Here is a 144179-nt window from a genome sequence, read left to right as displayed (position 1 = left end):
GGGTAGACAGAGCCAGAGTGTCTTGAGTTAATGACATGAGGAGGAATGAGGTTTCCTCCTCTAACGACTAGCCATGCCATTTTTGGGTTCAATCAAAATCAGCATTGCTGCTGCTGCTACAAATATTTAACTCAGAATTATGTCCCAGATTGCCGGCAGCACTGCCCCTGTCCTGCCATTTGCTGAAGGCTCTGCACAGCAGCGCTTGGTCTCACTTAGGGGGCATAGCGCTCACCCCATGTGCTGCAAAAGTCACTGCTGAGGCCTTGAAGGCACCGCAAGTGCTGAAGATGATCGGCGCTGGTGAGTCATGGCGGGAGGAATATTTTCACTCAAACAAATGTTAATGAAAATCAGGAGGAAAAGATGAGCATTATCTGTCTTTGAACAGTTTTATCAGAGGCAATAGCTGCTTTGAATTTTTGTCCAGCTGTGTTACCACTTTATCAGAAATAAAGATCTGAGTATTCAGAAACTGGAAAAATTAACAGAGCTCCCAGAAACAATGCTGCGATACAGTCTACTCCATTATTATTGAGCTTTGAAAGGTAACTAAGTGGCAGCCTGATCCTGTGGGGATTTTCTCAAGAATTAATCTTTGTTATAAAGAAATTAGTTAAATTTGACTTGACGTTGCCGTTGTGAAGTTAAGGAAAGTCCTGGTGACAAAGTGCCATTGCTCTGCATGAGTGCCACGAGGAATGCATCTCTCATTTGTCAGCCTGTCTCCCCAGTTGCCTGGGGCCTCAATCATTGCAAGAAAATTACCTTTGAAAAACAAATCCCTAATCGCAGGGCCGCTAAAGCAAGTTACTCCTTTGGCCTGAGAAATGGTGTTTTGATGTCTGCTTGTAGGAAGGAGACACAGCCACCAGGAGCAGGGCAGTTGGCAGCGGGCCTGTGCTCCGGGACTCCCACGTTTGGCTGTGCCGGCCGCACGCATTTTTCGGTTATCAGGAAGAAATTCAGTTCATGTTATTTCAGCCGAAAACAGGAGCCACAGAAGAAGCTTCACAAGGACTCTCCAGAAGCTGGAGGCGAGCGGAGAGCAGCCAGGTGTTTCAGTATCACCAAGGACTTGAAGGGCAGTATCTGATCAGCAGCTTTCCTTGCCCGCCGAGATGACTCACATGAATTATCTGTGTATATTGTCTAGAGCTTACTCATTACAGTTCTGCATTGCTTTGCATTTCTTGCAAGAAAATGAAAAACATTGTTACCGCTTTTCCCTTCAGTTTAGGATTTTTAACTTTTCCTTGGTGCAGGGTTGCATGGACAGAAAAGCCTGAATTTGTTTGGGCTCTTTGCCACTCAGATGGCATTTCTGGAGGGTCCTCAACTTTTTCATTGTGCATTGTTTCTAAATCTGCCCTGCCCAGTTATTATCCTATTAGTGTTAGCTGTGTAAAAAGCCATTCAAATGAGTTTTATTTGTCTCTGAATTGTTTATGTGCACTTAAGCTACAGAAACTTAATGGGAACATCTGTTAACGGCGTAAGTGGTATGTGTGATTGATTCATCATCAGAGATGCTCTAATGAAGTAACTCCTTACATTTTCTTCACCAGGAAGAAAATGCCAGTAAGGTCCTCTGTCAGCCCACATTCTTGCTCTCCCCACTGCTTTGTCTGAGCTACGTGAGCAGCAGTGGTAGGTAACTCCTTAATACTTGCCAGACATAGCAAGGGGATCAGACATCTGTCCCTGAAGGACAACTTCAAATTAAAATGTATTGCTTAACTCATGATCAGTGCTGAGAGCTGTTGAAATAATTTCTCTAAAAAAAATACAGCATTACAGTCAGCACCCTTCTCTTCTACTTCATGTTATGGATATGCAGCCAACCAAAGGTTACCTCCAGGAAGTTTAAAACCTTTTATTTTTTACTTATAAGAAAGCTACAGATTACGAACACAAACTTTGCAGAGACCTTAAAAAAAAAAAAAAAAAAAAAAAAAAAAAAAAAAAAGATATTTTATATTTATTTTTGAGAAAAGTGTTTTGTTTTGTTTTTATAAACAGCATTATATATATATATATATATATATATAAATTGGGAACATGACAAGAACTGCATCTCATTGAGACTTATATCACATTAAAGACAACCTTCCAGTGCCTTTTAGGGCTTTCTGGAGATGGCTCTGTTCCCCTGCACGCCCTTTATTTGCCTCGGTAGTCACAGGAAGCCTCAGATTTAGCTCAACTCTCCGATCTTTATGAAGCATTTTGACTGTGCAAGATAAACCCTCATGAGTCACCGTAATCATCTACTTCTGCAGCCTGCTCCCACCGCTTCAGTGTTAGCTGCCCTCCGGAGATATCCTAGAGCAATAACGAGTTCAGCTTCACCAGATGCATGCTCCAGTGCAGAAGCTAGCTCCCCTCTAGCCACATGTGTGTCATATCGATGGCCCAAACACCTGGATGGGATTTTTACAGTAGCATGAAGTCACGGTCAAAGCGTTGTGTTTGTGAACAAGTCTGATAAGAGATCAGAGATGAGATCAAAAGCTTAATGGCTAATCAGCTTGCCTTATTAACAATGCAAATAAAATGAAAGTGGAAAGATCAATCTTATCCCTTAACTCTCTATTTTTATTCCCTTACTTTTCTGGGCTAGGGTCATGGGAACATATCCTGCTGCAGCCCGACCTGCCACCTACCATTGGTTTTGTTTAATAATTAAATTGCAGGTGCTGTGGACTCAGCACACGTTGCTTTGGAGATGCCTTTGGTTCTTACTTGCTTAAAAGCCTCTCACCACACACTCTTTCGAAGGTTTCTGGTTTTGTGCACGTTAATTTGATCTTTCAGCAAGGGACAATTTAAACTACTGCTACCTAATTTGTACAACAGGCAACCCTTTCTCCACCCTGCCCTCTTCTCCTTCTACATGGACTGTGGTGGGAATTTCTAACTGGTATTTCATTAATATCAATATTAGTATCAATATTAGTATTGATAATCAAATTAAAATGAAATAAACTGCTGTAGAGTTAGAGGATTACAAAATGGAAAAGCAGAACTTATATGATGATCCCAATACAGAAACAAACAAAAAAAAATCACATAAGTAACATTTTACAAAGTTAAGAAAAGTGACAAAGGAAGATTGGAGACAACTGACACAAAGAAGTGCCATCAAGAGTCTCTGATGGAGATGGCACAAGACACAAGGACAAGTATTTCTTAGCATAATACCTGCAGGGAAGAGAATTGATAGTTTAACCTCTCCCTAAGTGCATCACAGTTTGGATCCCAGCACCACTCTGCCAAGGAAGCACTGGGCTAACTCCTGAGGGAAACTTTCACTCCTGCTCCAAAACCCAGCTGGTAGCTGTTGCAGAAGAGCCACCATCACCTCCTCCACTGCCTGCCCCCTGCAGCCCCTCGCAGCAACCAAGCCCCTTCCCACACTCGACAAAGCATTTCTCTGACACGTGCTGGCTATCCAGCTTTGAATAGCAGCACGTCCAGTCATGTTTTTGGCAAGGAGTCATCCCCTCCTTCCAAGTTGTTTACTGTCAGGCAATCCAAAAGTTGTTTACCAGGTTAAATCTACAGAGAACTGAAGTTTCATTCACATCTACAGTGAAGGTAGCTCCTGGCCTGCAGCACGTGTGGCCTTTAGTTTTCGTAATTAACCACAAAAGGTGGTTAAAAATTCAAGCATATGTGTCCCAACTCGGAAGCCTGGCCAGCACCACAAAGGAGCTGTTAGGATTGGCATCACAGGGGTGTCTGAAGGCTGGGGGGCTCTCCTCTGCTTGTGCTCTTTGGGTTGGCTGTTGTGTTTTGTTTTGATTTAATTGTTTTAATTGTCTGGAAGCCAAGCATCCCATGTATGTTCTCCTGCAAGCTGTGACAGTGAACTTGCCTGTTACAGGCACATGGTCAAATGGTGGATACACAGGCTGAACTTCTAGCCAGGAACTATAAAGCAGAGAGACCAATTTTGCTGTACAGTCCAGATGCTCCAGGATGCTTCTGATGCTCTTTTGAAACTCTTGTTTCTAAAGAGCCCTTAAGGTTGAACTGAAAATGTGGTCAGTGTGTAAATTGTTTACCCTTCCTTGAATTTTTTTTCCCTGTGGACAGTTTGAAGAAGGCATCTATGTGCATTTAATTTGACTAGATTGGGGGGCTTTATATAGCTGCAGAGCTTGAATAATATGTGATCTCCTCAGTAAGGTCCAACATGATTATGCAAACATCATGGCGGGGCTGTCAAAAGCCCTTCAAAACACGCAGCATTGCTGGAGCCACTAGGTTTGCTGCTGTCTTTGCACAGATTGTGAAGTTTGCAGGTGGAAAGAGTAATCCTGAAGGTGTTTTCTGTGCTGGCATCAAGCCGATCCCACAGATAGTGCCAGAGACCCCGTGCAGCCATGCAGCAGGCTCAGCAGCTGCCCTGCAGCAGCTGAGGACCTGGCTGAACATGGTTGCCAGAGGCCCACCTCTCAAGCCTGCCCAGGTCCCTCTGGGTGGCATCCCTGCCCTCCAGCATGTCCACGACACCACACAGCTTGGTGTCATCAGCAAACTTGCTGAGGGTACACTTGGCTGTATCTCCACACCACAGCTGTCAATGTCTTGTGTATGGATGTGGATGCATCCTGACCCCAGAAGAGAGGACCCAGAGACCCCCAACATGCCAAAAGGTCTTTCTCTGTCTGCTTCCCCAAATCCATTTGGATTGGTGTTGTACCTGCAAACACCATGTGAAATGCAGACACAGATAAATAACAAGACAACACTTAAACTTCAGACCAAATTCAGCATGCAGAAGTTTGTCATGGCACACTGAAGTGCTCAAGACAAATTCAATTTAACAAGCAAATCACCATTTTCTAGACTAGTTTCAGTCTCCAAGTTGATGCAAACACAAGTTGCATTTAGAATATAATGCAGTCGCTAAAATTAATCAAAAAAAAAAAAAAAAAAAAAGGCTTGATCATATAAATCTGTCCATTCTGATGAGAAATTAATATAATTGTATGTACAAAAATGAGGAAGGTCATCTGCATGGTCATTTATAAAGAGTGACACCAAATATTAAAATATTGCACAGACTTAGGATTGTCTCTGTTAGGCACTGGTTAAGAAATGTCAAAGCATTGACTGAGACACAAAACAAGGTATAAAGCTGGCTGTGATGAGCATACTGAAAATCTTTTCTCTCATTTATCCCTTCTACAGCCTCATCTACACAATGAACAAGGGAAGTGAAAGGTTGCAGGAGCTCCACAGGGATGCACTGAGGCAGATGAGTAAATACTCGTAAAGATTTATCTTGTGGGATCTCCCTGAGAGAGAGAAATGGAGCCACGGAAGCCAGTCATACAAACTGCTGTAGGTTTTCCAACTGCACCAACTGCGAAGCTGAAAATAGCCACTGGGTCTAACTGTGTTAGCCGAAGTACCTTCTTCTATTCTCATTACCAGATCATCTGCTTCAAGAACCAGCATCGTGCACGCATACACTCAGGTATAAACACAAATTGACAAGAATCAGGAAGACCTGAAATATCTAGATAAAGGAAGCCTTTTACGGAGATACAGTGGAAGAATTAGCTGGGTTGTCTTTTGTCCACTCTTGGCTTTCTGAGAGGATCTGGGAAGGCAGCCTTGTTAGTCTTGTTAATATTGCTAACTATAAGGACTGTGCAACACATTCCAAATTCTTTTCTTTCAACAACCTGCTAGTGTTAGAAAGAAATAAAATAAAATAATTAATTTAGGAACAAAAGTCAGTAAGATTTCATTATTGATTGGGAATTCAATCGAATAACAACAACAAAAAATGTGTATGCTTAAACATGAAAGGTCCAAAGACGTTATTGTTTTGTCAAAACAAATTGTTGAAGATATCTCTGTTCTGCATGAAAATAGATTTATTGAAAATCTTAAGTGGCATAGTTCCCCCATTTATCAAATGATGTTCTGTGGGGTTTTGTTTTGAGTACCGAGCAGTTGCATCACAAACTTTTTAATTTGGGGAACTGTGACAGTTCTTTTTTAACTTCTGTTTACCAGTTCTTAAAAAATCAAGAAAAAATATATACTACATAATTCTATCTTGGCATGCTACTGTGTGACCATCATGATGGCAAATGTTTGTAATAAAATCAGTTAATAAGCAAGCCGCTATTTTAGCCACACTAACTTCAATCCCAGAGCTAGTTTAAGAAGTATCTTCATGTAGAACATTTGTTTTTCTATTTTTTGCATGTCTGTTAAGGCTGGTATAATCAAGACGTTAATTAGAATCTTAAATGCATAGTTCACATGTTGAGAGATTTGTCTCACTCTATGAAAAAAGCTTTATGACATCGGAGAGTGTTTTTTTTTTTTATTATAATTGCCCATTTTGAAGAAAATGTCTTGTGTATTGGCAGCATGAGAGCCCAAATGAGAGACTATAAACATTTTAAAATAGTAAATTCCCAATTTTCTTTTATTATTTATAATACTTGAACTTTCTTGCTTTCTTGATATTCACATTGCCACAAAGTTCCTGAAGCTATACTTATTGTGCCATCTACTATGTTGTGAGTATAAAGACTGTACAGAACTGCACACAATAAAAAAATAATGAAGGCAGTAAAATAAAATTCTGTGGCTTTTCGCTCACCAAAGCAACACCAACAGCACCCAACTTTGCGATGAAGGAGGGAGTAAACTGAGGTCAAGTGATTCTGAATTTCACTTCTGGTAAATGTTTCTTGGCTCACATTTACTTTAATTTTTAAGGGGGTTGCGTTTTGTTTTCTTTTCTGGTTATTAATTTTTACGGGATGCCTAATACCTACGACAATACAATGAGAATTTTTGAAGTGTGAGTTGTGTACAGAAGGCTAAAGCTGCCTGTTGCCAGTTGCAATGACTATTACCACAATTTTATTTCCAAACCACAGTAAGAATTATTCAGAGACTTTCTGATGGCTACTTATATGATGACCTTAGACGTATCAATCACCAAGGCAAGTAAGTCTTGTATATTTTCATTGCATGAGGGGGAAAAAAAAAAATGCCATTATCTAACTGGGCCAGAGCCACAGGAATCAACTGGAGATGCCTTAAATCTTCCTGGGCATGCTGCTCGTGGGATGTGATGGCTCGAAACCTCGTAACATGAGGCACAGACGCCAAGCTGGGGTTTTGGTCTGTCACATTAAATAACATGTCTGTTATTTATCAGACAAAGCGGCGCACGCAGGAGGGGCTCTGCCATGCTGCCACACCACGGGGACCTTGCCCAAGCAGCGGGTAACAAGGAGCAGAAGGAGGCACTGCCATGGGGGTGGCACCATTTTGGCCACACGGTGACTGGGCACGGCACCCAGGCCTCCATCTGCGCCGTGCTGCTTGATGTCTCCCGCCTTGGGGGGGGATCATCGGGCTCTGTACCACGGCTCTGAGCCCTCTCCCGACCTTTAAAATGTGGGATGAGAGGCAGGGTGCGGATTGCCGAAAAACCAAGCCCCACATTACAGCGGGGCTACCCCCCAAAATGGCGGCCCTCCCCAGGAACTACACCCCCCACAATCCTCCGGGAGCCCGAGCCGCCTCGGCGGCCCGTGACGTCACTCCGCGGAGAGGGGGCGGGGCGGGGCGCGGCGGGCGGACCATAGAGAGGGGCGGCCGCCGGCAGCGCAGAGCGGCCCCGGCCCCGGCCCCGTCTCGGTGGTGACCCGCAGCCAAGATGGCGGCGCGGAGGTCCCGCCGCGCCTCAGGTCAGTCCGCGGCCGCGTGGGGCGGGCGGGCGGGCGGCAGCGGGGCTCGGCAAATAATACACCCCAAAAACGCCGCGGTGGAGGTTTGGGTAGGCACGGGTGGGTGTAAAATAAAGCGTTGTCGCCCGAGGAAGGGCGTTCGTTTGGTTGTTTTATCAAAAATAAGCGCTAAAATGTTGTTATTGGCCGCGCAACGCATCGTGTGTGCGAGCTGTGATGTGCCTCTGATCCTAAAATAAATTACAACTTAACACAACTGACAGGCTGTGACTGAGAGTACTTTGTTCCCTTTTTAAACAAGATAAACTGTTTTTGATGCCTCAAAGTTAAAGAGAACATTCACCTGCGACTCTTTATCACGATGGGCCTTGTTATTTACTATCACCTAAGTGATAATAAAGGGAAAGAAATCATCCTACTTAACTATTTTCTCTATTTTCTCTTCATATTCTATCTATTTTTTAGCCTTTCACTCACACTCGTAATAAGAGGTTAAAAAAAACCCACAACGTTATGAACACGAACAGAACATTTACATCACAACTCCTTACAATTGTAGGCAATAACGAAACTTTTCTCCTCTGCAGTGACCCCGCAGCCCTGCTGATCTTACACCTCTCCCTAAATATATTAAACAGAAGTGGACTTTAACTCTCCGTGTGTGTATACTGAAATATGGTGTGCTTATAAAATGCTCCTTTTTGAAAGTAGGCCACCTTTTCCTTTGATGTTTGAGGATAAGTGGTATTTAGGATGGTATTTAGGTATTCAGGATGCCTAATTTGGAGTTGTAGGAGAAGGCCCAGTTTGAAAGCGTTGAGAGAATTGTGCTGAAATTATGGAACTTAATTGAAGTCCCGGCTTCATCTATTTTGTCTGTGGTGGAATGGGAACAGACGTGGCTGTTCTTGCCTTAACCTAATGTCCTGCCCTCTGAAGAAAATACAAAGCCAGGGATTCTTAAAAGAGAAGCATCGGCTTTCTCTTAAGTCAGGTGCGTTTCACGTTGCTGAAGATCATAAAAGCAATCGCGCGATGTCAGATGAAAACCCAGCATCTCGTGTCTGAAAGCCATCGGCTGCAGGGTGAGCTAGGAAAGAATAACACGGTAAGCAAGCAGCGATGCTTTCTCAGAATGTTTCTGAGGATTTTCTGCTCTGGACCTCCTGATAGCCTGTGGTGGATTTTTGTTGTTGTTCCTTTACTTTTTTTTTCCCTGTTGTGATTTGGAGTCCACATCAGCTTTTGGTAGCTTCAGCATCCTGCAGCAAGCTGCTCTAAAGGTTAACCAGAGCCCATCTCAGAGAGGGGCAGAGAAGACTTCATTTTTTCTTTTTTTTCTTTTCTTTTTTATTTTTTTTATTGTGTTAAACCAGATGCATGCTAGCTCCAAGGCCTTTTAGTTCCTCTACTTGAACAGAGAGGAGATTCCTGTTCAGCTTTTCTGTGCCACGTGTGGATTTCCTGTAGTCTTTTCTTGAAGATTGTGGCATAAAATCACAAAGTCCTTTGTTCTGTGAACCTCTGGACCATAGGTAGCCCATAAATGACATCATAAGCCATTGTATTAGCCAGGTAATGCCAAATACAGTTCTGCTAATGCTTGGGGTTTTGATAGTGGATGTTTCTGATAGGTTGTTAGCTTACTGCATAACAGAAAATAACTTTCTTTCTTCTTTGCTCTTTTTAAGAACGTGAAAGCGATGATGATTCCTATGAAGTGCTGGATCTGACAGAATATGCAAGGCGTCACCATTGGTGGAATCGTGTGTTTGGCCGCAATTCGGGACCAATTGTAGAAAAATATTCCGTGGCCACACAGATTGTGATGGGCGGAGTGACTGGCTGGTGAGAGAACGTCGCTTTCATAACTGCGCTAGACCTTCTACTGTTCTTAGATCTTTTTCCAGGCTACATGAACCAGATACGTTTATTTTCTCTAATAGGGTTTCCTTTATCGTTGATGAAAATTATACATGCGTGAGCAATTTCTTAACTCGTTGCTCTGACTCATCATCCTAAAGTCATTTTGTAATATTGGTAAAATGTACCAGATACCTAAAGGAACCCATACCAGTTACTGCAAAAAGAAGTTGAAGAAATAAATGTCAGAACTCTGAAAGTCTAAGGAGTAAATGGAAAATTACTGCATGTCATTTTTGTTTCTATGGAAAATCAGATTAACTTACTAGTGGGGATTTGGAGGTCTAGTTATGATATTATAGCTAAGATGCCTTTTATAGGTAAAAGAAATTAAGAAATGAATGTGTGACAGAATGTATCTTTAAGAGCCCCATTTTATAGAGACGTCTTCGTTTCTCTAAATTAAACTGGAGCCATTTTGAACAGATTAACAGTCTCTCTACAGTTAACACGAGAGCAGATACCATAAATTGTTTTAGCCTAACCATGCTGTGGTGATAGGTAGAAATTGGAAAGTGTGGTCACAAACTGGGCAGCTGTGTCAAGGTATTTGACTAGTCCTTGTTTATTCCAGTGTTCTAAAAAAAAATAATAATAATTTCAGTGAAAAGCAATGTTATAGTAGTGTAGGAACTTTTAAAATGAAATTGTAGAAGATTTGGAACGTGGAAGAGACTAAAAATGAAATTGTTATTTACAGGCTTAGTACAGCTTTGGGGGGTGTAGCCTTAACTTTCAATCTGATTTTTGATTTGCTTTTGTAGCTTTAAAATAGCTTTTAGACATTAGGTGTGAATAGACCAACTCAGAAACCTGTAGGGAATAGTGAATGGGGTCTGGCATCCAAGAAGTGGCTTATGAAGGATGTAGGAACTGTATTGCAGTGTCTGTGTCTATGTACATACGTGTGTGTGTGTGTATTCGTGCATATCAATAGGAATTCACCCCCCATATGCAAGGGGAAAAAAAAAAAACAACACACGTGCATTGGGCTGTGAGGGGGCAGGTTAAGTTCCAGAGGAGGAGTCCAAAGAAAATTTTTGGGACCATCAGCCTGGGAAGCGTCCTGCGCCCACCCCAGCAGGGCCCTGAGCACCCCAATTGCACTCAGGTCCGATGGTGCAGTTCTGGGCATGGTCTGGGCCAGACGACCTCCTGCCACAGTTGTTCTGTGATGCTGATATCCATGTGGTTCTGTGTTTGATGTGGGAGCGTTTGGAGACTGTGACCAAGATCCTAAATCACTGGTTGCATTGGTCCCCTAAAAACAGGCCAAGGCCGTGTCCCAGAGGAGTGCCCTTCCCTGCCTCGTCCTCCTCTCCCCTCCAGCTTTTAGCACTTGCTGTAGGGATGTAACTTGTTTTTGCCTGAGAGTTAAGTTATAGGTCATGTAGCTAATATCAATGGTAGTGTAATATATTAACCTTCCATCTGGGAATAGTTCTAATGGCACTTTCGTATCGCTCTCCTGTGCTTCGTTAAAAGTGCTGCATTGAATAGCAGCATGCAGCTTTTATGTATAGACAGAGCCCGCAGAGCTGAAGCTTGCTTAAAAGGGGCCATCAGTCATCAACTAGCAGCCGTTGCTCGTGTTGTTTTGTGTTAGACGTTATCCATTAACTGTTGTTTGTGTTAAATATTCTGATCTAAAGATTTAAGAAATGTGAAATGATACGTTTGCTTTTGTTAAATGAACAACGTAATAGTTGTAGTCAGGAATTTTGGAGTGTGGCATTGTTGAGCAGACAACTTCATTGGACTGGGTTTTTTGTTTTGTTCTCCTAAGGTGTGCGGGATTTTTGTTCCAGAAAGTCGGAAAGCTTGCAGCAACTGCAGTAGGTGGTGGCTTTCTTCTGCTTCAAGTATGTAGAATTTCATGCTTTATAAGTTGGCAAATGTTATTTACTTAAACTGTAGGCAAAATTCAGCTGCTGGGTTAAAAATTTAATTAGGAAGGCTTCTTATCTACTTCATCTTTTTAGCGTTATCAATCCGAAACTTAATTTCAGGTGGAATATTGCGTGTAAAAGAGACAGCTCTAAAATAACAGTCCTAAATTGGAATCTATTCTTTATCCTGTGAAATAGTTGTGATAAGCCAAAAGAAACCTTTGTGCAGAAACTGAGATGCTGTGTGTGATACATATTGCCAGCTTAGAGGAACTACAAGTAAACTTATTAGAGAGATCAGGGTATTTAAAGCTGTGTTTATTTTAAATAGGTTTGAGAATTTTTATCAGTGCTTTGAAAAAAATGGGCTGCTTTGGCAGTTGCTTGGAAGACATGCTTTGGTCCAATTATGAAGCCACTCATTTCCCGTTTCTCCCCATGCTGTCTTTGCTAGTTATATCTGTTGAACCTCTGAAGCTCTCCTGACTTCTGATGGCTTCATTGCATTCCTCTGTTCAACCAGATTTCAAGTCTAAAAAAAAAAATGTAATGGTGTTATCTAGCATGGCTATTTAAATTTTTCATCAGGTATTGTGTTAGGGGAGGACAGATTTCCAAAACGTCTTCAAATAAATTAAAAGGCTTTAAGCAAAGGAGAATTTCACATATCCTTCTGAGATGTAAACGAATTAAAATTACTTGGCTAGTGTTTCCCATGTCTTAACATCTGTAAGCTTGTCTATTTTATTTTTTTTTCTTTTCTTCAAATTACTCTAGAGGAAATAGACTGGTGGCCGTTTAGGTTCATTCAAATAATACGCTGGCTGTGTTTTTTTTTTTTTTTTTCTTTTTTGAGACAGGGATGAAGATAGTTTCTTTTTATTATTGCCGACATGGCCCTGGATGGTTTCTGGGGGAGAAACCATCATCCTCTCCACTGTTTTTTGTTTTTTGTTTTTGTTTTTTTTTTAAGCCTCCAAGGCCGTTGTTAAACATAAGCACTGTAGTTCAGTTACATGTGAGAATGTAGGTTTTCCAAAACTATTTGGTTTAACTTGTTTTCAACAAGTATAACACCTACTTTACTCCGAATTACTCAAAGGCAAGCAACAACAATGTAAATAGTCAAAATGAAATATTTTTCATATGAAGCTTTATAGCATTATTATTTGTTCCACTTCACCATGGTGCATTGCTGACCTCTTCAAATCTTCTGGAAAGCACTGGTTATTGGGTTTGTAGCTAAACTTTGGGATGGATTTTACAAATGTATTGAATCAGAAAAGGTTTAGAATCATCCAGATGTAAATTTTTGGCAAAATGTGCAAAGCCACCAAATGAATCAAATTGAGAACACTGCAGTTCTTTAGCCCACAGTGTGTATTTCTGGATGATGAGGGAACACTGAAATCTTTAGTATAATGTAAAGAGATATATATAGTGGATCTTTAAACTACTTGTCTTTAAGTTAACCAGACCAAAGTTAAGTTAAGCATGACCAAAATCTCTTCTCATTTAGAGTAGTGTTGGTCTTAATTCACTAAATGACAATTTTTATCCAAATTTGGCTGTTGAGCCTGCCAAACGGAGGCCTGGAATCCAGGGGCAGTAGGCAGAAAGTTGCCTGCAAGTCCCCATTAGTGCTTCTTACCACAAAGCTAAAAATTTAAAACTAAAACCTATAAATAGTGAAGAGTAGAGCTTGCATAAAAACATGTTACTTATGCAAGTATTTTTGCTTGTTGAGCTATGAAGTTTGGGGAGCTTTCCTATGTGTAAAATCAGTTTGCCATGTGATAGTGTGTCTGATTTCTTAGTTGATCTCATTTAGAGTGTATTTGAAAAGGAATATTATCTAAGAAGAAAAACAAGTTGCATATTTTGACTGAGTTGTCTATATTGGTAATTAAGAAAGATCAGATTCTCTTGGAAGGGAATAAAGTAGATGCCTTGGTCTTTCATTTTAATTCAAAATGCTTTGCATTTTTAAAGCTGAGTCATAAATTCTATAGTGTAATTAAATTTCTGTAGTCTTTAAATTTTTCATTTAAAGATCACACATTATGTTTTTAATTTCCTTATGAATATATGTTCAACGCTTCCCCTGTGTGGGCAGAGGAACATTTCAGCACGTGACTAAAAAATTCCTTTTTATCTGCAAATTTTTCTGAAATTGCAGATTTAATTCCAGCTCCTGATTGCAATATTGATGTTGTAATTACCTGCTCAAACAAGAAAAAGAACTACAGAAGGCGAGGTTCTTGGATAAAGCCCATTCACTGAAACACTTCAGTCCTGGAATTTAAAAAGTGCATTATTTCTATAGCATATGACGACTTCATCTGAAGAAATCTAGTAGGAAACAGAAAGCAATACATTTTGGAGTGTCAGTTCATACAAGAAGTAAAAAGATCTTTCAAATTACTGTAAATGATCTATAAATATGTCAGTCTTAATGCAGATTAAATAAAAAGTAGCCTGAGAAGAATAAAAATGACATGAAGGAATCTGCATTGTTCTTCAGAATTAAGACCTGTTCTCACATCTCTGTGCTGGATATTTCAACAGCTTAACTTGATCAATTTTCTATTGAAGGAGTTGTGATTCTTCAAGTATGCTGGTATATGATCAATACCCATGCCCTATACCAAGAAAAATACAATTAATTTCTCCTATCGGGTATCAGCTTAAGGGATTTCCCTTGTCAAACTTACAGGTTACATAGCGCACAGCTTAGTGAGATCCTGAAGAGCAGGGAAGTGTGAACTTGGTGTGGTTCTGCTGTAATAAGTTACTTAAAACAATTGTTCTTAATGAGTGCTTGTTCTCAGTGTTTTTAAATTCCTGTATCCTTAGTAATGGTCTCATTACTTCTTGCTCTGCAGTCAACATATAAATTGTGGCTTTTTCCATTTTGTGTTGACTACTATTTAATCATAAAATGGTGTATTTGTGTAGTTATTTGTGCTTTCAGTAATAAATTTTGCCTCGTTCCATTAACATGCCATTGATAGATTCAATTCAACTCCTCATTAAAATACCTTCTGCCTTGAGAAAGAGCTTAGAAAGCGATGTAAGAAGCAAGACAAACCCTAAGACAGCCTCAGCTGTGTGTTGTGCAGGGGTCTGGTAGTGCCACGCTGATGCTGTGGGATCTCAGCGGAGCGGTGGGAGAGCAGCACGCTTCTGGGGCAGGGACTTGTTCAGAGGGAGAGTCGCATTTGGTTTTGCGCTGGGTACCTCACTTGACAGATGATTCGTGCAGATTTAGAGGGACTATTCAGTGGAAGAGCCAAAGCAAACAGTATCTGGAAGTTTGCCTTATAAAGAAATGCCCTGCTTCTGGCAGGTGTTTACATGAAGTGGAGGGGCATCGTTCTTCTGCTTTTGTAAACTGGAGGAGTTTTATGGTCACAGGGGAGCTGTGCCAGTAGATGGTGGCTGAAGATACAGCCTCTGGAGCTCAGCTCTTACAAAAAAAATACTGTATCATTTCTCAGTCCCTCCTTATCTCTGTATATTGAAGTTAGAGCCTTGTCAGGTCTGTCTTGGTCAGGAGCAGAGAGGGTTGCTGCCTAGGTAAATACCAGGAAACACCAAGAACTTCACATAGCTTCTGTATGCTGAGTATGGGGAGCTTCTGTGCAGTTTCTGGGCTTGGTTAGGCCTTTTTCAGTAGGAGAGAAATCCTGGTTTTGAGGAAATTACAACTGCCATCTTGCATGCAGGAAGATGGGACAGCATTTTTTTTTTGCTCTTGTGCATCGTTTGCTCATTACCCTTAATGGTGCTTCATAATAACAAAGTGCTTGTGTGCCTATCCAATAGCACCCCCAAAATGAGGCCTTCTCTTTAGGTTCCCTTCTCATTTTGGTTAGTGTAAAGAAGGAAGGAAGCATTTTTATTAATCATGCATTAATGTATTTTTTAATTGCGTTTTTAGAAAACGTTTTTTTAATAGATTTGGAAGATCTTGAACAAATATCTGACATTAATATTCATATTACATATAATTATATTAATATATATAATTATATTAATATATATAATATATATAATGGATATAATTGATAATGGAATATTAATGTTTTATCTCCATTATCATAGGGACTGGCTTTAAAAATGCTACTGAACTTCCAGAATTTGTATTTATATAAATTTACTATAGGAACATTGACCATAAACTAATAGTTAAGATATTTTTTTTAAGCTTAATTAGGGTTTAAAAATTGAAGTCTGTCTCACCAGCATAAGACTTCGGTGGGATTTTTTTCTGTGGTTAGACAATATATTTTGTAGGACTGCAGCCAAAGCAGATATGACACAAGCTCTGACTATCACTGCAGTGAAGTACAAGATATCTTTTTGCGCCATTATACATTTCATATTCTAAACATTGTCTATTATTTATTTCATAGCTGTATACTAAAATTTGAAAGCAGAACTTAAGAGCTCTGCTACTAAGTTCAGGGAGAAATGTATAGCTTCTATGGTTAGGAGCTTAATTAAAAACAGCTTAATTGAAAACTTCTGCCTCATGCCTGTACTGTCAGGATAACTGAGCTAATTGAACTAGTCTTAATCTTGTTTCTCTTAAAGTCCATTTTATATTTTATTAATGTGTTTGCTTCCCTAAAAGTTGTATTTCTAATCTTGTGTTGGACTTAATATATTAAATCCACACTTAGTTTTTAGGTTTGTGAGTCAGAAGGCACCAGTTCAACACTAAGGCCTCTTTGAAATTCTTGTGGTAATGTTAACTCCGTAAAATGAAACTTAGCCCAACGCCTAATTGGTTTTTCTCTTGGTGTGTCATCCAGAGACTGGATGTGCAACCAGTACAGTTTAAAAGTTGTTTTATGTCTTCACAGTGTACAGGCAGTCCTTAATTACTTATCCCTGCCTAACACCAGCACCTGTCTGCATAAATGGTTTACATTAGACAGGCAAGGTCAATGGATTTATTGTATCCCAAACCTAATAAATCCTGTGTTTAAATATCTACTCCACAGAACTTTGTTATCTGTGAGTTTTATTTACAAGTTATACCATTTGTGTAGAAAGCACTTACGTAAGTTATGTGAAATTGGCAAACACAACTTTAAGAAGGATCTGAGAAATCTCACTCTTCACAAACATTTTTGTTTTGGTATAAATCATTTAAAGCTAGTTGTCTATATTTGTCATAGCAGTTAAAATGAGCAGGAATCCTTAGTTCTGATTTTCTTCTTTTTATGACTGAGTTTTTTTCCCTTAATTATTATCTGGGGTATACAGTAATTACTTTTTTTTTAGTATGTTATCTTACAAACATTTAAATATGCATTTCTTTTGTGAGTTGGTGGGGCTGTCAATGTTGTTGAGTAAATGAACGTCCTTTTTCCAGGATCAAATCTGAGTTAGAGAAATAAGGGAAAGGATTGGGATGATGGTTAAATGTGCTAACAATCTCATGAATGATAATTAATTTTGTGAGTTTGAGTGGAAATTGGTAGGAACAGTCACCCAAAATATTTTGCATACGTCCCAGTACTTGTGCTGTATGTGAGCCATGTTATTTTTCTACTTACTGGGTTTTTCTAGAAGCTGTGAGAATTCTGTTTTCATATACTTCTTGTTGGATAGTTTAAATGATATAAAATAGAATGAAAGTTTTTGGTATTTCCGAGGATGATTCTTATTAGCCCCAAATGCCCAGTCACAAATCAGAATTCCACAATTTTGAAAGAAGCTAAAATGGAACAGTTTTTTCATTGTTATTCTGTGAATGTACTTTTCTTCCCTTGCAATTAGTTACAGTCAATTCTGAAGGAAAAAAAATGTTTTAAAACTTTTATAACTAAGCAATAGAAAAGTGGTAAAATTACCAAGAGCCTACTGAACTTTGCAATTCATTGTTCTATTTCACATCGGTGTTACTGCAGGGAAAATACAGTGTTTGACACAGAGTAAGTGTTGTAATTGGAGCAATGTCTTTTTTCCTCTGTCTGTAATACATAGAAACAACATTTAAACAAAAGATAATTTGTAGGCACTAGTATATTGCACTTTGACTCATAAAATGTTAACTTCAACTGTACTAAATTTACTTTATTTTCCTAGATTGCTAGTCATAGTGGATACGTACAAGTTGATTGGAAGAGAGTTGAAAAAGATGTAAACAAAGCAAAAAAACAGTTAAAAAAGCGTGCAAATAAGGCAGCACCTGAAATCAATACTCTAATCGAAGAGGTAAGTCTAAGCAGATAAACTTCTCTACCAGCCACCTTTTCTTGCTTTCCACCTTACGTAGTGCTTAGTTGGAAACGTCGTGCAAAGCTGAACCGTGAGTCTGATTAGAATGGGTAGGCATCAGAAATAGCCTGGCTGTATGCTTTATTAAAAGTTATCAGTTATTAAGTTATTTAACTTGGTGTTTTGCTCACTCTTGCAGGATCACACATGGGCTTTTGTTGTTGGAAAAGCATCAACTTTGATGTGGCCTAGGGACTGCCATGGGCTTTGCTAGTTGGTCTGTGCACCCTCTTGGCTAGCAAGAGAGCTGATGTGCTGATGGCTTGGTTAAAAAAAAAAAAAAAAAAAAAAAAAAAAGAGGAGGGGGTGTGGTTAAAACACGGTAGCTCAAAGACCCAAAAAGGTTAGTCTGCTGATCACAATATTACTTGATTAGGAAAGATAAACCTCTCTTTCTGGAGAAAAGCAATAACCACTTTGTAACTAGATATGTGTATTTTTTAAATCTAATTTTTACACATGAAAAATATGTCTACAGCCGCTGTTACGTGCTGTGTTAAAAAGACTCATACTGATCAGAGTGTCAGAGGCCATTTTGTTCTGACATTTGAAGACCTTTTTTATCATTTTATCTTTTGAAAAAAGGCATGTTTGGCATGTTTTAACACACTTTTAAAATGTTATGTAGGCCCTATAAGTTTCTGTGCAACTGTGAATCCTGACTGGGAATGTACTGCAGACTAACAGTGTTACAGCAGCCACACTGGTGCTTTGTAATAAAGAGTTCTGACATCTTATACTTAACCTGATGGAATTATAGTTAAGTTGCTAAAAATCGCCTTACCTTTTAATGTGAATTTAAAGTGGAAAGCCAAGAGAGAGGGTTTTCTTCCATTCTGCTGCAGAAATGGATGGGACAGGAAGTTTTTTGTTTTCCTTATTTCCAATTACCTTTTACTAATTGTGTCCCAATAGCTAATTTCAAGTTTTCAAAGTAAAGGATTTATGAAATAGCATGTTAGATACGTATTATACTCAGTGATAATATTTCATGAAATATTATATACAAAAGTTGTACATTGGTTTTAATCCAAGAAAGTGGTATTGGCATGGAATTACTATGACAGTTCCTCTGAATTTTGACTCAAAATGCTGGCTGTTTTGCAAACCCATTATTAAAGACAGTAGAGAGATGGGTTTCACTCCGTTGGTGCCAGCAGTTGGCACCCAACTTTGTTGGTTTTCAGATGGATTACTACCACCTCCCCAATTCCAGTATGCTTGTTTCCAGGCAATTGTGGTAAGAGTAATAAATGTTATAGTCAGGCACGATTGACTCAGTTCTTTACACATCTTCTTTTTCTTCTCAGTCAACAGAATTTATCAAACAGAACATCGTGGTCTCCAGTGGATTTGTTGGAGGCTTTTTGTTGGGCCTTGCATCGTAAGGACCTGAATCATCTCTTCCTGATGGCATTCATGTCAAAGAACAGTTGTGGTGACACACTGTCAGAAAGCAGTGTGGGTCACCGTGCCCTCCAGAGCAAGACGAGTGGAATAGATAGAAAATTTGGAAGCTTTCACATTTTAGGCTTTTGCCTCTTGAAGCTTGGCAAAACTAGAATTTGCTGAAAAAACGCAGTGTGCTCATTATAACATTTCTGGGCAAAACTGGTTCATCTTCATCATGACTCTTTTTATCTATGACCTTTCAAGATCTAGCATTTTTAAAATGTTATTCTTGGAATATAGATATGTAAGCATACTGTAAGAAAGGAAGCTCCATTTCTATGTTTTCAAGTAAATACTGTTAATTTTAAAAGTATTTTTCTTCATGCAGTAGTAGATAGTATTAATGACTATGTACTGTACATGATACTGTAGTTTCAGCCTCGTGGCTGCCTGTGTTCTTTAGAAGTCACTGCAATAATCTATAAATCTGTAATACCTTTTTACAGAGTATTAAATAACAAAGAATCATCAGCTCATTAAAAGTGAAAATTGACTTTGACTCCGGCCTCGTATACATAGAGAAGAAGTCTCACTTTCATGTCCTGCAGGCATCTGGTACAAATATTTGTGCACACAAGTTTGTGCGCTAAGTGAATGTATATGCTACTTTTCCCAGATGTGTAGACATGCATAAATTCATTGATAAAACTGTACTACGCAGATAATTGTGGCAAGGATTACTGTTTTATACTCAATGAGCCATGGAGCCCCTCTCAGGCTTCAGTAGGTGGTGAAATGAAGCACTGAGACTTCTCCCTGAGCACTTTGCAAGGGCTCATGCTTTGCACGGCTTGATGCCGTGATAGTATGATGTACCTTGGATTGACCGAAGGCTTCTCTTGTAGTCCATTTTAGCTGGAAATCATGAGGTAATGCTCACTTCCATGTTCACCTCTATTGCCACTATGTTCTGCTCGACTTAGACTTCAAAAAAGAAAAAAAGTTGTCACTTAATTTGACTTTCACTGTTAATTTGGCTTTCTCTATCTAGGGCGTCAGCTATGGTAAATCTAGGGTACAGTTTGGCTTCAGTAGGCTCATTGGAAGAGTGCCTATTGCCTCTGATGTCTGGGAAAGCAAATGAGGCTTCATCTGTGGGATGTGGTTGCTTCCTCTATCTTTGACAAATCAAAGCAGGAGGCAGATCCTAAAGGAGAGTGGAGGTATAATTTTCCAGTCTATCTACAGCTGATTCTGAAGCTGTATTCTGAAGCTGATTCTGAAGGCGGTTTTGGTCATTTCTTACGAAATTATTCTCAAGAAGCTGGGAATCCAAATGCATGCTTTGTACATTTTTCTGTTTTTCAAACTTGTGAACCTTTTACCTAAGAAAATGGGATGTTTGCTCTGTCCTCCTTTCCCTGCTTTAATTCTGTACCCGTAAGTTAATGTGAAACCGAGCCTGCCTCATACAGGTTCTGTTGGGTTCTCGTTCCCACGCCTGAACAGCAGGAATGATGCATCAGCATCCCATGGCTGAATGTGAACTCCTGATGAGCAGGACACATGATGAACCTCCGTCAGATGGACTGTACGTGAGAGGCCTTTGACATCATAACCCAGTATATAGTTAGATCAGGGCATGTGTGAACTTCAGGGGCCCTAACATGTTGTTGGTGAACTTCATCTGGCTGGGGTAAGTCATGAAGCACATCATGCATGCCTGCCAGGTTTAAGTAAAGGTTTAGTCAAGCTAAAACCCATTTAGAACTTTGGATATCAAAGCTTGAATTAAAAAAAAAAAAAAAAAGGCAACAAGGAAAACATACTGCATGTTATCATCCTAAGGTTTTGGGTTTTTCTAAAAAGGTGAATTTGTAAAGCTATGTAAGAACAATTGTTGCAGTTCATTGGAAATGGGAAGCCAAGGAAGAGGTTGGGTCATCTGGAATTAAAAACATTGAATGAAACTTTGTATGAAAGCTTTTTTTTCCTTAGTATTCATCTAAAGGATATTGGGAAGGTAACCACTATGTTCTTTTCTGCTGGGGAAGCTAATGGATTTTTGGCATGTCATAAGATTTACTGCAGCCAGCTGCTACCAGTCACCCATGCACACGGGTGAACTCAGATGTTCTGAAGGTCTCCAGGAGTGAAGTGAGCACCTCGATAACGTGAGCCCATAAAGTTGCATCTAAAAAGGAGCCTACTCTCTGAAAGGGCTTCAAGGGAACATCATGTAGTGCCGTTTCTAAAAGGGCTGCTGTGAGCAAGAAATATGCTTCATAGTTAAAAGTAGAATTTAAAATAACTTTTATAGCAGTCTGCAAGCCCAATTTCTGCAGGGGAAAGTTGTTCTGCTGTCCTGTTACTGTTATCTGGGATACTCAGTACGATGATGATGAATAAAGAACTGATCGAACTAAAAATACATTTTACTAGTGGTTTTTTTTTTTTTTTTTTTTCAAAGGCTTTGGAACAAGAAGCATAATGTGGTGTGAGAGAAAAATAAGGAGCAGTGGTATAACTGAGAAGGTGAGCACTGGTTGGTTGTGTGAGGATTGGCTTTAATTCATGCCTTAATGACTTGAGGAACGGCTGCTGGCATAGGGGTGGGGGCTTGCAGAGTGCTTTGAAGCTGTTCCTTGGATCCTGGTTAGCTCTGGGGGGTGCTGCAGCTGCAGGCAGAACTGGCAGGGTGAGGAGATGATGGAGCAGCAGACTTGGATAAACACAAAGTTTATGCAACTGAATAAAGATATGTAACTTTTTTTTTTCTTGTAAATACCTGAGTTTCTATTTGTGTGAGCTCAGAGTGGGGACTTGTGTATCCCTGCACCCAACAAAATGCTCTGTAACATTACAGTCAAAAAAAAAAATAAAAAATGACAGCATCAGAAACGGAGTGGAGCATAAGAGGAGCATGATGTTTCTGGTGGTAAGGTGTCTTCTGGAATGACTCCAAAGTTACTGTCATCCCCTCTGCCAAAAAATAATGGAGGCTAAGAAGATCCAGAAGAAGGTGAAATGAAGACTGAAGAAAATTTTATTCTGAAGACCATTTGGGGGGAAAAACAGAGTGTCCATTTTAGGAGGCAGATGATTAAGAAGCAGAGCGTTAGAAATGTGTGGAGTAATGAAAGGCTGGACTGGCATTTCTGAGCTTTTCATTGTGTCATGGAAGAACTTCAAGAAAACAAAAGTGGTCATCTTGAACCTAGCAGAGTGCTAAGTTACATTTAAAGATGCAAGAAAAGCAACTTTATCATCCCTGGCCATAGCTAATACTGCTTGGTGAAGCTCATGATAAAACCATCCTAGTGGTAAGTTTGTCTACCTTTGCTTTCTACAGGCTTGTGTATTTATTTTTTTTTCCCCTCAAGCAGTTGTTATCAGTCACTTCAAAATTGAATGCGAAGCAAAATGATTCACTAAGGCATGCCATGTAACCCTCTGTAATGCAGGGAACATCTGTTGAAAGTTTACCGAATAATGAGTTCTGGAAGAGCCTGCTGATAAATCATCTATTCATTTTGCATTATCTCAATGGGATAATCCAATTTTAAAAAATCACTTAGTTAAAGCAGCATCAGGTTTTAATTTAAAGTGAGATGGCTGGTTGGCCAAAATCAGTGTGATTTTATTGCAGAACTTTAAGGGGCCAGAATTTGGTTTAATCCTTGAAGGCTGTTTCTGTTGTAGCAGCCAAAGTGAAAATGAAAATACTGCAGTTAATAATAGAGCTGTGTTCTAGGTTCAAGGCATTTGTCGGGAGGTCTTAAAAGGCAGGATGCATGCAGAACAAAGGGCAGAATTCAAACCTATAATTCACAATTAGTGCCTCAATGATTGTTCAGGCGAATGTTTCATAATAGCATGCAGGAATGCAGAGAAGCACTGATAACACCTCCTCCTAACCTTTTGAAAACTGTTCCAAATCTGAAAGAAGGACTTTAGCATCAAACTTCTGTAGTTTGCAACTGCCTGTGTGAGGTCGTATGGGCTGGTGGAAAAAGATACAGCTTGCCCAAACTCAGCACGATGAGATCCAGATGACATTTTGGAAAGATCATAAGAAAACGTGGGGTTTTGGTCACCTCTAAGACTGGGTGGACAGGTGGTAGGGGAGAAGGATTGAAGTCCTAAATCGGTCAGGAGTAGTAGATGCCATCCTGCTTTGTCTTTTGTGTTACAGTTCAAAAATGAGACAGGAACGATCAGCTTTGGTCTTTGTCCTACCAGGAAGCAGGGCTGATGCAGGGTGGGGATCTCCTGGTACTGAAAGCTGACCTTCACCAGGACCTGGGAGGCCTGAAGCCAATTTTACCAGATTATTGTGGGGAGGGTCTGTGAAGGATTATCAGGTCTGTCAGAGCACCGCCTGAATGCTCTATCAGGTTTTCTTATCCTGGTGTGCTGAGGAACGTGGTGCAGGGATGTGATACGGGCGTTTGTGCCCACATACCAGGCTGGGAACAGCAGAGCAAATCCTATAACAAGTGGTGCCATGCTTGAAACCTTGCTGGACCCAAGCTGGCTCCATCTTACAGCTGGCTAAACCAATGCATTTTAACGCTTGTGATTAGTTCACAGGTTCAGGAGCTGGAGCTGCTCTGCCTCCATCACCTCTTGCCTTGTCCCCTCACTGCTGTGACCCCAGGATCTCTGTTCACTGCTTGTTCTCATCTCCCTGCTTTTGTTTTTCCCATCTTTCTTCTTTTTTCACAGCTGTACAGAACAGTGCATAGTGGCATAGTGTTGCTGATCTGTGAGAAAGAGGGAATGCACTGCCTGAAATTGCTGTGAAGTTGGGGAATAAACCCCACAAGCCAATTCTGCTGTTGGACTGCCTGCCAGCTAACAGCTCAGGGTCAGAGAGCTCAAGGAAACCAGAGACCACATTCAGTTACCTCTTCCAGAGAAACTTCTCCTGCTTCCCAGAGTAGTACCTGACGCACCGAACCAGAAGGTATTTTGGCATGAGCTGTTCCTGGTCTCTCCATTCTCCATTCTGTTCCATGGATATACCTCAGCATTCGTGGGAGTGGGCACGAAAACTGCAGTCTTGTTTCCTCGAAGTTTACCATAAATCATTGTTAAATACACTTCTTGCAGTGGAAATGCTCTAGTAGGAAGGAAGGCAGGAGTTACTCTCAGGGTATTTTGCTGCCTCTTTGGTAGAAGAAGGCTTACCTGCGAGCTGTAACACATCTAATCCTTGACAGAAGGCTTTTGGCTTCACTATCAAAACCCCATAAAATCAATTGCTCATATAACCTAAAAAACAAAACAAAACAAACAAACAAACAAAAACAATAAAAATCCACCTTTCTGCATATCTGCACTGCATATTTAGAAAATACTTAATAGAATATGTTAGCATCCACTAAGGAAATTAATGAGTATTGAGCCATACAATTCCTATTTAACACTTTGAAATTTCATCTCACCAAGAGGTTATCTACATACATGTCCAAATGTGCACTCATGGGACCTAGAGAATTAACAACCAATATATCTAGTATGATTTTTAATTACACATATTACTTCTTGAAGTATAAATTGTGAAGTTAAAGTTAGGTTGTTTTTTTTTTTTTTTTTTTTTTTTATGTGTTTAACAGACAACAAACTCATACTGCAGCCAAATAGACAATTTTTATCTTCAGGTTTCAAATTCTCTCCAGTGAACCAGTTTTGATAGTTAGATGCTGCTCAGATAGAAACAAAAGCCAGAATACATCTGAACAAAGCTGTTGATGTAAGAAAAACCTACAGATGCATGAAAGAGATGTACGAAAATCAAGCGTTGCCAACTATTGTTTCAGAAACCACTTGGGAAAATAAAGAGAAGTGAATCTTAACAGCAGCAAGGAACTCCATATTCTTAATGCTTCTATAACAACGTATGATTAAGGTCAAAAAATACGGAGAAATTTTGTTTCTAAAATATTAATAATATAATTTTTAATATTTCTATAGCATTAAATATGATACTTATTTTCCAAACTTAAAAGCTTCTTGTGCCAGATGGGCAAATTGTGTGCTGGCTCCTGTAGGAGCTTTGTTTTGAGGCTGCTTATGCTTGTGCAAGCTACACGTATGCTTGACTGCTTAATTGGTTTGTATATGAATGAAAGCAAAGGCAGAGCAAATGCTGGAACTGATAATACCAGAGCTACACGTTTTCTTTTCTTTTCATGATGTTACAGCAATCTCTGGCTAGGCTTTCAGAGCTACAGATACCAGAAAACCATGCGCTGCACAATATATAGGAGCTAAAAGTAGGGACACGAAGTGGAATTTGTCTGAGTATGATTGTCAGGCTAGATACTCCAGTCTGCCTATGTTAATGAAAGGAAATGGGCATTTCTGCAGCAATTTTACCTTGGTCTAAAAGTGACATCTAGGGTGGCTCAGATGAATCTGACCTAAAAGCGCCCACTTTTTCCCATGGTTTTTCAGGAAGTGCAGAAGATGACCTGCTCACCTGAAGGTACTGAAGGCTGGGTGAGATGAAGCCCAGGAAGTAGTCTGAACTTCCAAGCTCATGAAGGATGAGTAGATAACTTACCAAGGGCACATCTTGCTTGACCAGCCTGCCTGCCTTCTCTGATGAAGTGCCTGGTTATAGGGAGGAGGGGAGAAAGGATGATGCCATGATTTCTGTAAGTCTTATTGCCCCACAGAATGCCCACCAGTGGGTGTGGGACCTGCAGCGTGGTGGAGTGGGCTCACAGGGAGGCTGAAAACTGCCCGAACTGCCAGGCTCTGAGAGTAGTGGTCAATGCCTCCTTGATGTCTGTCTGGCACGGTGGTAACAGGCAGGGCATTTCAGGCACTGCTGCTGCATGGATATTGTTCAATGTCTGCAGCGCAGCCCTGTAACAAATCTGTGGATGACACCTAATTAGGAGAGGTGTTTGGCACACGCTAAATTGTAGAGCTTAAATTCAAAGGCAACCTTGGGGAAGTTGAGCATTGCACCAAGAGAAATCTCACACAGTTTAAGAAGCAAGTTCTGTGTCTGTGGCAGATTAACCCCATACATAGCCAGCAGCTCCGCTGGAAAGGGCGTGGAGGTTATGGTGGACCCCAGACTGAATTTAAGCCCTCCATTTTCACTGCAAATAAAGGAAATCATATGCTGAAGTAGCTGACGAGGAGCATGGGCATCAGTTACGGATAGCTACGAACTATCTTGTCTGTACTCGGCACTGGTGAGACCACACGTGGAATACTGTGTTCATTTTTGGGCCCTCCACTTCAAGGGGGATGTGGAGAGGCCCAAAGCTTACTTCCTGCAAGGGAAGCTGAAGTTGTTTAGACTGAAGAAGAGGAGGCCAAATGGCACTCTGAGGCTGCCTACAACTACTTGAAGGGGAACAACAAAGATGATGAAGCCAAATCACCCCTCAAAAAGAAGCTACAAGTGATGGCTTGGAAGGTTCACACTGGACATTAGGAAAAACACTTTCAACAGGAGGTTGGTGCAGCACTGGATGGGTCACCCAGGGAGGATGTGGGTGCTTTGTCCTCAGGCGTTTTCAGGGTTGGTCTGAGCAGAGTCACAGGTGACCTGATCCAGTGTTGGAGAACATCCTGCTGTGAGCAGAAGGCTCCAGTGGTCCCATCCAAGCAGCACATCAATAGGATTGTGAAATTTAAGTTTCAACCCACTTATCTCCTCTGTCTTTTTCCTGGGTTTAGCCTTGTGTTCCAGTACTTCTGAACACACGTAGTAAATGTTCTTCTTTGTTCTTCTTTGGCTGGTCTCTTCTTGCTATTCGTATCGAGCAGGAAAAATAATTGCAGTACCACATCTCCTTAGCATCTAATTCCAGCTTTCGTCTTTAAAACAAAACAAAAAAGCATATTTCTTTATTGATTGGCTTGGAGTTCATATATGGAACAGTGAGAAAAATGTATCATAATTTTTTTTTTCTTTCTTTAATAGGCACTCCTACACTAATATAAAAATAGTAAAAACTGAAGCAAGGTATCACAGAGCCTGATGTGAAAAAGCACATTGATAGAAAAAAAGGAATGGAATATGTGATGAACATTGACATGACAAATAAAAAAGAAAAGGAAAAAAAATATGGAAATACATGAAATAATGTAGAATGCAAAGCACTGAGGGAGCACTGAGAGCAGGGACTGGGAAGTTGGTGACAGATGAGGCTGATAAGGCAAATGGCCTAGAGAAATTCTTCGCCCCAGTAATCACAGAGGCAGCAGAAGGTAATGTCCCAGGAAGCGGGATTTGTTTTCCTCAGGGAAGGAAGTAAAATGTCAAAAGGTTTTACTCTTGCACCGGAGTGGATAATAAGGCAATTAGTACTCTTAAAAGTTGTCGGATCACCTGGACTGCAATGATAAATCACATCCTACGATAGTAAAGGGAGTGGGAGATGTTGGAAAGCTTGTGTCAAATGGTTGTGATAACTTACCAGGGACAGAATTACCGAGAGCTGGTGGGTACTTCCTGAAATCTACACTGAATACCAAGGAGGAGCACTGGTGACTGGCATTAATAAGTTTCTAAGTTTCACATCACCTCTACAAGAAAAACTAAACACTGGTGGATCCTGACCACGTACACCTGTAAGTGGCAACAGAAACATATTATTAAAAATTTATTGTTCTAACACACATGCTGCAGAAGTATATATAATACAAATGGTTTGGAGTCTGTTGCATGGAAGATTTATGCAAATAATCTCCATTAATAGGATTTATCAGTGCAAATCCTTTGTTGTCAATGTAAGAAGAGGTCTTGGCAATGTTACAGTCATGGTTTACCTTCCCAGAGGGTTTCAGATGTTTCTGCAGTTTCAAATGTTTTTTTCCCCCTACATTACTGTATATTATAGAGGAGGTAACTGTTAATCTTTCACAAAGCTCTGTAAATATGTGAACTATGCACAATTTATCGTCTGCAGGTTTAATGAATGTTCTATGTCCACACAACTTCCAGGTCTGGCCTCCACACCTCTTCATTATTTGATCTATTTTAGACAGGCATGTAATTCTTTAATGAAATAGTTTAACTGATACTGATCCCCATGTGGTTACAGCTACAGCAGCACAAAGGAATAGTATAGCAGCATGCAGTATTTTTCTTTTCACATAACAAAAATACCTTGCAAGGATATGCTGGAGTAAGTTTCCCTGCACAGTCATGTCCACATCATTCATTAAGGAGACAGATGTGATTTAAAGCAACACAGCATTAGGGAATTTAAGAACTACCTCTAGAGCATTTCTATGCAAATAGAAATGCAAATCTGCATTTTCAGACATGGGGGGCTCTGGGTTTTTCAGATGCACTGCACAAGGTTTCCACAGCACCCCGCACCAGCTCTCACTGGGCTGGCAGAGCAAAACCAGAGAGGTGGGAGCAGTGGGAGCAACACGTGGTGTTAGAGTAGCCCACACCACCAGGAAAATCACAAAATCATAGCATAGCATGGTTTGGGCTGGAAGGGGCGTTAAAGACCATCCAGTTCTGCACCCCCTGCCACAGGCAGGGACACCTCCCACCGGATCAGGTTGCCCAGGGCCCAATCCAGCCTGGCCTTGAGCACCTCCAGGGATGGGGCAATGAGGGGAGAGTTCAGGGATACAATGGCATCCTTCAGGTCTTCCCCATCTACAGCAGCTGCCATGCCCAGCACACTTTTGTAGTACCCACCATGAGGGCTTCCTGCTCCAGGACTCGCGCAGGCCCAAATCCTAAACTGCACTCAGTTCCCGGGACATGGCCACCACCATGGGGTGGCCGACAGACCCTCATTAGCCACTTGCTGTTCTTGCATGATTCAGGCAGATGCAGGAGGCCAAGCAACTTCACAGGGCCACCACGTAGCCACGCTGCTGAGGCCAAGGAGCTGCGGAGGCCAGCCATGCTGGGACACCTGGGGCATGGCCCATCCTCCATCCACTGAGCAGGGCCAGGACCTCAGGTGGTCCCCATTGCCTGCTCCTCACTGAAGGCCCTCCCCAGGGTTTATGTCAGCCCTGGTCCACCACTAAAAATTGCCATTTTCTTGCATTTAGGGTGACCTCCCTGGGTGATGCCACCCTGGGATATTGTGTATGGGATTGTTGTATTTCCAACCTCTCTTTGGGGCAGTCTGTTTGCACATCTTCAACCGGGTACAAAAAGACTGTAGGAAGGCCATACGTAGCCTAAAAGCTTTAAGAAATTGTTGGTTGCCTATCACATACAAAAGACAGACAGGATTTAACAAGCTTACAGGCATTAGCATCCCCTTGCCCATGACAGGCACCTGAAGAGCCTTTGCTGGGCCCTGGGTTCTCTATGCAGGGGCAGCCGAGCTTTACAGGGGAGATTACTGCCGGCGTTATGGTGTGGGTATCTGGGGAATGATGACCAAGCCTACAGAAGCATGCCTTACTCCTCGGGTCATGTAACGGATGGTCATTGCCCCCAGTCCTATGGACTATGGGGTTACAAGGCAGCCCCTGAAACTGCCACCCCTCACTTTCATTCCTCCCTACTGTGTCACACCACCCAGGAACTATGCGACATGGAAAACTGGCATTTCTGAGTGAAACTTGAACACAAGTACTTCTACCAATTGCTATAGGTGACGCCCTGCCCGTATAACACCTATTATTCTTCATTCTGTGTTTGAGTTTCTTCCAGACCACTGCACCCTGGAGAGCAAGTGAGGGGGCTGCTTCCAACCATGCTTCGGTTTCTGCTGGAAATGCCCCACCAGCCACAGCGATGGAGCTGCAGCTCTTGCTCACCAGCTGTGCTACTGGAGAGGCTCAGCTCTTTTCCCACAGAACTTAGAAAAAGATGAAGGTGGCCCCCTCAGCATCAGAAGACACACAGCCTCGCATGCTGCTTTCTTCTTCCTCAAATAGACCCTCTTCAGGACAACTGGCAGGGATGGCCTTGGTCTCCCCAGCTCAACAACCTCAGTGAGAATGGGGGTGTTGGAAACCCACGGGTTTGGTGTTCCCTTCTCAAGGCTGTCAGTGCTTCTCATGGGTGCATGGTGGCAGTGCCAACATCTTCTAGATTTCAGGTATGTCCTCTGTTCTTTGAAAAAGAGGTTTCATCTTTTCAGAAGAGGCAAATCAAGTTTTGTGCAAGGTTTCTTTCTGAGATGAGGAGGACAGACACCCTTCCTTGCACATGTGTATACATAGCTCAGGCTTCATACCAGGAGCCAAACAGGCAGAGTTGAAGTGGCAGCATCAGTGAGAAAATACTCCTGAGTGACTTCTCAGATCAGCGTATTTTGATTGTGCTGATTATCTGTGCTGCCTTTCCTAATCTCCAGCTTTGTAAGAAGTGGGAAGTCTATTGTGTTAATATCCAGATTACCTAATATAGCTTCCCTTGGCTCAGCAACCAGTCACATAGGCCACCGCAAGTTCAATAAGGGATCAGAGGCACCAGTCAGTTAAATTCTCCAAACATTTTTGTTGGAGCAAAATTGCAAACATTTATCTCACTAGAAGGATTTACAGATTACACATGGCACTGATAAATAGAGTATCAGTTTAATGTCTGACAGGTCACCTCTCAGAGGACTAAAACTTGCGTTTGCAGAGGGATAGAGATGGTTATCAAATGATCTTGCCTGTCTCTTTCCTTTATGAAAGCTGCCTATTTTGTGGTGAAGTGGAACAAAAGCAAAATAATTTGTAAGAGTTATTTTGAAGCCAAAAACAAGTTCTCAGAAAATCTGTCTCCTAGCCTTCTAGTACATATGAGGTTGTTATAAAGAGGATTATGATCAACCACTCATCATGTCCACCAAAGGAAGGACAAGAAGGAATCGGCTTAAACTGAAGTAAAGAAGATTTAGGCTAGGCAATAGAGAAAACTTTGTAATGACAGGAGCCACGTGGCACTGGGAGACATAACCAAGGGAAGGTTTTTTTTTTTTTTTTTTTTTTTTTTTTTTTTTTTTTTCTTCCCAACTTTTCAAAGAGAAGATTAAGCAAACACCTAGCATGGATGGTTCAGCAATGCTCAACCCTGTCTCAGTGCATGAGGCAGTGCAGGTTGGGAGGGTTGGGATTCACCTCCCAGTGAATTCCTCTGACTCTCGTGCTAATCTAACACAGCCAGAGGTTTTGCTGGTAGCCTAGTGCTGCTGACGGATTCGTAGAAGAGTAAATAAGTCCCTCAGACATTTTGCCCTCTTAAGCATCCTAAATTGCATCTTGTTGGACCTCTTTTGCAACGAGTGCTTCCCTGCATGCATGTAATTATTTGTCCAGGCTATTGTAGATCTGGCTGCCATATAATCTCTGGTGGGTGCCATATAACCTCTGGTGGGGCAACAGAGGGAGCAGACTCAGGTGCCTGAAAGCATGCTACAAATGCCCGAACTATCTCCTTCCCTAAACATAAAACTGCTGATCTGGAAACGATTTTTAAAAAGTGGGTTGGGTTGTTTTTCCAAATATTGTCATAGTTACTCAAACCTCCTGTAAATAATCTGCAGCAAAATAGCACAAATGTTGCACCCCAAAGGATTCTCTCAGCTGGGAGAAGAATCCTGGCCAGAACAACTGTGCTCCAGATGAAATGATGCCACTTCCCCTTCCCAGGACCTTGAGTTGATCTGATCTGATCTGAAGGGCAGGGCTTTCTGTGCCCAGATCTTGCTGGCTGCTTGGCCCTACAGACATCTTCTTGCATTAAATTACCGGTGCCACCATAGCAATCTTTGCCATGGCTGACCAAGTACTGAAAATGTAGAAAACTGCAGTCAGTGACAGCAGAGGACTGAACATGACGTGTTTTTTTGGTAATGGGCTGACACCAGGCTTTGCGTGACTTGTCACTTGATGTGCAGGCTGCAAAGTTGCGATTAATGTTATATAAAAACCACCTCCCCTCACCTTCATGTTCTCACATAAGAGAGAAACTTGACAAAAATTGGAAAATGTGATTGTACAGCTCTATAAATTAGCAGAGGGATCCCAGGTTCTGTTAGTCCTGAATTTATTTAGAATTATTTTTTTAACTGCCTAATTTCAGCTTGATGGGCCCCGTTGAGAACTAAGCAGGTCATGTAGCTAAACTAAGCAAGAGCTTGTCTTCTTTATGAACTGCTTGTGAGTCATGTTTATACTCAAAGGGAATAGTGTCATGCATTAATTGAGTCTCACTGGTTTAATTTTCGATTGACAACTAAATAGGTCTGGTTCTTAAAAAATTATGCAACAGAAAAATCTCTCAGTAATACTCTGATGACAAATCTTCCCAGGTACATTTTTTGTTTTGTTTTCAGATCAGTACAAATTGCAAATGCAGTTGAGGTTACGTCATTCTGTTTCAATAGATGTTATTATAGTTCACTGTATTAATCTGATTATACTGAATTTTGGCTCTTAGTTAGAGTTAAATTATTTTTACTTATTTAATACAGCTGCATGTTTAACACTTAATAAATTACTAATCATTTTAGTGAATCTGATTTTGTCCCAAAGCAAGCTCAGAACAGAATAGAATAGCTTCAGTTGGAAGGGACCTACAAATATCATGGAGTCCAAAACCATGGAAATCTTCCAAACTGCTGGATCCAGAAAAAGGCAACAGGGACATAGCTTAACGCTCAGTCTTTCCCAGCTGTTTACAGATGTAAAAGAGACTTTAAGGCTCTTGATCTATAACCAGGGAACAAGAAAGCAGGAGTACACATTATCTATGTATAGATGTCAACCCATTGCCCAAGCTGTCTGATGCCCATGACACTTCTGCCTCAAATACTTACTTGCATTCAATTAGGAGACTTCCCAGCAGAGAAGAAATGTGTGAGATGGCAATAGCCTGAAAACAGAACTTTGTTAGAAGCCTGGTAGGAAGGAAACTTAAGGAACAAGGATACGTGCAGAGGGAAGGGTACCTCTGTTGGGGTGTTAGCTTTGGAGGTCTGCGTGCTGAGGGAGGAAGACTCCTTCCATCTCTACTGCCCCATCCTCTGCCCACCACAGCTGGAAAAAGACCAATGGACAGTGGTGGACATATCCGCAGCTGGAACACCGAAGGCTCTGCACAAATAAACCCCTTGCTAGCAAGCACAGGGTCCTATCTGTGCATATACCCAACTGGCTGTTACTTGATTTCTATATGACATGGCATTGAGGAAAAGGACTGCTTAATTAATTCTGAATTGATATGTGAGCATGGGAGTCTCACTGACCCTTATCAATTCCTTGTTTGAATAAAATGGGAAGTGGCAGTGGTTACAGTGCACAGATTACTGCTTCTTGACATTTGCCTGTCCAGCTGCAGACAGCTGATGCAGAGGGAAGCTTTGTAGGGATTTAGCAGTCACTTTTGCACAACTACGGAGAGGTCACTGAGATGAAAGATCCAGGCTCTTCACAGGGGTGCACAGCATGATGGCAAGAGACAGCCGATACGTTGGGACAAGAGAGGTTCAGGGTAGACATAGGGAGGAACTTCTTCCCCACAAGGACAAGCCAGAGGCAGAGCAGGTTGTACAGAAATGTTGGGCAGGCTCTGTTACTGGATGTTTTCCAAGTCCTGACTGTCTACAGCCATGAGCAACTTGGGTTGATCTCAGAGCTGATCCTGCACGGAGCACGAGACTACAGACCTCCCAAGGCCCTTTCCACCTAGAGTTATCCTGTGGTCCTATGGTTACTTTAACACCCTCTGTTAGCAAAGGATCTCCCACAGGTGGGATCAGCTTGGCTCAATCTCTGCCCCTGAGCCCCCCTCTGCTGCCTGTTCTCCTCTGGCTAGGTCACTTCTAAGGGTCCCTGGTGTTGTGTCTTTGTGGGTTGCTGTCGAAAGGTTGCAAGAACAAGATAGGGTTCTCAAACAAGATAAGGGACAAGATACGAAAGGGGAGAAATCCACGACAGGCTAAATGTGAGCCTTTCAAATTCAACACTGTAATTTCCCCCTTCAGTAAAACACACAAATCTGCTTCTTCTTGTGTGCCCCGCATTATGGGGCACATTTTGCAGGCCATCTGTGGAGGTAATTCCCTTGTGTCAGTCACACTACTGAATATATAGTGGAACAGCTTCTGCAGAAATAGGAGAACTGATTATTAACAAAAATAGCCTTTGATTAGGATTAGTAATTTATTTCAGAGTAGCAATGGAAGTCTTGATACCACTTAGGAGTACATAACATTTATCTCCAATTGACTGTGTTTTCACACCTCGTTTTCCTTGAAGAGCAGATGATCGAAAAATAAGAAACCTCTCCTAAGAAACTACACTTTTATAAAATATTTTGCTTTACATAGAGCATACATTTTTACCATTTTAATTTACTAAACTCTACGGATTGTCTTCTTGAAATTATTCAAGACTGTCCAGTATCTGGGATGATCACAGTAGTTTAGCTGTGATGGGTACCAAGAACTCCAAATGTTTACATTTTCCAATTACGGCTATGATGAGGCAGGCACAGAACATAATTAATATGTTCCTACTTTATTAAAGAAGTCAGCTTCAGCCATCTAAACATGTCCTAAATGAAAATGTCTTCAAAAGATGGCCTCTGTCCCCTTTTCTTCAAAACAAATAGACATAAAAGTAAGAGACAATCTTATACTGCATCTCAAGTCTGTTTCATGTAGTCTGTTCAGCTAGCATCAGTCAGAAATGGTGCTGCATTTCCTCTGCCCATGTAGTGACAGTACATTTATCCAGAGACTGCATCCTTGGTCAGAAAAAAAATACTCCATCTTGTCCAGAATCTATATAGCCTCTTGAATAAGAAGGGGCCCTCTAAATAATAGACTATATACCCATGGCTAAAGCCTGCTTTGCTGAGCGGAGGGAGTTGAGTCACAACTACAGAAGTCTTAATTCTGGCTTTCCATATCTTAACTCTGATATATATATATATATATTAATCCTTTTTTCACATTAATATGACAATGAATTGTATAACATGATGAGTGGATTTGTGTCGCTTTTTTGTGACCTAAAAAAGAGGTGGGGGTAGTGAGATCTGAAGGTGACACAAAGTTATTTAGGTTAGGTAGAACCAGTGAAGAGAAAATGCCCAAGTGCTCTCTCCTGCCCAAGTGTGTGGGCAATGGTGTGATAAAGCTACGTTGGTGCTCACAAAAGCAAGTTATGTCCAGCAGATGAAAAAGCCTGAAGCACTCGGCACAGTGCTTGGTCCTAAATTGCCACCACCAAAGGCAAGGCAAGACTGGGATGCTCACTTGGAAGCTCAGTGTCAACCAAGTCACATCACCAACAAGGTGCTGGGGTACATAAGGAATGGGGTGGAAAATATACATAAAATGATGATATCACAGTGCCATTGCAATGCAGTGATACATCTGGAATATTGCATTTGTTTCTGGTCAGCATAACACAGCAAAGACGTATTCAGAAAGGATGATTTAGTTTAAGGAGCTTACCCTTCCTAAGATCCCTCTGCAGAAAAGAGAGAGCTTGGGGCTCTCCTCAGAGGCACTTCAAGCATCTAGCAAGTGGCTATCATCCTCCATACTTCAGAATAATCTGGTTTTCTCCATTAAATCTGAGGTCAACGTTAGCTCTTTCTCTATCAAGACACACAGAAATGCAAAGCACAGTTAATGAAAATCATTAGGGAAGCTGAGAAAAAAAAAAAGTAAGTTTGAGGAAGTTGTTTGATTTACATAGGGAACAATCAGAAGAGTACAAGTTAAGGAAGTCAAGAGCAGGTAGATCTGGCACTTCTGACTTTTTGATAATATGAGGGCAAAACCCATCGGTGACATTGGGAGGCAAGTTGAGGAAGGCTGCTCCACCCAGCGTGGGGATGAAGCTTCATTGCCTGAGAGCTTTTCAAGATTAAAGAAATGTCACACACTCTGCAGGGGATGAGAACATGAGCAATTATGCTAGAAAGGGTTAAAATGCAATCCCTCGTGTAGCTGTGCTTCAGATTACAACTTTGTGGAAAGCTGGATTCTCATATTTGCACTTCTTCCAGTGATGAGCAGTTTGTTCACCGTTTGCCTGCTCATAATGGTTTGGCTTTTCTCCGTGAGGTGTCTGGCACAGCTGTCCTGGAGACAAAGCGTCCCACCAGCCAAATTAGCCTTGTGATCCCAAGCCATTTCTAACTACACCGTGGCTGGCTGTGCAGGAGGAAACAGAGCACGGGGACACGCCTGAGCGTGCACGTTAGAGCAAGCCAACAGCCAGAATGCTGTGAGTGAAAGCTCACCCGCCCCCTCACCTTTCCAGTGGGGCTCCTAGCAGGCAGATTGCAGAGAAGTACCATAACATCCTGAAAAACAGTGGTGAAAAGAGACTGCTCAAATGCATTTACAACATCCCACCAAGCCGGAGGTGGATCAGCGAGACCCAAGCCATACCTAGCAGAAATCTGTCTAACCTGTTGTTACAAGCTCTGGAATAAGAGGATGCTCTGCTCAGCAGGGGTGTGCCACCCTTCTCCCTCACCATCCTAGCCACTAGAACATTTTTCTACCGTAACTGGATTGCTTCTTGCATTGTCTTATCCGCTATGGCCATAAAACAAACAAACAAACAAAAAAACCATAGCTCCAAAGAGGTGCTCTGAGCCTTGGGCTTTTTTATGTGTAGCCCTTTTCCCCACATTTGGTGATCTCCTTCTGGCATTGCCACAAGCATGGACGATGCAATCTTGTGGCTAGGTGGCTGTATAAGCATCAGTAGCAGGAACCAGAGGGGATCTCACATTTTGCTTCCAAGTGCATTTGTGGTAGGTCTTTCCAGCCCCCCGCTCACCCCTAGCACATACACACACACCACTGCCCATGTATGGCCCATATTGTTTCTCTTATATCTACAACACTGATTTCCTTGTCATGAAAGGAAATTTGGTGGATTTGGTAAATGGCAAATCACACCAAGCCACATCTCACTTTATGGAGTTAGAAATCACCCGACTATTTGTTTTAGTCTGTTCTCAGGAATTAAGTTGATGGTGATTATTTCTAAATCCCTGTCTCCACAACTGGAGATTTGTCCCTAGTTTTAACAGTGTGTTTGTTCTAGTCTTCTTCAAAAAAGGCACTGGGCTCTCTGAGCTTCTCAGCATCATCTGCCAATTTCCCTATCCATGGGTTAATTCTTCCCTCAGTTTCCCTTTCATTACTATCAGAAATACACTTAAAATGCCATATTAGTATAAACAAAGAATAGGCAAAGTATTTTATTTTGTGCCTTAGACTTCCTGATTCTGTCACTGTATGCTCATGCTGAGTTTTTTGTTTTTGTTTTTGTTTTTTTTTTTTGTTTTTGTTTTTTGTTTTTTTTTTTTTTCACCATTCATTTTCAGATATTTGACCTAGTTTCTGCGTTCTGCACACTCCCCTCTTGCACTTGAGATCATTGAAGAGCTTATGATTTCACAGAAATTTCTTACTGCGTTTTCTACCCTTTCTATACGCTGGGATATTTTGTAATTTTGCTCCTAGTGACTTTATTTATTTTTTTTTTTAACCAAACATCAATTCTTTCTGGAGCTCTTTTCTTCCACAGGATCGATTCCCAGAGAGTTTACCTGCTAGTATCCTTTGTTCATGAAAGCCTGCTGTCTTCAAGTCTTTCGCCTTCAGGTGTATGTTTTCCTTCCTGAGGCTTACAAACCCTGTATCTCTCTCCTCGGCACTGCCCTCCACCTCCACACTCCCCAGCAGTTCCTTTCTCTTGGTTGGAGCTGACAGTGGAAATGCCACCTGGGAAGCTGCTTTCTTTACTGCTGCATGAGAAAACACCAGTGCCACACTCACAGAGCACGCTGTGCCCTGGTTAATCACTTTCTTCAAAACTGCTGGAGTAGCTAAAGACCCCCAAAACCAATCGGCCCTGTTTTTTAAAATCATTCTGCTAGCTGCTCACAAAAGAGCATCGTCTGAGTTTCTTAGTTAAGGGAAAGGAGATGAGTGTAATGGATGTAATTTTTTACTGTATTATTTCCTGGTGCTATTTAGAGATCAGGTCTATCTTGTTCTACGTTCTGTGTCTGAAAGAAATGCATGTATCTGTTTTTCCCTTGCTAGTTCATATTTCTCCAGCTCACTGCTTCCCATTTCTTCCTCCTGTGTGTAGTCTTGTGTAGGCAATGCAGGGCATCCTAATGGGAGGGGAGGGAGAGAGAAGCACCTCTTTGCAGGCAAGACCTCTAAGGGACACTCTTTCACCCTTTAAAAAACTCAAGATACATAAATTAGGCAGTAAGATTTTGCCCAACCCCGCAGCCAAAACCAAGACTGCTTTATTCCTTATGTCTTTAATAGGCAGCTCTTCTTCTTAATCTAGGCAACTTAAAATTTGGTACCGAGACCGTACTGGATCACTAAGTTTAGTCTGATGGTTTGATCTTGTCGTCTTCATCACGAACTGACTCAATAACCTGAAACAGAAACATTATAGCTACATCAAATATCAATAAAATTACACGCAGATACAAAGATTAACTCATTCCAACTTGACTTTTCACTGCATGATCCCGTCCTCGTCATCGAAATAAAAATTATTCAGCCGCAAAAGGCCCTTGAGCATAACATGACATTTACAGCATCTATGAGTATTTCTTGTTTATTTCTCATAAATTTCCTTTGGTAATAACTTAGTCACTCAGCAATGCTCTACAGTACACACATATATTACATGATTACCTCATATTTTATACAACACATGTTAAAGTAATTAATTTTCCCAGGCAAATGTCATACCATTTAGTTCATCGTTACGAGCCAAATATTTGTGCAACCATTTGTTACAAATACATGCATAACCACAGAACACTTCGGCTTCATCATATTTAATAAGCGTAATTTAAGGGGACACTGTCAAGGCTGCTAGCCTCAACTTTCACATTCATTTTTGTTCCACTTGCAATTCCTTCGAGGATCCAACCTCAACCCACTTGTTTACTTGCAAGTATCCTTGTTCAAATATTTAACACACCAAAATAACTACGATCTTGCTGTGGTGTGGAACGTGCTAGTGATCAGATAATTTCATGTCTGAGGATGATGGAAAGGTTTCATCTTTATTTGCACATTCTTCACCCTTTTTATCAACAAGATCTGGAGTTTGACCCATCTTCAAGGTAGAAGCACAGCAAATATTTCCTTCTTCATAAAATTTCCTTCTTCATAAAACGAACTGAGCTGAATCAGAAATTCAACCAAACTTCAAGTTAGGGCAATACATTTATTTCTCTGCAAACACAGGTTACCTCCAAACAAACAAACAAATGAAGCCCCCTTTGGACAGCAGCTTTAATTTCAGCACATGGAAGACAAGTTAGCCGTGTAACATCAGCACCAGTTGCCTTGAAAACTACATTTGAAGGGCATGAAACCACTTCTGACAGACAGTAAAGTCTGCTTCTCCCATGCCCTAAATTAGGCCTTCCCCATACTCTGCACACACTGATACAGAAGTCCGAACAGCAGCAATGGAGCTGGGCAGTAAGAAATTGTGCTCAGGGACTCGACAGGCTGAACCAGACGGCTCCATTCAAGCTAACAACCCAGTAAATCCAATTCCCTGCAGACCGCTTGTTCTTCAGCACCTTCGATCAACAAGTGCGGAAAGGGGGCCCTGACACTTTTCTCACTTATTTTGGCCTTCGATGAGAAAAGCAGCCGTGAAGAAAAGAAGCAGAACCAAAAGCAGTAAAAGTGGAAATGAGAAGTTGTAGGAGGAAGCGAAAAACCAAGAAAACAGAAAGAGAGAAGAAGGAAATACAGAGAAGATACAGCAGAGATACAGCAGAGTTAAGAGTGAATAGAGCTGTACTGCACCTTGGTGAGACTTCTTTTATATCGCTGTGAATAGTCACCTTTATTCAAGCCAGATGCACTCAGACTGGAACAGGCAGAGAGAAAAGCATACCAGGTTGTGCAGAAGAAAGAGGAACTATCATGCAAACGGCGTGCCAAAAAGTCTGGTTTGCTAAACTTAGCAAAAAGCTGAAAGGAAATGTGATTGCTATCTATAATTGCATAAGGATCAGGCATCAAATGGCAGAAAAAAGAGACACAGTATTTAAAGGACAATGTCAAAACAAGGATGAAAAGGATAAGTTTCCCAGGAATACATTTAGACTCCTAACTTTAGGAGCCTAAATGTATTCCTGGCTGGAATGTACTTAGGCTGTGCTGGAAGTTAGAATAGAGTCTTAATCAGTGAAGGAATTAAATCTGGGGCAAAGCTCAACTCCTAACTCATTCATAATTGACAAATTTCAGTCAGTTTTGAGAAGCTGGTATTGACCAAGACTTTTGATCCATACGGATGACCTCAGGATCATTAAGACAGAGCTTGATTAGTTTAAGAAACAATTTCTGGTATAATTCCAGTAACTGCCAATGTATTGGGCTCTGGGACCGAGGGGATTCCTGTCGCTCCTGTTCTGTCGTTATTCTGGCAGACTTCACCAGTTTTGAGACCACTGCTTGGAAACCCAAAATGTCCTTCTGCCTTTGGTATCTTGCGCTGCCTTAATATTTCTATGGACAATGTGCTATTATATTTGAAGCAGAATGGATGAGTCCTCAAAGCAGCTTTGATCTGTACTAGCTCCTCAAAGCAGCCTGAGAGGATAGCTTGAAAGCTTTTTATTTAAAATAAGTGGCATTTCCTCCCTCTCTTTTTAATTGAGATAGATGCTGAATGTAGGGCAAATTGTATCATAAGCTTGATAGCAGAAAGAAAGTATACTTCTGAAACAACCTGGATCAATTGCAGTTCCTTGTAGTTGTCTGTAAAATATCTATTTATTGCCATGAGAATTAAAAAAAATAAATAAATGTTGTTTATTTTTTATTTTATCCATCAGTTGAAAAGATTAAGCTGGAACACGGAGAACGGGAGGAGAGGGAGGAATTGATCAGTCATGCAGCCTCAACTGATGGCGTATCCTCAAGGCAACTTGCAAGACTTGGAGAAATGCCGACACAATTTTCCTAGGCAGAAGGAAGCAGACTGGCAAGTCTTGCTGAACAGAGCCAGTGCTGCTGCTTGTGAGTGTCTTGCAGTGCCTCCTTGGGTAGATGTGAGAGCTTTTACAATAGATACTGATATTCAGGCCACAGGCAAGTTAGGCCACTAGTACAAGTACGAAAGATGTGTATTGATGCTCCTACTGAGCCAAACCCCTCATTTTTGTCAGCAAGACAGTGTGAACGCAAAAAGAGGAAAGCCAGGAAACATTTGTGCTGCAAACAGCTCCAGTCCCACTCGCATCACAAACTGGTCAGGAATTAAAGGAAGGAAACCCAACAAAAGTCAGGAGGGAAGTAGCTGCATATCTTCCTTATCGTGGCCACAAGTGTGACCCGCTGTTCTGCCGCGTCTGATACCATCGTTAGGTTTCTGGATGCTGCATGTGAGCATTTCCCTGACTCTTGTGGGACCGCCTAGGGATGGCTGCCACTTCAGGCTGCTGGTGTTAGAGCCACGGTGCCTCCCTGCCACGGGGCCTTTGCATTTCCAGGGGATTTGTCCTCGCTCTGAGATAGCTGTTATCTAGACGGAGGAACGTGTGCTTTGCTCTTTGTGCAGGTGACAACGTAACTTGGAGGCCTCGGCTGCGTTTTGATGAGGGGCTGTGTGGCTGCCGAGTGCTGCGTTCATACTTTCCTCCCGCCGCTTTGGTCGGTCTCTCACATAACATCGCGCTTGCCTACGCGCCCCAGCGACGGCTGCGTGCCGCACTAAACGTGTGCCCGTGGTTTAATTGCCCAAATCTGCATTCCACCCCTGAATTCAATTAGAGGCTTTTCTGTCGGGTTCGTTTTACTAGCATGGCTGCATCTCAAATCAGCCCACATCATGCGGGTGCAGAGGAACCGAAGAGCTGCTCTCCATGGCAGGTCTCACTGAATATATGCAGCAGGGGCAACTCAAGACTTGTAACGCAAAGGCTCGGAGTGCCTCTTCTGCTGCTGCTTTCTGAAGTGTGGGGTACCCAGAAAGGTCTCCCTGACTTTGATGAGAGGGAAGTCAGGCTGATAGCAAACATCCCAGAAAAGCTCACACCTTATGTAAAGGAGCTGGGTATCAGATGACTAGGAACTTCAAAATGCTTTCAACAGGCATGACAAAGAGAAACACGCCTTACAGGCTTATTCTGTGAGGCGGTAAACTATTTCCATCAAGTTTTCAGAGGTGGAAGAATTTGCAAGATCCTGTGATGGGGAGGAAAGGCAGCCGGATGCACAGCCTCTAGCAGGGGGCCAGACTGCACAGGGAGTACCAAGGGGGTCCTGCAGTTCCCACTCTTCTTCTCTGCCCTACACTTTGCTTCCCCAAAGGGCATTACAGATCTGAACAAAGTCACTCGTGCAGATGTGCCTTATTAGAGAATGCTGAATTGGAGCAATTAAGCATGGAAAGGTCATTCCAGATAATGAGACCTTCCACTGGATATAACCATTTCTATTCTTGTATTCCCCACAACATGGCCAGGAGAAGGAGGTTATGGGCCACGAGCTGTGGAAATTCATGCTTTATACCTTGCCTTGTTGGGGCTGTGGGCAGCTGCAGCAATATTGTGCTAAGTGACCAGGTGGTACATGGTCAGCACAGGTACACGTGGCCACAGAAATGCCAGATTTTTTCCTCTGTGGGTTGTCTGGAGCACTCCACAGCTGCAGCCAAAGATTACAATCAGAACATTGTTTTCTGGCCACTGAAGAGGTATTGTCAAGTGCTACATGTTCATTGACTGGTGAAAACAAAATGAATGAGGGCATAAAAGACATGAGAAAACATAAGGAATCAATATTTCTAAGGATCTGTCACTGATTGTGATGGTGCTGTTGAAGGAAGGATGATATCATTTGACACATATTGCACTACAGTGCACAGCCACTTCAGAATTTGCCCATTTTTTTCCCCAAAGTTAACCAGCTACAGGTAAGGCTGCAGTTCTCTGAGTATGTGTGCTTAATTCCTCTGTTTGTATCCTCTCTGTGATTTCTGTGGTGGCTGTAACAGCGTTTCATTTTTTTCTTAGACAGACCTAAGGAAGTAGGTACTAGCAAGCAGTAATTTTCTGCTGTTAATTTCTGTGCATGAGTTTTAGTTATGTTCCGGTCTTAGCGTGCTTGCATGATGATCCACATAGTGCCATAATTCACTTTAAACTAGGCAATCTGGGAACAATCTAATTTTGGACGACCCAATCCTAACATGGCCTGTAAAACCACTCCCAGAAACAGGATGGAGAAATATGTATGACTGAAGCACAGACTTGTATTTACAGTGAAGTGGCATTAAGTTATGCCAATTTCAGTCACATTTTCCTGGTGAATTCTGAACTGACATAACTTCGGCTAAGGCAAGGCTTCCCCCTCACACCGCCGAATGATGTCTGACTGCTTCCTCTTGTGAGTGCAGGCAGCTTTTTGTTCTGATCTGAAGACAGAACAAACCAGGAGTCAGGTTCTGAACTATGATGTGATCCCAGCTGGAAAACAAAGTGCTCAAAACATGACTGGAAGAGAAGTTTCAGTTCTCCAAAGATTTTGCAAAAGAGAGACAGGGAGAGGGATGAAGTGCATAGGTTGGACGTGGTCCTCCACTCAGACAAATGGACCCTGGAGCCAATGCCATTTGGTCAGATTCAAAGCAATATAAAACAAAACAAAACAAAACAAAAAAAAAACAAGGCTGTTTCTGGAAAGTTTGCTGAGATTACAGTTTGAATATCCTTACTGATTTCAAGTTTGCTAGTAAAACTCAAAGCATCTATGTCTTTTTAACTCCAAAATATTTTCTGTGCTTTCCCCAGCTTTAGCTTCCCTCGCTTTCTTCCTCCTTTGAACTGTACAACTAATGCAGTCCTATGTACATTCACCACGATTATCCTTGGAGTACTGTCAGAATATAGTTAATTTACTACTGCCTACCGCTTGCCTTTGTTGTCATTAGCAATCTTCATTTAATAAAAAGCTTTTATCAAAAATGGTTTTCCTGTAGTACTTTTATTTTTCCCAGAAAAGGCATTAAAATTAATTTGTTTTCACTTGGTCTGTATTCTTGAGTGAATACAGCAAGGAACAAAAAAAGATAAACATGTGAGAGAAACCCCAAAGAGAAGGTAATGTAGAAAGAAGAAACTCTGCTCTAAGTAGAACATACTCTTTTTATATTTCCACATTTGGAAAAAAAAAAAAAAAAAAAAAAAAAAAAAAAAAAAAAGACTGGCAGAACATATCATATTGCAACTGTGCTTCTGGTGTACTGGGCAGATGCTTCCTTTCCTTCTCCACAGCTCCCTGCGGCTTCTTTATGGGATGAGGCAGAAGGTAATAATCCTAAGCAGAAAGACTTGACCCAAAGGTCAGGGAGGATTCACAGGATTTTCTGTTGGAAATGGATTGTAGTCTCCATCCACCTCACTAACCTTCCTAAGTAAGTGTTGCTGCTGTTTCCCTCGCACGTTTTTCACCTGCGTAGCCTCTGCCTGTACTGCCCGAAACCGTGGAGCACCAGCTTATTATCGACAATGAGAGGGTACTAAAACATTTCAACTGCCCCGCTCTGTAATGAGCCACAAAAAACGAAGAGGAGATACCAGAGGATAAACGCAGTGAAAAGAGACCCTAATTCTTCACTGCCGTGCTTTCACGACGGCTGCTATTCCAAATGAGAAGTTGTGCCACCAGCTGCATGGGGCTCGTGGGAATTGGGTACAAAGCACCAGCAGCTACACTGGCTCAGTGATTTTGGAGAGGCATATTGGCATGTAGAAACGCTTTGGAGCCTCTTCCTGAAGATCCTCACTAATGAAAGCTGTGAAAACCTAAAGGTATGTTTTATGAGTACACTGCTGTCTCCTGTGCAATGCTTGTCAGATACACAAAGATGTATTAAAAGGATCACACGGATGTAAAAAAAACAGGTGATGCTGAGGAGCTGAAGAACAGCAAAGTCTTGCATGCCTGGCAATAGCCTTCCAGAATTTGCACAGCTTTCTTTCCCTCCTTACCTTCCCCATTTCAAATTTCTGGAAACAATTAAAAATGAAGGATTTTTCTGTTGAAATTAAGAGTTTTTGAAACCAGAACGTTTTGACAAAATAAAACTGACAGCAAGCGCCACAAGAGCGTTCCATGGGAGCTGCGCGGGGAACGCCTCCTGGTCTCCTTTAGACCGAAAACATCGCCCGTGCTGCTCCCCGAGCCTGTTTCAGGGAGGAGAGACGATGTGCTGTGGGAATTTCATGGTCTGATGCATCACGGAGTACAAAATACGGCAGGGGAGATCCACTCCATCCACGAGAAGGAGGACGTCGAGCAGCTGAAGCACAGCTCCTCCGAGACAGCACGAGAGCCGTGACAGAATTTAAATATTTGGGTTTCGGCTAACTACTTGATCCATTTATTTATTTTATTAGAAACAGTTCCAATTAAAAAAACAAAAAACAACAACAACCAAAAAAAAAAAAAAAAAAAAAAAACGCTCGTGAAGAGCCCTGTACAAAATGGAGGAGCACCACATAGGGTGCTGGGCTCTGGAGGCGACCTGGGAGGCGTCCTGCCTTGTTAACCAGGAAAATGTGAGCTTTAATGAAGGGAATAAGCTTTCCTCTCCCAAGCCACCCGTGAGAAACTCTCACTGCGCCTCCTGTTTGCAATTTAAATGGCGGCGTTAACACCACCCACTACATGAAACGAGCGTGAGTGGTACGAGGGCTGCTTTCATTTTGGATTAAAACACCTTTTAAACGTTCACCTCGCCGCAGCAAGGCGCGTAACCCAACGCTAGGTCACTAGTTTCACGATCTCGTTGGGGTAACATGAAAAAAAAGACACAAAAAGACGTGAAACCTCCCCAAACACGCTTCCCCCAAGCCCACCAGGGCTCCCAAGTCAGACATGATGTAGAAAAAGCCCCCCCCACACACCCCCGAGGCACTGCTGCACTCGGCTCTTTCCGTCAGCGCTCGGCTCTTTCCGTCACCTCTCGGCCCCTCGCGGTTCTTTCCGGAGCCCCTTGCCAGTGCCGCTCGGCTCTTTCCGGAGCCCCTCGCCAGCGCCGCTCGGCTCTTTCCGGAACCTCTCGGCTGTTTTCGGCACCGCTCGGCCCGTCTCCAGGCAACGGCGGCCGCCGCGGAGAGGCCGGGCCGGGCCGGGCCATGGCGCCGCCGCCGCAGCCGCTGCCGCCGGGGCTGTCCCTCGGCCGCACCGTGAGTGAGGGGGGAGCCCCGCCGTAATTAGCAAATTAACAGCGGGGATGCCTCGCCGGCAAGGCCGGGAGGAGGGACCTGGCAGCCGCCCTCGGGCGGGTTGGGTCTCTGGCAGGGGAGAGGCGAGCGGGTGAGCCGCAACGGTTTTGTAGGGCGAGGGCTGTTAGGTACCCGGGGCAGGCCGGGAATGTACCAAAAAAAGCATTTTTATCGTCAACTACCGTAGCCGACAAAAGCCAAGCCTCTTCAAGCTCGTTCAGCAGTGATAATTTTCTGTCTATGACCCCAATACCGTGTGGTGGCGTGGGGCTGGAGGTAAGGAAGGGTTTGGGAAGCCTTCAGGAGGCAGGGAAAGCTGTGGGATTTCATTAATAACCCCACAGTGCCCGCAAGGGGCTCCTGTATCGTGCTGGGGACAAGCCGTGGCCGTCAGAGCCCTGGTTGCTGCCGCCTGGCTGCTCCCGAGTCTGGTCCAGGCAGGAGGTGAGGTGATACCATAGCTCGGGCAGGGTTTCCACATCATTTGTCAAGCTGCCTGCGTTGATGCCAGCGATACCACAAGCATCGGAAGCCCTTCAAGGTGAGGCTGCTCCCCGCTGTCTCCTGGGAGCCCGCTCCGAGCAGTAAGTCAGCCTGCGTGAGGTGCAGTCTGGTGGAAAGCCTCCGGGAAGCTCTCTCCAAAGAACAAGGGCTGGGGGAGGCAGGTGCAGCTGCCCAGGTGGCCCTACAGGGAGCAAAATTGTGCAGAAATACCTGGAATCCCCAGCCCCGTTTGGTGTGTGGGCTCATGCCAACACAGGACCTCTTGCAGGAGGAGCCCAGCCTACGGCACTGAGGATAATTCAGGCAATTTCTTCCCTGTGAACAACAGGCTGGGTGCTGTTGTTTTAGAAGGGCAGAAAGGAAAGATGGGATGCTGAACACTCAGTCTGTCTTGCTACATTCAAATTTGTCCTATAAAGAGTTGGTCGTGTATATAACACCCCACAGTGAGCACATCCGCAGCATTGAAATAGGGGTGCGCCATTCCTGTCTGCGAGATGGAAATAGAATAGCTCAGCTTGGGGTTATGCAGGACTTTATTGTTCTCCAGATTTCATTTACCTTAATTGATGGAGATTATTGTGTTTGGAGTATGATGGAGCTGTCTCCAGAGCCCCACAGCAGCAGTGAAGAGGCTTTGTGATAGAGACATGATGTCTCCTCTCTCAGAGATAAGGCACAGTGCTTGGCTACACAAGTTTGCACAAGCTACGTGTAGACAGCATTGAACACCCCATGCTGAAGTACATACAGTGTGTAATTAGGTGTAATTTAATTTTCATACAAATGAGAGGCCAAGGAGAATATGTTAAAGGGAGAAAAAAAAAAGGGTTTGACGACTGTACACGGAAAAGAAAGCAGGTATTTTCATGCTAGTGCTCTGAGCGTTGCCATCAGGGCATCTTATCGCACAGAAACAACAGGAGCAAAGCGTTCCCTGAAGAGGGACGAGCAGGGGATGGGGGACTGCTGTTCCTGTCAGTCCTTCAGTTATAGTTACGGGTATTGATCCCGCTCCTTCTCTTAGCACTGTTCAAGTTACTGCTGCAATCCTCTCTTCTTAGCCCCTAATGCTACCTGCTGAATATAAAGGCCCACGGAAGGCAATGGCAGAGGTGTGCTTACCCATTTCATCTGGCTTGCATGTGTCTAACAAGGAGGCTGAGCTGACTCCAGCAAATCAGGGCTTGGAGGTGGTCCGGAACACAGCCAAACTCCCTGGATTGATTGCCCTTGGCAAGTGGGAATTAAGACATCCCTTCACAGCGCTTAGAGCCTCCTATCTAAGAGTCAGTGGCCCTTGCATTACGCTCCGTTATGATTATTATTACATATCGACAGCTCTACCAAGACTGTTTGCTTCCTCTCCAGCCTACAAATGGCAAAGCTTCACCTCAAGCTGAGCACATCTTCCCCTTGCTGCTGAAGACAACGAATTGTGAGGCCAGGCAGCTTGCAGCTGGCGCTGCAAAGGGCAGCAACCCTTGTCTGGTTTCCACTTGTTTTTCCCCATAAACGTAAGTGACTGGCACCTCTTTCCAATTCAGCAGCTTCCCCAAGACCGCTGCTGCTGCTGCGGCTCTGTTTAGCTGTGACAAAGTCTAACTGCTCGGGCATCAGCTAATTGGAGTCGAGGGTAATACAGCAAGGTGACAGACGCTTTCAGAATAGCTGGAGTGGTTCCTACGGTAACGTAACACCGTGTTTTCCTCTGTGCTGAACGAAGAACAGGGATGAAAGCGACAGGCCTAGCCCAGCAATGCCATGTTTGATGGTTGGCTTGATGGGGGAGAAGGGCGATTGCTAGCAGAAGGCGTCAGAAGCATAAAATATTGACAGTCCACAAAAAGAGGAAAAGGAACTCTGTCTCTTCACAGCCCCCATCCCAAACCTTCCTGCAGCTTCCCATCAGGGTTTCGTCTTGGCCTCTCTCCTTTATATCCTCCTGTCATCTCCAGGCTGTACCAGCTCCAGCAGTAAGAGCAAGCTCTTCGTTCTTCTCCAGGCGGCTGATGTTGGTGCATCTTGTCCTGGGGTGTGTTAGAGGGGCACCACGGCTGCTGGGGACAATACTGAAACCTCTGCAGCCAGCTGGGGATGAAACACGCCTGGAAAATCAGTGACTAAATGTGGCTTTCCTCTAGGAACTGAGTGCTAGCTTTGTGAGAGATGCTACTCATAAATATTGTGGGAACTTCTGGTACCTGTCTCGGCTCTGTCTGCTGGTGACCTATGCTTTCCATGGGGAAGGAGGTCACATGCATTTCACTGGCAGAGTTTGCAGCATTTGCACACATTTCCATAGTGTAGCTGAAGCAACCAGGACGCTGTCAGCAGTCCTGGGTAGTTCAAGAAGTGTCACAGTTCATCCCGACACAGGATTTGAGCCGGACCTCCACGGTGCAGCTGCTGTTCTCAAGACGGTCGTGAAAAATGGGTATGGGGAAGAGCAGCAGAGTGCTGCCAGTGGCTTCAGCCCTAACTCCTTGTGGGACTCGGTTAACAAGCTGTGGCCCTCGAGACAGCGGCTGTGGTGAGAGATTTCCAGTTTGGTTCAGCAGAGATGTGCAGCTCCCTGGTGAGCTCGCTGTGACTCTGGACCGGAGCAAGATGCAGAGAGCACGAGGCAGTGCTCCCCAGGGACTGCAGTGGCTGAGCTCACAAAGCCAAAAGCTGCAGTCAGAGAATCCTGACCTTTGCATTCGTCACTGCTCGGTGTATCCCCAATATTTATTTCAGGCTCACCTCGCAGAAGATGGCCAGCTTTGCTCAGCAGATCTACAGCCTGTGTTCGCACGGCAGACACAGTAAAGCTCCTTCCCTGCGCTGCCACAGATTCCTTTTAGAAGTCATTTGGTATTTCTGTGGATGTAATGTGATGTTCTGTCACTGTTTAGGGCCGAATGAGGTCTGAACTCATTAGCTGAGGTTTCCAAAATGTCATTTTTCTCTTTTGTGATCTTCAAGTATAATTACGTTTTTGCTTAAAAGAAAGAACACGTTCAGATTTTTGGAAGAGATTGTTTTGCATATAGATTTAGGTGATGTTCCCAGAGAAGGGGTTTTTATAAGTAGTTCAGAGATTAATGATCTAAAATTATCTTTCTGTCAAACCCTAAAAAGTTACAGGAACTCCACAAAAGAATCTTAATAGAATTGTGGCTGTTGGACCACTTAATTTTCATATGAGATCATGAACTGTGTTGTGATCACTAAGTTCTGGAAAATTTCCAGCAGGATCAAACCTGGGTTTCTTTGACAAACACTTTGCCACGCTGTAACTTGCCAAAACCCAGTAATGGATGAACAGAAAATGCCTCTAGAAGATGCTTCGAGGACATGAAGAGCTTTCCTCAGGATAACTGCCACCCTCGCTCACTGTGCTTTGATAACTGTGCCTTTCTCCCTAACTCATGCTTTGGTAGTAGGGGGAAAATAATTAAATACTTGTGGTGCCAAAAGGTGGATCTGCTGGATAGAGCCTTCAGTGTAAACCAGATGTTTCTGCCTACAAATTTCCCTTTTAAAACCCAGCCTGACTCTAGCTGTTCCACATTTGGCCTAATACATGCAGAAAGCTCCCTCCCATTCTGACTTCTCCCCAGCTCTTTATCAAATTACCGAGGAATTAAATTAATAATAATAAAAAAAAAAAGGAACAGGATGAGAAAGGGCAGCTCAGTAGTGTCCAAAAGAGAGGGAGAAACCCATCCCAGTTGCAAATGTTTTGCAGAGCTGGTGCCAGACCCAGCCGGTGCCTGTCTGGGCCAGTGGGCACCCGTGGTGGGGTCTTCAAGGATGGGTATGATGACCACTTCCTAATGCCCAAAGGTCAGTGCTTACGCTGTGCACAGAAGCATGAAATTTTATATCCCAGCTCAAAAAATATGCTGACATTACGTATTTTGTTTTGGGAATTACTCCTGCAAATCTACAGCTCTTCTTTTAATCTTGTTAAATTCTTGGCTTGAGCGGTGCTGCATGGCAGGGGGGCCCACGAGCTGACTGTTTGCTACACAAACAAGTCTTTCCTTGCATCAATTTTCTCTTTTATTCGGTTACCCTTATTCTTGGCTTATAAAAATGATGTGGTTCAGGGCTTCTTGTTTTGAAGGGTGCTGGCTAGCTCAGCCTTCGTCAGCGTAAGCAAGGTATGGCAATTTATTATTATGGTATTAAAAACAAGCAGTTGTAAAAATACTAAGTCATGTATTCTTTTGCATACCACTCCCCTTGCATTTTAAGCAGAAATTAGACTAAGGTAGGGGTTGAGCTGTCGGTGTAAAGGGCAGCTCTCCTACCCATGGCATTGGATTTAGAGCTCTGCAGGGTGTGCAAACAGCTGCGGTTGTAACCTGCAGCGTGCAGCAGTTTGTATATCCGAGCGGTGAGTGCTACGAGCCATGAGGCTGGGGAGCTGCCTTTCAACTTCCTCACTCTTTTTCGTATCGGCAGAATAAAATAAATACTTTGGGCCCTTTCGGATTTTGCTGCTTCACTGCTTGCACCTTTCCCACAGCGCTGCCGTACCGAGTGTGCGTCGTGTTATCTTGGAGCACTTCGATGTTGCCACGATTACAAGTAGTGATTTGTCCTTTTGCTGTTACTCTTGGCCAATTTTTCATTCCCTTAGTATTTTCTAAGTGAAAAGCGTCGCTGAATTTTTGATTCGACTTCATGCTGTCTACGCCTTTTTTGGGAGGACCAGTTTAAATACTTGTGCTATAATTAGCATTGCTCAGTCTTCCAAATTCAGCAGGAGAGGCAGTTGTGTCCCTCTGCAGCATTACCCACACCCTTGCTGCTCTCAAAGTCCTGCTGTCCAGCCTTTGCACCTCCTCATGGGCTGCTCTGTGCTCACCCATGGCATCAGTTCTAATATTCACAAGCATTTATTTAGCACTCTGCTTTGTGAATGTAAATAAGATATTTGATGTAGGTAATGAGAGCAAGCTGCTCTCGGGGTACTCCTGAACCTTTCAGGTTGTCCTCTGGAGGTTTTTCCCCTCTGCCTTTTGCAGAAGATCTTGCGGGTGACTTGCTTCCTTCTACCACGTGCCTCAGTCCTTATTACTGGGAACAGGTCGGGTAAAACAGCCAATATCATCCTGTTTCTTAGTGTGGATGCATTACTGGAATCTTTCTGATCTGGTTTTTAAGATGGGCCAGCACATTGACCACTGAAATGTATCACTTCACTTGCTGCATTCCAGTTGCTTCAGGGTTTTAGTCTCTATTAAAAGTACTTATAGAGAAACTTTTACATGATTAACCCCCATTGTGTAGCTAGATAACTCATTATTTAACTCTTACGGATTTAAAAACAAACACCCAGATGTTGTTTCCTCTCTTTTCTTCCAAACTTTTAACAGTTAGGGAAAGAAAAGTTCCACAAATCACAGCACTGGGGTTTCTGCAATAATGTTGCTATGCTGGTCGGAGAAGATAAACCTGGAATAGGAGGTGAACCATTACCTGGACAGAAGCTGAAACCTAAATACAGCGTGTTTCCTGCAGGGATGGGGAGTGATGCTCCTGCTTGGGTAGCATTTGACAAACAGGTATGTACGTACAAATCTGTATCTGCACTTAGGAAAGTGAAATTCAGTCAGTCTTGGGAAGGTTACTTGAGAAGATTACTTTATGCATCCAAAAAAGCTCCTAGTTAAAGAGGGATAACTACTATTTTTGGTAATATTGATATATTGTGCAATTAATGTAAACATACATCATGCTATATAGCAACAAAACATTTCTGTATTGGGGTACATCTCCTACAGGAGATAATAAAAGTAAGAGGGTGGTTATTTTGTGTGTGGGTGTGTGTGTGTAAATGGTGACAGCAAGTAATTAATTGGCAACCTGTTAAGAACAAATGTGCTCCTTTGCCAGTTTTTTTCATTGCTTTTCAAATGGCCAAACAAGGAAATGTGTAGCTACAAGAATGTAAGGTGGGCCCCAATCCAGGAGAAAATTTGCATGGGCACACGGGAACCACTAACCGCAGTGCAGTGCTTGAGGCTCAGAACTCACTTATCCAGTCATGTTTGCTTGCTCAAAGTCCTGTTGACTTTTATGTGAACTGTTCACGTGTAGGGATATAGGTAGATTGTGCCTGTTACAAGCACAGGAATTTAAAATTAATATTATATATATATTTATTTTGTAGGTGTGTAGTGACACCTTTGAAGTTAGAGAGTTATCAAATAACTGTGATCTAGGATGATATGAATTTTGTAGCATGCTGTCATTACTTTCCATTTTTAAATTTATGTTAAGTGCTACTTGGCGATGGTTTATTTCTAAAGCAAAAAGCCTACAATCAGAGAAGGAAAAAGATACAGAAAAAGAAATCATTCAGCAGACTGCAGAACTATTGCATGACAAAATGATTAAGGTATTTAAATATTGGGAGGAATGACTAATCATAATTTTTGTTTTAAAATGAAAGTCATGCAGGTAATTTCAGTACAGTTATTGCCTCCTTGGCAGACCAGAACTACTACAAGAAAATGTAAGACTTGATACAGATGCACGTGATTTTGGTTAGCATTGTCTCTGAAGGGCCTAGTATTGCTCACCAATTTTTCAGCAATGTGCTGGAATATAAATTTATATAATGTGCCAAAGCGTGAAGGCCTCAGCCAGTCCTGCACATGCTTTATCTGCACCCTTCTTTCAATGGGGAGGTGTGCACTGGCATCCTGGGGACGTACACAGTACGGGTCTGTAGGGTTTGGACCCAGGTTTATGACATAAAGGGGTCGCACAGGAGGCCGTGGGGACCTGCCTCTGAACATCAGGCACTGAACTTGGCTGGTGAGATGATCTAGCTGGCCTTCCTACTCTCCTCGTCTAGTCACTGTATTCCTTCCTCCACAGGGCAATCAATACAGGGCAGGAGTTCACAGGTTTGGAATTGGCTCCTGGAGGGCTCATGCCTTTGTATTAATTGCAGACAATTAAAGGATACTGCCCAGCTAATTTAGCCTCCCCTGGTAAGAGCCTTGAATGCAGCTGTGCCTGCCAGTGCTGCAGTTTGTGACTCAGCAAAGTGGACCCTATGAAACATAGCTTGAAGAGATGTTTATCTTCTTAAATGTAGTCTATTTTCTTACCCATTTTTCTTTGGTTTCTAGCTTTCAGCAATGCCAGTTTGTTGGAGGAAGGACAGGCTTAATACATCTTATTAAGTGGGTTACGAAATAGTTTTTGCAACTTCATATGCCTAATAGGAAGCAGGTGTAAATTTAATTTCTTCCGTGATTAAGTACACACACAAGGCCTCCTGGGCTTGAAAAGATGTTTATAATTTGACTACCACAGGTGCTAGGGAAACCTTGTGCCAACTTTACAATATGCCACTGAGTTTATTCAATATTTGTTACTTTTTATTTTCATGCCTAACTTCAAGTTTTTTTAAAAAGTGGGCACTTTGTACACAGCAATATACTACAGATGACACACGAGTTAGGAAGTGCTGAACTTTGACTATTTCTAAAATTAACTTTGCTTTAACATGAAAAATAAGTTGTCATCTTTTATGTTCCTTCCTTCCACCTCTTCACCCTTCCTGAATTATCTGTTTCAATCTACAACATTGCGGTTGGCTGCTGAATGTATTGTAGTTATTAGAGAATAAAGTTTAAGTGCAAAATAGTTTGTACAAACTCATCCAATGAAGTAAACCACGACAAAAGTAAACGGTCAGTGAAAGGAATAAATATGGTGTATTTAGGACCTGATTATGCTGGGAGGTGTGTGCAAACAGACCCTTTCACCTGGCTGGTGTCATGAGACAGAAAAGAGCAGTAACAGAACTAAAAAGAATTAATAATCAAATAGTTGAACAATGTTTGTCAACCAATTGTAGTGGGACTGTCAGAATGGGGAGAAGAGGGTACATGCATCCTGTGGTTGCATGGCTTAGCAACAGCTGGGCAAGGGGTGAAACTCAGCTTCCCTGTTAGTCGAGCCCCAGGTTACTCAGACTAGGTGGGAAACAGTGGTTCCACCAGATATATTTCATACCTTCTAAGTCCCCTGGAGTATTCAAGAGATTTACACAGGCCTCCTGGTCCTTCTAGGGTGCCAGGCACCAGGTAAGACAGCTTGGTCACCATCAATGGCATTATACAGCTATGTTTAGACAAGCAGAAGGACGAAGAGATGTTGAAAGATGATGAAGTTGTTTGTGTTGCCTTCGTTGTATGTCAGTTTTTCAATTTGACATACATCGTTTTATCCAGAATTTTCATCTTTGATCCATGAAATGGTGAAATCCACAGTTAAAAATTACATGTGGCTAGAATGCATTTTATTTATTTTAAACTATTTTGTCAGTAGGTTGTTCAGAAACATGCATGTGTTACTACTTAAACAAAAAATAATCAGTAGTGTCTAGATTCTTTTGTATGATCACAGTCAATCAGATGTAAAAGTTAACAGTTATGTAATTTGATTTTAATTTAATTTCCCTAATGGTGGAGAGGGAGACTGCCCCATTGAGAAGTCTGGCTGGAACACAGGGTGGCTGCCGTTCTTGTGTGCTCTTGAGCGAGTCACTAGCTCTGTCTCCCTAGATGTAGAAAACGAGGTTGTATTTCTCTAGTAGGGTATTCTGAAATCTCTGCCATCAGTATTTATGGAAGTACTTTGAGATTCTCAAAAACATGTGTTAAAGAAATACAGACTGATCTTTTCTGTGTCATGTAGGGATCGTGGATGGCTCACTAGGTTTCTGATGTTTTCAAGCCCAGGTCTGCCAGATGCTCATTGAAACAGGGAGCAGCTAAGCTGTCTTTTTTTCTAGTGCTTCATTTTGTCTAATGAATCAAGAATAAAGGTTGTTGAATTTATTAATCATTACAAAAATGAAGTATGAATTAGCACTGATTTGACCCAAATGTTCTGCTAGTGGAAACCTAGTTTTCATTAGTACTGTCTTGTGTATCCTTACCACATCAAGCATCCTGGTAGATAATGCACAAATAAATATATACTTCTTACGCCTTCCCTTAAGCTTGGTCTTGGTGATTGAAGTCCATAAATGACACCAAGAAGTACAAAACTTGCGTAGTGGTTTGTGTGGTTTGATCTAGGCTCTCCAGATATTAAGGCAACTTGAACAAACCTCTGAGCACCTCACCTATGGAGGTTTTTTTCTTGCATTATTGTCATTACAAGAGACCATGAAGGCTGAATTGCAGAACCAGGTAAATTTTGAAATGCCAGTATTGCACAGCTCTAAGTGACTCCTGAAAAAATATCATTTCTTTCTCATAGTCTTCCATAGCATTCATTAGACAGTTTGCATGATCTGCTTAAAAAGAACTCTCATTTCCACTTACCTCAATGTTAAAGCCATTACTGTCAGAATGTGCTTTATTTTCCAGCAATTCATTGAATAGAAGTCTAAAATTCTCTTCATGACCTAGGTAGCTCATTGTACTATCAAAAGTGCTTTGTTCAGAAGATTTTCCAAGCAGCCTGCTGGTAGTTTTATATTTGATTTATTTCTTTACTGTAGGGTTCTATCTCTGCTTAGATGTTGTGATAATAAAAATGCCAAGCAAAGAATTTTAAATTTATGTGATTTAATGTTGATTTCCATTCTTACATTTCTGAGAAATAAATCTACCTCCCGAAATCTATACATTTAGTTAGCTTATAATCTATATAAGTTTATTTTATTGATGCATTTTGCAAAAGCATTGAAGATTTTGCTGCTTTATGTGTATTTATTGTTTTTAATAGGTATTGTCTTTTGATGCCTATGTAGAAGAAGAAGTGCCTGACAAAAATCAAGAGCTATATAGAATAAGACACTGTAAAATATACTTCTACCTTGAAGATGATACAATTCAAGTGATTGAACCCCGAGTGAAAAACAGTGGCATAGTGCAAGGTACGTATTTTTAATATCACCTTTTTTTTTTTTTTTTCCCTTTATATATCTTCAGCACATTCTCGGTCCCTTTTAAGGATACATACCATGAGTTCTTATACTTAAAATGGGCAGTAATGTGAATGGCTATAATTATCTTTTCTTGTTACGGATCACAATGTGAACTTTTTTATTGCCTTAGATTTTGAAGAAGTAGGTTTTATAAGGCAGAATCCCCTCCTACACACGCATACATTTTTTTTCTCTAATGTAGCAGTTAGAAGTCAAATGATAGTTGGTCTTTTGTTGATATACTGTCACTTCTGCAAAAGCGATTTGTATTCTAGATTTCCATTCCTGAGCCTGGATCCTCCTGTCCTGGCACTGATAATTTCTCTAGCTGCACCTTTGTAATTGTTCCTTAGATGCTTCAGGTTTCTCTGCAATTACTAAAAAAGAGCACCTTTTGTGCCTCTGGCTGTTGGTTATGATTAAATGCCCTTGGTCAGTAATTTTTTCTTGACACCTTTAAGTTAAGATTCTGCCTTGCTTCAGAGTTGTATTACTGTGCTTGAGCCAGCCTGAGGACCTTTTGGAGAAAGGTTTAGTAAACTGCTTTACTGGAGTATTAATGAAGTTGGTTTACATAAAGAAAATGTGAGCTGGCGGTCAACATCCTGTTGCAGAAGAGGAGCACAGCTGCTGCTGCTTGGTGTTTATGGGTCACTGCCAGAATTAAAAAGTTTTGCAAGGGATGTAGTCCAGATAAGCAGGATGTCTTTGGGATGAGTATCTTGGGATGACCGCGCCTCCCAATCCCAGAAGATATTCTGTACATTCTGGTGGATCGCTGCAAAGCAATTAAAAAAATATTAACCTTTTAACTGCCCTATTCTTTTCCAAGGTGATCAGGTGTGATCCATAAATATACCTAGCTACAGTGTAGGACAATATTTGAAAGTGTTATGCTCATCATCACAGGTATATCTGGGATAAAATTGCCTGGGAATCTTATCGTCTTAAACTAGTATTTCAAACCTGGCTTTTCCTCTGTTGATTAGTTCTTCTTGCCAGAAATCTTGCCGGCTGTTCAGTAGGAACTGATTTTGAATTCAGAGGAACCTCGTCTCCTACTCATACCCCTGCCTGGGTGAGTGCTTTTTCATGACCCGAAGAAAAGCACATTGGATCTCTTCACCTGGAAATTTACAAGACACTTACCCCCCCTGCAGCCATCTGTGTGAGGCTGGAGGTGCCCTCAGATGTAGGTTTTCCTTGACTTGTGTGTCATGGGAGTGGCAGTTTCTGGATTATGTGGCTTTGAACAGATGATCATCAGCAAAGGAAGCACAGTTAGCCTAAGAGGCAGAGGTGACGCCTCTGAAAGGGAAGGTGGAAGCCAGGTTTATTACAGCAGGAAAGCAAATTCAAAGCTGATTGCTTTGAAACTGGCTACAGGAATGAGTCATTGTCATTGCAGTATGGGTTGTGCAAGCTGCTTCTTCGGCTTGATGTTCCTGGCAGTCTAGTCGTGTTCCTGTGGTGACAGGAAGGCTACAATTTCCCCCCGTTTCCTTGGTTGTATCTTGTGTTAATGGCTGTTGAAGTCATCTTTGGTACTGGATCTAAAATGAACTGGATTGTATTAGAGAGAAACAGGAATTTTCTGTGTTCCGTGCATGGATGTTTTGAAGGCCTCTACGGCTTTGCATGAGCACTTTTTGTGGGATAAATGAGTGTGTAGAAAACACTAACTGGATGGATTAAAAAGAAGTATTCTGGGATCTTAACAGAGCATTTAATTTATTTGTTGCTGGTAGCTGGGCTGGTAAGGAAGCTTGGTGTATTGAATGTATGTAGGAAGGAAGAGATACTGTAGATTGAAAGGCCCCCAAACTGTTCTTCATGTGTTTAGCCTTCACAGCCAATGAGAAGATCTTGGGCCTATGCTTTGTCATAAGCATCCACATTAATACTCTGCTTATGCTGGAGATAAATGTGTGATGTAGGGGAGAAAAAAAGATGAGATGCCAATTCTCATGCTAATTTGCCAATGCCAATTTGCCAATGTCAGCAAATTCTTTACTCCTAAGCACTTGGGTAGTGACTATATGCTTCATAAATGAAGAACAGCCACAAAATTGTTATCTTAAGGGTGATAAATAATTGTTCTTAAATATATATAGAAGCAGTCTTATAGTGCTTATTTAAATAAGCACATATATATAATGCTTAATCTATAAAGTGCTTGATATGTGTATATATATACATATAGGAAGTGCTTAAACCCTTAACTGCTAGTTTAACTCAGTTTTCAATTAAAAATCGGCCCATTGCCTCTTATATCTCCTATATTATTCAAATTCCGTGTCCTGACTAGGAATACTTTAAGCCTGAAAGGAACAGAAGCCCAACTGTCTGCATTGTGAGGCTGTTAGGCTGAATCACAAAGGAATGAGTCTTGCCCGTGATCATATATAAAAAAAAAAAAAGTTGTAACAGGAAGAGGAACCGAACTGAGCTGAAGTTCAGGGTCTTAACCATAATGCTGTCCTCCGCACCGCTGCTGAAATCAAACATTTCAGTTAATTAAAATGCCCAGGTTTTGTAGAGGAGAGTTCAACTGTAGCAGAACTTGGCTTGTTGAAGGAAGTGCAAACTGTGCTGAAGAAAAGAGCACAGATGTGGGGATGTGGATGATGGAAAACGTGTGGGAATTTGAAGAGCAGGACAGGCTCGGTCTGCGTGGACACTTGGAGCGTTGCAGTGGCAGGAAAGGGGTTGCGTAAAGGAGGAAAAGCAAAAAAAACGTGATGGAAAAAGTGCTGAAGTTTTGGAATTAATCTGCAGAAGATGGTGGGGACCCTGACTTGGACATATACCCAGGTGGGAAAGCTGTAAAAGAGACAGCTGTTCTCAGGAGTCGTCTTGAAGAGTAGATATAGCAGTGGTGGGGTAGATCAAAGGTAGGTCTTCACTTGGCTGCTTAATGCCTCAAAGCCACTGGTTTACCAGCTCTTGTGCTTTATCCCACACATGAGAGCTTGATGGTCTGTACAGGTCTCCGTGGGCACGGCTGGATTAGGGAAATGTAGTAGTTTCCTACTGTAATCTCCCCCGTGGGTAGTACTTGCTGCTTTGCAGGGAAAAACTTGGAGAGGCTTACAGACTGCGGGAAGATTTGGTGAAGAAACACCTGGCAAAGAAGTTAGAATTTCTAAATTCAATTAGGATTTTACAAAGCTGAAACAAATTGGCTTAAAAAAAAAAAAAAAAAAAGCCAGAAAATGTACTTTTACCAGGGATCAAAATCTCAGAGTGACAAAGTAAATGATGTGTGGGAAACATATTTCAGTGAGTTGAAAAAAGAAAAATGCTTTATGGAATTGGCTGCTGTACTTGGACACCGTTTTGGACAGTTAAAGTTGCTACTAAATAACCAAAATTTAAAGTACACTTAATTTTGGAAACTGCCTTGCTATAGTTTGACAAATATTGTGGAAATTATGAGAAGCATTAGAAGAAAACCGTAGAAATTTCAAAATGCAAAACACAAAGGAATGCAGAGGCCAACCTGAACTTGAGAAACCAGAATCAAAGCAAAAAATACCAGGACAGTCACAGTGCATGAGAACTAAGTAAAGATAAGGGAGTACAGAGTGGGGGGAGGACAGTAAACTCGACCACATAACAAACTGCACAATGTTTTTCTGAAGCCAAGATGATAATTATTCTCTCAGTATAAAAAGAAATCCTCCCCATAGAGAGCCAAGCTAGATAGGGCGGTGCAAGTGGTTTGTAGCTCTAACTCCCAGTTAAAAGGACTGTATCTGGCTGATACTGTCTTATCTAAAGGTCATTTTTGTCCCATGAGGTTAACTGAAGCTTCCAGTGCAACCCAGGCCTTGAGAGCTGGAGCAGAGCAGAGCAGCTGGCTGGTTTCCCCAAGGTCAGCCAGCTGAAAAAGAGAGTGGGGCTGCCTGCTGGCGGGGCTCCCAAGGCTGGCTGGCTGAAGAGGAAAGCACAATCAGGAAAGCGAAGCTGCAGTCAGCTTCTCCAATATAACTGATTATCTAAGAGTTTGAGGCCTCCCCCGAGACCTTGAAATAATTGTGATTTTGCCATGCTTGATGGTGGCCAAAGCTTGACCTTGCTACGTTCTAAGGCGGGCGAATAAGTGAATGAAGAAGCCCCCCTTCTTTCTTGGGGTGAACTCTTTGTGTTGCAGGAATGGTGGTGGCTGTTTCTCCTTTCTGTGCAAGCACAGAGTGTGCAAAATCCAGGTGTTACCCATTCCTCTCCTCTCTGATGCACTCCTAAGTAGTGCAGAGGGAGTCAGTAAACTGTGCTGAGGAAATTCTTGATACCGCTTTATTTCTTCCGCAGAGCAGCGTAGCAGCAGAAGCCAAAACCATGTGGTGCCCAGCTGCACGAGCTACCCCATAGGCAGAAGTCCTCCACTACAATTAAGGTCTCCTTAAGCTGCTACTGTAGTTGTCAAATAACCAGAAACCCTGAGAAAAGAGAAGATAAAAATTGTGACGTGGAAACTTGCTGGCACCACCATTGTCAGAGAGAAGCAATACACTAACTCCCTTTACAAGAACACAGCGTAGAAAAGCTTTGCCCTTACTTACCAGATGCAAATATTTAAAATCCTGGTTGGTAGTGCAGTAGGATAGCCTGCTCAAGACACTGACAGAAGACAAATGAAACATCAAGAATATCCATCCCTTCTCAGCAACAGGATTGTTGCAGGTGCACAGATCCTCCTCTAATGATTTCTAGCACAGTTCTATAAGTAGAAAAGTAATTATTTTCCAGAAGAAGGGACAACTTGAAAAATGCTGAGACCTAACCTGAGCTGATCACATTTTATTAAATTTCAAGTTCAACAATATAAAATACCTTCTCCACATGTGTAGATCAGGCACAGTGATACCTAGTAAAAATAAAGGAGTGCTAGGATTGATATTATCTGTACAAGACATTTTACATTAGGAAAGAAATTCTTATCCCCTCAGAACAAAATGGGCACGTGTATTGTACTTTGAAAAGTGATAGGAAATGCTAGCTGAAGGCTTATTTACCACTTCTGAGGTGGATATAACCTCAGAAAGCACCTCCTATCAGAAAATTGTTAACCGTTATATTGTAATTAAAAGGATGATTCAACAACATTTGTATTAATGTGAAGGGCTGTTCCAATTCAGCACATTGTCTGTTGAGTTTTGTGGGAGCAACCCAAGGATTAGACAAAATTAGGTAATATATTTTCAAAATACATGGTTTTGTTAATGGTAGCGTTATGCAGTGTTGCATCATGTGAAAATGTGCTAATTGCCATGTTTTCTAACTAATATTTCCGTGAAGATGTATCTTAAATATATGTATGTTTAGGCAGATACAAGCTCACATTTATTTTACAGTCAAAGGTCAGTAACAAGAACGTTGGATTTGGTATATGTGAAACATCAAGATAATGAACAGCTCTTAAATAAGTATTTTAACAGGATATAAAGTAAATTTTCTTTGTTGCCCTCTCCTCTTCCCCACACTTGCAAAAAAAAAAAAGTAAAAGAAAAGAAAAGGTAGTTAGACTAATTATAAGAGTTATATTATAGGAGACTACTCATTATAGGAGTTAGAATGTAACAAACAACTCTGATAATACTTCATACAGATTAGTCCCTAGGGAAATAAAATGAACAATAAAGAATTTCCATGGGCTAACTCAGAAACAAAGCCACGCAAACACCAAACAAAAATACACAGCAATATATTTCTCCCTCCTCCTCTGCCTCTCTTCATCCCCCCTCCACTCCCATTTACCCCCAAAACAAAAAAAGCAGCGCTGGAGAATCATCAAAAGGGACTCAGTGGGAAACACTACCAGATGCACAGCTGAAGGGCACTGGAAAGAGATCCAGTTTTGTAATGAGAGCTAATGAGATAGACCTTTCAGATAATTGTGTCTAATAAACTATTGTCGTGGTAGGTTAGTACGGGAACTATTTTTAGTTTTGGAATTTTTGTGTGTTTACTGCACTTGTTTTAAAGTTGCACCTTTTATAATTACTGTAATTTTAAAGTTGTTAGGAACCTATGGTGGCAAGGGATTATTCTAATAGCATGGCTTGGTGGTTTCTGCATGGTTTTAGCCAGAGGGTATCTGCATTATAAAGCTGTTGTTACAGGGACATCTAAGCTGGTAAGCACAGCAAAGATGCTGAGTTTGAAGACTGGACCATCTTTTTATTCTCTGTGGGTTATTTTCACACAACTATACTAATGTATTGATGTGGCAAAGCTTTCACTGTTGTCCTCTTCATTCTCTCATAGTGAAAAAAACAGTGGTCCCAGCTTTGAGAGTCTGCAGTTCTTTGTGAACTCTAACTTTGCTCAGAATAAATCATAGCTTGTTGTATGTGCAGCTGCATAGCTTTCCTTTAATGTGTGTGTTACATATTTGTTTGAGCTACTGAGGCTGTAGCTTACGGGTTATTTTTGGAATAATTGTGGTGTCTCAGAATCACAGAATGGTTGAGGTTGGAAGGGACCTCTTAAGATTATGTGGTCCAACCTCCCTGCTTGAAGCAGGATCAGCTTGGGAAGGTTGTCCAGAGCCATGTCCAGTTGGTTTTCAATATGTCCAAGGATGGAGACTCCACAACCTCTTTGGGAAGCCTATTGCAGTATCTGTCCACCCTCACAATAAAAATGCATTTCTTTGTGCTTGGATGAAATGTCAGATCTTTTAATTTGTGCATACCGCTTTTTGTCCTGTCTCCAGGCACCACTGAGAAGAGCTTGGCACTGTCTTCTTCATTCCCTCCCATCACATATTTCACAGAATCACAGAATCATCTAGGTTGGAAGAGACCTCCAAGATCATTGACTCCAACCTCTGACCTAACACTAACAAGCCCTCCACTAAACCATACCACTAAGCTCTACATCTAAATGTTTTTTAAAGACCTCCAGGGATGGTGACTCAACCACTTCCCTGGGCAGCCTATTCCAATGCCTAACAACCCTTTCGGTAAAGAAGTTCTTCCTAACATCCAACCTAAACCTCCCCTGGCTGATACTGCTGAGCTTCTTGCAACCAGAGGTATCTAGCACTTCAGTAAAGGGTCACAGAATCATCTAGGTTAATTTATAGGTGTTGCCGAGATCCCCCCTGAGCTTTCACTGCTCCAGGGTAAACAGTCCCAGCTCTCTCAGCCTTTCCTCATAGGAAGGATGCTCCAGTCCCTGCATCATCAGCAATGAGTAATTTTGAAGCATTAACCAATTCATCGATGTGAGTTTTCAGCTCATAGACATAGCAGTTTCCTTCTCTTTTACTAAGGTGAATATAAACAAATGCAATGTGCACAGAACAACAGCACTTCCTTTCATTTAAATATTCTAAAGAAGAAAACTTAAATGTATGCTGACTTTAATGAAGTTAAAATCTTTCTCTCTCTTTTTTATTCTACTTTTTTTTTTTTTCTCCACTTTTTAAGGAAGCTTGGTTGAATGCCCCGTCTCCAAGCTTGATAGTTCAGACCTTTTCCCTTAGTCGGGCATGCTTTTTCTCTACCCTTAATTATGTATGACTCTTCTCACCCTGCAGGGTGTACAGACAAACCTTGGCTGTCCCATATGCTCCTGCCACATTTGTTTTGCACAACCTTTTGTGTTCTTTTTTTTTTTAAAAAAAGAAAAATAATTTTACTAATGAGTGCTGGAGACTGCTTTTCAGTAAAAGTGGAAAACATCCCTTTTCTTAATGAAAGCAAAGGTTTTTGCTGTTCTTGTTGGAAAAAGTACTGACCTGTTTCATTTGTTCCAACAAATAGTTTTTTTTGTGTTTTTTTTTTTTTTTTCTTCTTTTTTTTTTTTTCCCCTGTAATTTTATGTTGGTTTCAGAAGGTGGTAACTTCCAGTATAAACTTGAGTGCTAGAACTTGATGTTCTAGAAAATGATCAATGTGATGTAGTGCAGTTATTAAAGCAGGATCATCCTACCTCGTAGTTCCTTTGCTGAATGAAGGATAATTTTGCTTGTTCCATATGGCTTCATCTGCCTTGGTCATACCAGCATAGGAAATTAGCAAGTGTGTGAAACGATCATCAGAGCAAAGGATATTCACTCTATGAATGTATTGTAACTGTTGCACAGGAACTATTGTTCGACGTCACCGGATTCCTCTTCCACCTCCTAACGAAGATGAGTACTACACTATACATCATTTCAACATCAACACAGAAGTAATTTTTTATGCCCAAAGATATAAGATTACCGATTGTGACCAGTTCACAAAAAATTTCCTGAGGAAGATGGGAGTTAGATTGAATCCTCCAGCAAGTCGTCCAGATGACCCATATACCAAAGAGCGGCAAAAGGTCAGATGAGGCTGTAATGGTGAATACGTAGTTTTAATAAGAGTGCTGTTGCTATTAGTAATATAAAATATTTCTCTAATGGCAAACAGAAAGAATGTAGAGGTAGCTATTTCAACGTAATGAATAACAAGAAAATACTTGCTTTTTAAATTCCATTATATGGCTCATTGTACAAACATAGTGAAGGCTCAAATATAACTGATTTTCGCCTGATGTGTTCACACACCTTTTCAAATAAATAAATAAGGTAAAAATAAAGTAATCTTTGCCTTGTGTGTGTCTGTACATCAATTTGATAAAACTGATGGAGCTTGTTGTCTCTCATAGCAAAAAGAACACAAAAAAAAACCAACACAGAATTAAAACTGTCCCTAAATTTTGTGTCTAGTATAGCTGTACAATGTTAAATTTACGATCTATATAGGATGAGTTACTTTCAGCCTTAGATACATGAATCAGGTTTGTTATAATCAATGTTGATCTGTGTTTTCTCATGTCACCTCAGACTTTAACCAGCAGTATTGACTGGGCATAGCACTGTCATGGATTTTTATATATTACTTGATGTCTACTATAGACAAATGACTTTCATCTGTAAACATTAGTTGGTGGATCAGTGAAAATAAATGCTACACAATAGAGAAAATGCATCAAATAAATGATCTTTGAGCTAGAATGGCAATCTTTATTCTCACAGGAAATCTACTGAAAACAAAAATTGTATTGCTACAGATTCTGTGACTACAATTATATCATTTCCTTAAGCACGTCAGACTCTGTGATCTCTTTTGGACAAAACTCCCCAAGAGTCAACACTCATCACATAATTAAAAAAAAAATAAAAATAGGGTGGAAATGGCATTCTCTAGCCACTTGAAAACAGGGAGGTTTAGGGATATTCCTGACCTAGTTTGGTTAAGATGCTAAACTAACTTAAATGAACACTTGAGCTGCTCTCCTTTATGGCTGAATTTGTCAGTGCCAGCTGCTGGGGATACACACAGTATTAAAAGAAAAAATCAAACTCTTACATGTTCTACTTACAATTTTGCTCGAGCTGAATGAATGACAACAAACAAGTGTTTAAAGGGAGATACAATTGGAGTTGTGGTTCAAACATGTCTCTGGCTTCCTGCAGACTTCTTTACTTGGTCTCTTCATATGTCATCTTGCATCTCTACCCCATGTCATCAACAGTGTTTTGCATGTGTAAAGCAAATTCTTCTGCCACACAGAACCCAATACTCTGCAGCTTTTATTTTATACGTGTGAGTTTTTATTTGAATAAAAACTCTTCCCACTTTTATGAGTATGCATAATACAAAATGCATACCTCCTCCCCAAATCCCCATTGTTCAGCTGCTGGATGCTATAAGGATTCCTCTTTGCAGGGTTTGGGGTTTTTTCTCCATGAGTAGTAGGGAGAGTATAATTTTATTTTATACAGGGGATAATGACAGCGCCTTTTGCTTCTGTTTTTCTTGATTAATCTGAGGGCAGATGGCACTGAATTTTTCTCCTGACTTTTTAGGACTGTTGGTGAATGTATCCAGTTGGGGTAGATCTAGCTTAGTACACTGAAAGCAACAAATACTCTATGCCAAAAATAATTTAACAATATCCTGATCTAAGGGACCTTACTGCAAGAAAAATAAGGGTCAAAACCAATCCAAAATTGTTCTCATTTATTTTCTGAGGGCACAACAACCCTGTGAATAGTTCTTTGCTAATGGCATAAATAATTTCGTATATTGTAATCGTGTAGTTTTATTTGAAAATCCAAAAATGCTGTTCTAAGATCAGATAGTACCATGCAGTTTGGTATCTTCTCTTTAAGAGCAAGTCATTAAAAAGGTGATTTTCTTGATTTCTCCTTCATCTACAGATTCTTGATAATATGAACCCTTTGCGCCCTTATGAGCGCGTTGACACTTTGAAACAATTCCTGGAGCATGATGGGCATGTTTTACGTTTTTTCTGTGTGTGGGATGACCCAGAATCCATGTTTCATGACCCGCGGGAACTGGTTCTGCACTATTACTTGTCTGATGATACAATTGATATGAAAGAAATTACACCAGTAAATTCAGGTCGGGATGCAGTTCCACTTTTTCTCAGAAGAGATAAACTTCCAAAGGTAAGGAATGAAAAATTCATCTTACTTCAATTTTTTTTCCTAATAAAGAGATATTAAATGCCTTTTTCTTGAAAATCCTCCGCTAGGATTGTAATTATATTTAGAAAGTATTATCAGAACATAAATAATAATTGCATGATTTAGTTTTTATGCAATATTCATATAACTTTAAGGAATGGAAAAAATTAAGTTTAGGCTTGTTGTGCTTAAATTAAAAGGAGATAGTATTTAGGTAGAAAGATATCCTAAAATTTCCCTTCTCCCATATTAGTGTCTTAATGTAAATGCACAAATGAAGCTATGCAGTAGAGTAAGTTCAGAAAATTAATTAATATTGGTAGATAAACTAAAATAAAACTAAGATCAATTCAGGTTTGATTCATAGGACTTATATTTGGAACTTTTGGAAAAGTCCAGTTTAAGTATTCAGTAATATTACTTCTTTGTAGCAAATCTAGGGTGATTTCTTAAATTTGAATTCCTAAATTTGGGACCATATGGAAAGCTAGTTAAAGTCAATAAGAATTCATGAAAAGGCTTTGTCAGGCATTAATCAAGTGCTGATCAGTGAAGGCTCATCTCAGGGAAATTTAGCAATGACTCTGTGCTGACAGACCCCTTCTACTAGAGAAGTGCACGTTTCAATGTACAGTAACTTGATATTATTGGTAGAAATTTCTATTGTAATTTTGAAGCTTACAATAGAAACAAACAAAAAATAACTTTTCTCCCAATAGAATCATGCTGACTTGAATCCCCTGTATTTGCACAGTGTTCAGCCCAGGAGGACCAGCCCTGAGTGTTTTCTTGGCATGCTTTTGTTATTATTACCAGTCAAAATGGTAGCCTTGAGAGTGGATATTGACAAGGATGTGCTACTTTGGGTGTGCTAATCTTTGCTTTCTGTTTGCTTCAAAGAAAAAAGAAAACTTTACTCTTGGATGTGCAGTGAGATCCTGAATGCTTCTTTTTACCTACACGCAGGGTTTTAGGTTCAGTGGCATAAAGTTATCTCAGAATTTACTAAAAATTCTCCCAAGAAAACACTGTAATAATAGTCAGTCTTTAAAAAAAAAAATGTTAGTTCCTGTTCTCTTTCTTCACTGTTAACTGCATTTCTTAACAGCCTGTCTCCTTCCTTGCAGTATGCTCCAACCGGGTTGTATCAGCCGGGCACAATCACTGCTCGCACTGTTCTCAACGTGTTTGGAAATTTAGTGGGAAACAGAGGCCGTTACATTCTGGATAATCGTAAGGTCAGATATTATTGAACACCTCAAGCAGCGGAATGTCCTTGTAGTAGTTTTTGTAACTTCTGTTGTTGTTATCCTCTACAACAAGGAGAGTTTATAAAATAGTGTTGACACTGGAGAGTAGCTCAAATCAAAACTACTGAGGTTTAATGTGAAGGTGAGGTACCTTAGCATGGAGTGCAAATGAAGTATGAAGATTATATTTTTATATTTTAAAGCACACACACTAAATGACCTGGATTTTAAGAAAAGTTGTATGATTCTGGATTTATAGAGTTGCTATATAAATGTTCCCAATTTTATTAGACAGGAGCAGTGCATCAGGAATTTTACAAAGACAGTGACCTGAAAATAGGGGAAGTAATTAATGTTTGGGGAAGGAAGATATTACTCTGTGATTGTGATGAATTCACTAAAGATTATTACAGAACAAAGTATGGAATCGGTAAGTAGTGATACTTATCCTTTCCTTACAAGCATTTTTATACCTCTGAGTTTGACAGAACTGTCATTGAATTTTATTACTGACAAAACTTGTTCATTAAAACCTTTAGCAATAATAATCTGTTGTAGGCTGTGAACAGCAAAGCGGTAATTTTTCAGGTGATCCAGAAGTGCTTTCTTGTATGTTGCTCTGCTGAAAAACAATACATAATGTACATGTTCTGTTCGTAACTGCCTCTATTTTAAAACTAGAATGACAAAATAGTCATATGAATAGACTACCATTTCTTCTCCTCTACTTCCCCATCCCATTCCAATAGCCATGTTTGCAGTCAGAAGATAATAAAGAGCAAGCGGTGAGTGGGTGAGTAGGCTCAATTATTCCCCATTATACTATGTTTCATTTTATATGGATGTCACAATTGTCACATAATAAGATTTCCTGACACAACAGTAGTAGTCTATTACATTATTGTTTTTTACAGTGTTGTTTTATGTATTCTGAACCATCAGAGTATTTATTCTGTGAGGTTTCAGTGCTGAATTCTGGAAGCATTTAGCAACTATGTCCATAATGAAAAATCATTTTGGAAATGTATAACAATAGGGTCTTTTGCTTATCTATATCTGAATTCCCTTAGTCGGACTTGCTAACGGTTCTATTGTAGACATCTTTCTGCAAAAATAACTTAATTTCTGGCAGTTTATTCATTCAATAAATATAGCTAAGTGTCTGACTGTTCAGGGATGATTGAAAGAATCCTACTGTGGTCTTTCTCTGACATTGAGAAACAAAATACATGGGTAGACTATTTCTTTTAGCTTGACTTATGATCTGATAGGATGCAGTGTTTAGATCAGGGCCTCTTTGCTGCATTGAGGGAATTAGATAATGTAGTGCTGCCATTGCAATGCTAAATTTCATAATTGGCAAAAGATGTTTCATAACTTTTTAAATAATAGCTTCGAATGTCTGTGCCAAAATAAATCTCTTCGTACACCTAGCCAGTGTGTGAAGAAGCCACGTTCAATAACCATAGTATTATCTATAATAACAATGAGTCTAACGCTGGAGATGCAAAACAGGGGCTTCTTGCCTCATAATTTTTTCAGCCAAGACCGCTGCCTCTGTTTGGCAGCCGTATCAGCTGTCTGAGTGAAATATCCTGGAAGAGTGAATGGGGATTTCTTGTTCACAGCAGAGTGATAAATGAAATGCAGCTGACCATTCTGTATCAACCAAGCAGCGCTACCAAGTGTTACACAAACCCAAAGGCCCTTCCTCTGCTATAATGCTGGCTCATGAGTTACTGGTTATGGCTCTGGATATTACAGTTAGGTGCTTTGCAAGTTAGGAGAAGTCAGAAATTGCTGATATGAAGAGTTATTGAAAATTGGGACTGTAGGTGATCTAGTCCTTTCCCTTTGTTTTGAGGCAGGACAGTGTATATTAGACAGTCACTGACTGATATTTGTATAGCCTTTCATCAACATCCTCCAGCGGGGGAGATTTATCTGCCTCCTGAGGTATCTTGTCTTAAATTCATAGTTAGAAAAGATGCTTAATAACTACTCTGAAGCTGGTTTGTGTAAACCTAGAGAGTAACATTTTTTGCCTTATCTTTGCTGGACATGGAGAACAACTGATCAATATCCTCTCTTATAAAAACCTTGTACTTATTTTATCTATTCCAATACACCATCCCATGCTGTTTGGGGAAACCCAATTCTTTCAGTGTCTCCATAGTCCATTCATCTTTTTCTGTGATCTTTTTTTTTTTTTTCAGTGCTCCCTCTAGATTTTCTGTCTCCTCAATATGTGACATAAAAAGACATGCACTAGCTGAGACTTTCACAACACTGCATAGTGTTTTGCACATAACTTTAAAGATATATGGTGGCAGAGAGTGAGGCTAACAAAAAATAAAAATAAAAAAATCAGTCTTGATGATGCCTGTCGTGTTCACAGAAAATACACACTTTCTAAGAGCTAAGAGATTCTCATGATTTGCTGTGAAATTATTTCTTGTTTTCCCCATCAGGGTTAAAGAAAATGTTGGCACGATTTTTTAGTTAGTAGGATCTTAGCTTAGGGATAGTAGGATCCCTTAGCTTAGGGATATGGTTTAGTGGGGACTGCTAGCGTTAGGTCAGAGGTTGGACTCGATGATCTTGAGGTCTCTTCCAGCCTAGAAATTCTGTGTGATTCTGTGTGTGTGATCTGGGAGTGGAATCAGGGTAGTTTTTTGTCTTAGAAGCAGTTAGATTTCAAGGGTAGAAGAGATGGCCCTTTATTCTTAGTGTGTTACCGATTTTGTTTGCTTCTGGTGGACATACAAGGTACTCAGTGGGCTTGATCCCACAAAGTGCCCAACATTCTGTCCCAGTCCAATTAAACACTGAAACATACTTAATTGCAGTTTGAACCCGGAGAGACCATTTACTTGGGTAAGAGTAAGCAAGAGGATAAATGAGTTCTTACATCAAGGCGCACTTCTCAGCACCTTGCAGCATCAATCCAGCTGTTTGTTATTGTGTTTTCACGTTACTCCCCTTTCAATTTATACTCTTCTGCCAAAGTCATTAAAGAGGCCGACATTTATTTTTGACTCTGCAGTTTCAGCATCAGTTGCTTGCCAATGGAATTTGCCCTTTAGGAGAATTAAGGGCAGTTTGGATTTCCCTTGAAGTGCATGATTATGGTATCTGATGTATTTCCAATGTTGTTTCTGCCTGTTTTGCTCTTCGTACTGTTTGTGAAAAGTGAAGGAGAGCTTTTCCATGGGTAAACATGGCTAATGCCCTTCAGTAGGAAGCTAATGCCATTACTGTCATGTAACAGTGCTGTGAATTCAAGGAAAAAATAGCTTAATGCATGATACTATCTGTCTAGATCTGTTAGTGAAGCTGAAGAGAAGGAGGAAAATATTCTATAGCCATGTGTTGTGGCCAACATATAGATGTTGTGGTCACTCAGCTGAAACGTGAAATACACTGAAGTGCAATGGTGGGAAGCTGATACTCGCTCTTCTAACCAAATACAGTATCTCAGCACTGAGTTGAGTATAAATCGTCCTTTCTTAAACAACAGAATGTTCCTTCAGGAACAAAACCAGTGAAATCTGGTTTCCTGCTGATTTTTATTCAACGTCCCAGCACCTCCCAGGCCTGCCTGTTACGCCTTCTCGTGGCACCCTGTGATCCCTCTCATGTCCCAGTTCTCCTCGCCCTCCCACCCCCTCATTTCTCAGGCTCCCTCTCTGACCTGCTGCCTGGGCAGAGCAGCGTGAGCGGCTGGCCAGTACTTGTGTGCTTTTGGCCAGGCAGCTGCTGCTGGATAACAGCTGACTTCTTGCTTTTCCCTCAGTGGGGGCATTAAAGCCTGCTGCCAATTTTCAGTGAACTCGTTGGAGATCAGAATCTCTCCGGCGTCTAACCTCTCCATTAAGTGTGGTTGAGGCTGAGCTGCGGGATCTAAATATACACAGGGAGTGCTACAGGCATTTGCAGATGCCTTTTTTTTTTCCCTCAGGTAACCGGAATAATCTTGAAGTAGAACTCTCTAAGAGGAGATTTTCTTTGAAGCAAAACAAACACTCTCATGTTTTAGCTGCACACATGATTTTGCAAAGACTGGATTTGCTTTCATTGCTGCATGTAAACGTTGTGAAGATGTTGGTTCTGCTTTCTTATTTTACCTAAATCGTGAAACATTCATGAAAACCAAGTGTCGGCTGTTTCTTATACCTCTTATGTATAAGGAACATCATGTTAGCAATGTCAGCTCCCCAGGTTAACTCCACCTCCTCTGTTGTCCAAGGCTAGTGGGATTTCTCTCTCCTGTCCCTGGCTGTAATGCTTAGATGTGACTGTCCTGTTCCTCTGAAGGTAGAATTTCTTGCCTGCCAGTTATATGCTGATATTCAATATGGTTATCACTGTGATCCAAAATATATATCACTTTACTCTTCCTTGAAATGTGTTTTTATCTAACATGTGAGGGTTTTCCTACGGTTCATCAGCTGAGGGCAGAAGGTAATCTTACAGTGTATATTATGATCTCACAATGTCTATTGAAACTGAAAGCAGACAAAATCTCATTCAAGCCAGCTTAATGCTGCCTCTGTGGCAACAAATCATTTTTGAGGAATTTAGTTTTTCTTACTGAGAAGGCTGTGTCATCCTCAAATTGTATGCCAAAGAGCCTGGATTTGGTTTTGGTTCTTGGTGTTTCCTGTGCTTGTTCAACTCACTCAGGTTTTGATGCCATGAGAAAAAGTTAGTAGTGTGTGATAAATATTTGATATACTAGGTGAAATAAACACCACAGTGGCAGCACCTCTCCTGCTGGGTATCAACTGAGGCAGTGATAAGGGGTGAAACAGTCCATGGGGAAAATATCTCTACTATTCTTTCTGGAACTAGAAATTTGTAACCCAAGACTTTCAATTTACCCGCTACCCGCTGTAAATTCACATTGAAAATGTTACAGCCTAGAAGAAAAGAGCATTGATTTCTTTTCCAGAATGGATGTAAGTCATTTTCTTAAGAAACAGTGATAACCTTGAGAGGGGTGCATTTTGTGTGTAAGTGCAAGTTGTCTGTCTGATACTACGCTCATGGTGCATGGCAGGGCAAAGATGAAAACAGTCTGGAACGTGTTCATAGCTCTTAGTCTAATGCACCTTCCTGGCTGTTCAAGAGTTGCAGAAACAAGTTTTTAACTAGTCTGCTAAACTGTGTTTCTCTATGTAAAATTCTTTCTGAATTTCCTCGTTCACAGGAGAGAATCTGCATACATAAGCCTTTAAAATCATGGAAGCTGTAGGTGGCACAAGACTAGATGTTTGCATTATTTTCTTTAGTGAATCTGAATGAAGCAAGATTGTTTTACGCTGGGGAAAGGATGAGAAACAAAGCACTGAATTTCTCTCTGGATTTAGTTTACCCCATGCTTGGGTTGGGATTGTTTAACATACTCTCTGGGACTAACACAATATTCCTCTTAATTTGTAGTTTCCTTTCAGTTTATCCGTCTAATTTTCATCAATACATCCTCAAATACATGTAAAGGGAAATGCTTTAGCGTTTCTTAACAAATGCCTTATGCATGAGTGTTAATGTGCATATACTGTGACCTGCATGTAAATGCATTTGCTTGTCTTTAAAGTTTACAGTTTCAACTGGACGTCCTGCCTTTCCAAACAGTGTTGGCAGGCAGCGTGTTATTTAGAGCTGCACGAAGTGGAGTTTCTGTTTTCTGCTAAAAACATGGTGTTCCCAGCATCTAGCCCTCGAGGGGGGAAATATTAATGCAGCTTAACATAGCGCGTAATAAAAAATACTGTTTAGATTTCTAAATAACATGAGGTTATGAGCCAATCAGGAGAGCTGGCTTACCGACGTCCTGCAACTGCCTGAAGAGACTTGGGAGGTGGTAAAGGAGCCGGCTGCAGTCTGACACAGCTGAAAGCCATTGCATTTCTTTGCATCACGCCTTATTAGTACGGCTGCATTGCCTACGGATCACAGCTTTTATTGCTGCCCTCATGCCACCCGAGCAAGAGAAGCGAGTGACACTGGGTGGCTCTCCCTGTCCCATCTGCCGCACACGCACTAGGTGGCACTGTTGGAGTGCAAGAGTGATCTTCGTCGAGGTTTCGGGTTTGTGCATGTGCCACATCCCAGAAGAAAACCTGTATTATGAAACCAACATGTATATATTTTGTATATGTTTCTGTTGGTAACTACATGGGTAGTTTTGGAGTAACTCAACATGCGCCAACTTGGCATGCAGAATCAATATCAGTGGGTGTTGCTTTTATTTTCTGTCTCAATATGTTGATTTACATACATAACATTTATCGTACCAAGAGCTGCATGTATAGGTTACATAACCTGGCACACTGAGAATGTCTTGAGAAGCAGTTTTGTCACAACCAGTATTGAGAAAATCGTATTTTGCTGCATGTTTACACATACGTTTATTGTTTGCCTCTGAAGCTTTGAAAATTTCTGAGTGGAATTTTGCATATGGGCTTGGCCTTTGTACTTCAGAGTGACAGAAAGGGCACACATAGTTTTCATGGAAAAAAAAAAAAGTTGATGTTTTTGCAACCCCCTTGTCTCCTGATTCAGGGAAAGATATTGGAATTTCCATTAGACCATATTGTAACAGGTAAAGGCCAAAGAAAATCACATTGTGTTTCAAGTTCAAGAAAAACTCTGGCATCTGAATTCTTTTTGTATTTTTCAGATTCATACTGCTGCTAGGCAAGTCAGAGTTTAAAAGAGTAGGTTGCTTTGATCTGCTGATATATTTCTGTTTAAAACATTTTAATAACAAACCACTTCAGAAAACATTTAAAGCAACACCAGTTTTATCATTCCCCTCGATTGTACTGAAATCCAAGCTACAAGTGTAAGTTTTTAATCTCTCTTGAGTTCTCTGTTGCAAATTTAAGTTTTAGAGAAAAAACAACTTTATTTTGTGGGTTGAAGTTTAATACACTGGTCAGTTAACATCACTCTTTGCCTGCTGGGCTGCAAATTGTGATCCGGCTTCCTCTCCAGTTTACCCCACGTGTTTATCCTACACTTGGGAGCCTGGGTAGCTCTTGGTTCCTTGGGGCAGCGCCTCTGGCCAGCCCAGGCGTGGAGGTGGCACTGCTCCACCTGGGCAGCGCTGCACTGGCTGGACCACAGCAAGCTCTCCAACCTTCTCATTGCACCCGTGCTGGGGCAGAAAAGGCCCTGCAGGTTGTGGTGGGCACCAGAGCTGTGGTAGCATGGACAGCAACTGTCTGAAAATCAAGGAAGGTGACTATCCCTCTCTGCTCTGCTCTCGTTGCACCTCATCAAGATAATGTGTTCTCTTTTGTGTTGGCCAGTACAGGAAAGGCATGGAGCAGCCAAGGTGAGTTTGGGGGAAGCCTTACGATGGTCAGGGTGGAGGAGCAGCCAAGGGATCATGGTTCCTCAGCCTGGGGAACAGACACAGGGCACAAACAGCCACCTGTACCCAACCATGGAGATATTGCTGGCAGGAGGGCATGAGACAATGGGCATAAATGGTAAATCAGGGAGGGTCAGAGTGAGTATTAAAAAAATTCCCCTCCAAGGTCAGCTGGGCCCAGGGCAGGCTGCACAGGCTCCATCTGGGGATGTTTCGTGCCCCACCTGGACATAGCCCTGAGCAGCCTGGTCCAGCCTGGGGCTGACCCTGTCCTGAGTAGGAGACCACGCTCCTGAGGTCTCATCCAGCCTGATTTGTACTGTGGTCCTTCGATTTATGGCTTCATTTGCTTCAAGTCTGCCCATCTGTTTTCCTCCATCTATCAGTTACTTTTCTCTTCTCGCCTTTTCCATTTTCCATTCACTATATTTAACCAGAAGACTCTGTATTTACTCTGTTGAATTTTTATGGAGACCTCATTGGAAGCTGGAAGTTGTGTTGTGAAGCAGCTCAGGGAAGGAATAAGGGGCCAAATGGAGCAGCAAGGTTTTCACCAATACAGGATTAAGGAGGGTCCTTATTGCAGCAGGGCTTTTGGGGGCAACACATATGGGAAGTGAACGCAGGCTGTGTGTCTGGGGTAGGTCAGGACTGTTCATCACTGTGAAAAAAGTTTTGAGAGTGGGGAAAATGAGTGAAAACGAACCTTCCCCAACTCTGGATGAAGTTGAGATGTGGACTGAAGCTATTGGCGTCAGCGTACCAAGATGTACATAAACTTTAAAAATTCTTCTCATATATGCATGATATGAGCAATGAATAAAATTTTATTTATTTATGTATTTATTTTCCTCCTGGGATAAGCAGAGGGCAAGAAACTCATAAGCCAAGTATTTACTCATTAATCTGGTCTCAAAGGATAAAACTAAAAAAAGAAATTTAGAATTGCTAATTTATTGTTCTATCCCATTTTGAAGCTACATCTGTCATTTCTTTTGCCTGTGTGTGTTAACGGTTTTTGTAAAACATTTTAAGATTATAGGTAAAATTCTGCAACCCATGAAGAAACAATAATTTCGCTGTTGGTTTCTGTGGTCTTTTTCTGCTCTGTAGCAGTAGGAGGGATCCTGGTTTGACTTTGATTAGTGCTCTGTTACAGAAATAGGCAGAAATAAATACAGAAATAAGTATTCATGCTGGAAGTTTAAATCCTTAGTAGAATGGCTTCATAAGCACAATAATAAATAACTCTTGCTGTCTTTGTTGCAGAGGATTTCACACCAGTTCCATATAAAACTCTACCACCACCAAAACCAGAAAAAACGTTTCCACCATATACTGGATTTGGTTCTGAAGAAGATTCGTTATGCTCCTGTAAGGGTCTGCTTCCCAAGCCTCCTCAAAAAGATTTCAAGAAATTCCTGGAGAAAGACAGGTATTTTGAAGAAAAATAATTCTTTTTTTTGTTGTTATTTATTTTTGTGAAGGCAACGGATGTTAAATGCAGATATCTTTTTTTTTTTTTTTTTTTTTTTTTGGCAAAATATGGAGTTCATGTGAGTTTTAAGGGACAGGTGCATGAGGACTAGTTTACTGACATGGAACTCCAATTTTCTCGGACCTCAGCAAAAGTCTTCAGTGGCAGTTTCATGGAAGTAGTAGTCCAGGAATTAGTCAGGAATTTTGAATGCTACAGCAGTCCAACACTGATTTGTTTTTTTCTGTCTGACTTTCTTGCGTTTGCTTTGTTCTCTGCTACAACAATATTTTAAAGCATTAACCCTTTACTTTCCGTAATGAAATGCCTTGTCAGGCAATGGTTGTTAGGGCCAAAGTGGAAACGTGGCTATGTGGCACAGCACTGGGAAGGATGGCAGGAAGTCATTCTGTAACTCAGAGAGGTAGGGGAGCCTTGGCTAAGTGGATTCCTGTGGGGGAGATTAGCATATTTCTGTGAAGACCACAAAACAGCAAATTGATGTGCTAGAGAAACAGTAACCACATGTAAAACCTCCATAAAAAAAAAGAAAGCTATTAGGAAAAGACTCGGTAGTGCATACAATGGTACTGTACATCATGTAAAACATAACGAATATCCAACTAGTAAGATCATCTGATAGGCCTGATTTCATGGAGGTAGGTCCTCGTATGTATTGCCATTCAGAGTTTTATTCGAAAATATACATGTTAAATACATTTTTCCTCTATAAATGCTCTGGAAAGAAACTTGAAGCTTCATTTGCAACTGAATTTGAATACAAATTCATTTCAGAGCTTTGGCAGAGAAGCAATTTTCCCTGAAAATAATTCCTTTCTATCTGGCTGAGTCTTGTTGGTTCAGTTAATTTAAGCTGAAAATTATTTTTTTAGAAAAATAGGGAACCTTATGCCATTTCCCTCCTTGGTCCAGGAAAAACACAATTAATATATTTTTAAAATCTCAGGGGAATGCATCTCTAAGTGTTGAAAACTTTTCTCACACTCTGTTTTTAATTTCTTACATCTTTTTTAGAAATGGTCTGGAAAGTAACATACTGCGCTTTCTTGCGAAACTTGTTACGGATAGTCCTGTCGACAAGGATCGGAAATTCATTATTTGCTACTTCCTGAGTGATGACACCATTTCAGTCTATGAATATACACAGCGAAACTCAGGTAAGCTTGCAGTCAGTCTCAGTTGCCCTGCTCATTTGATTACAGTTTACAGTAAACATTGTGGCTGGAGTCAGCACTAGCAGAAGCAGGGATGTGGCTTTTTAAATGCACTGGGAATTACATCAGCAGCTCTTCTGCATTATCTTGCATAGCTGTATGTCATAATAATTTATAATCTTCATCGCTCAGAATAATGCTGTTCATGGTATGACAGCACTTCACAATGTCCTTTGGGAACTGGAAGTTTAATGTATTAGGACTTTTATTACATTTTAATTTGCAAATTTGGCCTTTAAGCATTTGCTTTTGTTGTAGATAACATACAGGAATTGTATTGTAATTGATGTGAAAAAGGAACAGGAAATTTAAGACATAAAGAATGAAAGAGTAAATCGTTTGTTTTGCAAGGCAGTGTTATGGTGTTATGACACCTATATAACATCCTTCATATAGAATCAGCTCACGAAAGCAAAGCTGCTGTGACAACTTTTAATATGCATTATCATTAATCATGCAGTGTTGAGCATCTAAAGAGTGAATGTTGCCCTGTGGTACAAGAGTGTGTGTGTGTTTGTGTGTATGTTTTTGGCACAGCACTGGGAAGGATGGCAGGAAGTCATGCTGTAACTCAGAGAGATGGGGGAGCCTTGGCTACGTGGATTTCTGTTGGAGAGATGAGCCTATTTCTGTGAAGACCACAAAACATCTGTAGCAACAGTTTCACATTAGTTAACATCCAGAAGAGCTCTGGCTGCTCTCAAGATGTGCAGTTGAAGGGCTGATTGCTGTCAGCCTCTGATAAAATCCTTGGGAGAAAAAAGTCAGGAAGTCGTATTCTCTCAAAGATGAGACAAAAACAGTAATAGAAGTTTTCCTTAGTTACCTTGTAAAGCTCTTGTGGAACCTCCTGACTGGCTCTTCTGATACTGTCTGAATTGTTCTCTACCACCTTCTTGGCACAGAGAGCCTTAGTTTGTTATTTCAGGTACACTCTGCGATGGTGACCAGCTCACTGCACTTAGTGGTACCTGCTTTGTGCCCTGAGAGGGGGTACAGCTCACTGTCCACAGCAAAGACTGTCTCAGGGAAGGCTCTTCATTCTCCTTAGCTCCAGCCTCTGGTGGCAGCAGTTGACTTTGCTAAGGTTCAGTTATCCAGCTTGTAGTTAAGGGCTGAGTGTCCTTGCATCCTTACTTCTAAGCCTTTACTAAAAACGTTTTTTTTTTTTTTTTTTAATATTAATCCATGTCAGACCTGTGATGAACATCACATTAGTGAAAAGTGAAGGTGTGGTGAATATGTAGATCCTTCTGTATTCCTAGACAACTTTTTCTATGCCAGTGGTGCTACTGAGTCATTTAGGGTGCCCTCTCTCAGGCAAGACCTGAGCCTTTTCAATGCAAGGAACTTCTGAAGGCATATTTGCTTGTATCAAACTATATTATGAATGCATAAACAGAGACCCCACCAACCATCTGAATACAAGCAGTACTCTGAGGAATGTTTTGAAAATGTGCAGAGCCCTTGAATAGGCTTCACTGACCTTTCACAGGTAGCCCTGCTCAAAAGTAGCTTAAAGATCTAACACTACTTTATGGCAGCAGTGTCCTATCATTGTTATTTAACTACTTTTCTTCCATGCAGTAGCTTTTAATCTATACAACTTCTTTTATACAGCTAAAGATATACACACATGTATGTGTATTTGTTAAGTGATGCTGCCGAGAGGCTCAAGAGCAGCTCAGTTCTGCACTAGAGCATGACATGTTTGATTGGCTTACTTTATGTCTGGAGACACAAAGGATGCTAAGGGTACAGCTGCACTGTTAAATTGAGGCCAGGGAAGAGTTTGAACCTTGGATCCCTGTCATCTGTATTGCCTGTCAGTCACTCTGGATTCTCCTTTGCACCATTCCAACTAGACAAGGCCCCACAGAGCCCAGGGCCCCTCCTGGAGGATGCTTAGCTCCAGAAAACCGACCTGCAAGGCAGTGAGGACAAGGCTGCATCAGGTTTGGCTCGCTCCACCCTTATCGGTTATCTAATACTGTCCCAGGAGGTTTTGCACACTCAAAAACCCTTCCCAGGCTCTTCTGCCACACCCAGGTGCTGCAAGACATGCCCTTGGTTTTCTGCTGTAAAACACTGCTCCTTTAGACCACAGCACAGCCCTTGCATACCTCCAAGCAGTTTGAACACACAAAAGTGCTATCTGTGTCTTAAGACCCCAAGTTTATCACATAGGACCCGGAGCAGACCCACGCACTGTGCAGTGCAGCTGTGGTGAGTCACTCGGGTTGGCAGCAGCGTGGTTACAAGGTCAGAGATTACTCCCTGGCTTCCTTTTATTTTGGAGTAAGAATATATGCTAGGTTTGCAGCTGGGGCCCCATTAGTTATTGCTAGTTGAACAGAGCATGAAACTGTAAATGAGCAAGTTTGCACACCAAGAGTAAGAACTGCCTTCAAACACGTATGAAAGGCAAGTGCCAGCAAATTGGTTTTCAACTTTCCTGGGTTGTTAAGGAGGATGGAGAAGCTGCCTGTTTCAGAGAGGGCAGAAAGATGAACTATGTGGAAGGATATGACTAAGAAGTGCCCTCTGGAGCATTTAGTGATAGCAGCCGTGAGGGGGCAGGGTAAGAAATAGAGATGAAGGGATAGAGCAGAAAGAGGTCTGGGACTGCAGAAGTTTCTTTGTTCCCATTTCCTTCCTTTATTCCTTCTGCTTTCCTCTTCCCTCATTTTAGTCACATCTGAAGGAGGAGAGACCAAGTTTCTTTGAGGTTAAGGATGAGAAGGCTTTGCAGAGGTCAGGTATGAGAGGCTAGGAAAAAGGGTAAGGCGTGCAAAATGGGAGTGAGAGGAACATTCTTGTGAGGAGCAGAAGTGCTGTTGAATTGAACAGGGTGTGAGAAGAGTAAGGCTGGACACTGCTTAGAAAGTGAATGAGTTAAAATGGTAAATGGCTCCCAGAATAACATTTTGGCCAGTGCACAGGTTCAAATGGCTATCTCTTCCTGTTTTATTTGTGTGAGTTGGTACACACTGGCAAATAAAAATGTTTCAGACCTCAGTTGCTCTTGCTTTTCTAAGTTCAGGGACCAGAAGGTTGCTGAGAAGTACTTCATACTATTAGTAATAGTGTGAAACTCTAATTGAAATACACAGGGTTGGACATCTTGAAGCACTTGTTGAGGTAGGGGTCAAAGCAAGAAAACTTTGGCTCCCCATGTAGGAGATCACAACCCCTTTTTTACCCCAGACCAAACTAGCAGCTGTACAAACACCTGCAAAGTCTGATCTGATCTTAATGGAAGAGGGTCTTTGGTTGTGGTGTTTATTTTGTGCTTTGAGCCCGACTCTTGTAGATTTCCATCAAAACTTCTCATCAGGTTTCAATGTAAAATCTCTAACCTAATGAGTTTTTTTGGGGGGTTGTTTTTCTTTATACCACTTGAAATGTACTCACCCGTAATATTTAAAAAACAATTATCAGACAGAGGTATTAAGGTAAGTTTACAATCCAAATGCGCAGTTGCAGGGAAATCAGAGACAGGAGTGAAATTTCAGTCTTACAGTGATCGATTTTGTTTAAATATTGCAAACAGTTGCCAGGATTTTACAATGTAAAATTTCATATTTGTTTTAATAGCTAGGTAAAAAGGAATGTGTTAAGATTAGAGTTACATTAGTGATTGGAATCGTTTTTTGATTTAAGCTAGACCTGACCATTACCCTAGAGTATTTTTTTGTCTTTTGCCTTTATGGTACAAGTAAAGCAATTAAGTAAGACATCTGATCCAAACTCTGGTTTAATAAGTAGTTTGGGTTTCACATTCATTTATAATTTTGACTATAAATGACATTTTATTACACTGTTCATCAGCCTTTTATTGGACTTGCATCACTACCTAATATGTAAAACATCATTAAATGTGACTGAAGTATGCTTTTTGGCTTTTGGCTTGGAAGCTCAAATATAAACAGGAAACAAACCCCAGGCACTCCAGAGTTGTTGTAGGACACATACCCTGATGAAACTAAACATGTGACAGACTGTTTTCTAGAAAGCTTGGTAAATGTGATGTAATCTTGTGGTGCACCAGAAGATATTAATGGAAAGAAAAATGTTCCTTTTAGTATCTTACATACCCTTGAGCACAATGTACAGTTTCCAGTGGCATGAATAAAATCATTATAATGTGAGAAGAAATAATGTGACATACTGTGCTCAGAAAGGAAATAACAGATCACAGGTAAGTTGCGTTGGCAGAAGAGTATGTAGAAGATAGTGTCGTGTCACTCCTGCCTTTTTCATATTCAAAAGCCCTTAAAAGCAAGTTAGAATTACAGTGTACCAGAATTCGTGATCTTAGTAGGACTGTATTATACTAAGTTGTGGATTTTTTTAAAAATTTTTATTTTTTTACTTTAACAGTTCAAGGATAATTGCCTGGATCTTGCATTTTGCATCTTACTTTTCTCACGGGTCAGTCCCAAGGCTGGCAGCAGGGTTATGGGAACCATTTGAAGAGGCAAATTTCTCTCACACTTTAGAGAAAAGAAAAAAGGGAAGGTGTTTGGCAGGCATTCAGATGAGACATGTCACAGAATATGCACAGTGTAACTGTTGCTGTGGACACTGGTAGAGGCTGTTCTTTTAGCAATGAGAAGGAGGGAGGCACACATTTTGAAACAAGAAACTCAAGGATGAAAACTAATACATAAATATAAACTGACTGGTTTGGAGTCGTTTTTTTGGTTTATTTTATTTTATTTTATTTTATTTTATTTTATTTTATTTTATTTTATTTTATTTTATTTTATTTTATTTTATTTTATTTTATTTTATTTTATTTTATTTTATTTTATTTTATTTTATTTTATTTTATTTTATTTTATTTTATTTTATTTTTTCCCTGAGCAAAGCCACTATTAATTATTTACAATTCTATTCCCATAGGGATACTCGGTGGGAAGTTTTTGGAAAGAGGTCGCATTAAGAAGCCTGGGCAGGAGCTCTTTAAGAGTGAGCCATCTGAATACTTCAAGGCTCAGGATCTGTTTGTTGGAGCCAGAGTTTGTTTCCATGGCCACAACTTTCTTTTGGTAGATGCTGATGAGTACACTATCAACTATATGGAGAAGCATGCAAATGAGGTGAAGCAGACTCTTGTTATTTTCTGTTGGCTTTAAGAACTATATCTTATCTATATTATATTTGTCAGAATTGGTTATACCTAATTTCTTCACCCAAAGTTCATGGCCCAGTGCTCTGTCTCTAGCAGTGGATGTAGGAGATGCTAGCTAGGGAGAGCTTTAGAATCTTACTGATGAGAATTTCCTAATTTGATTTATTTGTGTTCATACATATTTATTTTACTGAACATTTCCATTTTAATATTAGAAATTCAAATCACAGTCAGGAATTCAGGCTTACAGTTTGTACCAAGTTTCACTGTCTTTTAGAGTTGCCTGCAGAGGGGAGAGCAGTAATAAAGAAAGAGCTGGACTGCTTCTGTTTATGTGTACATTTTGCTACCAGTCATTACACAGGTGTTTGGTAAAAAGCCCTCATTCACAAAAACCTGAAATATATCCAATAGGAAGAAATGGATTGTCCTCCAGCAATTGCCACAAAAGTCAAAAAACAAACAGATACAGGGATGGAAAATCAAAAGAAAGAAGAGTGCCAGAGCATTTTCTGGGATTTTATGTTCATTTGGTAAAAAATGCAGATTTTTTTTTTAAATGATGAACTTCGTGCTGAAATATTTGAAAAAAATTACCCCAGTTTACTTGGGAATTCCTATTGTGTGCAGTCCCGAACCAGTTGGTTTGAGATGCATCTTAACAATGCAGCAGCTCAGGAGCTAAGGCATTTCAGCATCCCAATCCCTCTTCTGATAGTTGTTTCAGCACCATATGATCTTGAACATCGCCCTTCGGACTAGAAAGTGTTTTGAAGCCTTTGGAGCACTGTATATGCTTCATAGCTCGTGGTGGGGTCACAGCCTGAATTGTGCCTTCAACAGATCTTCTGCAGAGCTGCCCATTACTAATTACTTGTTAGAATATCCAGGAGGCTTTATCGAGCTATGAGATGATGTTCTCTGCCTTTTAATCCAGACCCTTTGTGGGTGGGGAAGGGAGAAGGTTTAGTGCAGGTTTTAGCTGTTCCCTAACTGCTGGCTCACCGCAGTGAGTGAACCTGCAGGATTCCCCACATGCCAGTAGACCTAGCGCAGTCTTGGGGACTGAGATTGTCATCTTGCCATCACTGTGCTGCCAAGGTAGAGGTAAATTCAGTCTGACTCTACATTATTGCCTTTTGGCCACACGTGCTCTGCTGAAAATAGCAGAACGCAGCGCGGTTCCTTTGCAGCGTGGAGTCAGCACCACCCTGCCTTCCCTGAAGTAATGAGGAAGGTCTGCAAATGCTTGTTGATGTAAAATGTTACGACTGCTAAATGCTTTAAGCAATAAAATACAAAGCTATATACATTATGTTTTCTTACTGCTGGACAGTTTTTACTCCTGGTAGAATAAAAATCAAAGCTATTCTCCAAAATGCAGTCTGCATCATTAGGTTGTAAATGGTCTTTGGAACTGCTGTTTGCATTGATTGTCTTCAAGCAAATAAATGCAATCGTAGTTTTCCAGACTGAATGATTGTATATTACCAAAATAAAATCTGCAAAATGGGAAGAAACAGCACTAAAAACACTTATCTGAAGTGAATTTTGAAATGTTCTTTGCATAGTGAAGAGTTCAAAACAGCTGGTAGAAAAAAACATTTTATTCTCCCAAGGACAGATGTTTTATTCAGATCCTTTGGCAACAGTTCCAGAAGTAAGGATACACCTTGTTTACCTCAGTTCATTGGCTATGCATACTCAACCCACAACAACTTCAGCAATTATCAGAGAAAAGCAGAGACAGAAGATGGTTAGAAGAGGGGAAAAATATTATTTTTCAGTTATTTCTAGCATTAGAAATCTTTTTCCTTCTGAATCAACAGAGGTTTCCTTTTGGCACAATACATCAGTACCTTTTCTGAACACTGGTGAAAGAAACGTAGACGGAATATTTTTCTTTTGGAAAATGAGATACATTTTCTGTTTCAAAGATGTATTTGTTGTATTGCACTTAAATTAAGGGGCAAAAAGAAATCAATGAATCTTTTTGTTTTGATCACAGCCTGCAATGAAAGTAACTTGAAGAATCTAATTTTCAAAACATTTCAACCCTTAGTTTCTTTTCCAATTTGATGAAAAAAGATGTATCTGGAAACCTTGAATTTGCTTCTGAACAGAACATTTGCATTGTGCACAGCTCTAATGGTATTATCAAGGTCTGAAGAGGGTTCTTTCAAACAAGGCATTGCTGTGCCTCCTTGGAAATGGATTCATCAACTCTGAAGCAGTTTCAGTTGCTTAAACTTCGTAGTCTTCTGTGGCACAGGCACGAAGGTTGATTTTACTTGCATTGAATCCAACATAATGAAGTCTGACTCAGGCATAAGCAAGACAACCAAACAAAACTAGATTGTGACTACTGAAATGTCAACAGCTACAAGAGAAGTGGGGAAAGACGTTTAGATGTAGAGCTTAGGGATATGGTTTAGTGGAGGGCTGTTAGCGTTAGGTTGGAGGTTGGACTCGATGACCTTGAGGTCTCTTCCAACCTAGAAAATTCTGTGATTCTGTGATTCTGTGAAATTGAGTGAGGAGTTATCACCAAGCTACTCGGATACTAGATGTTTACATAGCTGTTTGCAATATATAGTTCAGAAAAAAAGATGTAAAAGCAACTGCTTTGACAATGTAAAGGGCAGTTTTTTAAGTAGCCAGGACACTTTGCCCATCTGTAAATACTCTGCAGATCTATTCCAAGTGCCCAACCTTTTCATAATCTCTGTTCCTTTCTTTTTCAGTAAAAGGCTGTGGCCTTATGGCCCAGACAATAAAGTCTTGGCAAGAGGACTGAAAAAGTTGCTGTCTCTAAGTCTTTTTGATTGCTGGTCAAGCTGCTCCACACTACTGGCTTGTGTGGCATTGCATGCCAGTGTTGTACTTGGAGCAGTTTTTGCATATGCAGCGGCAGTCTTCTCTAAATTTGAGCGCGTTACCCACAACCACTGATTTATTAATTAAATGTGGATCAGTTTATACTGCTCTGGCAGTGCCAAAAGGACTTCCAATACTTCAAATACTTTTCTAGATCTCTTTGAACAGATACAATTCTGTGAACAGACTTTAGCATGATAGGGAACGAGGCCTCATCTCTTCTGTGATAAAGTCCTCAATACGAGTCATACCAAATTTTAAGTGATTGCGTGTTAAAAGTACACTTCTTACTGGAAGAAATGAGAGAAAACTATTTTCAGACCATTCATTGTGCTTTATAACGGAGGTAGAGCATGATAGATGTAAGGGCATATCTGATATTAATATCTGGACTCAGCTGCAGTTTAATGACTAAATACATAGATTTTAATGGTAAAGGTGAACATAGCAAATAAATCTTTGGTAGAGCTCTTACACAGCAATCTGACTATAAGGTGAAAGCCTAAGTGCTCCATTTCTATTTATCTGAATTCAATTTTATTTTAATGGTCTATTTAGGAAGAAATAAGCATTCTTGTTACATGACAGGGAAAATTGTTTCCTAAATGATTTCCAATCTGCTAATTCTGAGTATGTTTTACATAATATGAATGAGCTTATCTGTTGGAACAGTTGATCAGAGCCAATGATGAAAAGATTAGTTTTAACCTGGTAAAATTTATTAATTGAGAATTCAGTCACATGCACCAACACAAAATGAGGGCAAAGTTATTAGATCTAGAATTCAAATGTTATTGCTTCAGTTTTAACAATACAATGCTTGAAGCAAAAGTGAATGCCCTTTCATGTGTCTGCAATAAGCTCTCTGAGAGTGCATGATCTGATGATTTTTGTTTTCTTATTTAATTCTCGGTAGAAAGTAAGTTTTTTTCAGTAGGAAGCTTCCCTCCAGACTTAACATGTTGCAGATTTATGCATTTGAAATGAAACAGTGAAGAAACTAACAGTTCAGCATTGCCCTGCATCCTGATAACTCTTGCTGTTACATAAGTTGCATAGTGCTTTTCTCTTTTGTCTCTGTGTTCTATTTTCCTTTGTTAAGTTCTCTGTGGCTGATACTGGTTTCATCCTCAAGAAACTGAAAGACATAGCTGAACCTCGTTCACGAGAAATCAGACAGGTGTTTGCAGCCACAGACCCGGAGCATACCAAGGTGATCGCGTATGAGCCTTTCAGGTAAGACAGTGGGTTTTGATTTTTAATAATTAGTTGAGGCACGTTCCCCCAGAAAGTATAGGGTGTAAATTACTATTGATACCTTTTGCACATGTTATCTGACAAATGGTGTATGCTTCTTTACATTTACTTGGAGACTTTGTGGGAAAGAAGGCGAACCCATGCCCGGGAAAAACAGAAATGAGAGAGCTTTTCAAGTAATCTGGAAAACACAACTAAAATCTGTCTACTTTTTATGGAGCTGGCACAGGGCATTATGAAGACGGGCAAGTAAGTAGTAATATATTAACCAAAGGATAAAGAAAAGCCCATCCTGAGAGAGTGAAACAAATTAATTGTAGTTTTGAAATTCAAGAAAGAAGGTTTGAGTTGCCTTCTGAAATGGTGTTATTTGGGTTTTGAATCATTGATAAATGAATGATTGGTAAATGAATGAATCATTGATAAATAAACCAAGGTATACTGAAATTACAGGATACAGTGATAAGCATCTTGAAAACATACTGGAAAGCAGTAGTGAGAGCAATGCTTATTAATGATGTGGAACAGAGGAGGAGATTTTACCTAGAAACATCTTGTTCTTCACGGTGGTAATAAACTATATATTTAGGAACTGTCATAATAACTAAAGTGCGTAAGTAGATGTATATTGCATGGAATGTCATCCCTATAGAAATGTTAACCAATGCAGAAAAATCCTTGTGAAATATCTCAGAGGAAATATAGATCTGAAGAAGGTTTTTCCAGTGATTCAAAGTGAAAGTAGTGACAGATGAAAACAAGATGGTATTCAAAAACCAAAAAAGCGTGTTTAAAAAGTAGGATTCAATCTAAGAGAAGCCAGAGCTAGTGGAAGTTTTTGGTCAAAACATTCCTAAACTCCTTGATGTTTTACTCAACAAAAGCAAGATTTTGAATTGTTAACTGCATTAAGAGGGAAAATGTTATTTCTAGAGTAAGAAGAGTAGAAAATTGAAAGTTCATGTGTATGTGGAGAAGCTTTATGGCACTTGTAAAAGGGTTTTAATTTACATGTCAAGTAACTGTTTAAAATCGAACAATTATGGTTTTAATTAAAATTATGAAATAATTTGCAAAATTGTCTTCTTACATGTACTAAGAGCAGATCAAGGCTTCAGAACATTTGCATGACAAAACTGGTGGAGCACACTTTTAGAAGGGTCGATTGTGCTTTCCATGTTTACAGCAGGTTTTTTTTTTTTTTAATTTATTTTATCAAGCAGAGGTTCGGTTGCACGTAATTTAATTACAGCCCAGCTGTATAATTTAGGTTGGTGCTATTTCTTGGCATGTATGGAGGCACTTGGTTTCAGCTATAAAAATACAGTAGCTCTCTCCATGAGCAAGACAAAAAACAGGGGAATCCACATAATGATGTTTTTTAGCCTCAGTGCTCACATAGGCCAGTCTGAGCACCTACTAATGGTCCACATCCCTCCTCTGGTGGGACCTAAGGTGGTTTAACAGGAATCATTCACACACTGCCACAGGAAGGATTTGCCTCTAAGGCAAATTTGACTTCCTTGCTTTATAGTGAAGAGTAGATTTTGTTTCTGTTCATATTTAATGGGTTTCTTTTTTTTTTATTATTATCTTTTACTTTCTTTTTTTAAAATCCACATATTTTAGGAAAGAAACATTTTTAATGACAAAGGCAAGAGAGCCCTTCTTTGCATCTATGATAAATCACAGATATTTTTCTACAAAAAGAATATGTATTTCTCCTTCAATTTTATATTTTTCATGTTTACATCACTGCTTATTTTAAATCTGTCATGGCATTTCATGACTAAAACTCACTACAAATGATTATTTTTAATACAGGCAATTATCTGTGTGACAGCTTCAACCAGCGTAATAATCCTCTTATCTTAAATACAGCTAAAGCTTTGCTGTGCTCTAAATTTTGCAGTTCAGGTTTCTTCCGTTCTACCTGTATAATTTCATACAAGTTAAATTTAAAAATACACCTGTAAGTATGATGTAGTGAAGCAGAATTATAATTATACAATTTACTTGAAGTATTCTCAAAACCCACATCAATGGGACATCATCCAGGAAATAAATATATGGTGCGTACAGAAGCAATCCCCAATGCTATCGTTAGAACTATTGAAAGCTTTGTTAAAGAGAGAGGAAGAGAAAATAACTATAACTTAGAAGTCTGTATATCACATGGTTCTATCCAGACTGCTTTTTCTCAGAAGCTGCTGGCAAGACCATTTGCTGTTAGAAACAAAGAACCATGTGAGTTTAGCAAAGATGCCTATCTTTAATTTAGCTTGAGAAATAGCTCTCTTAAGCAGTTAATTATTATTTGTTCTTTCTCTACCAAATTCAGATTGCAATCTCTATTATTCTTCTGGAACAACAACAACAAAAAAAAAGATAACTAACTTGTGGGAACAATAGTTGCAGCTTGTTTATTTTTGTCGGGAAGAGTTTAGTTGTATTCAATGTGTGAATCTTGGGTCTCACTTGTTAGTCCCTAGAAATCACAAGAAAATTCCTTAATTCCCAAATGAGACAATTTTCTGTAGAGTTTTGATGACTTAATTGTCACCAACTGGCTTGAAAAAAGGAAAGACTTAAAAAATCCTGACAGTGGAAAATTTCATGCCATGTGTGGAAATCCAGCCTGTGGATTTCGTGTTCACATGGGTAAAGCTAGCTATATACTTTCAGCTTTGCCAACCCAAGCATTTAGTGTCAGTCTTACAAGACAATACTATTTCATGTTTGCAGTAATACCGAAAAAAGAGGATCTGATTTTGACTGGATCTCTGAATGCTGCTACAACATAAATAATAATATTCAGTGCGTGTGGTAAGATAATATTACTAAATGGACCAAGTTTTGGTCATTGAGCTTGCATAAACTCAAAATAAGGTTTGATACTGTCATCAGCTCAACTTTTCCTTATATTTATCTCCTGTCTTTGCAAATATCTTGCTTATTTATTTAATGCAAAAGAAATTTAATACAAAAGAATACAAGAAATCTTGCTTATTTATTTAATACAAAAACAACAAACAAACAAACAAACAAAACAAACAACGAAAAAACAGCGGTTTAGTCATTGTAGACACCGTATGGTGTTTAGTATCCTTTTTTGAATAGCTGTGTGAGTGCAATCCTATTCTCTGTAGCAATATCTTCATTTGAGCAGGGCCACACAAGCTTCTGAGACAAAGAGAGTGAAAATTTATATTTGTTAATAAAGTTTTCTAATTTGAAGGGGTACTAAATTTCTGTGCTTTCAGTTCAGATGCGGATGCTAAAAGATCCACTGTCAGAATTGTTCAGGAATTTAACTGCTCTTCAGCCAGCCATTTGAGTCTCGCGTCTGATCTTTTTCTATCACTAACAATTTCTTCCATTTCTTTGCAAGGATTAGTGATCCTTGAAATTGCATCACAGTGATGCAGTACCCTCAAGTGTGCCATAAGGTACAGGTCTAGCTGCAGAAGCCATTATGGTGAAGTTTATTCCTAGTGCAGTTTATCCAGTTGCATCATAAATAGGTAATCTAATTTTGATTGAGACACACAGGCCGATGTTCGTGCTTGTTGTTAAAAGATCCTGCTGATTATGTATTCACCTGAAACAGATTTGGAATCATAATGCCAAGGTATAGTTACACTAATCCAGGTTTGTCTGCCAAGTGCTCTTGTAGCTATTGAGGTAAACTACAGTTCAGTTTTCACAGGAAAGCTGGAAGCCTCCTACATTTGCTTGCTACTGGCATTTTTCTTCCTTCCTGTTGTGTCAACACACAGGACATAGTAGGAGGAACTCTGTAATCACTGGAGGTGGCGCAATCCCTAATGCAAAGCTTGTACCATCTTCTCACTCAGTCCTTTTCTTCCCTCTCCCAAAAATATAAACCAAAGTTTTACGTATAACAAAACTATAATTTAGTCTCAGTGCTTGTTTCCATTTGCTGGTATACAATAAGTGTCTTCAGGAGCTTACCCTAAAATTACTCCAGTACTATTACCAGCAACAAATCCTTGATATTAACAGGAATGATTAGTCATTCAATGCCAGTACTGGCCCATCAGATGGATCTTAGGAACATTTCTTCTTCTTTGGGTTGGGCTGGTTCGTCTGAGCAGCACAGGCAACCTTGGGAGAGCGCATCTCAGACTTCCCTGTGGGATCTGATTCCCCACTGACAGTACCCAAGCATCAGCTGGTCTTGCTGCTGTGTCCTTTATTTCTTTGTTGTCAGGAGGGCTTGTGATTACAAGTTGGGTATAATTTTCTGCCCTTTCTGTGTGGCTGATTTGTGTTTCCCTTCCCCCAGCTTTTCCATGAAAGCTGCCCAACAGGGCCAGTTTTCACAGTGATTTGTGGAGTGTGGCTTGACGCTTGATTAATACCATCATTCTCTGTTGGTATCTTCTGCCCCACTTCTCTTCCGATGATGTTTTATGCAACTGCTGTATGCACTTTGTGCTTATAGATAATTAATCATACATTGCAGAATACAAAATACAATTAGGAACAAAACAGGATAATAGCCTGTATAATTCACTGTATTGTTGGACAAAGCTAATCTCTACTAATGTTCCATGCTAGTACAGCATTTCCAGGTAAAAGGTTTCTATAATGATTATGTGTTTTGTTATGAGTAGTCAACTACAGAGGAAACATGGACATCTTCCAAAAGTTAAGAGTTCAGGTACTTCCCGTTAAACCTCCTTGAACAGACCTGGATTTCAAATTTAACTGAATGCTTTCTTTAAAGATTGTAAATAAATACAGCATTTTAATACTTGTTTTCACAGAAATTTAGCAATTATTAACTTTTTAACTATTTTACTTGAACTAATGTAGTCTGTTGTTTTTGTAAACAGAAATTTGATAGTCAGTATCACTGATGGAGCATTTTCAGAACATGAAATTATGACTATTGGGCGCTATTACGGTGTGAAAGAAGAATATGAAACAGACCTCCACCTCCTCCTTGCAGTGGCTCAAGAACAACTGAAGAAAAATAGCTTTGAGAATTTTGGACAACTGTCTGCAGTATTTGTATACAATGATCGTGAAAAGTAAGTTTCCTCTATTTATCCTAGGCTGCTTTCTGGTAAACTCTACTTGCAAACCTACCTAGTTTCTGTTTGTTGCTGAGCAAATGATATATTGCAGTCAAAGAATACTTTTTTGAATCTTAAGCCTCTCTCAGAACTTGACAGTGGATAAGAAAAGGATAGTCTTTTTGTGTCCTTTTCATTTTGTTCATGTACTTTTTGTTAATAGCTGCCATACTGAGTATTCACTGACATAACCAGATGTCTGTTCACAGGCAAAACAGTATATTAAATGAAAGACTAAAAATAGTTATTTAACAAAAAATGGATTTGTTGTTGATCCTTTATGTTAATCATTTTCCCTTTTTGTTCGGTGATGTCACAGAATAACAGAATCACTAAGGACCTCAGAATGGTGGAGACAGGCTACTACATGCATTTTGAGTTTCTAAGCTGTGTAACAGTGAAATTTCATAAAATATATTTCCATTGCCTCTGACACATTTTCCTGTACACATTAATATTAACTTGAAATAAACCTGGCTAATACCTAATGTACACTTCTCCCTCTCTCTTTCTGTTTGTGTAGATGTGGGGTGCTGCCCTATCAGATGTGCAGGACTATTTGCAAGTCTTTTAAGTTGCCACTGGCTGATGACCTTCTGGAAGCTGTACTGACCATGTAAGTTAAAGGCAGATAGTATGACCTGCATGAATGGGTGCAAATCAGTGTTAAATATTTACTACAGATGCATTTCTTAAGAATTTGTCATCTTTGTAATTTCAGTCATCACATTGTGCTGATTTTGTCCATGTACAGGTGCAGATTTTCCTATTTATAGAATATTTATAATCAACCATGGTGCATCCATCTTAGCAATGTATCTTCTTTTTTTGTCTGGCATGATAGGTCATCTGGGGTTTGCCAGAATTCTATGGATTTAGTCTCATGGTAATCAGCTAATGATACCTACCATTATCAATGAGAATCACTGTATTTGCATTAGTTGTTCCAGTTCATATAAGGTATATAAGGTAAAAACACTAATCTCATAGAAGCAGATGATGAATACAATATCAAGATGAATACAATGAAGTATCTTTGAATCAAGTCGACAGCATTAAGACTCTACTACAAAAAGTGATTTCCTACTCTTATGAACCTCATCTGCAACATTTGTTCTATTGTAATTATTAAAAAGAAAAAGGAGTATTGCATGATTTTGGTATTTTCCCATAGCACATTTAACTTTTTTGAGACAAAATGTTTGGCTAGCTGTATTTAAGGAAACAGGAATGAAAAGAACTAGTATTCAATGCACTTGTATAAAAGGCTAAAGTTCAGAGTAACCCAAGGTGTTTTGAATGCTCATATCATCATGAGTTTGGTTTTCATGACCAGCTTTCCTGGTAACAGGTAAAGTACATGCTTATTGGTCTTTTCTTTCTCTTGGGGGAAATCATTAAATATTTTGTCTGTGCCTTCACACTGTGTAAAATGCAGAAGCAGGTCTTGTCATGCTTGGGTGTTTTCATGTAGATATGCTTCTTGATTTCAAGAGGAAATTCAAACTAAACATTTGGATTTATCAAATAATGAAAAGATTCTTGTCAAGCAGAAAGGTGGAATCCATTTTATTAAAACATTTATATACAGCAAGCAAGTCTTCCTACTTCAACCAGTATCAACAAGACTGCTGTTAGAAGTCTAAAGAGATATTTTCTACAAAGCCCTGTTCCCCCCCAAACCAAAATCTTTCAGAATAGTTCCCTGTAGTAGCCAGATAGATGTCTTTGATAATTGGTTGGCTATTAATCACTTCTGACAATTAGGTTACAAGTGTTAGTCATCAGAAACATGTCTGAATTTTAGCATTAATGTAAAACTCGTTTTTAGAACTCCTGCTAAGCTGGCCAACACAAAAAGTGTTGGAGGACAGTTGGCATCCTGGACTAAACAAGGAGTTCTCATAGTTTCCATTTCATAAAGGCTGAAATTGAATAGATGCACAGACAAGGGACTGAAGGTTTTCCTTTAAGTACTAACTAAATGCTGATGAAAAACAGACAGGCCCGACAAATCATAGGCTCCAGAGACATGTTTATTGTTTGTGAATTTATACTAGCTTTTGCAAGATGAACATCTTCTCTTAAAGGGTCTAATTCTAAAGAATTAGATATGAGCTTAGAAGACAAAGAAGAAGCTAAGGCCTGGATTTCACCCAGCAGGTACTCATGACAGCCAGTTTAGGATTCAGCCTCTGTAGATTCTTTCTGTAGGCGATGGAGAAGGAGAGGCAGTCATCTCAACGCGTGAAAGGGCTGGATTTCAGAACTACCTTCCATTTTCCTGTAAAAGGGTTTGTGGCCAACTTTTATTCCAGATTTCTGTATGAGAAAGTTAAATGGTGTGAAGCTGTGCCTCAGAAATCAGTGGGAGAAGTACTGTGTATGACAGAGCATTATGCATAATGCTGGTTCGAAGTTACAGTAGCAGCTGCTTTGAAAGATGGTGTTTTTTGTGGTGAGTCACTGTGCTGCAGATAAGAAAGAACGTTGCTTTCTTAATGATGTGTGCAGTTGGCACTGCCTTGGAAGAGTATCGTTGCACAAAGGTGCAGAGTCAAGGATTTTGTGAAGTGTATTTTAGAAGAGTTAATTTACAGTAATCTGGAAATGGAAAAATAGAGTTGGCTAAATGAGATTTAGACTTTTCCATTCATCCTGCTTTTCTGGTTTGTAATTCTGTGCCCTTTGTGTCCATTGATGCCTTCCGAAGGAAGCAGTGGTAGCATTCCTAATGTATGTATCCAAATTTATGATGGAAGAAAGCAGTACAATAAAAGTTGTTGGACTGATTCCCACAGAATCAGTATATATAGCTAATGCACTAGCTGGACCCTATTCAGCTATAAAATGATCGTAGACGATGTGGATCAGATAATGGTTGAAGACTGGACCTATATGTTTATTCAGCTTTGCTATGTGAGATTAGGTGGCAAAGACTTTCAGTAGGAGTTAATGGTTCTATTTTTCCATTTCAAAAGGTAATGTCCTTAAAATATTTACTATTTACATTTGCAAATTACACCACAACGATCTGTCACTTATTAAAAGCACAGGACAGAACTAGAAGTTACTGTCTAAATTTGTGGTCACCTCCAGATGATCCAGGACTTTGTCTACTCTATCAGAGGAGCATTCAGTTTCCATAAAGAACAGGGAGAATTAGCACAAAGACTGTGAGATTTTGCAAGACCCTTTTAAATTGTCTGTCTAGAGTAAATTAATACTTTCAATTGTGGGATGGTGAAATAGTAGGATTTGGGTACCTAACAAGGTGTCCACTATTGCAGTTCACTGAGCTGTCTTATTAAAAGGTATTTCCTCTCTCCATCAGCATTATTTCACATAGTTTTTCAATTACAGGACAATACAGATTTTTAATCACAATGTATTAAGCAATACATATGGTATACACTTGCTTCTGCCAGTAAACTGGGGTAGCTTATTATAAGCATTTCTTTTAATTTATGCAGGTATAATTAACAATTATGCTTTGTTTAATAAATAAATGTTGTAAAAATGCTGAAATAATGAATTTAGATCCCCCCCCCCCGATATTTTTATTTACTACAATGCTAAATGTACGCTAATAAGAACTTAAAAAGATACAGCCTTTCCCCAGAGGGTATATGTAAACAGCTGGCAGATAACAAAAGAAAAAATGGTGTGCAGAAGGCATGGATGACAAGTTTACAAGTATTGCATGTGGATGATCCTGCATTAGTTTAGTTGTTAAGCATATGTCCCTACTTTTAAAAAAGTCTTTTAATTTCTATTGAAACTGGCTCTGTAGTTCTCCTCTTGACAGGAGCAGGGTCAGTCTTTTAGACCGTGGAGTCTTGGAGTCTGGCATTTATGGTTTTTAAGCTGTAGAAGCACAGCCAGTGGGGAAGAAGTATTATTTTTATATATATGTATATATGTATGTATATATATATATATATATATATATATATAAATAAAATATATATATATATATATATATATATATATATATTATTTTTTTTAAAGGTAATTCCTAGTGCTTCAGGTAGCCTTTTCTCCCTGCCCAGCTTTTCCCTGACTTGTGGCACTGTAATATACGTATTTTTTTACCTACTTGCCAACCTTTAACATTTTTTTTTAGGGTTGACCTGTTTCTTTCAGGAAGGTAACCCTCTTTTCCTACTCTGGCAAGTGCCCTTGTTGCAGCAGCAATTGGAAATGGCCATGAGATCGTTCTCCTACACTCTCTATTCTGCTTGTTGCCTTTGATGTCTGAGACTCACTTTGCCATTTATGATTAAAAGACTCCAGCATGAACATACAGATCTCTTAAAAGACATTATTTCTGTTATTCAGTATCTTGAGGAAGTGATGGTTCAATTTATAGTTGTTCAAGACAAGAATAAATGGATGCACAAGAAGGTAGCCATTACTTAACTGATAATGATCAGCTGCATAAACTGGTCTGTGTTTGCTATTTTAAATCTTTTCATAAGAACAGTTTATGAAAATTTAGGTGTTTATATATACCAGTGTTACACAGGGACTGTCAAACAGCTGAAGAATTGCAGCATTTTCTCTAAGCTTAAAGCAGCATAGTGCCTCTCCTCTACTGTTATCAGATTAACTACTTAGCAAATGCTATTGAAAACTAAGGAAGTAAAAATCTGCATATGTACATTATCTTTTTACATGAATGTTTGGGTTGCAGATTTCTTGATGGGAAAGAAAATATATTTATAAGTAGCCTTTACTCAGTGAAGCATCCTCAGGAACAATCTTAATGTGAATTAAATAGATTTTTCATGTATCTGGAGTAAATACTCCATTATGAATATATTTTTACAAGCAAAACTGTGTGATTATCTCTGTAATGTCAAAAAGGAAAAGAAGCTCTGCAAACAATGGTAAGAATGAGGGAGTGATTTCCACAGTCTAAAATTGTATGCAATGGTGAAGTCATAGGGCAAAACTGAAGAGAAACATAGTTTCAAGAGATCTTTGTTGCATCTTCTTGATAAGGCAAATCTAATTTCCTTTGCTGAAGAGCACTGTCAGTTCCAGTCATATTAATTCCAGCCTCTGAAATGTATGACATCTCTGTCCTAATAATGCAGAACTTGATAACATCTCTTCATTCCATCTGGATACTCTGTACCGAATTATAAGTATGTGCATTTAGTAGATTAGCACAATAAGACACAGTAGGAAAAATATCTAAAGAGTGGATTTTTCTCCTCTGGATTATTTTGGTGTAATACATTAAGCTGCTTTCTGTAGCTATTTAAATATGGGATTTAGGCGTCCCATTTCCCATGCCCACCGTAAAATCTTTGGTTATAGTTAACTTCATGTCCATGTTGTTGCCTTGGTCTGCTAGTGCTGTCAGTTCAAGGGACTTTTCTCCTTGTTAATGCTTGTCAAATGCAGAAGCAATGTTTTTCCACGACTTCATTGCCTCAACATAAAATTGATGCTGAAGTAATTACATGCCTTCACTTGTTCTTTATTTAAAACTCCTACTTGTGCAGTTCTGCATCTTGACAGTAGACCTTATCTTTTGACTTCTCACAACCAGCAAAAGCTAAATACATATACACTAGTGCATATAATAATAATAATAATAATAAATAGTCATGATTGTACTGAAATTCAGAATCTGTGCACCAGTTGTTCTTATTAGAGCTTTTTTTTGTCTTCTTACTTCCAATGCAAAACTCCTGGTTCCCCAATTGCCACCTGAAAAAAAAAAAAGCAAAAAAAAAAAACCAAAAAAAACTGAGGCTTTGTGAAAATGTTAACTCGCATGTGAGGTATTAAAAAGAAGAAAACCACAATAGGTTTTCTCATGGCAATGTTTGTTTCAGGCTCCTCTTTAATTCTAGTAACAGTAGCATTCTTCTCTGACTGTGCTTTCATCTTCAGCATAACTCATTGTACTTAACATTTCAGTTTATCACTAGCATCTCTGTTTATGGCTCTGAGTATATTTTATTATTATCTCTCCTGCTGACTGTTAAATGAAAGGTGTGGGGGGAGGAGAGGGAGAGGATGAGCTGCAGTTTATTGCATTTTATTTTTGTCACTAGATTTATTTCTCCTCTTTCCCAGTGTTGTTTTCCCAGTTTGTGTTATAAAGTCTTCCTTCAAGTACCTTCATGCTTAATTTTCACCAGAACCCTCTCCAGTAATTTGGAGAACCGAAGGAATTTGAGGCCTGTGTTTTGTGCAGTTCTATTTCTCCAAGAACAGAATAAAATGATTTTCTAAAAAACATGTTTCTCCAGAGATGACAGTGTGTAATTGATCTGGCTCCTACATGTGCAATAGTATTTGTGTCACCGGCTTACACGGTAGAATTATTTAACCTGATGTTTGCCACCAAAAAATACTTACTGAATCTAGCTAGTCATATATGTCTCTCCATGGACAGCAGTGAAGCACAGATGCTTCCAGTGTGTGCTTAGATGCCTAAACCAGATCCCTTTTCCATGTGGGTAGTGCTAAGTGAGACAGATGTCATTCACAGAAGCTGCTAAGGCAGTATGTATGTATAGCAGAGCAGTTAAGATGTTCATTTCAAGAACAATCTGCGTGGTAGTGTCAATTCTGCAAGGTGCATCAGCTTGCAGAATTCAAGTGTCTTTCAAGCATTTGACAAGACCCACTCAAATAACAGCACATTTCTGTATGCCTTAATCAAGTAAGTGTTTTGCTGAACTGAGGACTTTTTTTTTTTTTTTTTCTTTTCTGAAGCTCCTTCATTCAAAAAAATGGCAGAAGGATGGCGTGGCTTACACAGCTGCTTCCAATGGATTTATTAGGGCAGGGTAATGATTTTAGAAATCTGAGGGAGGAAGGTAGCATGTTCCATGTGTAATAGTAGCTGTAGAACCTAACTGGCAGGATATATCTCTTCATTCAGTTAGGGAACCTTTCTAACAGACACGAACATATATATTTATTCCATGGAAATGAAGAATAATACCATAAAACAACTACCAAATGACAAGGATTGATATTGTTAAATCTAGCTATTAAATTATAGGTTAGAGACCTGCACGTTTGTCAATTGTAAATTGATCCCAAGGTGTGTACAAACAGCATATTTGAGAGATTGCTTATTTTCAGGAAATGATTATAGAAACTGTATAAAGCAGGTCAATTGTGTTAAAGCACATCTCTCTTGTATCATACTACCAGTTTTTTTTCTACACAAAGGAATTATACACTGACCATCCTAGCTCCATGGTTGTCACCAACTGTGGGATCCTAGTTCTGGAAAAAGTTGGGCAATGGTTAAAAATTAAACCTTAAAGGAATTGAATACTAGTATGAGATACAATACTGAGCAGTAAGTATATGGAACGTAACATACAATATCAAGGCCTGGCAGTTTGGAAGTGTTTCTCCATACTCTTACCAGGCTTTGGTTCTAAAGGAATGAAAAATGATTATCCAAAAAGTAATGTATTAGTATGTTGTAGATAACATGATATAACTGTGTTAAGATTTTCATTTAACCATGAGTCATCTTGTGGATGTTCTGCTTAGGTTTGAAGATGACAATAAGCAAGTGGAGTATAAAAAATTTCTGGATGGGCTGAACTGGAGAGAGAATCAAATACCTGCATTCCAGACAATAAGGCTTCCTCTCAAGGTAAAACCACTATATTTGAGCAAAGGAACAGCACAGCCAAGCACCTGAGATACTCCTGCATTTTGGCCAAGTGTAACATGAGTGCTTCATCCAACAAAGCCAATAAAAGCTTTCATCTTAGTATATTTGTGACTATTTTCTTTACGTAATTATCTTTTTCTGGGAGGTTTAGAATGAACCAGAGAAGTCACACAGGGAATAGAAGATCTACTACCCACCTGTGCCTATTAGGTGTTACATCTCTGTGACATTTTTCTGAAAGAAAAAAAAAAAGAAGAGGGGAAAACAGGTGTATTTGTCCTTGAACAATAGGTGTGAATACCGTGCCACCCACAAATATTTCTGCCACATGTCAAATGATCTGTTTGGTTGCTGGGATAGTCAAGAAATTCTTAAAACTCCACTGGCACCACAGAAAATAGCTATATATATTTTATAACTCTGTGGAAACTTGTATTTAATACAGCACATCACTGGTAGGCGTAAATCAGGAGCAGTATTGAGGGATCAACTTTGTATATCTCCACCAGCCTGCTACTTAGGGTAAATAAAAATGTGGTGTCAACAAACTGCAGAGATTAATCTGATCTCGCCATCTTGTGCTGAACGGAACATTTTAAAATAGATGGTACATAAGGCAATTACGCTGATTTTTAAAAATCTTGTAACAGATAAATATGAAGCCCTTCTGCCAACGTGTAGTTTCGCTGTTCTGGCCTAGTCCATGTGTTGCTGTGCTTGTACAGAATGTGTTTGATTGTGTTCAGACCACTTAGAAACATGGCATTCCCTTGAATTTGAGTTCAACAGTGACATATCTTAAATCAATATTCCTCAAGTAGTGTGCTATTAACCTGACTGCTCTCTCTTATTGGCTTATGAGCTCTTTCTTCTGAAGCATCTCAAACTGTCTGGGATGTCTAACCAGGGCCCTGTCCTGCTGCTTCACTCTGCTTTCTCTGGTGGTTTCTTTTTCACTCTGTGATTGAGACAATTTTTTCTTCCTTGCACAAATCAGATCAAATCAAAGCCCTTTCACGTGTTTTATGCAGCAGTCCTGTGGTTCTTATGGAGTAGGTTGTGTTCAGTGGCTATTCTTTGTTTTTACAGAGTAATTCCATCTTTAAGCTACATGTATAACTTGGTATTTAACTAGTGCCTTCTCTCAGGATAGTCTGCCAGGATGAGGACCCTCATGGGCCTCAGTACTATGCAAGCAAAAAAAGGGTCAGAGCCTGTGCCCTGAGGATTTTTGCCTTGAAGATGGTGCTAAGCTCCGCACCAAAAAATCAAGGCTGAAAGAAGCAGATATCTGCACAGATATGGTTGCTGTTTAATCTGTTTGACCGTTTTTCTCCTCACAGCTGCATGGCTTATCTAGCCATTGAGCATGAGCTGCTTTCTGGCAGGTGAGGGAAGGAGATGGTTCCTATGCAGGGAAGGTGGGGTGCAAGTGGTGGTGGCACAAAAAGCGGTCTTCACAAGTTGAAGGCACAGAGGACAAGGTGCTTGTGAAACAAGCTGGAGGTTGAGTGGACATCTGTGGTGAAATGTATGTTCTGATCGGTGTAAGAGACATGGTTTTCTTTGGGTATGAAGGAGATGTTATCTTTCCTTGGTAGATTGTCAGTGGATGGGCTTTCAGGGAGTGGCTGATGCTTAAGAGCCCCAGTTGAGAGCAGAACATGGGAGTTAGGGGAGGAAGGTTACAGCTGAGGCCAGAAAGGAAAAAGGTGCATCAAGAGGAATTATAATCATTCATCAGCATGCTGGGATAATCAGTTCCTCGTTGGCTCCAGAGCCTTGCTCTAACTGTCACAGTGACATGTAGTGCTGTTTTTAATGAACTGCATCCAAATTGGTTTCGGTATTGTTTATTCATTTTTATCGACTTTATTATTCTGTTAGTTAGCTGCAATACCTGTCTTTGGTACAATACACAAGTATTTTAATGAAGAAATACTAAGACTTGGAAAAGATCAGTGAAAGGAAAGGATTTAAATCTTGTTGAATCTTCCAGCTTTAGAACCCAATTGTCATTCTGTTCCTAATTTACTTTGAATTAATGGTGGTATTTTGAGGCTATAGTATCTGTATTTCATCAATAGATTCCAGTAGCAGAATTGTGCTTGCTTAGCTGACTTTTCTTCTTTCTCTCTATCATTGTTTTGTATGGTTTTGTTGTTGAAGCATAGATGACTTGTAAGGTTTTCAAGTATAAATGTCTTAATGAAGAAAACACAGTGTTCTTTAATTTGAAAATATCTGCAGAAGTGCTCAATATGTTCAATAAAATATTCTGCAAGATTGATAAAAACGTGCATGTAGTAATGTTTTAGGAGGATGCACTATATTATATAGTGCACTATATATTATTATTATTATTATTATTATTATTATTATTATTATTGTTATTATTATTATTATTATTATATAGATGCACTATATTATATAGGTCCACATGTTCACAGAATGATTGTAATTGCAAGTTAAGCAGCACATTCAATCTTATGTTGACCGGCTTTTATTTGTTGCTGTTTTCAATATTATATTCTAAGATATTCTCTGTATTACTGATTTCAGAATGAAGATGACTGGAACGGACAGCCACCATCCCTTCCTTTTAAAAAAATCAAATACTTGCCTCTTCTGGATGATCTGTTTGGCAAGGAAGAATGACCTGATTTGCAGAAGTTACAGCTTTTGGATTAGTGTTTCAGCTCCAAAACTTATTAGCTGCTGAAGATATTTCTTGTAAAACAAAAATAGATCGGCTGTAGGTTTTATTACACTTAGTTTCTTATTCTAACATATATGTATCTTTGTGTATTTTTTAACTCCTAAATCAACGGTACTCTTTTGTACTCATACAAGCGTGGTTAAAACTATCCTGTGAACTTTGTGCTTGGTCATATGGAGAACATGCAAATACCAAGGAATATATGAGTCAAACACAGCAAAATACGACTGACCCTATTTTGTTCTGCAAACAAAACAGGTTGTTGGGTGACCTCATATAATATTAGGCCAATTAGCCTAAAATTAGCACAATTATATAATTCTGTTCAAATTTCCTCTCTTGCTTTTTAGTTTATACCAATCTGTTTTCCTGTATCTCTATGGTGATGTTTAAGTGCTGTTTGTGTCAAAGTTTATTATTTTATGGTGGACATAGTTGTGTAGTTTTAGCACGGTATGAAGTTGCTCTGTTATCAGAGATAATTATAACCTACCAATGTGGAAGTAAATATCTGGCAGGCAAGAAGCTATCAGCTCTTGCTTTTTGTCTTAAATATGACTCAGATTAGCAACCATCCAATTTTACTCAGGTGAAATGAGTGAGGAGAAGGTACATGTATTTTGGTATCATCAGCATCTTTCCTCTGGTAGCACTGGACTTGCCCTTTGAATATTGATAGCTTTCTCTTTGCTCAAAATTGTGAAGACTAAATGGAGCTCCTGTTAGCATTTTTGTATCTTTTTTAAGCTTGTGCCAGCTCAAAGCTGTGGTTTACTGCAATTTACTGTATGTGCTTGCAAGAGAAGTAATTACCTCCGTTTAAAGAATGCAAGAGCTGCGGTGAAGGGGGGAACTGATTCATCCATGGTGATTCCATAGGTGAAGGGGAAGAGGCGTGAGCTAGTGTACCTCTGCCTGCTGCTGGGAAGCTCACAGCCTCACTAGACTGAGAAGCCTGTGGTTTCTGTAATCTGAAATAGCAATTTGGTGATAAAGTGTTTGATTTAAGAAGATGAGAACTGAGTGTATTTAAATCCCCAAACCAAGGGCAAGACACTAGTTCAAATAATAATTTAATTCAGTCAGTCTGTATGTTTTTTTGAAACTTGAGATCCTTTTTAGATTTATGATTCCATTTTAGAAACATCTTACTGCACTTTTGTGTGGCTGTGTAAATGAAGTTTCTAATTATATGTCTTCTCTCTAGCCCTTCAGTTCCTGAGGAGAAATTCTTTTCACGCCATATGGCAACACAAGAAGCTTTTGGCAGCTTCTTACCTTTTTTGTTAGCAAAAAAGGACTTGAGACAAGGCCTAATTATGTGTGTTGTTGCTACTTAGGAAGGTGTTTGCAATAAAATGAATGTGGTGGTGTGCGTCCAGAGGGTCAAAAAGAAAACTGTGAAATTTTGTTCCAAGCTGTAGACAAGCTTTTGTAGACAACTGTGTACTGCTTTTGATTCAAAAGAGGAAAAGAGTTGCTTACATGACAAGAAAATCATCTGACCATGGAGATAGTATCAGGAGCCAAAATAATAACAACTTGTGTTTGAAGCCATTTTGATGAAAGCTGAAGGTTTTTTAAACATGCCACCACAACTGAGCTTGACACTTTAAATGAATGCTGTTGCCCTTGTAAATTTGTAATGTTCACCAGACTTCAGAAGGATATCTTTCAGTTGTAGAAAATTTGTTCAGCCGGTGGTTTCCAAGGAAGAATGACCCTGAACATTTAGAACTTCCCAAGTAGCTTTTAGAAGCAGCAAATTTACTTTACTTTGTTTTTCTTAATATGCATAGTATGAAGAGGAGCCCTTTTGGATTTAAAAAAAAAAATATCATAAGAAATATAATTTCATATCATTTTGTTTGGAACCCTGTGTATAGGTTTTGTCAGTCATGGTCTAGTCTGATCTGGTCATGGCCAAGAAAGGCAACTGCAAACTGGAACCAGTGCAGAGAAGAACTAGACAGGTGACCAGTAAAATGGAAATAAGAAAGAAGGCTGAAGGAGTATGGATTATTTAGGTAAATGAAATGAAGGCTCAAAAAGAATATGGCTGTTCTCTGTGTATTCATTATGGGTATGTATGCCAGGCAAGGAAAATAATCTTTCAGTTACGGACTTGGATTGCCTAAGAAAAACCTAGTTATGGTTTGCCACAATAATTTTAAACTGGACAACAAAAGAAGGTTTCTACCTTCTAATATAATAAGAGTCTCAAACAATCTTCCAGGAGCAAAATACCCAGTTAGTTTTAACATTGAGGTGGATAATCTGATAAGACTAATTATACGGTGTGTTACCTGTAAGAGTGAGGACTGTATCTGGTATCGAAAAATTCCTCCTGGTCTGAGCCCATGGAATGAGGCAAAGCATTTTATTTTTTTTAAAGAACAGAGGATTATCTGATTTCTGTTGTTTCAGTATTTCCTGTTGATACTCAGTTTTATTCATACCCTTCTGAATTCTTCTTCCTACTTCTCATCTCCTCTTTTCTCATAACCCTGATGAGTACAAAAGGATCTCAAGTGAAGCAGACAGGACCTGAAAAATATTTTCAGTGCTTGTCACTGTGCTCACAAAGTGTCATATGCTGTCATCTGATGTGTTATAAACACATTTCACCAGGGTTTCTTTTTTACAAGCAGCAGTGCTTCCAGAAGGAAAAGCCCCATCCAATGATCAGTCCAATAATACTCTTTGTATAATATGACTTGCAGCATGTGCTGCCCAGAATATTTCAGCCTCTCTTCTAATCCTGCCACCAGCTTCTTCTCTCTTTTCACATTGCTGATGAGGGGCCTGAATGAAGACAATACCGCAAGATTATGTTTCAAGATGGCAGGAGGCCACAGCTTTAAAGCATGCATCGCATAAAGGGGAAGGCAGCCCTCACAGTTGCCATTAATCTCAGCTCTCGATCTCTGTAGGGGAGCCAAAGATATCTTCTTTCCACAAGTATCTGTGCTGTCCATGGCAGGAGCGAAGAGATTCACGTTACGGTACTGGCTCTCCATCTAACTACTGGGATGTGTTTGATGTTAATTTTTATTTCCTCAACTTGGCGTTTGAGAATAAAAAGCTTAAACTTCTCTGGAATAGCTGCTGCAACAAGCAAGTGACCGGCTGTGAACAGCAAAGAGGACCTGTCCTTGTGTGCAGGTGGTGCAGTTAGCTTGCAGCCTTGCACCAGCTTCTGCTCGTGTCCAAGTACGAGAGCCTGCTCGGCTCACCAGCAGGTGGGTCCCTCAAGACATGGTAGATCCAAGCAGCCAACAGACAATCATACAGGCAACAGATGACAGAACCTACTGCAGACAGAAATAAAGTTCCTCAGCAAGCAATATTTGTCTGTGTCCTGCCCCTAGTATATTCTCCTAGATGGAGTCATTCATACCGGCATCAGACAGATCAGGTCTTTTTCATGTGCATGAGTGAAAAGATGCTGAAAGCCTACTTCTGCATTTGTACCTCATGTGTTGATGGGATTTGATCCTACTTCGCAGCAGGAAAGCTCTTCAGAAAAAATAAATTAAAAAAAAAAAAAAAAAGGCTCTGCTGAATACTAAGTCTGCTCTCACTGTTGTAGCCCAGGAAATGCTTCTGCTCCCTCCCAAAAGGCTGATTTTCCGTGTGCAAACTGCAGGGATCCTAATTCCACAATAACCAAAATAATGGGAGTTTTCAATCACTTGGCAGTATTCAGAGAACAGCAGTCCATATACCACTCATAAAAATTCACTAGCCTCTTGACTTCTGGAGTCTTCTATATGGTTTGAGACGAGAAAAAATTACCAGTGCTTGAATATCTCGTAGTCCAGTATAAGTTATTCAGTGGTGTGGAGAGACACATTAGTTCTTTAAGTAGTAATGTCCTGTTCCCTCAGCAATGTATCCACTGCATGCTTACAGGATGTTTCTGCCTCTTGAGGTGGCTTAGCCCTCCTCTTCTGGCTCAGCCAAGGGTGCAGCAAGCCCAAATACAATGAGAACAACAAAATGGTAGCATGTTTGGGAAGAAAGAAGTGACAATATCAGGAGGAAGAAAATGCTGTGATCTGAGCTCAATCTTATTTTGATATTTATTTATTTATTTATTTATTAGATTTTAGAGGACAGAATAGATAATGCTTGAGAAAGAATGTCTTGAAAAACAAAAAGAAAAACAAAAACAAAAACTTTTGCAAGTTACTATTTTCTCTTAATTAATTTCTTGATGTTGTTTAATTTGGTTGGTTTAATTTAACCCAGACAGAAGCAGTACTCTAGTTTTAGGCAATGGCCAAACAAGTCAGCCAGAGTTTTGGGCACAAGTCCATATCCCTGCCTATTTCCAAAGTAAAGTTTAAAGCCAATGACCAAGCAATAACCAAGAAGATGAAGTTAGTATGTATAATGTGTTATAGATTGATCATATAAACTCTTTCTCTGCACAGTTGGGCATTTCTGAATCACCTGGAGTTTTCTTCTGGTATGTATCACACATACATAAACTAGCTATCCTCATCTGGCCTTCAGCCTAGCCATCCATCCTCTTTGCTCTCCTCTTCCATCAGACTAGATTCATAATATGTCCTACGAACAAAGAGAAGCGAAGGAGCTGATTCATGAACTCTGAAACCTGATGCTGATCTCAGACAAGGAACAGGGTAGGATGCAAGGAACAGGGTAACAACATAAATGAATTGTATTGCTTAACCCCGCTTCAGAGAGCTCCCACTTTCAAAGACAAATCTTTTAGAAGACTGTAATCTTCTTGAGAGACACAAGGAAGGCCTTTTACAGAACTACTACAATTGGGATGCAGCCTCCCCTGTATTAGCATGAGGTTTAAGCGGGGTTTAAGCTGACCCCACTGTCCTCAGTGACCTTGGCTCTGGCCAGTGGGCCTTGGTCGGATTTCGCTCCAGTTACGTAAACAGGAAAACTTGGGTTGATTTCAATGAAAATGGGATTTCTCTTGTTAGAGCTCTCCAAGAATCTAATTTAGTGAGATATTTCAGTGTATGCATAAGTCTGCCCCTTTTGTGTAAAGCCAGTCAAGGGCGTGCAGGAGGCTTGCCGGAATTGGTCTAACGAAGCACGGGTGGGAATGCTTCCTGACAAAGAGGGATTCCGAATTTGAGGCAGTTCGGAATTAAATCACGGTAATAACCCCCCCCCCACACACACCATATGAGAAGGTAGCAGCGAAAGGAGGTAATATGGAATTGTCTGGACATGTTTATGCAGGCTATATATTGTGTGTTGTTACTGTAGTTCTTTTGCAATATAAGCTAGCAATTAGCAATTAAATTCCCATTATGGGATCATGTTGGTAATTGAGATAAACTCTAAGTATGTAACTGTTTTAAACCTTTCTTTTAACTAACCAAAATACTGTAGCACTTATATAATTTAGAGATAATATCCCCATTAGTAGAGTTTATGGCTCAATAAACAGCTCCCACAAGTTAATAAAAGCCCAAACTGTAAACACCGAGACTATTAATGCAATGGGATTTCTGTGCCTCCCTCATTTCTTGGTGGTCTAGATAGAGCAAAGGAAAAGCTATCTCAGGAAAAAACAAAAAAAAAACAAAAAAAAAAAAACATTTATTCTGGCTGTATAAATATAACTGAATTGTCTTAAAACCCATCTGGAAATTTCCTATCCTCCCCATGTCCCAGGTGGTCTGGCAGCAGTGATGCATTCTGCTTTTGTCTGCAGGCAAGAGAAAGAGCTCCCATTGGAAATAATTTACATGAAAGGATTGCATATAAAAGTGCTGGTGGGATCCTCACCCCGCCTTTCCGTTCTGGAGCAATCTTCTCTAGAGTTAGGTTTCAGTGTAGTTTTCTATCAGTGTTATTATTTTATTTTTATTTTAAGGAAAAAACAAAAACAAAAACAAAAACCACCATCAAAGTGTCTGGACTTCACAATTTTTGAACCTCTCTGCTGCTGGCATTATTTTTCCCCATTTTGACAGCTAAATGAATTCTGGGAAAGGACGTCTCTGTGCCTGGAGGTTAATGCAAGCAGAGCGTTTGTAGCTGTAGCTCAAGTCTCTTTCCTTCTGGAGCTGATGAAAATGATTAATTAAGCCATTTGCAACAAAAATCGACCCTTTTCTTTGTCTAAAAGCTTTGTTTTGCAGTGTGGTAGGGCGCCGTTCTGTTCAGCAGATAGTTGCACAATAAACCACCTCTGTCTGCTCACTGATTTTTCTGCTGAAGGACGTTTCTTCCTGTGTTGCTAAAATCATATTTTTTTGAGTGCACCACAACGCTTGAAGCTTTTGTCCTTGCTAGCCAGCTGTGTTCCCGTGGACATGAAGAGCCAGAGGTGTGCAGCAGGGCAGCTGCTCTCACCCTCCCTCTCGCATTCGGTAACACATCCCGAGGACAAAGCACATTGTGTGCGTTTGTTTCACCATTGCATCACGTCTTCTGTTCTGCCACTTCTGTGTGAGAGCTTGTTTCCAGAGGAAGCACCTCAAGGGCCTGTTGAGATCCACGTCTTTCACCTCTCTGCTGTCGGATCTGTGACCCTTACGCCCACAAGGAGGCTTGGCCTTCAGGAAGCACGTAGTGAGCAAATACGGTCTCCGCTGGGCTTTGGGCCATTTGCATTTCACTAGCCTTCCTGGTTCATCCTCAAGTTTGGAGTTTCAATAACAACAGCACCGCACAGGAGGCATCCCTCCGGGAACATGCCTGTATATCTGCTGCCTCCCTGCATGTGATGTTTCATGGTCTCTCAGCAGGTTCCCTTTCGCTTCCCTGTTGGCAACTACATTGTAAAGACAACCCAATATATGGAGCAAATGAAATATTCAAATTAGAAAGCCTCGGCACGTTAATGAAGCAAAACTTTTAAGAGGCAACAATCACGAAGTGCCTGAACCGGCACTGCTGTAGTCACGGCAGTTTTACCACTGATTTGTGTGGGAGCAGGGTTTGGTTTTATTTTAGGGGAAAGAGAAAGTGCTCTACTGCTTTCCTACCCCTGCATGCAAAATCCTCAGCTAAGTCCATGTGTTTCAGTAAGTCCATGTGTTTCAGCAGCCAGGCCCTGGGACTGGACCAGCTCCTCACAACGCAGCCCTGTGGGTACGTGTGTAGGGGCCTCGTGCTGCCGCCTCTGGGGCCGCAGCGTTAGCGGCTCTGGCCCCCAGCCCCTGCTGGGATGGAGCAGCCGTGCCCTGGCTCCCAGCAAGGAAAGAGGCTGGATCAAGGCCATGTACAGGCAGAAAGGACGGATCCCGATTCTAGTGCTGGCTCCAGGGAGGTTTTGCAAATGCTGCTAGCAAGACACCTGAGGGAGCCGAAGAATTCCTGGGTGTGAGGTAATGTCCCTAATGGCTTGTATGTATGGTGATGAGTAGGACAGGGGCTGAGATCCTGCAGCAAGGAGAAGTATCTGCAATACTGCCTGCCTGATCTATTACATCTATATCACCCTGGATGCGTGAGGGGACTGATGGAGTAGCAGAGAAACCTCCGTATGAGATACTCACAAGAACAGAATCTGTGACTGATCCTAAAGTACAGCTTAATCCAAGTATGCTGGTGGGCTGTTACTTGAATTATGGAAGAGCCAACTGGGCTTCCCAGGCTTTGACCCCCATTGTATACAGTAAGGAAATGCTCCAAAGCCTCCTGACAGATCGCTGGGGATTCAGGGTGAGCAGTTTCAGGCCCTTCTCTCAGGTTAGAGATGTTATTTGAAGTCTGCTGGTGACTGCAAGCCTTGTGGGCTGCCCAACTCCCCAGGTGTAGCTGGGGAGGCAATGGGAAAGCCGCTTTCCCTAAGCAGGGCCAGGGACTGCAGGATTGCCTCCTCACTAAGGAGAAGTTTCAGCTTTTGGAGAGCTGTTTTCCTTGCTGGATTGCTCAGCTCAGTCACACAAACCTTCGGCCTTCCCTCAGTAAGAAGCAGTGCTCCCTTTCTCCTGGCTCAGGGCAGCTACAGCCTTCCTCCTGCTTGGCCAGAAGAGGCTCTCAGGTCAGAAGGTGGGGGTCAGAGAAGGGTCAGGAAGGTGGGGACAAAAGGGCGGTCAACACCCATTTTCTTTTAACAATAGTGCAATTAAGCTTTTTTATATTTCAGGGCCATCTCTTGAGGTTGATATTCTCCCTGAGCCTCTGTTCCTTTTCCTCACCTTGAGTGGCCACAGTGGTTTTCCCCCCAAGGTGAGTGCTCTCGTTGTTAGCTAGGCACAGGTTGCTGTCTCTGCCAGGCAGTGCTCCCCATTCAGGTGTTAAGGATTTCAGTGTGTATTTTTTTTTTTATTTTATTTGAAGCATGATGCTGTAATGTTGGGCTGATGGGAACACTGTTCTGTTGCATGTAGTTGCTAGGGAAACATCTTCAGGTTCATTTTCCTTTGAGTTTTGTCATTCAACTCGTGGCATGGCTGCAATTGTTCTTTTAAAAGTGGGACAAGTGAGCCATGAAGGGGTGCCAATCACTGATGTAAGAGCTGGCATTGACCAAGTGCTCTGGCTTGAATCTTACCAAGGCCTTTAAGGCCAGCAGAGACGTTTCTGCAGGTGCTGGTGCTGCAAAATCAAAACAGCATTGATATGAATTTGAATAATGTTCCGAGAAACTTATTTGGTTATGCCTCCAGCAGTGATTCAATATCCTTTTCTGCTGGCAGTGGTGTCCCTTGTTTTGTTAGTGAGTCTGCTAGCAGTGTATTGGTAGGCTCTGTAATGAAAGAAAATAGGAGTATTGACACAATACTCAAAAACTGACAAAAACAAAAACAAACAAACAACAACAACAACAAAACTCCTCTAAAAAGGAAATGAAATTACAAGTATTTCAGTATCCTTCAACCTTGAACATCATTAAAATCATCATCATCTCTTATCAATGTACTGCAGAGGCAAGGATGGGAGTTGTATGCACGAACCTTTGTGGAAGAAGAGGCATCTCAGAATAGGTGCATCTCCCAGGCATTTGTATGCCCAAATGCTCCCCTGAAGAAACAATCAGGCACAAAATCTCTCACCCTATCTGGGGACTGAGCTGAGGACTGATTTTCTAATGGACAATTCCAAGAATTACTCTGTGAGCAGAGGCAAAACAGATATTTTGGAAAAACAATTGCAGTTCTGTCATTATCTCTCCGTAATGCCTGCATTTCAGCAAAGTTGAAGCCCCATTGTCTCATTGCAGAAACACAGCAGGAGTCAGGTCATGACCCAGAGATATCTCCCGTGATGTGGATAAGACAAATTTGGGAAGGGGTCCCAAAATGTGAAGCAAAATGACACATCCAAAATCAGCACAGCAGACTCGAGTCAAAATCCTGCCGTCCTGAATCCCCAGGTAGGTTGGGGTTCTTCTCTCCAGCAGGCTCAATCTTTTTCTCTTTTAATTTTTATGTCTACAGCCCATGTAACTTCTTCAGAATGGCTGCTCTTGCCCAGAACTTGTGAGCTCAATCAGGGGTGGTGTCTTCTGTGGGCTTTGCCTTTGCTGGGGGCCCAGCGTGCTGTGCTGGGTGATGGTTTTTGGGTCATGCGAGGGAGGCCCCCATGGACCCCAGGGCTGCACAGGAGGGTGACCAGCTCTGGGCTGTGGGATGCCCCAGACATGCTTCACTGCTTCTCCTGCTTGTGTCCTTGGGCTCCTTGAAAGGCAGAACTTGCCAAGCATAGGGAGGCCTTTTTATTTTTATTTTTTATTTTTATTTTTTGAATGTTGCTGGTTTTGGGATAGAAGAAGAATGGTCCCTCACTGGCTCCCTTGATAGCCCCCCACCCCTGACAGAAAGCTGGGTTAGTGTTGTTTTTGTTTCTGTTTCTTTCCCCCCTTGCCAAAGAAATCACTGTGACTAACTCCTCGTCATATGTGTTTGACAGTGTTTCTGGGATCAGGGCCTTCTCATGAAAACAAAAATAATCCCTGTTGCCTCCCCTCCCAGCTATCCCTTAACATACGTAAGTGTTCAAGGAAGCCAGGAATGTATTTTAATTCAGATCATTATTAATAAGTTCAGGAGCTATGAGTTTTCCCCTCTTCATTCAAAATGAATTATGTTTTGGAGAGAAATATATCCATCTTACAAAGTTTTAGGTCCAAAGGGACACCTCTTAATTAAATTAACCAGTGGAAAGGAAATACTTGTAATAAGGGTGCAAGATAAATATTTGTACCGTGCACATTCTAATTTATCACAGCCTTAAAAGAGTCCATAAGGTTTGTTTTTCTTCAGTGAAATGTGACGTACTCAGATATCATTCTCATTTATAAATTAGTGTGTGCCACGAGGGATACCCCCCTGTGTGCTAAGGATATTGGCCTGCGAGTGATATACTGCAGCTGAGAAGGCTGTGAAGTGAAGAAGAGTAGTCCTGAAATGCAGGCCCAAAATTAAGATTACCCAGAGGCAAACACAACCCTGATCTGACTCGGGGGTGGAGGCAGGGCTGCACAGCCCCAGTGTATTACCATGTGGGACTGCACGGGGCAGCAGTGCTGCTAATTTTGAGGGAGAGAGGTGAGAGCACCCCTACTCCCTCCACAAATCTGCATTTGTGTGCCTAGGTGGTACCACGATGATACCCATTGAAATTCTAGGTGGGCAAAAGATTTAGGTGAGCCTATTTATAAAGCACCTGATGGGTTGCATTGATTTCACAGGCGGTGCTTTCATGCTTGTAATTATGTTCATGATTAAATACTTGATGGGTTGCTTTCACTGCTATAGGTAACTTCTACCTCTCTGGTTCTTGTTTATTTTGTTTGTTTGTTTTTGAAATAAGGCACAATTCCCATACATGTGCCTCTGTTGATGCATTTACCTTCACTGTTGTATTACGTCTGACTCACATGAGACTATAGGAGCAAAACTGTGGATGCAAAAGAAAATGAGTTTCTGAGGGAAGAACCTGCCATTGCATTTTGTAGTGCAAAAACTGTATCAACCCCTTATTCAAGGAAAAGAGCAACTTGGAAAATCCCCTGTTTTGGGCATACTTTGGACCAGTTTGTGGGAGAAAATAATGCTTTTAGAAGGAAAAACAATAGGGATAATTGAATGTACCTATAGGGGATATTTGTTGTCCTTCTAATTATTAATTAAACCTCAAGTTTGAACCTTTAATTCCAGATATATTAACTGTAGGTAGAAATAATTCAAGAATGAGCCCTAGAACTACGAACTAGTATGCTGGCCTTCCATACCAGGCAAAGTGTTGAAAATTGTCTCACAGGGTAGAACTAATAGATACGGATGGATCCCATAAGCATGGGGTAGTAGAAGAAGATAAATGTTGCTTCTGTAAGGGAAAGCCATGCTTTGCAAATTTGTTGGCAGCCTTTGCAGAAGTCATTAGGTATGTGACTAATCAAGGCGTCACCAATAAAGTGGATCCAGATTCCCAAAAGTGGTTTTCACACCCAGCTCGTTGGAAAGCCAAGCTGCAGAGAGAAAAAGGCCCAAGACCTTTCTCAGAGCTCCTCTAGTCTAGAAAACAGTGTAGATGTAAGTGGTATAATCCAATGCATTCATCAAAAATCTGGCAAGGGGGGATAAACAGTGGGTTAATCGAGTTTGCAGATGATACAGAATTATTCAGAAGAGCCAATATGAAACAGTCACAGGAACATCTCACACAACTGAGTGACTGGGAGAAAAAAAAAAAAAAAAAAAAAAAAAAAAAAGAGAAATTCGGCACTGGTAATGAAGCAAGGTAATCAAACAAAGAGAAATTAACAAAGCTATCAGTGTTTACCCAACAGTTGGCTTTTGGCAAGCTATTGCCTTTTAGAAAGAGGTTTGGAATAATGATGGAAAATTCTCTTAAAATATTGTCCTGGTACTCAGCAATGGAGGAAAAAATAAATAAAAAAGGTAGATCGAGTACTAGATCCTACCTGGAAAGGAAGTCATCATAAATCCCAAGACCAAGATATTGCATGCTCTAACCCTCCTAAAATGGATCCAGGAGAGGCAGAGGTACAGACAAGAAAAATAAGAACGGCAAGGGCTATGAGCAAGCTTGTACAAAAGGAGTGCTGAAATAAATAGCCTATGTGAAAAGGCAGGAACACCAACAGTGATCTGGGACAAGTCTATTCAGTGTTTCTCATAACACAAGAACTATGAGCCTTCCAAGGACGTTACCAGGTTTAAAATGAGGGCAAGGAAGTATTGATTTCATGCACAGCATAGCTGCCTCGTGGAAGTCTTTACCACAGGGAGCTGTGAAGGCCAGAGGGATAGAGGGGTTGAAAAGGGGATTAGACAAATTCAGAGAGGATAGGGCCATTGGTGACCGTCAACTGCCTTGTTCCAGCTGTAGCTCCCAGCTCAGGAAGTCCCCGAACCGCAGATCTTGGGGAACACAGGAGGCACACCAGGGAGGGCTCCTGGCGCTGGTCCTGTTCCCTCGGCTCCTTGCTCTGAGCATCTGCTACTGGCCGCTGCTGGAGGCAGGATACGAGGTTGGATGAACCTTTGGTCTGACCTGGTAGAGCTGCTCTAATGTTCCTTTTTCTCACTGAGAACTACAGATGTGCCGTGCTGACATCGAAATAACATAAAATAATCTAACTCTAAATAAACCAAATGTTCTCCTTGAACTAAAGAAAAAAGAAAAAAAAAAAAAAGAAAAAGAAAACAACAGAAAAGAAACAAAAATAAAACCAAGATAATGTTTATGCTGGGAAACGTGCATTTTTTTCCTCCTGGCTAATTCAAAAACAGCTGTAGAGGTTTTATTCAGACTCCCACTCCTCCAAAGTTCACTTTTAGGTTGAGACAAATGTTATCAGTGCCAAAGAAGACATTTGAAGATGGCTGTAAATGAGAGAAAACAGGGTTAAGATGCAAATTATGTTTTGCTGCAACCTTACCCAGTAATCCCATGATTTACAGTAATTTTGCTAGCATTTGCTTATCTTTAAGGAGAGAATGACTCTGGTTTAGTGGAAGCTGTGTTCCACCAGAAGGATAAACAACAGTCTTACTGACTAATCAGGGTTTCCCATAGTGGTCTCCTGAAGATTTTAGGATACAGTCTCCTCAGAATATTGCTCATGAGAGATTTGCAAGAGGGCATTAGACCTGACCGCACTTAGCAGCCCCTCACACAGGCTCTCGGCACGTCACAGGACCCAGGGAAATCTGGAACTAATCTTGGTGGCAGCACAGCGGGGATTTTTGCCTTCAGTGAAGACGGGATTGCCCAACACTTCCCATTATAAGCTGTTGCTTATGCTTTCTCATAACATTGGCAAACATTAGCTGTTTGGGCTAGAATTATGCACATAGAATATCTTTCCCTAGCTTACAAATTTGGGAAAATGTCAAAACAAATGGAAACTTATGACCAGGAGAAGAGAGTGGAGACAGAAATGGGGACTTGAACCCACCTGCCAACTCGCTCTGTTGAAAGTTGCTAAATCCCCTTGGAGGTGTGGCAAAACTCTGGAGCCTGGCAGAGGAACGGGTGTCAGGAAAGCACATTTTATTGCTGTCACCACGGGCTGTCAGTTAGCTAAGATATATGATGCTCTGAAGTCCCATTTTTACATGCTTGGAGATTAGCAGAGAGGTTGCTAATGTGTCAGCAGAGCTGGAAATCCTACTGCCCTGTGATGTAGTTCCTGCACGGGGGGCACAGACATAGAGAAGGAATTACCCTGAAGAGTGTTTGGGGAGGTGGGAAGAGTGATACAATCTAGGTGTTTTCTTCCCCTTGCAGGTGATGAGAAACTGAATTTAGAAGATCACCAGTAGTGTGACTTCAGGCATGGGTGAATTAGGAAGTGTTGGAACTGAGTGACTTCAAGGACAAGGCCCCAGAAGTTCAAGGAGAAGTTCCAGAAGCTTCCCGTCCTCCAGGCGGGGTCAGCCTGGTGCTCCAGCAGTAACATCAGAGGTAAAATTTTGCCTGAGCAGCAATGGTTCAAAGGCTCTGACATGGGGAAGAGAAACAACGAAGGGTGGTAAGTACCAAAAAGCTGTTGACATGCATTCAGGACTCTGGGAAGGAACATAAGAAATTTGAGTTTCCTGTTCTGCCAGAGGCACATTTGATGAAACTACCACAATATACATGTGCAGAATGTTTGAATGAAGGGTCATTATATGTTCAATTAACTGTATTGCAAGACCATTAAAGAAAACAAGAACAGGAGAAATCCTTCAATCCATGAGAGGATTTGTACCATGCCTCAGAAAAATAGATCTTCGTGTTAGCAGGAGGCCTATCATTCTTGCGCGGTCATTGGAAGAAGCCCAAGGCCTTTTGCACTCTGTGCATGTGCAGTGTAAAACAGCTTTGCATTTGCTTGATCTTTTTCATTATATTATACAACCTTGAAGAAAGAAAAGCAAGCATCACATCTGTGATTTATGGCTTGATATTTACTTGCCATATCCGGGTGCGAGACCTAGTCCAAGAAACAAAAAAGAGACTGTGAGCCCAGAACAAAAGCTACATGCTTAAGGACTAAATGTATTTTTCTTGGACCGCTGTCACCACTAGCTCTACTTGGAAAGCCGACCGCCTGCTCACCCTGTGAGGGTTTCCAGGCTCGTGTGCTTCCACACTAAAGTCTTTCTCTCTCTCAGTGCTCTTCACACTTGGCTCAGGGCAAAACCCCGATCCTCAGTGCTCCTTGCGGAGGAGATTCCTGCACCCCATGGCTGTGCCGAGAAAACCCCTCTTTAATAAATTAACTTAGTACGATGGGACCCAGGAGCATCTGGCGGTCCCAGTTCTGATTTATTTCTGCAGCAACACATGAAACATCGGGTGATAAATTATTCAGAATCAATGGGTCCTTGGAGAATAGGGCCGTGATGAATAGTGAGCAGTTGGCATCCCACATAACAGTGTGTCTCGGAGGGCTACCTAGGGAGATGGTAAGGGGAAAGAAAAGGCCGAAGCTTTTGAAGGATACAGCTGTTTGGAATGTCTTCCTTTCAACGAAAGAGTACACTGATTTTAACGCCTTATTTCAGCAGTGGGAAATGGGATTAGTATTCGGCTGGGAATAAATAGTAACCACCAAACTGACTTTCACCTGTAGCCCGATCTGACACAGGATGACAGGGAGGCAGAAAATTGATTTCCCTTAAATGATTTTTTTTTTTTTCACTAATGACGCCGGCAACTCCCTTAAAAGATGTTGCTAATACCAGAGCTGTATTTCCCAACTTCCAAGGCAGGAAAATTCACAATCTGTGCCTTACCAGTAAAGAATCTACAATGTGCCTGTATGGTATGGAAACAGGAATGATTTTGAGACAGTGTTTACAGATACTGGAACAAAGGCCGGGTAATGCAAACACCTCTTGATTGCCCTGATGGTGTAGGATTTTTGCTGTACATAGAGCAGTGGAGAAAACATTGTTAAATACCTTTTTGTAATGATTCCGGAGCCCGTGGCCAGAGTGGAAATTCTCTGAATGTGGGGGTGTGACGAGAGGGGTCACGGCAGTGGGCTCTTGGCTGGGGTTGCAGGGTGGCCCTACATCAGGTAACCACCCCTGTTCTGCTGGAGCAGAACATCATGAAAGACCAGTTGGCAAGGAAAAAAATCTGCTGCAAATTGGATAGCTATGGCACCCTTTTCCAAGCATGGTGATCTTCACTACATCCTCTGAAGCAAAACGTGCCTGTATCCTCCATGCATGAGTGTGAGAGTTAAAATGTCCCCAAAGGTGAAAAACTGGAGCCAGAATGAGAGCAAGTGAGGACAGTGCCCTGGGTCTTGCCTGCCCCTGCCTGCCTCCAGCTCTTCCCAATGTATTTCCTTGCAGGAGGGCTGAGCCACCAATGCCAGTACCTATGCACGGACATCTAGAACAATGCAAGCACTTTTGAAATCCTGAAGTAGTGCTTTAGTCTGCTGTGCTTTCTGAATGATTTTTTTTTTTTTTTTGTACTATTTATCTGTATTGCAGCTGGCAGCCAGCATATAACCCACAGTCTTATTTGGGAGCACAGTCATTTGCATAGATTGTATCTGACAGCTAGTAATAACTTCACTTTGGCTCCAGATTTTCATTTCACTTGCCACAGAAGCCATCAAATGCTGTCTTCCTGGCTACTTCTGTTTCAGTCAGCTCTGCTTTCAGATACATGAGTTTGAGGGAGGTATTCACATGGGTATTTACCTCAATGAGAAAAAAAATCAGTACAACATTTTCACATTTGCTTTCTCGTGTTTGCATCTGCCTCCATTTTCTGCTCTAACAGGTATTTGCGTTTATTTGTTATAATTCAGTAACTGGGGAATTCCTTACTGGTGGTGTTTTTTTCTTCTGTTTTGCTCTTGGCTGAACTACATGTTTTGGAAGTCCCTAAAAATTGCTGGGTAGATGATTCTCTTAAACCGCTATGAGCTAGTCTAAACAGAAAGGCAGAAACACCAGTGTAATTTATAATCGCTCGTTGGAAACCTTCGCAACCTTCATGTGTTTTTTTTTTTTTTTTTTTTTTTTTTTTCCAGCCGTGAATTGCTCAATGGGCCATTTGAGCTGTTTGTTTAAAAACGGCGCGGAGGGTTGCAAAACTGCAGGTGTGGAAGGGGCCCGGTGCCTGCAGGGATGGGGTGGCCACATTCACCCGCCTGGCACAGGTTTTCCTCACTGAGCCCTGGCTGTGGCCCTGTGAGGACGGGAGGAAGGCAGCTTTGAGCCTAGAAACGTTAGAGCCAGTAGGTATGGCATGGGGTTGGGAGTGCACGGGTTTCTGATACCTCTCTGTAAGGCTTCACAGCCCAGGCTGAGCCGTGGGTGGACAGAGGCATGTCCAGGCTGCGTCTGGTGTTTCGGACTTTATCCACTTCTGCTATTTCATTGCAGGCATCACGAGTCAATGGCAACTCACTTGCACATATGAAGGCCTTTAAACACAGCCCTTGGGGATATTTTGGTGCTCATTAAAAACATTCCTCCTTCCCTCTTACTCAACTCTCTCAATTTCCAGCCTCTATTTCTTCTGTGGTGACGTTGGCACTGACTGTCCATACAAGTTTTCCTCACCTCCATTCCCCTCCATCCTTGCTGCCAGCCTGTGTTTAAAGTTCGAGCAAAGAGATCAAGGTCTAAAGGGATATTAGAGACCAAATTACTTCCAATAACCTGTTCCCTTCTCCAGCTCTCCACATCCAACCAGCAGAGCTGGAGATACCACTGGAGTGTTTCTGGTACTTACTCTGCTCACATAGGACCACAGGACTTTGGTTCCCCTGTTGCTAAACCACTGGTTTTCATTACTGAAAGAAAAGTATAGCACATAGATGTCATTTAAAATACCTTAGTTGGAATAAATTTGCCACTGATGGTATAAATGACAGCTTAATTATATCTTGAGAAAAAAAAAAAAAGAAAAAAAGCATTCACTCTTTTTAATGGAGTTCCCTCCCCTCCCCCCCACCCCCGCTTCTCATGTGAGCAAGGACTTATTATCTTCATTTCCACTCCTATGTTCCGTATGTGACTCCAAATCAAACCCTGAGTTATTTCATCTCTTGCCTGTCAGGGTCAGTGTAACGTATCAAAATCAGCTTGACTTACATCTGCTTCGCAGATCATCACTGGCTTCCTTCAAAAATTGTGATACGTCTATGATGACGCCTTCCTCCCCTCCCCCAGTGCCCCAGTAATGTCAAGATTTATTGAATCTGAAGGTCCAGTTGTGACCTTGGCTCTCGCTCGCTAAATCCGAATCTCTGGGGTCTATAAATCTTTGTGCACTGCTCAATTTATAGGAGCGAACATCTGCTTATCATACAATATTTAAGTTGCAGGTGTATTCTACTAGAAAAATAAACACATGAGTTCACAGTTGCCTGTGCTATAGGACGATAGACAGATGCTGAAGAGATCGTGATGATTTCATCTGTTGGGAGAGCCCTCACAATGAGCACACACCGCTGGCCAGGCTGCCAGATGGCAGGGTGGCTCTCTGGGCTCTATGTCACAAAGAAGTGAAGGTGACATTGGGCATACCCCAAAACCTCAGCCAAATCACCTTGCCACACTGAGAATGGTGTATGGCTGAGATGCACACAGATGATATCAGGAAAAAAATCCCATCCTCCTGCCTCTGTTGTCTGGTTGGGAAAGCACCAGCATGTGTAAGGGTTGTTAGCTTTCTGCACAGCCTGGGGAATGAGAGACAGTGATGACTCTCTGTCTTTACTGACATGATAAAAACCATGGTGCATAAGAAAACTCCATCTCAGAGCATGCATGGAGAGGGAAAGACCTATGAACACCTGAATATGATGAAAAAAGTAAGAAGAGTCCTGCTTCACAGTGCAACAAAAGCGTTACTGGCCAAAAATCATGGGAAAGAGAAAACAAACAAGTACCCAGTGTGAGTGCAAAGAAGGAAGGAAGAGGTGACCAAGAAAACATAATCAGAGCCAGTGATGACTAATCTGGGAAATGGAAGGGCAGCACAAGACCCAGATAACTTAGTATGACCCAGAGGAGATGATCAGGACAGAGGAATTTTGAGAACATCAATTGAGACAGCCAAGGGAGACAGCAGTTTCATAACAAAGGGAGGAGGAGATAACACGGATGACTAAAATTACTGAAAATCTCTACTACTTCGGAAGGAAAAAGTTGAGCTTTAGATACTGCTTGTATTTAAAGCCTGTGCCTATCTCAAACTAAAGCTCCTGGGACCAACTGAACATCTCTGCTAGGCCCTAACTCCCTGTTGGGAACTTAGCCTCCTCCTTGTCTCCTTGCCCGCTGGGAAGGAAACATGGCCATGGGGGCCAGCAGGGAGCCGTGGTGAGCCCAAGACGTAAAGCAGACCTTAGGCATGCAGCCTGATGCCCTGCAGAGATGAAGGAGGCTGATAAAGCCATACAGGACAGTGGGATCGCTTCATCCTGGCTCCTCTGCTGTCTGCAGGGCTTGGGGCCAGTCTCATCATGCAGAGTACACAAAGCCATGCCTAGAATAACTGAGCTCAGAGCTGTAGTGAGCACCCAGACAGCCTGGGGCAGCGTTTATGGTTGCCCTCAATCCCCACATCTAGCAGAGGTCAAGCCTTTCTCTCTGCTTTGCCCAGGAGATTCCTAGTAAACGCCTTTGGTCCAGCAACATCTGAAGAGTCAATTGCAAGCAGAAGTGCCTTTGACACCATGCATTTTAACAAGTACCCATACTCCCTTCTGGGGATAAAGAGCCTCTCTGCAAGAAGCCCAGCTTTTTCACTTTCCAGCAGATGGCTGGCTGGAGGGGGAACCAGCTGCAATGGATGCAGCTACACATCATGGCATGGTGCTGGGCTGAGAAACCAGCTGGGGTCTCACAAGCCACATAGCCACGTCAGCAATGGGCTGGCCACAGGCTAGGCAGCCTTGCTTTGTGGGAGGAGACAGGAGGACCTGGAAGAAGCCTGGACCCTATTTTGCCATGGCACATGGCTGGCCACTCTGCTTCTCTGTAGTCACTGCTCCCTCGATGCTCCAGGGCGTGCTGATGGCCCTGGTGCTGCCCATGACACCACCCCACCGGAGCTTCTTTGCACCACACTGCGCTGAACAAGTGAATTCACCAAGTGGAAGGGTTGGACAGGACATGAGGGGTTTCAGTGGCACAAATTGCATTTCACTTTCCTTTTATTCCCACATTTCTATGTAGAAGACAGAGCCCTGCAGCTAGACATGGCCTCATCAACCTGTTGCATGCATTTTGGAGGATGACCAGATCGGTTCAGTAAGTGGCCCATGAAGGAGAGCACCTAGACACTTATCAAAGCACCTGGAGAAAAAAAGATCATGAAATATTTTAGCTCTACTCCTATCAAAACATCTAGTAATATATTTTGAGACCTTCCATACTTGTTTTCTCCTCCCTCCAGGCAAATCTAAGCCCAGCTATAATTTAGCATGAGGCATGAATATCTTCACTTATTTTAACCATAAAAGAAGAAAATTGGGAATTTGTTCAGACTGCCAGGAATCTGGAATTTGTTGATGAATGGACATTTGGCTGAACATAGTGAATTCCCAGCTAATTGAAAGCAGATAACAAAAGTAATGCATTTACCTTGAAAAACATAATTTTCTTAATAAATAATTGAAATGGCAATCCTTTGACAGATGAAATAAGAAAAAAATCTAAATAAATTCAGGATTAATTCCTGTCCTATATATTATAACATACTTAGCAGTCATACCTCATGAGGAGATTAAAAACTATAAATCTATTTTTCAGCATGGTCCCAGAGAGTGCTTTGGTCTAGAAAGTGCAAGGGCCATCCTGTTCAAGGGAGTGTGGTTTCAGTCACCATCAGCCCATGTTTCTGTCTCCAAATATCGTACCTATGGAAAGGAATGCAGAAGCCAAGGGAAGAAACCAACCTCTGGAAATCATAGAGGATAGTTAATGTGATTACAAACAATTGAGTTAGCATCTTCATAGGTGTTCACCCTTCTCATCTCCTTCCTCATGAAGGTGGGCCAGCAAACCTGTTTCGCTGTGCATTGGTGGGGAACTATGGCTACTTGTTATCACTTCAGTCAAGGGGTGATGATTTTCAGTTAAAGGGAGGTGATGTCTGAAAACATGTTAGCTTGAAACAGTTGCAGATGATCTGAGCACGTCCTCCATTTTAAGCAAAAAATAGCGATCAATCCAAACAAAAGCATATGGCTCCAACTATCCCAATCTGGGTAGGGCTATGACTTGGAAACTGTTCTGGATCTAGAAGCTGGTTCCTCCCATCTTTATACAACAGGACAAAATTAAACTGCAAATCTGAACTCCAACAAAATATAGAGTTTTCAAAATGCAAAGGTAGATTTTTTTTTAATGGCTTTAACTTGGCAGCAATAATCTGTTGTGGGATCATGATTTGAGTGGAACAAAATGTTCACAAAAAGACACGAAACTTGACAATTTTTAATCTGTTGAACTTAAAAACTTGGCCATATTAATTGGAAGTGTTATTAATCTGGGTTAAGTTTGGAATTGCTTTTGAATGAATTTGTAGCAGGTTGTGGTTTTTGGCAAAAGACATGGAAAACTTGGTAGTTTCACAAAATTTTAATGGGAAAAGGGGGAAAACCATGGTGATTTTGCTGAAGTCTTAATTTAAAACTTTGGAAGTGGTCAAACTGATGGGGTGCTGGACTAAAGGAACAAGTCCTGCAAATAGAAACTTTCCCACTGAATATACCAAGACTGCAGAGAGAGGTACTTCCCATTGTATCAGCTCTTCAGCTGATAAACAGCAAGAGATGCATTCAGCTTCTTTGTAAACTCAGTCTGCAAGAAGTTCTGCAGTGCTACAAAAGGAATGGAGGAGTATGAAGAAAAGAGATAAATGGTTTTGAATCTCTAGTTTTCTTGCTATTAAGTGTTCAGTAATTTGCAGATCTGAAAGTCCTTTTAGGATGGAGAAATTGTTACACTCTCAAGATTTTGTTAAAAGAACTACTGTGGGAAAGCTTGACAGTGACTAAAATTGGTGGCTGGATTAGCCAAGATGTCTTTTTTTGTGTATCTGTAAGAACATCTAGTTGGTAAAAATAAACAGTAACTCTGGGAATGTTTGAATGCTCTATTGTGTAAAGGGAGGTCTTCCTGGGTGTCTCAGTGCTAAAATGTTCACCAAAAATACATGATATCACTGACAATATCTTTTCTCATATTTTTAAGCTTAGAATAGACCTGAGGGTCCTCTAAACAGTTCTTCATGGTTACACAGCCCATGGGACTACCTGGGTATCACCTGCTTGAAATTTCCAGCTTTCAATGTTTTATAGAACTAAATTTCCTTCCTTCCTTCCTTCCTTCCTTCCTTCCTTCCTTCCTTCCTTCCTTCCTTCCTTCCTTCCTTCCTTCCTTCCTTCCTTCCTTCCTTCCTTCCTTCCTTCCTTCCTTCCTTCCTTCCTTCCTTCCTTTCTTTTTCTCTTCCTTTCTTTTTCTCTTTCTTTCTTTCTTTCTTTCTTTCTTTCTTTCTTTCTTTCTTTCTTTCTTTCTTTCTTTCTTTCTTTCTTTCTTTCTTTCTTTCTTTCTTTCTTTCTTTCTTTCTTTCTTTCTTTCTTTCTTTCTTTCTTTCTTTCTCTCCCTTTCTCCCTTTCTCCCTTTCTCCCTTTCTCCCTTTCTCCCTTTCTCCCTTTCTCCCTTTCTCCCTTTCTCCCTTTCTCCCTTTCTCCCTTTCTCTCTCTCTCTCTGGAAACCTCCAATCTTTATGAGAAACTGATCAATAGCAAGGAGCCTTTTGGTTAGTAGCTCTGGCAGCTAATCTTTCTCCTCTGCTCTCTGGCTGTAATGCATTAGTATCAAATCATCCTCAAATCCTCCTTTGGACATGCCACATAAATTGAACTTCGGAGTCTCTCAGAATAAGGCATGCTTTCCTGTCCTTTAATCAAGTTCATGTATTTTTTTCCTGAATCCTGTCCAATTATTTTTTTTTAAGATCCTTCTTCTGAACACCAAAACAATTGTAGGAGCCACCACACCATTGTGAAACACAGAGGGTACCTCACCCCTTATTGGACCCTACTTTGCACAGCCAAAGACTCATGGTCTCTTTAGCTATTGAGATGCATGAGGAGCTCATGTTTGTCTGACTTTCTACAAGGACTTGGAAGTCTCTTCAAAATCACTGATCTCCTCAGTTGGTATATCTTGCCTCCTTTGCTGTCCCTTACTTGTGCTGTGTCACAGTTATGGAGCAAATGAGAATGGTCTCCCAGATTAGCTGTTATGTCTTCACCATTCACCAGACCTCCCTGAATATTTGTGTTATCTTCCAATTCCATCTGCAGGGAATGGTTGATACAGAGTGAAGAGCCAAGAACACAACACATGAGATTGGCTGACACTCCAAAGACAGTCTTATTTAAGGACATTTTTGTTGGTAAAATAGACCATTTTAAGTCTGAATATTTTTTTAAAATTATTATTATTATTATTTTATTTTTTATTTTTTTAATGGATTTGGGATGACTCAAAGTCATGGACTTTAGATCAACAATAGTGTTTAGACCAGTGCTGTTACGTTTACCAACTGAACTTGTAAATGCTCCAGCATTATAAATTTTTTTTGGATAGGATCTATTTTTAAAAAGTTCATGATAATTTCAAAATTTATTTATTTATTTATTTATTTTCCCAGTAGTTCTTAATAGAGTCCCCAAATAACAATTCTATTATTTTGTTCAGATTGATGTCAGACTGACAGGCTATATTTATTCATGTTATCCTAGTTACTCTCTTTAAGTGTTGGCACAACATTATCTTTCCTTCACTTCTCTAGTGTTCCAAGACTTATTCAAAATCAGCAGCAGGGGTCCAGTGAACATCTTTCCCTCTTGGATACAAGTTATCCAGGAACCGCTAATTAAAATTTTCTAACTTTAGAAATTATTGTTAGAAAAAAAATGGTTGTTTTTCTTCAATAAATTGCAATACATTATCTGGCCTTTTTTCCTAAACATAGGTGGGAAATATTTACTTGACATTTTTTACTTCCTTTGGGTTTATTATTGGCAGGCTTGTCATGTCCATTTAGTAGCAATGCAATACCTTTGTGACAATCTTATTTGTAGCTAACATATCTTTTACACTCCTACTGACCCTAGATTTCTACTTGTGTCCTTTCCTTACCATACGGCTACAATTTACAGCCTGTAATTCTTTTTCATTGCTATCAATTTACCCTTTTTCAGTTAGTGACTTCTCTGGATGAAAGTCTTTAGTACAGGTTTGCTACTTACTAGACATCAGAGGACCCATTCCAGGAAGAGCCCACATGAGTAGCTGGCAATGAGCAAAGTTCTGGCTAAACTCGAGCCTTATTTGACACAAAGAGTCACCTGGTGGTGGAAGAGTCCTCACAAACAAGGGTTCATTAATCCTACTGATTACTGATCTGCTACCATTAAGCTGTTTTCAATCCTTCACATTTCTGTTTTTAAATTCTTCATCCTGAAATATTCAGCTCTCTGAAACTAGCCTCTTCAAAACACCCAGTCCTGGGGTATATAGTGATGATCCCAATAAACGTTATCCAGCCATGATGGCTATTATCTACACAGTCGCTACTTTAAAAAGATATGACCAGCTGATAACCTGTAAAGAAAAAATCTAGTAGATATTATGTTACACACCAGATTTTACACACTGCATGTTATACATCACATTTATTGAAGCTTTGTTGTGTCTTCTGTGTGTCTGGGTATTCCATGGATGGGTTGGTAGGTGCAATGGGAGACCTCTCAGTTGTACTGCACAGGCTGCAGCATCCACAAAATGCAATTTTTTGTCCCTACACATCATAATTCAGTGAATGAAACTCAGTCTTCCTCTTGGCTTTAGAGTTGATGTTGCTTGTACCCATCTCAGACCCCATTTCTAACAATACAAGAACAGTTGTTGTGGAGTTACTTGGAAGAAGGACAAAGCCTTTTTCACAAACAGCGCAAGGCCTTAGTTTTTGCACAGCTGATCCTCCTGAAATACACAACTGATCGATGATGGTTGATTTAAACATTCCAGATATGGGAATCTTTCCACCAGATTTCAGTGATACTGATCAGGTCAAGCTTGTTTCTAAAGGTGAAAACAATGTTTCCAATTCACTATACAGGCAATTACAGAATTTCTTCTCTTGGTCTATAGACATGTTTTTCCTGAACTTTCTGATTTTGTGCTAAAGAAATGGTCAGATCTTCTCTTGTGTGACTTTCCTCCAGCATGTCAGGAAGGTTGGTTCCTTCCTGAGATAGAAGCTCTCCAGCCTGCACCAGAGAGCAGAGCCAGCCGAACCACAATCTAATGATAGCTGCTCTTGGCATTCCAAATGGCCAGTGGTAATTTTGCTTATGAAATAAAATTTCTAGCTGTTTCTCATGTAGCAAGGGAGACAGCCTGTCTCAGTGCAGATTGAATTATTATAATGAAGCAATCATCCTTTTACTGCCAATCTACCCGTACTCTGATGAGCTTGCACCAAGTGATAAACACAGACAATAGCAAATGAAGCTAAGATATTGGCTGACTCCATCCAGAAAGTCCCCTCAGGTCTTTATGGAAGCACGGAAATAGAGCCTAGGTTGGGCAAATGTTCCCTGATTATTAGGATGAGGATAAAGAAGTGAAACATGATGTCATTCTTCTTTGAATGCTTAATTCATTCATTACATTTATTAGGACAGTCTGGCTGGTTTTCATATTGATTTAATGGAAATGTGTCACTTCTTAAGATTTCCATCTTCGTTTTCTTTGATATTTGGTTTTGGGTGAAAAATCACAGAAAGAATAAGTTAGCTAGAAAGAAACTGGTCAACTGCTAACAGAGTCTGATGTGGCCTTTTGTATGAGTGTGTTGGATAATTGTGAGGCTGAGGCCAGCCATCTTAAACACCATTCTCCAAAACAGAAACAAGTTGTCCTTGGGGCTGATGGCTTTCTCTGACCCCAGAGATAGAGTCTGTATGAAGTGGCCACTCAAGGCTCTCATAAACCCAGGACAGTATTAATCTCACCTGGCTTTAGGTAGCTAGAAGGTACCCATGTGCAAGCTGGTGATGTATGTAGGCTGCTGTTGTCATCAGTGGAGAAGAGCAGGTTTGTCAGACCTCAGTCTTCTCTTCCTAAATTAGGTGTCCAGATAATTCAGGGTGCATTTTTCTCTCCAGTATCAGGGTAGTAGAACAGGCCGTGTCCATTCAGTTTATCCGTGATGTGCCAACATTGTCTTGCTGATTGCCAGAATGCTACTCTAACTCCTTTAAAAGTGTATCCACCATTTTCATGACTATTATTATTTTTAAATAGTACCTGAATTCTCACTTGGGATAACAGTTTGCACATAATCCGCATACACTTGAAGAAATCTTTAGCCACTATCAGCTTAATGAAGGGCTGGTGTAAATGAGAGGATATTGATAAGTAGTTCAAGAGAAGGCCAGGAGAATAAAACAGGCTCCAAAAAGGGCGGCTTGGAGCTTGGTGTGGAAACTCCAGACACCCTTGGAGAAAAGGCTCTCTGGATGAGGCACTGGGTGGACATTTGTGCCAAAGCACTGGAGCTCCAGCAACTCCATAGAATTTGTCCCGACCTGCACATGTGAGATCAGAGCCTGGAATAGCAGCTGGAGCTGGGAGATATTTTTCTCACAGTCTTAGCATCACCAGTTAATTTTTCCAGAAGAAGACTGACAACAAGCTCTGGAACATGCTGCCTGGTAGCTGATCGAAGGAAACACGGTATAAACCCCACTGAGCTCCTTTGGTTCTTTACAATCTTCAGTTTTGATTAACAGCATTTACTCATTCTCATCAGCATCAAACTCTGTGGGCAGCACTGGTTCCCTCAGCCAGACTGCCCCAGGAGCTATGTCCTACCCACACTGAGCGAGGCTGGCAGAATGCAGGCCCGTCGTTTTGCACTGAATGTGCAGTAATTTGATCCATTTATTTAGATTTCAGAGCTTGAGAGAGAACAATGCAATTCTCGCAGCTCTTCCCTTCTGACTGTTCTGCCAGACTGGAATGCTCTTCGGCCATTTGGGAAGATATTATACTTGCAAATCCATTTATTACTTTGACTTTGGCATTCTCATTAGAGCCCTAGCTGCAAATCTGAACTATTACCCCAGCTCAGTTTACCTTCTTGTAAACTTTGCTGATATGCGAAGTGTTGGATGGGTCCTGTGTAAAGCATATTGTCCTATTAAAACACATTTAAAGAGTCTTGTAAACCCTAGAGATTAACCCCAATGTTTATGGAGAGTTATAGATGCTAATTCTTGCATACTTGCCATTCCAGAGCATGGCCTGGTGGCAAACATTCTTTCTACCCCACAGCATTTACGTCAATGGGATTTGTCCATGCTCTGATTCCTTAGGACAGAGAAATGAAATGGTGGGAAAGTGAGGAACATGGGCATTTACCATCCTGGACTATATTTGCTGGCCATAAAACCCTGTAGCTATCTCATAACAGGAGATCTCAGACTGGGAAATTGAAGAACTTTCCCCAGAAGACAGTATTGGTTAAAAGATTATTGGTGGATGGTTATCTTGTTCAGTTGGAAGAATAATTTTCTCTTTCAGATGATGTTCTTGTGATGGGTCACATCTATGTATGATCTCCCACCCTCTCTGTTCTGCCAGATTGAGTGGCAGCAGCATCCTCACAAACCTTCACTTTCTTTGCCAACTATAGGCATCTGCTCAGCATCCATCATTTTTTTTCTTGTCTGGGTTTAACAGATTTCAACAAACTTCTAACTGGTGGTAATACAGTAAAGAAGAAAGTGATGAACTCATCTGTTTGGTGTATATGGGTGTATCTATAGGAAAACACAATATATGTGTTCATTTAAGTATGCATATAGGTTCTGTGCATTTGTGGGTGTGTGTGTGCATGTGTGTATACACACACAGTTTAGTGCGCATTCATATGAGTAAAATAAATCTAAGTAAATTCAGTTTGCCTAACCTGACATCTAACTACACCCCTGTCTTTGTTGATATCTTAGATAAGTGACTTTGTAGATCTCCATAAAGCCAAACCTGCCAACTTTTTGGTGAAATAGCAAGACATGTTTTGTATGGTATCATCTCTTTAGGATGCAATGGATATATTAATTATGACACATAGAAGAACCACAGCTATCTAGAATGTGAATTTCATAGATACATGGACTTTTCTGGGAGAACTGAAGTATATGAGAGAGGCTACCAGGACACCATCCTAGAAGGAGGTGATGAGGATGGAAAGGTAGTGCAGCTCTTACCAAGAGCTTTAGGAACAGCTGCTGGCCAGAAAGGTTGTGAAGGGTACCTGCAAGGAGCTCCTTTCCCAATGTTAACTATTTCTGACTCCAAAAGAATAGGTCTGTACACTTTTTTTTTTTTTTTTTTTTTTTTTTTTTTTCCCTTAATTTGGTAAATAAACGGGATACCATCAATGAATTGACTGGGATTGTTATCTTCTTAATTTGAGACAGTCTGCTGGAGCTCAAATTCTGGCTGACCACTGTGATCAAGAAAGGTTAGTTAGACAGAAATTAGTCATCCTCACACCAGCCAAATCACACCCATTATTTATTTATTTCTTTATTTTGAAGGAAAAGGAGTCTTGGAAGTTTACATGAAGAGAAAAGAGTCTCTGTATAGTTGGGAAAAAAAAAAAAAGAGAGACAATAAATGGACAATTAAAGGAAAGTAGATTATACAATCCTTTTTGGTTAGACTGCTACTTAACAAAGCAGGGCTAATAACTCGTCAGCAAAAATCAATCTGATTAATTTCATCTCTATTTTTCTTTTTTAACGTGTTTCCAAGAGAGCTCATTATTTTGAATGTGTTCATTAATCAACAATACTTTCTGGATGACTTTTGAAAAATATTCCTTAATCTCTTGGCCTGGAGCAGGTCATGGTGAGTAACAGATATTTATGATGCTTTGGTTACATGCTTAGCCATTTAGCATGCTTCTGCTGTCTGTGCCTAGGGAAGTGCAAACTAAAGAATGAGGTTTCTAGTAACTATATCTACTTCCCAGCTATATCTATTATGTGGCATAGAGGAAGTTACATTCACCTGTATAAGAAAATTTTATGTGCAACATAGATGGTGAAAAACATGCCCCTTTGGCTTTGGGAGCATGATGGTGTTCTTTGTTTTTAGTAGAAGATAAATCTTGGAAAACATTTTCCCTTAGTCTCCTTGCTGTGGCCATTGTCTATAAGCAGATGTAGTTAAGGGAGGTGTGTGAAATAACTCTTGCCTCCACAATGACTTGTCTGTATATCCCTAACATTTGATTGTGCTCTAAACAAATAAATAAACTAAAAGGAAGCCCTTGTAATGAGCCACTGGTTTCCAGCTCCAAGCAGTGCAGAGCATAGCCATTTTACACAGGTGTAGCTTTCAGCTAGTGCTTTTTCCACTTAACATTTAGTCCAGTCAGAAGTACCCACATACTCTATCTTATGATTAAGCATTTATTCTGGAGGCAAGTTTTGCCCTGCACTGGAAATTTAAAATAAATAAATAAATAAATCCAAAGAGGTGAACAACATGCCACCAAGAGTTCAATTTTTAGCATTTAAAAGTGCTTTGAAAACACATTACCCTGCAGAGTGACTCTTGGGGCACTCTTGGGAAGACTGTCTCCTGGCTGTTACTAACATTCAGGTGCACCCTCAGGTGTGAATCTTGTGTAACTCCTGGGAGGAAACATGGGTACAAATGGTTATTTCAGGCCCATGGTGTTTATAGTGAAGCCTTTGAGCAACTATGCCAAACCTGGCACTCCTTTCATCAGGCTTTTTTGGTTATCCTTTACAAAAATTACAGCCTTCCATGAACAGTTGTGTGAGCACTGCACAGAAATGATACTGATAATGGTTGAATTTCACCTCTTGCACTTCTAAAATTCAGAGCTAGTTATTTCTCACTGCTCCAGGTCATTTCATACTAGATGGATTCTCATTTAGAAAAAACTTGACTAATAAAAAGCAGCTTCTGTGTCTTGCTGATTCACATGCTTGCACCCGGAGCAGAGATTGCAGTGAAAATGAAACCAGAACACCAGCAAAGAGGTAAAGATAGTTTTGCCTTTGGGTGTCTAAGAAATCTGAGTTTGTTATATCGAATAGCTAAAACAAAGAGAGCCAAAATTACTTTGTCTTGGAGCAGTGCAGAGTTGGATGAAAACAGCTCCTCCACAGAGGGAGAAGAGGAAAAGCTCCCCTTCCCAACCATTTATTAATCTTGTGTCTGACACAGAGTGGCTGATAGCTTTAACTTGCAAATGAATTTACTTCGTTTGCTGGTGGGAGCTGATGGAAGAACTTGCCACAGAGCAGGGGCTGAGATGCTGTGTGCATTTCCTGTGGCCTCTGAGCACCAGGAGAGGTGCAAAGCTTGGTCCTTGGACTACCAAACCAGCAGAGAGGCATATGGGCTGAGTACAGTGCACGCTGTGTAAACAGTCTCTCAAAAATATGAAAATGTTATACAACTGGAAGAGGGTTTTGTGACAGAAGGCTGGCAAGTGCTGCTCATGTTCTGGGAGCCGTAGCTGCCCCTTGGGAGAGGTCTCACCACTGTTTTTCTCTCAGTGGAGTAGCTGCAAACCACTGCTTCAGGTTTTCCTAGTCACAAACATACCTTGACTGGATCTGGTTTATGTTTTCCTCAGTGAAGATAAGAGAAGACACGGTTGATAGGGTCCATAAAGAAGACAGACCAGGAGGAAACCATCAGAGCTGAGCAGCTTGCAATCTAAAGCAACACAGAGCTATTGAGCCTGGTCTGGTGGAATGATCACTTGATTGCACAGTTACTGGAAAACATGTGGTTTGAGTGGCTTCGCTGGCAGCGCAAGCACTTTGTCATAAAGCCTTGGGAGATGCTGGCTTTTTGCTAGCTGCAGGCTTGCTCATGCTCACAGATGAGTAGAGAGCCCGTGGGGAGGCCTGTGTGAGAGCGGGAGACCTAGGGATGGAAAGTTTGGCCAATCCCATCTGCGTGGGGATGGCATGCAAATCTTCCCAGGAAAGCAGGTGACTACATGGTGAAGGGTGGTGGGTGACGAGGACACCAAGGGTGCCAGCCACCCCACAGAAGCCAAGCCTGCAACACGGCCAAGTGAACAGAAAGTGGCAACCTAAAATGAAAACCATTTGGTGAGCAGAATGAAATTGTACAAGATTTATGTTCCTCAGAAACGTGCCACTTGGTGCTTCTGCTTGTGCATACGTTGAGGTTATGGTCCGTGATGACTGCCACCAGGTCAGCCATCAGCCACTCATTGTTTGTGAGGGAGGCCTCGTGTTACTGTTTGCTGTGGTTTATTGACTGGTAAAAAAAAAAAAAATCTGTTGCCGTTTTCTAAAAAAAGTCCCCTTTTCTCACACTTCAGCTTGTGGCGCAGGGCCCTGGAGCATGGGAGATGGAGGCTGCTAGTGCGTTTGCCTTCATGCTGGCTCCAGCCTGTGTGGGCCTGGGAGGGTGCTGGAGGGGCCATGACTCGGCCTGGGCCGCCCGTGTTGGCCTTTCTACCTCACGTGGGGACGCCCTGGGCTGAGCGGGGCGGGATGGCCCCGTAGGTCAGCTTGTCTGGTCTCACTTCCAGTGGTGTTTTTCTGTTTGGATGAGCACGGCAGCAGAAAGAAGGTGCAGATCATGGGAAAAGCTAGCGAGAGCCTCCCTAGAGGAGCCAATTACTCAGACTTTCCCCCTCTGATGTCAGGTGCCTCTTTTAAAAACCTCAACTCACACTGCTAGGAGTTTAATTTTAGGCTCATGCCTCCCACATATGGCTTTTATACTGTGGGAAGCCTTCAGACATATCACACTTAATCTGTTTATCCTTACTCATTTTCTTGCCATGCTCGATATTTGTTTTTAATCAAGAACAACTTTTCTGCCTTGTGTGTTCGTCCGGCTGGAGGGCAATGTGCAGCTCTTCTCCCAGCAGTCGCCCCATGCTGGCAATGTTGGTTCAGAGCCATGCCTGCTGATCTGGGGGACCATGTGGCTGTTCCTTCAGCCACCTCCCACCAGCCAGCACAACTGGGAGGCAGTGAAATGAGTTATAGCTGAGTTTGTGCCTCATCAAAAGAAATGGCAAGTAAGCTCCCTGTCTTTGGCTGGCTGTGTAACACTCTGAGGGCACGCAGAGGACTTTTCCTAGGGGGGAGTTAGCGAGGGCAGAAAGGTTTGAGCGATGCTGCCAATCTGCTCATCAGAAAAACCACAGCGGAAGAAAGCTTGGCCCCTCAGAAGACAGCAAGAGGTTTCCTGCTGACTTTTGTAAAACCAGGATTAAACTCACAAAACTTAAACACAAATTAAGCAAATTTTTTCACCCAATAGGTGCCTTACGTTTTCCATTGACTTCAGTAGTAGCTGAAATGGGTTCTTGGACAGTAAAGACAGAGTAAAGACAGTAAATTCAGAGCCACAACCACGTTTCACTGGAGAGCCTGTGCTCTTATGCAGCAGCTGATGTTGCCAAGGCAGAAGTACTTGGAAGACAGATGCAGGAGATTTAGTTCTGTAAACCTCAGAGTCAAACTGGAGGAAGAACTGGATTAAAAGAAAATACATTCTTGCTTCTCTTACAATCATTGAATTGTGATGGAGAGAAAGGAAAATGTTAATCCACAGTATGAATACACAGAGTATTAGTTTGTAGTGAATTAGTACAAATAAGTTCTATGAAAGTATCTTTGTAAAAAGATAAAGAAAAAGATGTTTATATATATATATATGCATACATGTATAAAACATATACACACCTATATGTATATATACACACATCACATTAAAATGTGATGGCTGAACAAAACATACATATGTGTGTGGGTTTTAATCACATTTTAATCTACTCCTTTTCTTCAGCTGGCGGTTTCAAGGAATGTGAGGTGTGTTTGAGATTAACTGACAGACACATCAGATATTTTCCATGTCAGGATAACCATTTAGGAAATATCACTATGTTTTTCAGCACTCTTTTTTTTTTTTTTTTTTTTTTTTTTTGTATCTGTTAGTGAAAGAGATGAGTGAATTAATCTATGCTCCCAGCAGAGCTGCCTGGGTGGGATGCATGTCCCATACAGACGTTCTTGCAGATTCTGTTGGGCACCAGTGCTTTAAAACTTTATTTTCTACCTTCCATTTTTGTGTCCTTCTTTTACTGCATACAAAATATCCTGCAGAAAGTCCATGGCCTGGATGGGTCAAGAGTTAGGTGAGACATAGTCATACCTAATTTCTCTTTTAACCTTCCCTACTTACAAAAGCCATCCTCCAAGGCTCTTAACATCATCCGTGATTTGGTTTACACATTGTGTTTTTCCCTGTGGCCAAGTTTTACAGTGCCCTGCACCACCATTTTTCTGTTTCTTCTCAGCTCTTTGGAGCATCAGCTCAAATGTAGGAGACCAAGAAGAGCTGCAGCACAGAGCTGTGGTTTGGCAGTGCCAGGGCTAAGAAAAAAAATAATTGCTTATGTCCTACTTTCCTGGAAGATGTTACAGTTTGGGGACAGCTAGGAAAGTGGTGATGTTACAAAGGGCAGGGAGTGACTAAGGGACATGTGGGAAGGAAGGATATGCTTAGTCAGATGGTTTGTGCTTCTCTGGGCCACAATTTCTCCCCAGCTGAAGACGTATCCCAGTATTAACTAAAAGTGTATTCCATTAAGGTGACAGAATTCTGGTTTTTGTTTCCATCATCTCCCCTATACCTCAATGACTACTTGAAGATACAAAAAAGTAACTACTAAAGACTCAAACCATCTGACCCTACAAAGGAAGATGTAAGAAATGACAAATAAAAAAAGTCCACGACATCAGTAACACTTCTAGGACAACAACAAGAGGATTTTTTTTGTTTTGTTTTTTATTTTTTATTTTTTTTTGTATTTTAGATGGAAACAGAAAAGGCATCTTTAAACATTGATCTTATATGCCATTAGCTAAAGAGATGATAATCCTAGATTAAAATAAAATATCCTTCTTAATTCCTCTTTAAGTTAGTCTTCAGGTAACGAAGAATCAAAACTAAGTTTTTCAGTGTCATAAATCAAAAAGCTTTTCCCATCATACTAAGACTTCATGCCAGAATTAATTTTACAGATAGGTATATATATGTATGTTCTGCCTGAAGCACCCGCAATTACTTGAAAACACAGAGAGGCTTTGAAGGATTAAAACAGGGCATAGAACCTGCAAATAAAGCTTGGCTTTATTTATTTATTTATTTATTTTTTTCAGTTCATTGGCAGTACTGAAAGAACCACAACACACTTTGTTTCAAGTTGTCCCCAAATGAGAATATTCAAAGTGTTTTGGATGAACGGAAGAGTGAAAAAAATCATTTTTATCTGAATAAAATGGCTTATTGTGTCTAAAAACAAGTGTTTTGAATATTTAAATGAATGTTGGAACCCTGCTTTCATTCAAAAAATCATGGCATTTTATCTTAAAAATATGAACATTTAAATGATGTTGTTTTTTGTTTGATTGTTTTTTCTCTTTTCTCCCTTTGTCAGGGAGTTCTTTAAGTTCTTTTTCATTAATTGTTTTTTCTTTTTTTTTTTTTTTTTTTTTCTTTTTCTGACCAGTCCAACCAAGCAATGTAGAAAATAAGTAAAACAAGTTAGTACTTGTTTTTGTCAATATGCATTTTCTGGGAAAGGACTATAGCCATAAATGTCATTTTTCTGTCGGGCCAGAAAGCATTATGTGCTACCCACTTCTAATTTGCGTGATAAATGAGATTCACCAATGACATGCAACTGTTGTGAAATTACCAAGAACTCTCAGTCTTGCAGAAAACTCTGTTTTTCATTCTTTCAGGGTAATCTTGTACTAAACTAAGAAAGAAATGTTGGGCTCTGCTATCTCCTTGGGGGATTCCAGGCACAGAAAAGTTTTTCTCTGAAGTGTCACCTCCATCTCCCATGCACCTATGTGAATTGTGGGACCTACTACAGCTTCACAACACCAAGAAGCCTGTAAAACCTAAGTGAACAAGTTATTGAATGCTGTAATCAGCTAGTGTTTTTAATGGTTGGAAAACCTCCATCTCTGAATGAGCTCTTATCTGAAATATGTCATTCAAGAGACTTTTACTATCCAATCCTGAAGTTATGCAGAAAGATATTGAAAATGCATAAAATATTATTTTACATAATAATGTTTATGTTTTAAGTGCAGCATATATTCTAAGGTATTTGCTCTGCAAAGACATATGTGAAAATGCAAGTCGACCTTAGTAACATTCCCCTTTTTTATTATTTTAATTTGCAGTGTATACGATTGTTGAAGAGACAGTGCTTTCCTATCTATGACAGTCTGGCATTTGAGAGCCAGTACAGGAACTGAAGACTCGTATAATGGGGAATGAATGTATCTGTCAGCTTCTCATTTCTTTCTGGCATAAAGTTCACAGGGTGAGATCCTCAATTGCTACCTCGCTGAAGATTGGGCCCTGTGTGTTTCCTCTGCATGGCATACTGTGAAGTCCAATAGTTGTAATGCAACAACAAAGCAAACCCACTAAGCCTGGAGCAACGACAATGTTTCGTAACTCAGAATATGAACACTGTGGTGGTGCCAGGGCTGTCAAAAGAGCTGTGCAGGATCCCCTCCCTCTCACCCCCCCAGAGTTTGAGGTTGCACCTCAATCAATGGAGGTAAGGCCTTTGTGAATGTCAGCATTTGTGCTAATTAGAATAACTGAGATGCTTGTCTGCCTTTTCTTTTCATCTCTATCATCCATGGATACGTGTGTTCAAGCTAAGAGCATTCCTTTGAGTCGGAGGCCCATAGTGCTTTTTATTTTCTCCGCATTGTCCGGCAGGACCAGCTCCCTGGACACAGTGGAGGAGGATTTTCAGAGGGTCGCTCAAAGTCTTTTCTTGGCTTGGCTTGTGTACAGCCCCAGGAAACAAACACAGAGGAGGGCATGGAAAAGCAGCAGACATTGAAAGTACTATCACATGCTCCTTTTACGTTCTCAGAAACCCTGGTAGCGTGCACTGCCTGTTCTCTGCAAGGAAGCAGTCATGGGGGAGAGGGCAGGGGAAGGTCTTTGAGCGCACTCAGGAAATAATTTCTCTCTTCTTTCTTCTCCATGTAGGAATGGGAACACTCTGAGGAGATCTGAAGGGACACATAGTTCCAGAGGGATGTATTGTTGGTAAAATATGCTGCCTTGCACAACTGAAGACACATAGCAGGCACATGCATTAAATTATGACCATTGATGGACAGGACATTTCTGCGCTGGGTAAAATAATCTCTTAGGTTTTGTGGATTTACTCGTGGAAAGGCCTGAGTATTCTGGTATGAGTGGCATTACGGAGGTGGGGAATGTATACACCTGACTTAGGCTGGACAGGTGTTGGAGGGCAGCGTGGCAATGTGGTTGGCACATCAGTGGTAGAACTAGTGACAATGACCGGGCCAGTAGTCGAGCAGAGGGTACAGAAAATAGTTGCAGAGAGGCAGTTTCTACTAGTGTAAGCTTTTGCAGTTTTACAGGAAAGTACCATGACATAAAATTGCTCAAGGTACAGCTTTGGCATGTTGTTTTCACCCTGGCTGAGGGAGACCATGCCTGACAGCGTGTTGTGCAACGATTGTTTTCTTGATTTCATGGGTACCATTGTGCAGAATGAAGCCCTGTGCCTGTAAGCAGGACCTGTGGCACTGTAATGTGTATGCTGGATATCTCTGGGGACTGTGGCCTCTCACCTCTCAGTGTGTCTGAAGTCTTGACGTGTTTTAGCAAAATACTTCTTCCATAAGAATAAGGGGAAGAAGTGTGTGGGTGAGGGAGGCATGAAGGACAGTAAGAAAGCAGCCAAGGTGCAGTGTGCAAGTAACAAATCACTGGACATTTCAGCCTGTATAGCACAGCACCCAGCCATACTACTACACCATGCATTTTTTATTAGCTGCAACAAAATAAACAGAATTCACTGACAATTAATGTGCAATTAAAAAAAAAAAAAAAAAAAAAAAGAAATAAAAAAGAAGACCCAGGCAGAGAGGCACACCCATGTGAAGCACAGGGAAGACAAGCAAGCATGATTTTGGCAACTGCTATGCTACCCCCTCCTCCTAACCCCTGAAACAAGTGGGACTCAGCAGAGGCATCCCCAGCCACTATGAATAGCAGCCAGTGCTGGGGTGGGGGAAGTTAATAACCCCCCTCTCCCCACTCTCCCAACTGGTTTCCATCTGTATGAAGAACGCCCTGAATACCATCAGCAACCACCCCCACTCCTGGCCCCAACCCTTCTCAACTGCATGGATTCACTCTTTTTGTGGTGCTAACCCATCCACAAACTTCCCTACAGCCAGAAGTGATTTTCTGTCTTTGTTGCTGTTGATGTTTTGCTCATTTGGGTTTTGTTTTTGTTTTATGGTACACTATGTCTGCTCCACGCCTACTCGGCCCCCCAGAGTACTGGACAGACAGCTGGGTCCTCTCCTTCCTACCCTGCATGACCAAAGCCCGCTCCGACAGCACCCTTAGTGCTGCCAGCAAGCGTCACGCGTGGAAGCACACGGCACGGCACAATACACAGCACCTTTTGCTCCTTCCACTGGTGACAGGAGCTCAGAGCAGTGGTTTGATGGAAGCTGGTGGCTCTGATACATTTGGATCTCAGTCAAGGAAAGGGTGGGACTGCAGGGCCTTAAACACTGGGGGCAGCCTGGAAGGCCATCAGGGTTATTCCAGGCTCTGAAGTAAGCCCGAGTGTATCTGGATCACCCCTGGCAGCCTGCTGGCTCCCAGGCGTGTTGGACCAGCTCCTCATTTCAGTGCTCGAATCCTCTCAGCGCTCCCCAGCATATCCGCCCCGTGCCAGCAAGCTCGTGAATTTCAGCATTTAATATTGTTCTGCCGAGCATTTATGGCGGAACTCTTTTTCTAGCCTAAACAAATTATTCCTTCAGCTTTTCCTCATAAATCATGTGTGTCAGTCCCTTGCGGTTCCTCTCGCCCCTCCTCGGTGCGCGCTCCCCTGCGAGGCCTGGTGCCAAGCCCTGGGCGCAGTGCGGCTGCTTCGGCCCCGTCGATGCTGAGCAGAGCGGAGCGATTGTTTACAGGGCCGGCTGATATGTCCCAGAATGACATTTGCCTTTTTTACAACAGTATCACATTGTTGATTCATACTCGCTCCCTGGTTTGCTCCAAGCCCCAGATCGCTTTGCACAGCAGCGCTGTCTGTCTTGCCAGCTTGTCCGTCTGACGTGTATCAGCGCTCTCCTTCCCAAATGTTGTGCTCAACGTGCCTCTCACTGAGTCTCATCCTCTTGATTTCAGGTCAGTTTTTTTAATTTAATCAATTTTATTTGAACTCCAGCACACAGTAAGCATGGTGTCACGGGAAGAAAGGCTGCTGCAAATAAACCAAAATCTGCTGTTTAACTACAGGAGCTGAATTTGTCCACCAGCAGGAGGATCTCTGGACACTGATTCAGAAGGGAACGATGCCTGTCCTGGCCAGAAGGACTGCTGTCTCTTGCCATGTTTGTGAGACATGTCATAGGGAGCTAGCTCCTCCAAAATATAAAAACCACACAGTGCAGCCTCCTCCTCTTCACCTCTCCTAAAATGTCTTCTGGTGGAATTCTCCCAAGTCCCCTTGAGATTCTCTGCTGAGTTTTCAGAATTTGGGAATGACGTAATTTCCTTGATCTTTGCCTGGTCCCCCAGACACCTAATCCAGGGCTACTTGCACCTACCCACCTGACTTAAAGTCCCGTGCAATACCTTTTACAGCTGCCTTCTTTAAAGATAAACATATGTTATAATAATAGTAAAATAGCACATTACTCTTGCAGGCCTTCACACTTGCTAACACTCATCTGATCTATGCAACCTCGTTTTTATGTCTATAATTTTATTTCCATAAATTTTAAATCCATACCTAGGCTTTGGGGTTTACTCACGGGTAACTAATGCCTTTCTTTATGAATCTTACTGTCAGTGCACTTAACTATAGAGCATAGTACAAAGCACAAGAGAAAATCTCTTTTCTGGGGACCGTATGTTAAACGAATAAAGTCCTGACTTAATGTCTTCGCCTTGCTGAGTAGCACAGTCAACACAGTGCTGTTAGATTATGGGATAAATACCCACAAGTTCCAGAGCATTGTTTGAGCCAGTTGCTATAGTAATTTGAAAATCTGTTCTATCAGCGACATAAAAAAAGGGATGAAACAACATGTTGTTACTTCCTTCTTCTCAAATTTGCTGTGTTAGCAACACTCAAAACAGAATCATCTACTTTTCAAAGAGAAGTGCAGCATGGGCACCTCTGGGCCAAGTTGCTCTGCGCATGCTTCCACCCTGGGCATTGTTTTTTCATACTGATAGAGAAGAGCAGGCTGCTTGCTGCTTGCTCATATGATGCTTTAAGCTTCCCAGCTCGAAGCTAGATCACGCTGCCTATTTTTGGAGCCACATAACTTTATAATTTCATTTGAAGGATAAGTGCTTTAATGGGTAGTCACAGAAGGGCACGGGGTCATGTATCGAGCTTTCCTGAGCAGTGAACGCTGAGGCTCTTAGGCACAGCGCAGGAAGGAATATATCATCCATAATGGATGGACTACCCCTGAGCAGACTTTTTGCAGTGTGGAAAGATGGTGTGAGTGCATCAGGGACCAGCAGAGATGAAGGTCAGGAACCTGGGCAAGCCTGAGGGGGCTAGATAAATTGTAGGATGTGACAAGGGATCTGGCATCGACTCTTATCCATGTTACTTCTTAATAGCTGAAGTGACTGTGTGAGGCTCATGCTCCTTATCAGGACCCAACCAACTGACCAGTGAGAATGTTCCTTTTTTTCTTGTGCATTTCTTTCCATACTCTTAATAAACTACAATACAATCTTCTGAGACTGCACCAGTCCCCTCCTGCTTGCATAAAGTTGCTACAAAACATTCACAAATCGAGAAAATGTTTCTTTTGCATTTTCTCTGAAGTAAACATTTTCTGCCCTTGTGTTTTCCACTGTTTCCTTTATGTTTTCGTCATTGCACCAGTTAGAGGTATCCTGCCAGGTAGTTTCTTAGTATATGACAGATAATCTTTCTTAACATAAAGCATTAGTTTAACACCTGGCATTTTGTAAAGGTAAGGCTCTGGAAGGAAAAGAAGAGGGCTTTTCAGGCCATGGTACACGCATTGTGGTGGTCTGTGAGGCAGAAGACGGGTGGTCTGTGAACGGATTAAAGAAAGAAGCAGATCAAAGCATGCCCATACACATCCCAGAAACAAACAAACTAGCAGGGGAAAACACAAAAATTAACATCTAAAGTTCAGCACCACTTGCATTTAGTTGCTGAGGAAAAACAAACTGGCAGCACTACACAGGCTGGCTCTTAATTTTTTTTTTAACATGATGCATTGCTTTTGACTTAAGTAATGTTGGACAGTGTTGGCCATACTGTCGCGTAAGAATTAGGGAGACCGCAATGCTGCCATATGAGTTTTGGTAGGTGCTTTGTTTAAATGCCTGGGAATAGTGCAGTTTCTCTTGTGTCTTTCATTTGGCACCACTCTGCAAATTATTAAATTGGTGCCTGCCTGCTATGAAGTTACTGGATAAAGACTTGAGCTGGCAAAGGCTAATAAATGTGAGCTTCATCAACTCCTGCATGCCAGGCTTTGTCAGCTGGGTGAGCTTTGCTCTTTCCCTGGATGTACTCTCTGTCCCTACAGTTCCCTGCAGGAGAAACCCTGGAAGGGTTAAATCTCCCTGTCCACTCTGGATTCACTCTTCAGGCCCAGCCTTTCCCCAGGGAGCAGCCTTTACCCATCTCAGCATCCAGGAACCAGGGGGCTGGCGCCCTGCCCATGGCTTCTCTCTCACAAACTGGGATCCTTTCTTTTCTGAGCTAGTCGGCTGCAGAGCAGCGAGTGTGCCTGGCCTGGCAATGCCCAGCACGACTGGGGCTGCTCAGAAAAGGTTTCTCACAGCTCTGTGACTCACTGCTTGTACAGTGACAGCTTTCAAGATCCACTTTTTTTTCTTTTTTTCTTTTTTTTTTTTTTTTTTCTCCTTGAAGTCCTAGCAGGTACAAATCTTCTACTTACGGCTCATTAAGCAAACTTTTTCCTGAGAAAGAGTTTCATCCCCTCCTCCGTGCTGGTCTTGACATGCAGC

The 144179-nt window shown here is 40.9% G+C and overlaps 2 protein-coding genes across 3 annotated transcripts; both read left to right on the top strand.

Annotated features, from left to right (window-relative positions):
• Positions 1–7631: 7631 nt before the first annotated feature.
• Positions 7632–21876, top strand: FUNDC1 (FUN14 domain containing 1). Of its 2 annotated transcripts, none has more exons than XM_082778034.1 (5): positions 7632–7739; positions 9431–9587; positions 11449–11524; positions 17654–17782; positions 19156–21876. In XM_082778034.1, exons 1-5 carry the CDS (start codon positions 7709–7711, stop codon positions 19231–19233), a joined length of 471 nt encoding a protein of 156 aa, XP_082634160.1. In that variant the 5' UTR covers positions 7632–7708; the 3' UTR covers positions 19234–21876. The 2 variants fall into 2 exon arrangements, with proteins under 2 accessions (XP_082634160.1, XP_082634159.1); XM_082778033.1 differs by lacking the exon at positions 7632–7739 and adding an exon at positions 8317–8733.
• Positions 21877–52355: 30479 nt separating this feature from the next.
• Positions 52356–104515, top strand: EFHC2 (EF-hand domain containing 2). Its single transcript, XM_082752948.1, has 14 exons — positions 52356–52531; positions 56727–56877; positions 65027–65250; positions 67136–67387; positions 68533–68643; positions 68947–69085; positions 77309–77474; positions 78552–78694; positions 83660–83856; positions 87868–88001; positions 92885–93082; positions 93651–93743; positions 100667–100772; positions 103356–104515. Exons 1-14 carry the CDS (start codon positions 52400–52402, stop codon positions 103449–103451), a joined length of 2142 nt encoding a protein of 713 aa, XP_082609074.1. The 5' UTR covers positions 52356–52399; the 3' UTR covers positions 103452–104515.
• The last annotated feature ends 39664 nt before the right edge of the window (positions 104516–144179 follow it).

This window comes from Aythya marila (assembly GCF_965140915.1).
Source record: "Aythya marila genome assembly, chromosome: 1".
Taxonomy (NCBI): domain Eukaryota; kingdom Metazoa; phylum Chordata; class Aves; order Anseriformes; family Anatidae; genus Aythya; species Aythya marila.
Note: the sequence above shows the minus strand (reverse complement) of the source record. Positions and strands in the feature narration are given on the sequence as shown.

Coding starts and splice junctions, on each gene's coding strand:
- FUNDC1 (XM_082778033.1), top strand. CDS start 8,661: ATGTCCTGCCCTCTGAAGAAAATACAAAGCCAGGGATTCTTAAAAGAG. Junction 9,588..11,448: donor ATGGGCGGAGTGACTGGCTG/GTGAGAGAACGT, acceptor TGTTCTCCTAAG/GTGTGCGGGATTTTTGTTCC. Junction 11,525..17,653: donor GTGGCTTTCTTCTGCTTCAA/GTATGTAGAATT, acceptor TTATTTTCCTAG/ATTGCTAGTCATAGTGGATA.
- EFHC2 (XM_082752948.1), top strand. CDS start 52,400: ATGCTGGTCGGAGAAGATAAACCTGGAATAGGAGGTGAACCATTACCT. Junction 68,644..68,946: donor ACATTCTGGATAATCGTAAG/GTCAGATATTAT, acceptor CAATTTTATTAG/ACAGGAGCAGTGCATCAGGA. Junction 88,002..92,884: donor ATCGCGTATGAGCCTTTCAG/GTAAGACAGTGG, acceptor TTTTGTAAACAG/AAATTTGATAGTCAGTATCA.